General features: G+C 37.0%; 9 protein-coding genes and 1 long non-coding RNA gene across 15 annotated transcripts in view; 6 read left to right on the top strand and 4 right to left on the bottom strand.

Moving 5' to 3' along the window:
- The window catches only part of macrod2 (mono-ADP ribosylhydrolase 2), a 531,158-nt gene extending 501,684 nt beyond the window's left edge, over positions 1-29,474 (bottom strand). Inside the window, exons 1-3 of the mRNA XM_079635368.1 lie at positions 29,232-29,474; positions 27,129-27,233; positions 15,865-15,966 (exon numbers count right to left, since the gene is read on the bottom strand). Coding sequence (XP_079491494.1) covers positions 15,865-15,966; positions 27,129-27,233; positions 29,232-29,268 — 244 coding nt within the window. The 5' untranslated portion in view covers positions 29,269-29,474. The remainder of the gene's footprint in view (positions 1-15,864; positions 15,967-27,128; positions 27,234-29,231) is intronic.
- Positions 29,475-30,871: 1,397 nt separating this feature from the next.
- Positions 30,872-33,778, top strand: mad2l1bp (MAD2L1 binding protein). Its single transcript, XM_079636396.1, has 3 exons — positions 30,872-31,339; positions 31,904-32,175; positions 32,262-33,778. Exons 1-3 carry the CDS (start codon positions 30,970-30,972, stop codon positions 32,790-32,792), a joined length of 1,173 nt encoding a protein of 390 aa, XP_079492522.1. The 5' UTR covers positions 30,872-30,969; the 3' UTR covers positions 32,793-33,778.
- ephx5 (epoxide hydrolase 5) lies at positions 33,250-39,439 on the bottom strand. The gene is made up of 9 exons (XM_079636395.1): positions 39,179-39,439; positions 37,088-37,298; positions 36,693-36,873; positions 36,303-36,512; positions 35,303-35,432; positions 34,922-35,136; positions 34,699-34,807; positions 34,043-34,168; positions 33,250-33,864 (listed from the first exon to the last, which is right to left on the bottom strand). The coding sequence occupies exons 1-9, from the start codon at positions 39,220-39,222 to the stop codon at positions 33,654-33,656; spliced, it is 1,437 nt and encodes a 478-aa protein (XP_079492521.1). The 5' UTR covers positions 39,223-39,439; the 3' UTR covers positions 33,250-33,653.
- A 10,896-nt stretch (positions 39,440-50,335) lies between these two features.
- cst3 (cystatin C (amyloid angiopathy and cerebral hemorrhage)) lies at positions 50,336-52,356 on the top strand. The gene is made up of 3 exons (XM_079635211.1): positions 50,336-50,724; positions 51,777-51,887; positions 51,980-52,356. Exons 1-3 carry the CDS (start codon positions 50,524-50,526, stop codon positions 52,055-52,057), a joined length of 390 nt encoding a protein of 129 aa, XP_079491337.1. The 5' UTR covers positions 50,336-50,523; the 3' UTR covers positions 52,058-52,356.
- Positions 52,357-57,561: 5,205 nt separating this feature from the next.
- Positions 57,562-63,248, top strand: LOC307010579 (uncharacterized protein). The gene is made up of 10 exons (XM_079635367.1): positions 57,562-57,858; positions 57,951-58,058; positions 58,149-58,269; positions 58,353-58,482; positions 58,623-59,017; positions 59,909-60,093; positions 60,330-60,446; positions 60,542-60,650; positions 60,754-60,880; positions 62,657-63,248. The coding sequence occupies exons 1-10, from the start codon at positions 57,781-57,783 to the stop codon at positions 63,051-63,053; spliced, it is 1,767 nt and encodes a 588-aa protein (XP_079491493.1). The 5' UTR covers positions 57,562-57,780; the 3' UTR covers positions 63,054-63,248.
- Positions 63,230-66,130, bottom strand: mgme1 (mitochondrial genome maintenance exonuclease 1). Its single transcript, XM_079634835.1, has 4 exons — positions 65,031-66,130; positions 64,734-64,956; positions 64,395-64,527; positions 63,230-63,467 (listed from the first exon to the last, which is right to left on the bottom strand). The coding sequence occupies exons 1-4, from the start codon at positions 65,551-65,553 to the stop codon at positions 63,336-63,338; spliced, it is 1,011 nt and encodes a 336-aa protein (XP_079490961.1). The 5' UTR covers positions 65,554-66,130; the 3' UTR covers positions 63,230-63,335.
- Positions 65,716-73,630, top strand: snx5 (sorting nexin 5). 2 transcript variants are annotated; one of them, XM_079634834.1, is made up of 14 exons: positions 65,716-66,031; positions 66,175-66,346; positions 67,117-67,221; positions 67,431-67,541; positions 67,755-67,876; positions 67,997-68,120; positions 68,621-68,716; positions 68,799-68,904; positions 69,011-69,086; positions 69,405-69,444; positions 69,546-69,632; positions 70,027-70,186; positions 71,433-71,518; positions 72,216-73,630. In XM_079634834.1, exons 2-14 carry the CDS (start codon positions 66,311-66,313, stop codon positions 72,264-72,266), a joined length of 1,200 nt encoding a protein of 399 aa, XP_079490960.1. In that variant the 5' UTR covers positions 65,716-66,031; positions 66,175-66,310; the 3' UTR covers positions 72,267-73,630. The 2 variants fall into 2 exon arrangements, with proteins under 2 accessions (XP_079490960.1, XP_079490959.1); XM_079634833.1 differs by having other exon boundaries at positions 65,716-66,346.
- A 4,474-nt stretch (positions 73,631-78,104) lies between these two features.
- Positions 78,105-113,016, top strand: rrbp1a (ribosome binding protein 1a). 5 transcript variants are annotated; one of them, XM_079634597.1, is made up of 29 exons: positions 78,105-78,329; positions 80,002-81,657; positions 84,392-84,546; positions 84,665-84,787; positions 85,564-85,716; positions 87,020-87,138; positions 87,850-88,003; positions 91,304-91,436; positions 91,705-91,856; positions 93,540-93,574; positions 93,858-93,930; positions 94,025-94,062; positions 94,168-94,249; positions 94,340-94,377; positions 94,482-94,557; positions 96,691-96,731; positions 96,835-96,922; positions 97,386-97,478; positions 98,192-98,284; positions 98,398-98,487; positions 98,570-98,662; positions 98,931-99,002; positions 99,968-100,063; positions 100,311-100,394; positions 102,725-102,805; positions 104,334-104,417; positions 104,501-104,596; positions 104,782-104,925; positions 105,012-105,786. In XM_079634597.1, exons 2-29 carry the CDS (start codon positions 80,019-80,021, stop codon positions 105,048-105,050), a joined length of 4,164 nt encoding a protein of 1,387 aa, XP_079490723.1. In that variant the 5' UTR covers positions 78,105-78,329; positions 80,002-80,018; the 3' UTR covers positions 105,051-105,786. The 5 variants fall into 5 exon arrangements, 4 of the variants coding, with proteins under 4 accessions (XP_079490723.1, XP_079490722.1, XP_079490724.1 ...); XM_079634596.1 differs by having other exon boundaries at positions 93,858-93,945; XM_079634598.1 differs by lacking the exon at positions 102,725-102,805 and having other exon boundaries at positions 93,858-93,945.
- Positions 113,017-114,673: 1,657 nt separating this feature from the next.
- Positions 114,674-117,848, bottom strand: cfl1l (cofilin 1 (non-muscle), like). Its single transcript, XM_079634600.1, has 4 exons — positions 117,485-117,848; positions 115,899-116,197; positions 115,275-115,351; positions 114,674-115,126 (listed from the first exon to the last, which is right to left on the bottom strand). Exons 1-4 carry the CDS (start codon positions 117,485-117,487, stop codon positions 115,014-115,016), a joined length of 492 nt encoding a protein of 163 aa, XP_079490726.1. The 5' UTR covers positions 117,488-117,848; the 3' UTR covers positions 114,674-115,013.
- A 2,736-nt stretch (positions 117,849-120,584) lies between these two features.
- On the top strand, positions 120,585-135,513 carry LOC307010159. The gene is made up of 3 exons (XR_013800157.1): positions 120,585-120,643; positions 122,097-122,211; positions 135,458-135,513. It is a non-coding gene; the product is annotated as an uncharacterized lncRNA (long non-coding RNA).
- The last annotated feature ends 8,666 nt before the right edge of the window (positions 135,514-144,179 follow it).

Here is a 144,179-nt window from a genome sequence, read left to right as displayed (position 1 = left end):
GTCAGTAAGGCATTATATCACAAACTTGTGAAAATTCTCATACTCCATTGAAAAAAAAAATTTGTAAATAGTCTTAGAAAATGGTTACGTTGTTAATACCTTGTTTCATCAACTTAAAAATTGACAGAGGTGGTGTTGACGCATTTTTAACTTCTAATAAAAAGTAAGTAAAACAATATATGTTTTACGCATGTGTGTTTTCATGATACATATATGGGGATTTTTTAATCACTTTTGAGATCTTGAAAACAACACTTAAAACAATCAATACAACCCTTCTGTTGTTTGCATTAAAACATCCATCCTTAAATCTGATCATGGCTTTTACCAACCCTTCAAGTGTTGTGATGTGAAACCGTGAAAGCAAAGAGAAATGGACTGTTTATGAATAAAAATTCGCAAATACTGACCAATTTAGAAATTATACTCTCAGACCACCAAATAAACTCTCAGATCATGATGTAAAAAATATTTTAAATAAATTCTGGCAGACACATGTTGCCCTGTCACTTCTCATTTCCATCATAAAGTATTGCTTGGAAAAATGTTTAGGAATTGTTCTATAAAACGCTTGGCTTGATGGTAATGACCGTGGTATTATGGACAGTAATTCTTTGTTATAAATAAAATCCAAAATATTATAATTAAAAGTTAACTTAAAGCCAAACAAATTAAATTTTGACTTTTAGTATGAATATGTTAGCCTTAAGGTTATCTATAAGCTAATGTGCTCCAAAACAAAGACAAAATTAGCATTTAGAACATATAAGCATTTAAAACTTAGTCTCTCACTTTCGCCAATATGGATCAACAATTTTGATGACATCACCCTGCACTTCAGCTTCTCATCAGATTCCGATCTGTCCAATCAAATACTCTCTAGAATCTATAGCGTCCCGCCCTCAAATAGACGCTGATTGGTCACTTGTTTACACGATTACTATTTTATATATGGTGAATGGCACAGTGCACTATATAGGTGATAGGAAACGATTCAGACATTGTAAATATGCTTTATATTGGGTCGAATTAAGTCGCACCGTCTGCTCCGGTCCAAAGACACGATAGTACAGAGTACAGAGTATCATATGCGCGACCAGAAAACATATCGAACCAATTTGAATTCTACACAGAATACTTTATTTTAAAGCGATATGGAGGAGATTAGGAGGAGCAACGGTTAGACAGACTCGACATTAGCAACCGCACTGACGAGTGGAAGAGATAACACCGGTGCAATGCATGCACCAACATACATTTCAAAACGACACATCTACACAAACTACACTTTTCAAACTAAACACCCTCAGCATGTTCATCATCACTGTTTTGCTTTAGTAACAGTTTCATATTAAATCTAAATTGGGGGGGGGGGGGGCTGTCATAAACTGTCAAATGTGGCTTTGCCGAGCTGAAGGGGGTTTTGAAACAAAAGGGGGAGGAGCTGGTCAATATGTCCCGCCCTGTCTTTGTTTCAGTAAACCCTAACGCTCAAAATACATAATTGGTTTGAGTAGGACAAACTTAAGTTTAACTGAAACGGCTGGGATGTCTATTATGCTTTGCCGATGGCATTTGAAAGGGAAAGTAAATGCTAAAATTAAGTGTAATATAATGTTTTTTTTGTGCAAGATTAATGTTAAGTGGGAGATTTAGTAGTGATTAAGGTTTTGTTATGCTAATTTAGAAGAATTTCTGTTAATGTTGGTTTTAGGATAGTTACGATCATGGTGACAAGTGGTGCATGCAACTTGATTTGAGAGCAAATAACACCTTCATATTGTTGCACTCATACAGCAAGTGCTTCTGTATAACATACTATTGCTAGTATGTTAACAAATGAGTATGTTAGCAGATTAGCTTGTTAAAGCTAGCTAAGTTTATACTAATAAGTGTTCACATTGAGATTACATGAAAGTTTTAAGGTAATTATATGAAATTGTGTACTCAAACATGTCAAGTTATTAAACTTGTTATTAAAAATTAAATGGTACAAGTACAAAATAAAAATCTGCTAGTTCTGCTTAAACTTTGAATTTCATAACTTATAAATTAAAGCAATTGATTGCCTTAAATGATTTGAGTTTTGCCAACTTATTCGGGTTTACTGTTGAAATTACATCACATGTTTCAAGGCACTTCAATGGGCCTTTAAAAAGAAAAGACAGAGTATGTAATAACAAAATTCTGTAAAGTTCACTTTTTTTTTAAATAGAATAAAGCAAGAAATCAAATAATTATTTGATAATAATGTCTACTTCCAAACTAGAGCATTTTTCTATGGTTTAAAATCATCCAGGGGACAGAACATGTCCCTTAACCAAAGAACAACCCATATATATATATTCAAACTTGCGCAGATGGCGAAAAAAAAACCTTCAAGGTTTGCATTCTAAGCTACTAATACTTTAAAATCATTATTCCACCAACTACATCAAACACTCAAACACCACCTCTGTAGTTAGCTAAAGCAGAGATCCGCACATCAAGTGTAAAGAGCCTGTCATCATGTGCTTTCCGACCTGCTTTCATGCAATACTTCCTGGATTTGATTACAAAGAATTATTAGTCAGAAAACACATGAAGGCTTTTTAAATGTTATCTGCCCATAACAGCATTAAACTTCAGTTTGCTAAGCCGAAAAGTGTGGTTGGCTTATGTGGTTGTGCAATGAGAACAATAATATAACTCCTGTCAAGTCAATTGAAACTCATTTCCTAACAATCGCCATTTGTCTGGCATTAGCATACAGATGAAGGAGAACGAGAGAACAGCCGTGAAGCACAGATCCATTCAATTCCATCTGTTAAAGTGCAGGACAGCTACACCACCATCAAAATCAATTTCCTCATACCACCATTTGATCTGCAATAGCACACAGAAGCGCAGATAAAGTTACGCGCTAACGTAAGGAAAGTGCAGCCGCCTTTCAATTTAAACATCAAGTCTAAATTCCACCCATTAATGCTGTTTAATGCTGAGTGCTTTATAATTATGGGCTGTTAATTAAAGTTCAATTCAACTGCATTTATCCCAGAATTCAAAAAGGCCCTTGAAGGGGCTTCAGTGTAAAACAGCTCACTTCGCAAAGGTTTTGCATAACTATAGAAAAGATGAAGGAATGGGCAACATATAAAATATTCTCAGGCTGATTACAAAGCGGAGTGAGCAGAGGGAATGACTGACTGTTATGAAATGAGCGACAAACATTGGGAGAGGTCCTTTATGGAGAGGGGGGGGGGGGGGGGGATTTTCAAAGAAAATCCAATTGAATCCCAGGCTTAGGGGTAATACTGGAAGGTGTAACTCTGATAAGCCCATTGGTGGGCTACATTACCCAACATGTCTTTTTCAAAGAGAAGAAGAAAACCCTCCGCTCTGCAAACAACCTCCTTCAAAAATAGCACATGCTTTCTGAAATCTGTATTTGTGGAGCGCTGAACGGCCCATTATGAAAATGTTCAGAGGGGCCATTACTGCAAATATTCCCACCGTGGGCATGTAACCAAGCACCTAATAAGCATTTCTGCTTAGGCACACAGATTACCATAGTCTTGTAGCTCCGAAGACAGACTTCAATGAACATCTGAAACACTAGCGTTTAGTCATAAAAAAAATATATAAAATGGCAGGAAAAATTAGAATGACATGGAGGCATCTGGGGAAATTAGCAGCAAAGCAGCAGCAGCACAGACAACGGCAGCCAGCAGGTGACTGGGCTGAACTAACTTTTGGGAAAATTAGTTTCCACGAGAAGGAATGGGATGCTGTCAGCAAGAAATGAATGCATCATCGCTCTATGCTTGTTTATCTCTTTGCTTGTGCAGGTTTCCACTCACCAAACCACAATTGAGATTACATGTTTTGATTGATGCTCCATTTTCTCCCTCTTCCCTTTGTAAGACTGAACAGACCTGAAGAGATCACCTTTTTCCCTTTTCAAAATGGTTTAAAAAGATGTTGTAGCCAAAAACCAACTGTATGTCGACAACTGCCCACGTGTACAAATATACACGTAAGCTACATCCCCTCATCTCGGTAACCTGAGACTAAAGTAAGATGAGAGCCATCCGTCACAACCGCGACATCCCAGGAATACAAGCAGCTATCCAAACATGCGCTGTGGATTTGGTCAAAACAACAGAGATGAGCACTGGCAGTTTGCAGGTCTGAGCTGTTTTCTCAGGTTACAGTCAGCGTCAGGTTTCTCGTGGATGCATAGTGCCCTCTTTAGGCCAAAGTGTCAAACTGCCCAGCAGTTCCAGTGAAGACTGTCATGAAGCTGGAAATACAGTGGGATCCAAACGTCTAAAAATAAAAAGTGATACTTACACTTAGCACTTTACAAACTACATAATACTTCTAAGATAATAAAAAAAATGAATTTCAGAATGCCTGAGGATTTGATATGTTCCACTTTCACATCGCAACATTAGGTTGAGCTAACACGTTCCTCTTGCACATTATGACACTCAAATCTTCAACAATAAAGCAAAGTCTTCTAAAGGATCCTGAAAATACCTGAGACAATCCCTGCACTTTTACTTTCAAAGGTTAAAGGCCAAGCCACAGATGTGCAAGAGTGTGAGACAGTTGCACAATTGAGGTCAGTTTCATTTCCATTTGCAATCAGCAATGCAAATTTTGGGGGGGGGAAAGGCAAGCGAGAGAATATGTGCGTGTAGTATTACAGAAGGCCCTGAGCCTGAATCCCATCATGCTGACAATCTTAACAGGGCTTTTAAAAGGAAATTCAGTTCTGCGCTCTCTCACACACACACACAGTTATTTCACTGTTCATTAGAGCAGCAACTGCCATGGGCAGCGGCCATCGATTTTCATTCCTGATGCAACATTGCAACAATCACAAGTTTGCACATCAACTCACTTTCTACTGTCCAGACTGAACTGTGGACTTCGATTTGAACTCTGTCAGTGTGTGTGCATATGTGCGTGCGCGCGCATGTGCGTGTGTTTTAGAGGGTCTGTAATCAATATAAGTTTGAGAGCGAAGGTCAGTGAGGCATTATATCACAAAGATTTTATTAAGTGGTAAAGCCTTGAACAGAAATACCAAACCAAAATGTCCATCTCATTTCCCTTCTTCATCCAGTCAAACACATACAAACACAAACAGTCCTCCCCCCACCAACAGCAGCACTACACACTCTTTCGCTTGCTCACATCACTGCAGAATCAATACTGCTGAAAATTACTTAGACTTGAAGTCTTCAAATTGCCCATGCTCTCTTGCCCTAAAATCACAGACATCAAAGAAAAACATCCTTGAAACAAGGACTGCTGTTACTGAACTTCTGCAAGACATGTTTTATTGTGAGACTTCAAGCCTGACCAAAGTTTTCCATCTTTGCTTGGAGGACAACCATTGCCGCCATTACTAATGCGACTATTTTTCACATAGTGGCATTAGTAATGGCTGCCTTCACTGATTTATACATGGTAAAAGATTTAACATGGTAAAAACATGTTAAATTGAACAGATAACAACACCACTTCTGGTACTGGGTGACGTATTGAATATTATCAATATGATTGCAAGAATTTTGTTGGCAATTTAAAATAAGCAATATTGTGAATATCAGAATGGTTAATGCAAGTTTCCTAAACAGCATGTCCTCCTGTATAGAACACAGGTAATACAAATTTTGCTATCCCTCCTTGTGAAAGAAAAGAGAGGTTTTAATTTTCATTACAGTAACAAAACAGTCTAAAAGTTGATTCGCTTCGGTGAATCGTTTCAAAATTAAAAAGAAAATCAAATTTATACATCTCAATTATGATAACAAAACATAAAAATGTATGTTGTTGAGTGACAGTGAACAAGTTTCAAAAGATTTCAATTTTAAATAAATTATGTTCTTTTAGACTAAAAATATCAAGCAGCACAACGGTTTTCAACATTGATAATAAATGTAATATAATAATGAATGTTTCTTGAGCACCAAATCAGCATATTAGAATGATTTCTGAAGGATCATGTGACACTGAAGACTGGAGTAATAATGCTGAAAATTCAGCTTTGCCATGACAGGAATAAATTAGTAATTTTAAATTGTAAAAAAAAATCATAATATTATTGGTTTGCTGTATCTACAGAATTAAAAAACATTTATAAAAATCTTGTAAACCTCAAACTTTTGAATGGTAATATACTCCTATTGAGGGGAAAAAAACTTTATGAACTGAAATGAAATAAAAAGATTCATTCAGATCAAAAGACATCAGGAAACTAATATGATTGCATACTGATCAATATGAGAGAGAGAAAAAGCTGGATCCTTCCATTCTCCAAACTGCTCCTCTGCAGGGTCGCACCCACCCACTGAGTCATTGGCTGTCAAGCTGGATCTTGTTCTAAATAAATATAAATAAAAGCTTGATTGTTTAACGTCTGTAAATAAATAAATTAAACCGTAATTATTAGTACTGAAATGTTACCGTTTTAGGCCTACTACCAAATAATAAATTTTAAAAAAGCTGATTTTTTTTTTACTTTTGATTACCGTAATCTTAAGCTTACTACTGGCTACAGTACTTCATTTACTACAGAATTCATTATATATATATATACACACTACATAATTCATTTCTGTAAATTTGTTCTGCCATGTCTGTGTAAATCAGTTGAGGCAGCAGACTGAAACTACTCGGTTATTCTTCATATCATTTCAACATAGCCATTAGGCTGCTATTTTAATCATTAGCAAAATTTCTGATAATGTACCAATTAAGCTAGGTGAGTCCTGGAATGAAAAAGTTTGGGAACACCTGCTCTAAAAGATACATCATGGTGTATACATTAAACGAAGAGAAAGAAAATTAATGTGAATTTACTTAAGCAAATCAAAAGATTGTGCTTTTAGCAACATAAGCTCCGCTTTACATCTTAGAGCCCTTTTTTGATGATGACCGACTAAACATTGGCCCTTTTTCCCCCCCTTTGCAAGGAGTGCTCTTTTCCCACTTTCAAATGTCAATTACAAAAGAGCCGAGGCCCGTCTTCAGTTAAACATGCAAGTGCTCTCCATTAAGCTTTGTGACTCATAGAACATTTAATGTGTAGAGTGCATTAGACTCCATTACTGCATTCGTCTGTCGCTACGTCTCACCACGCTACAGGGCAAAAGACACAGTTTTCTGTCTCTTTCTGAACAGCTCTCATAATTACAATCCGACACTCTCCCCTCCTGAGCACAAAGCCTGCACGACATCTTCAAATGGTGAAGTGCTCAACCATATACTTCACACAACTCAAGTTTAGTTGTAGATTTTTTACATTTTTATTTTTTTGTTTAAGTTTTAATGTTGACTGTTTGTTCTCATTTTTTGCCAGACAGATATTTTTGGCATAAGTTTCAATGCTACATTTAGACGCTTCACCATCTGACCGCTCTGTCAGACAGCTTTTTTTTTATCCAGTGTTTGTTTTGCTTGCTTTGCGAACCGACACCTTGTGTGAAAACAAGAAAGAGAGCAATTAAAATTTCTGCACCTATCACGACCCTGATGTCAGTTGCTATTTCAATTAGCAGCTCTGACAAGAAATTTATTTCTATGAAAAAATAATTGGCCATCCAGAGAGTGATTTAAAAACCCATTTAACATGCTTACAGCCTCACCTCTCTCAGCATGCAGCATGAAGCCGCCCAGAATTAATTACTGTTGCCATTTAATTTCATGCTGCCTGACATTTCCAATGCAAACTCTACAGGGCCTGGTATAAGACCAGCACACTTTATTTACTTAGATTGCTGTACTAAAACTTTTGTTTTTGTTTTCAGTGACTCAAATGGATGTGAAGGAAACAAAACAGTCACAATGAGAAGATCTTCAGAATTAGCAATTAGTGTACTTAATAGAGAGGGCACACCCCAAAATAATTCAAATATCTTCATTTGTGTTAAGAAAGAAAGTCAAACAAGTTTAGAACAACACGAAGGTGAGCAAATTATGACAACAAAATGTTATTTTAGAGTGAACTATCCATTTAAATAAAAGAAAATCATTCATTTAATTCCCGATCCATTTCAAAGATGTCAAGCAATTCAGCTGGATAAATGATTTCTCCAAGACACCTCAGACAACGAATCCAAAAGAGTTACACCAAAAGAGAATGATGCAGATAACTATTTCGTAACTAATTGCAAGTGGAAATATTGTAATTAAAAAAAAAAACGTATTGACGAACTTGCATCGAAATAATATTTCAAATCAACCATAAAAATCCCATATGTAGTTTCATATATGCTTTTTTAACTCGGTTTAATTATATTTGAGGTTGGGCCAATGCGCATACCATGTAGTACCATGCATAAATTGCAGGACACTGACTGTTTCTATGGGAACCAGAGCTTCTAACGAAAGCTGCAGTGACTTTACCAATTGGACATTGGCCTTTTTCATTTAGAAGGTGGGAATTATTTCACCATATTGCTTTGTAGTTTCTCTCATTCATAGTAATGCGAGTAAACAGTCTTGGTATAAACACAGACTTTGCAATCCCCTCTTGGTCTCATTTTTGTGATATTTTAAGTTTTAGAGGAAACATTCCCCCAAAAAGTCTAGCATTCTGAAGCCAAAAATAACTTTTCAGTGAAGAACACAAAATATTAGCCTCTAAATAAAGCTATAATATCCCTTCAGAAGTTGTATGTACCAATTTAATGGTGCTTTTTTGGCCTTTTCATGCTTTCCTAGTCATTATTGGAAAAGACTAAAATAATTATATTAAAAAATATGCATGTCAGCAGCCACATCTTTCTAATACAAAAAGAATATAAAGTCCTCAAAGTCAAGCTATGGAATATAATATTTTTATGATCTGAAGCAGGCCTTTTAAGGAAGGGCCTCAAGAGGATTCTTTATTGCAGTAATATTCCTCAACGCTAAACGCAATAAAAGAGCTGGAGAGGAGTAAAAACTATTATAATCGGAAGAGAAAATAAAGTTTATGATGACCGCGCGGTCCTTGCGCCAACCTCTCTGCATAATTAGGAGAATAACCATGATAATCAGTCAATTTCATTATTTTCTTAGAGTTTTTATGAAGTTGTTTTTCTTTGAAAGGGTCAGAAGAGAAGACTGTCAAATGTGCGAAGATAGCGGAAATCAGGCTCATCAAGTCAATCACTTTCTAACTGCAGGAAAATAACTGATTACCTATAAACCAACACACCAAGAGGGAAAAAAAAAATGTCCCCGCTAATGAACGATTAAAAAAAACAATGACAGCCAAATAGAATCCACCCTGCTTAAACAAGCTTGAGCACATAAAGCAGCATTGCACGCTTTGCTTATAATAAATAGAATGATATTGTCCGATAGTGTGGACGACACCAATAACTATAAAGATAACTATAAAGAAACTACTATATTAGCGATAACATAGTAGTTATTTTTATAGTTATTGGTGTGAACGGGTCTCAAGTCAGCTGGGACTCTTATGGGGAGGATGGTTGTCTTTCTTCTAACATCTAAGATGTTCAAAAAGAAGCCAAATCCATTCAATGATGCAATTCACTTCCTCAAGTAAGAAATTGGCAATCAGTGCTACTGCCTGATAGACTTATCAAATCTCAGAGGGATTGAAAGAAACTTTCCTTCATTCACCCGCTTCTTCTAAAGAAAGGCTGCATCCGAAATAGCATACTAGTATAGCATATAGCATGAAGCATAGTAGTATGTTTAAATTGGCAGTATTCATAAAACTAAAAGTACCAAAAAGTACATAGGTGAAAAGCAAGCAGGCGAATAGTACCCGGATTACTTACTATTTCCAGCAAGAATCTTAAGAGTGCATCCAAAGAACACATGAGGAGGGGAGTTGTAAATGTCAGTGTGACATAACATGGTAGGTCACATGACAAAGACAACATGGTGAATATACAACGTCCGTCCAGATTACATTTATACTACACACATTCATTTACAAACTGTTAGTTCACAATTGGAGGGAAGAAAGAGAACTTGCAACTAGTATCAGTTTATCAATATTGCAGAAAAGCGTTGGAATCGAAATATTGCTATTTTTGAACACTAACCAATACAATATATAAATATAGCTGCAAGCAGCCATTACGGGGCCAAGCGCAAAAGCAGACGACGAGATATGCCTACATGGCTGATAGTGTGAGACAAACTGCAGCAAGGAGCAATTAAAGACATTTGAAGATGAATTTTGGCAAAATGGTTGAAAAATCACATACAATAACTAAAAATATGATTATCACTTTCGACCAGTAGGTGGCGCAGTTACGAAACTGATGTGATGTGGTCAGAGTGAAGTGACAATGACACATACAAAGTTTGGTGTCAATATGTCAAGGCATTGCAAATATAAAGCCTGAATAGTCATTTTGGCATCATGCCTCAAATTTGCCGCTGCGGTATATAAAAACGGTTTCGTCTATCGACACGAAATCCATAACTTTTACTCGGCACGGTCTGGAGATGACACGATCCGATTTTGGTGAAAATCGGACGTTCGGTCTAAGAGGAGTTCGAAAAAGTAGGTTTTAAAAGAAAATAAAGATGGCGGACAGGAAGTTTGGCTGACTATGGCAAAATTGGTATCGATGGTTTCAGCATAACCCAAGGAATCTATTGAGATCAGTGTCATTACTATAGGCTAATTTATTCAAAAGTTATTAGCATTTCGTGAAAATTTGTTACAACTTTTGACCAAAAGGTGGCGCTGTCTTTAAATCTGTTGAGTACTTTCAGGACATGGTGTTGATGGCACATACTGAGTTTCATAATGTTACAGCAATGCATTCGTTAAGTATAGCATTTTACATGACTAAACTGCATTGAAGTCAATGGGAATTTCATGTTTTGTTTAGTTTTAGCGCCACCAAGAGGCTCAATCCCACAGTTTTTTTTGTGTGTCCTCAGACTGAGCCCATGCATCTGTGTGTCAATTTTGGTGAAAATATCTCAATTAGATTCAACGTTATAGACATTTATGTGAAAAAACACGTCAAAAACGACTGACACGTGACTTTGATTGAATTTTACTACCCCTTACGATCAATATTTTGAGATTTGGGCATTGGCATATAGCTATCGACCTATGTTTCCAAACTTCTGACGGTGGTTTCGTCTCGATCGGACTAGCGGTTTCGAAGATATCGCCAAATGTTTTTTAAGCGCTAAATTACAACGCTGCACAAACCATATGCCGAAACCTGGCAAGTCTGGTATCGTTGGACTCGGCAACGATTCAGGAGTCTAAGGAGATGACTCCCGTGAGAATAAGTTGACCACACCCAAAGTTATGAGCATTTGAAAAAAAAAATTATCCACTAGGTGGCGCTGTTTCGAAACTTCTCAGGCTCCTTCAGGGCATTGTACTGATGACCCGTACCGAGTTTCGTAAAAATTCGTTCATGCGTTCAAAAAATACAGCATTTTAGCACATAATTCAAAATGGCCGACAGACAAAATGGCCGATCTGGAAAAATTGGATATCAGTCGACTCGGCATGAAGCCCTGAATCTAACGAGACCACGTTTAGGATTCTTGGACAAACCGTTCAGAAGTTATAAGCCAAAATAGCAATTTTTCATATCTCCGGACCAGTAGGTGGCGCTGCGCCGAAACGCAGCATGCAGCTTCAGGTCATGCTTGTGATGACATGTACCAAGTTTGGTCTGAATACGATAAAGCGTTGCGGAGATACAGCCTTACGTCTATTTTCGCAAGTGCTACGTAAAATTTGTTTGTGCGTTTATCAAAAACGGTTAAGCGAATCAACTTGAATTCCATAACTTTTTGTCGGCACTGCCTGAAGATGATCTGGTGCAATTTTGGTGAGAATCGGACAAACCGTCTAGGACGAGTTCGCAAAAGTAGTTTTTTTGGACAATTCAATATGGCGGACATATTTTTTTGCAATCGAATCGGCATGAGCTCAGGAATCAGAGGAAAAAAGAATTTTGTTGATACGCCTTACGATTCAAAAGTTATTAGCATACAATTTCTGAAACTTTGGACAGGTGGTGGCGCTAGAGGGAATGAGTTAGAAACACCAAAATTGGTGTATTTGATGTTGGGAATGTCCTCTATCAGAATGTCAAACCAAAACAACTTTCCCGCATACACTTCTATGGGCTGCCATAGACGCCCAGTCGGAAGAAGAAGAATAAGAACGGGAACAGATACAATAGGTGCCCGCACCTTCAGTGCTTGGCCCCTAATTAAAGTGACTTGTAAAGTGTTTACAAACTATTTTACTATGTAATCTGACATATTTCTGAGTTTAAAAAAATAAAAGCACATTTAAACATTGAAGAAGAAAAAAAGAAAAACACCCCAGCAACTGTTTTTCTCTCAAGAGCACAATGCTGTATTCAGGTGCTGGAAACAAAACAAAAAAGACAATTCCAAGCAATCACACAGATTCTTTCTGGTTGTTCTTATCATCGTATTATAGCTTTGAGATGGAAACATCATTCCAGGAATCTAAACTCAAAAACACTGGAGCAAATGGGGCTTTAAGAATCATTTCAAAGCATGGTTGCAATAATGCGATTACTTTCCTGGCCTGAGCCACTGGCCTTTGATGGATGAACAGCCACCCGTCTGCATGATAAGTCGTCTCCCTCATACTCTGAAGCCTTTAAAGGGGTCATGACATGAGAAACCAAATTTCCCTTGATCTTTTAGTATATAAGAGGTCTTTGTACCATTAAAACGTCCTGCAAGTTTCATAGCTTAAGACGTCCTCCCCATTATAAACGAATCATTTATTTAATCAAGCTCTAAATACAGCTCGTTCTGGATTCATGGTAAGAAGTGACGTCACGGTACGAAGTGACGTACCAGCGTTTGCATATGACCGCCTCCAGAACAAGACAACTACGCTTTAAGCGCAAGGCAACTACGCTCATTTCGTATCGTTGTCGCGCCCGCGCGCCGCGCGCCTCACAAGTGTTCAGTCGACGGACAGCGCGAGTGGGTCTGTGTATAGGGAAATGGATGCCGCAGATGTGCTGTTCCTGGCTGTGGACAAACAACATCTTTGAATACGCTGCGAAAGATCCAGTCGTCAGGGAAAAATGGATGCACTTTATTTTTTGCGGACGTCTCAGTCACGGCAGTGTTAGTTTAAGCGTTTGTAGATACATTTGAAGGATGACCGTTTTGAGAACAAATCCCAAAATGATGCTGGCTTTGCCAGAAAACTGTTGCTCAAAGATAAGTCCTTGCCGACTTTTCTGGGCTCAACAACGACGACGCAAACTGTAAGTAATGTGTTTAAAACTTTAAACTACTTTTTAAATACGCTGAATACGCAAATGTTCTGGCTGGGGGCGTTAATAATTGATGCATAGGCACGGACGTTAGCCAATCATAACAGTGGGCGTTAACACTGAACTCTTAAAGGGGAAACCCCCCCAAAACAGGCTGTTTGAATCAGAGGATGAGAAACAGGGTGGGAAAAGGTCATAAATCACTACATTTTAAAAGTTTTTTGTAAAAAAAACAATAGTAATACTATATTTGCACCTAAGGGAACATAATAATAAAATAAAAAAACCCATGTCATGACCCCTTTAAACCAATTACTTTCAATGCCACAAACACTACAAAACAATTTTGCATTTTATGCAACCACTGATGTGAAGAATGCGCAAAAAAACTTGAAATAAGGACAGAGAGAAGCTCAACCACAGTGCAACTGAACGCATGATTCATTTTGCTTACTGTTGCAGATTTCACATCGGTATAATTGCGTCAGACCACGAGATTAGACAAGCATCCCACTCAGCTTTTTCTCTCATTTTCTGTTTTCTTTTCTGACTGACCTTACTGCAACCTTGCGGAAAGTTTAAGAGGGGAAAGTTGTCTTATAGGCTATACAAAAGCCGTTGTTCAAGGGACAACCACGAAAACTATTTTAGGGTCTTTTTTAGGATTCAAACTCAAAGATCCTCTGAGGTAAAGCCTTCCCACTGGGTCCACGATTCTGTCCCAGACCTCTGAAAACAATAGCCCTTTGTTCCAAACACCTAAAATACTTAATTATTTGTCAGGAATTTCTATGAATGTTCACAACATAATGCAACACTAATTATTGCAAAGTCTCAGATAGTAAATAAAACATACATATACATATATATATATATATATATATATATATATATATATATATATATATATATATATTAGGGCTGTCAAAAGATTAATCATGATTAATCACATCCAAAATAAAAGTTTGTGTTTGCATAATATATGTGTGTGTACTGTGTATAATTATTTATATATATATAAAAACACACACAATCATGTATATATTTAAGAAAAATTGGTTATTTATACGTTAAATATTTATATATAATATAAATTATATAAATGTATATACAGTGTATATAAATGCAAATATTTATTAAATATATACATGAATGTGTGTGTATTTATACATAATAATAATTATACACAGTACACACACATATATTATGCAAACACAAACTTTTATTTTGGATGCAATTAATCTTTTGACAGCCTTAATATGTGTGTGTGTGTGTGTGTGTGTGTGTGTGTGTGTGTGTGTGTGTGTGTGTGTGTCACATTAAGCATACAATTAATATTATCGCTTATTAAAAAACAGGTTCATATTTAGCTATATCAGCCTATAGTCCTACATCACACTATGAAAACTGTAGAAATATAGGATAAGAGTATCAATACAAACATAAAGGAGAGGTAAAACTCAGACAAGCTCCAGTGATAACGAATCTACTAGTGTACAAGGTTCCTCTGGTCCCAGAACAGCAATAAACTCAACAGAAGGTTTAGATTGGTCTAAATATCCCAAAGCTCACAGGCATCATTACTTCAATTAGGCTGCATAATGCCTGAACTACACTGAAACAAAAAAACTCAATCATTCACAAACACATGTTTGTACATGTTATAGGCAGATCACAATACAGCTGAATGTAATTTGTTGTTAAAGATTCAATGGTCTAGCAAAACAAAACAAAACATTTCACAGATGCTCTTGTCAAACAGACAGCGGTTTCAGACATTAACCACAACACTATTTCCAATCACTCTCAGTGACGGGAATGTTAAACCATTCCTCTCAATGACTGATGCTGAGATAAGCATCTTGAGTGAACACATCTAATTAATGACAATCTCCCACACAATACTAAATACTCTGCAAGTCCTGGAAGCACTTAAATTTCCCATTTCCCAGGTTTCCATGAATTAAGGTAAACCATGACAGTGTCATCTATGTGCTCCCTCACCACAGCAGAACATCTACTAAAAAACTGCTCCTTTCCATTCAGAACAAACTGATAGATTTTTACTAAAGAGGCAATAATGGGCACAAAGTAAGTCGATTTTTGCAATATGACCAGACTTTAACAAGCCAGAGACAGATAACACCATCTAACCCAGCAAACAAAAGGAAAAGTCATTTTTACAAGTTTGTTTCTTGGTTTCCTGTATCATCCTGAAAAGGAAACGCAACGTTCCTGTGAAAGAACATTCACGGCAAATCATTACAGAACTGTTATAAACTGAAAATAAACAGGAAAATCCACTGTGGAGAGAAACACACACTGTACATAAATAAATATTCATAAGCAGGAATCTCTCATCCCATCCTGTAGAATGCATCAGCACAAAAAAGAAAGAAAAGGAAAAAAAAACAGTAGTCATGCCTGTACCACTTATAGACACTAGAGGTCAGGCAAGGACAACTAATGTAAAGTACATCAAAGACTATGAAAACCGTTCAGCTAAAGCAAACGCTAAAATACAATTGTGCACTAATTGCCTTGCTAATGTACTAAAACTGTGAGAATTGATCAGAATCAGCAAACTCACCAGCATTCACTATGGCATCAACCTCCAGGATGGTGATGTCACCTTTGTACAGAGTCACTTTGTCAGCCAAGGAGAAAGACTGATGTTCTTCTTCCTCAGTAGCTGTAAGGTAACGATAGAGTAAAGTTAACTTACACAAGAGCTACCATTTCAACTGCATGTTGACTCTCGATATTGATCAGAACAAAACAGTTTCATCAAACACTGACTGTACTGACCAATATTCACTCTGCAATCACTCAAAACTTCACTTATAGAATCAATTCACTTGTAGAATTGACAGTTAAGCATGATGGCAAAAAGCTTTGGCATATCCTAAATTAAATTATGAGCAGGAATAGAAATGCATCACCTTCTTTTGTAGAGTCTGATGGAGGTTTCATAACAGAATCTAAAGATATTGCAGATTATTTTAATAATTATTTTATAAATAAAGTTAGTAATTTAAGAAAAGGTTTTAGAACACAAGATTGTAATTACTGTGAAGTGTGAACTGATCAAAAATTAAATCATGGCTGATAAAATGTGTAACTTTAACTTGAAAGTTTTTTGTGTGCAAACTGCAGAAGTGAGGGCCCTGTTAAAGTCTCTTCCAACACATGGTAGTCCAGGCACAGATAACTTGGACAGCCTAGTATTGAATAAAACAGCTGAATATATTGCTGCTCCGTTGTGTCATATATTTAATCAGTGTATAGCGAGTGGGATCTATCCATCTCTGTGGAAGGAAGGGAATATTATTCCATTGATAAAAGACAATCAATTATCTTATAATGGGCTTAACAGTAGACCTATAAGTATTCTACCTGCACTCAGTAAAGTTATGGAAAAGATTATTCATACACAAATTTGTAATTATTTCCAGAATAATAATTTGATGACTACGTTTCAGCATGCATATAGAAAGGCACATTCTACCTGTACAGCTCTCACACAGATGACCGATGGATGGCTTAGAAGTATGGATAATTCTGAATTAGTTGGTGTGGTCATGTTGGACTTCAGTGCCGCTTTTGATGTAATAGACCATCATATTTTAATTGAGAAATTGAAGAGCTACGGATTCTCTCCTTCTGCTGTTGCACTAATGAAAAGTTATCTTTCACATAGAACTCAGCGGGTTTTTTTATAATGGTTCTTTATCTAATTATAAAAGTTTAGTTTGTGGTAACTTTAAAAATAGTAAGAGTCGTTAATATTATGTCACTTGTCATACTGCACTGAGGTGTGGTCCTCTGCATCTAAAAAGGACTTAAATTCAGGTTGCGCAAAATAAAGCAGCAAGACTTGTTCTGGGCTGCTCAAATAAAACAAGTAGATACTAGATGTATTCTACTCTTTCATGGCTCACTTTAAACCAAATAATAACAGTGACTTTAAGCACTATGATATATAACACATTGACAATGAAAATGCCTATTTCTCTGTTTAATCAAATAGTGTATTGTAACTCCGTGCATAATCATAACACCAGAAAGGCAAATAACGGTCATATAACGACCCCTTATCCCAAAACTAATTTTATGAAGAAAACCATCCTGTATAGAGCTATAGTCATCTGGAATAACATTCCCATTGAAGTTCGTCAGCTTTGTAATAAGCTGTCATTTAAAAAGTCTAAGGTGTTATGTGTTGATGTAGGTTCTTATATGTTTGGATTAAGGTAATTGTAAATTAATTTGTATTTATGTTTCGTCTTATGAATCGAAATTAGATTGTATGCATGTACGAGTGTGTGTTTGTGTATGTAAGTAAATATATGAAATGTGTATATGTTTTAATGGATTAGTTCACTTTTTAAAAAAACTTTTGCTGATAATGTACTCACCCCCATGTCATCCAAAATGTCCATGTCTTTCTTTCTTCAGTTGAAAAGAAATTAAGGTTTTTGATGAAAACATTTCTCCATATAATGGACTTCAAATGGGCCCCAAACGGTTCAAGGTCCAAATGACCGTTTCAGTGCAGCTTCAAAGGGCTTTAAATGATACCAGACGATGAATAAGGGTCTTATCTAGCGAAACGTTCGGTCATTTCAAAAATAAATAATAAAAAATAAAAATGTGTGCTTATAAAACGAACTTTTTTATTTATTTTTTAAATGACCGAACATTTCGCTAGATAAGACCCTTATTCATCGTCTGGTATCGTTTAAAGCCCTTTGAAGCTGCACTGAAACGGTCATTTGGACCTTGAACCATTTGGGGCCCATTGAAGTCCATTATATGGAGAAATGTTTTTTATCAAAAACCTTAATTTCTTTTCGGCTGAAAAAGAAAGACATGGACATCTTGGATGACATGGGGGTGAGTAAATTATCAGCAAACGTTTTTTTTTTAAAGTGAACTAATCCTTTAACTGTGATGCCATCGAAATGTTGTTGTTGTAGTAATGTAATTTTTTAGAATGGACCCCAGGAAGACTAGCTGATTGCACAGACTTACAGCTAATGGGATCCTTAAAAAATAAACAAAACAAAATAAAGTTTTGAAAGATGGAACAGGACTAAATACAAATGATGAAGTGGTAGAGACCCTGTGGCCACAGGTCAAAAACAAATCGACTTTGTCAGAGACATGGCCTGGTGGGTGAACGTACTCTTGACATGTGCTGTTGCACTTGTCAAGTGCAACAGCACATTCTTGTGCGGACAAGAAAATAAAAAAACCCCTGTCAGGAACAGGTATCTTCGGTGCAAAACTTTCTAACTACTACCAGCAGAATGTTTGAACAAATTTGACTGATTTGTTTAATATCAATTGTGCCCATCAACTGCATCACGGTTTACACAATAGTATTAAGCATCACAACTGTTTTCAACAGATAATTTTCTGAAGGATCGTTTGACACTGATGACTGGGATAATTAATGCTATTAAAAAAAAAAAAATCAGCTTTGCCATCACAGGAATACATTCTATTTTCAAATGTATTAAATAGAAAGTTATATTAACAGTTATAATATTACTTTTTTACTGTATTTTTAATTAATTGTAACCTTGGTGAGCATAAGAAACTAATTTGAAAAACAATCAAATCTCTTACCGATGTTAAACTTTTGAACGCTAGTGTAAGGGTACACTCAAAAAAAAAGATGGTTATTTACATGTAGTAAGTTCTATTTAGTACTGTATCGTCATTAAGAACCCTTTGTGCTGAAATGGTTCTTTGTGTTAGAGTTTAGGGTTCTTTATTGCTTTTTTGTTTTTCAAATCTGTAACGGTCAAAGCCTCTTTATTACTGATTTTCTGGAGCTCAGCTATACAACTACAGTTACTACACAGACTGTCAGCACTCTCAACAGGTGAATTATTTCTCTCTTAAAATGTCAATAAATTAACAATTATGTATTTTTCTCTTTTTAGTTTAACAGAACATATAGTGTGAGCAGCTCTGTTCAGTTAAGGATACTCATCTTCTCTACTAAGTAACAGAGATATGGAATTTATTTTATTTTTATTATGACTTTATGCCTTAACATACCCAGTCACAAAAAACATTAACGCTATACCATGACTTTATATCCCTTTTTCTTTTTAACATGGTAAAGGGCTCATCATTCTGTCCATTTTTGCTAATTTTGGCCTTCATTAACAATTCTTTTTACATAATCAAAAAAGAGACACAATGTAACTCTAAACACAATTGTGTATTTCAGATGCTGTCACATATCATAACCTGATGATGATCTGCAGAGAGAAACTGCTACTCAGAATACACACATAATAAAGGACGTAAAGACATCATAGGGAATTGTGAAGATATTTCACTGAAACTTGGTTTTATCGCTATATCGTGTTCAATGTCGATTGTTATTTATTAATGTATTCAGCTAACCTCTGTTGTAAAAGCACTGTCATTTTTGCTACAATCTGCCATGTCAATAAAAAAAGAAAAGTTCCTAATTGACACAACAAGCTGTTTTTTTATGTAAAACCCAAATAGAGGCAACAAGATATAAGACCAGGCAGATAGAGGGCTAAAAAAAACAATAATAATAATTAATTAATAAAAAAAATAATAGTAATATTAATGGAAATATAAATATATATATATATATGTAGCACTTGTAGCACTTTCAAAGCATGGTTCTTTATGGAACCTTATAAAAAAGGGTTCTGCTATTGTTACAAGTCAAAGAACCCTAATTTGGTACTGTTTAGAACCATTTTTCCTAAGAGTGTACACAATGAAAACGAAACACCTGGTTTAAGACCACAACATAATAACTTAGTATGGTGTAGGGCCTCATTTTGCAGCCAATACCGCATCAATTTATTTAGAGAATGACAGATCCAAGTCCTTCACAGTGGCCAGAGGGATTTTGAGCATTATCCTGCAGATATACACAGCACCTTCTTCAGGGTACAATATTTGAACCATTAGGTGCACCTTGGCAGTGACACGCCCATCAAGGACAGTAAGAAATGCCATGATATTGCATCCCGAAACATCACTGAGTGATGAATTATCACTCTCCCAGTTTAAATCTAGACAAGCATTCACATAATACATTTCATAAATTTTAGATCAGTTAGATCAAATCCGCATGATTATATTTGCTTAATATTATGAACAGCAGCTATAATAATTACTCTCCATTTGCTTTTCTGTTTTATCTCAGGATGCCCATCCCGAGGTAACTAAAGAGTACATCAGCTCCAGTTTAGATCCAGCATCTCACGAAGATTTCAGATGCCCAACACTTGTGAAGAGAGAGACAGCACCAACTCCTGCGAGGACTTCATAGATCAGACTCTAAATCAACATGCACCAATGCTAAATTTTCTATGTATTGTAATTATTGTGTTCACAATTATTACTTCAATGAGCTCATTGCTTCTGCCGTAAATTAATACATTGTTAGTTAACTGCATGGTTTTTATATGTACATTTCTCAAATACATTACTCTGTACGTTACTCTGATAACAGATCCCTTTAAATTGTAATGTGTAGACATGCATTTTCTGTAAAGCTGCTTTGAAATATGTATTGTGAATACAACAATAAATGTACATTTAATTGAAGGTGGACTCAGAGAACAATTATGCTTCTTACGCTTCAACAGATTTCCACTGTTGGCACCAATGAAACCGACATTTGGCATTGGCACGAATGACCAAAGGTTTGGCTATAGCAGCCCAACCATGAATATTGACTCTGTGGAGTTCCCAACATACAGTTTTGGTGGAAACATGAAAGGTTTTATGTTTTTTGGATACAATCCGGGTTAGTACTTGAAAATCCCTTCGAGACAACTTCCTCTTGCATCGACATTTACTCCTGTTGGATGTTGTTCGTCCTTCATGGTGGTATGCCGACATTACCCTGGATACCAACGCTTTTGATATACCTGGTCACAGATGAGCCAGAGAGACACGCAGCAACAATTTGTCCTCTTTTGAATTCTGATGTCTCCCATTATATTGTGTGAATTCTTGCAATATATACAGCTGTGCTATTGCTCTGCTAATTCAACCTTCACACTCTGTTCTTGATGGAATGTAAAATCAGTGAAGATTGGCAACCAGGCCACGCATATATAGGTGTGAAACCTCAGACAATATATTGGCCAGTGTTTAAGTCTCATTGTCCAACCCCTGTACATACACTACTTAAAAAGAATACATCTCATAGACTCACTAAGATTTATCTAATCTTTATTTAATGCTTTTTGATAACTCTATTATCTTAGTTCTTCCTTTTGGCATCAAATGCCAAACCTGACCGAACACTGCACATTTGAACCAGCTTTCAATATGGGTTCTCTATAGTAGAACAGGTGTGTAAGTATATGTAAATCTACAAAGAAGTCACCTTTTCAAGTAGCTTTTACCAGCTCCCAGAACGGAGTAGAAACCAATGAAATCTGATCTGGTTGGTTAAAGCGCTGGCATGTAACACTATGCATATGGGTTAACAGAACAGATAGTAATCCAATGAATAGAGCGTCCAAACCATCAGGTCTCAAACTGCTGGCATTGGCCAGTCGGTCAGCTCTATTTAATGCCATAGGCTGCAGACAAATGATATGCAAAAAAGACATTAACATTTGCAAGCTAAAAGAAGCAGTGTTTATTACGCTTATTTAAAAAATAACCTATAGCACATCCTACAGACTGTCCTTTTAGATTAGTAGAGCCGGAGAAAATTTCCGGCTCTAATGTGAAAGGACCAGTTCTGCTCCTGTCAGTTCATCTCCAGGTCTGCTGGCACAGGGCATAGCCATTTGGTGGAGCACTCACAGTGTGTGCGAGGAACAAACCTCATCCAAGTCAACGGAAGTGTTTAATTTAGCATTTTCCGACATCCTCTCACTACAGAACTAATGATGAAAATGGCCAGAGGATTTTAAAAGGTTTTTTTTTTTTTTTTTTTTTTTTAAACATCCTTTAATTGAAAGAGCACTTTTTGGAAATAATAGGCCCACCCAGAATCTGATGATTTTCACAGTTAATTTTAGACTAAAAGTAATAGAATTCTACAGAATGGATTTTAAACTGCATAAATATTTTTATCTAAGCTCAATATGTTAAACTAAGCTCAAACTAAGAGTATTTGTAGGATGATTCCCTGCATAAATATTTTTATCTAAGCTCAATATGTTAAACTAAGCTCAAACTAAGAGTATTTGTAGGATGATTCCCTCCAAAAGACAAGAGTGCCACAGATCAACAATATTTACCATTAAACATTCTCTACTTTGAGCATCCCGACCAGAAGAACAAGTAAAACCAACTGCATGAGTTTGGAGTAGAAATTGTGTAAACTGCCCAACGGTACAAAAAAAAAAAAAAATTATGCAATTCTGTTGGGTGCCACTAAAGCAGAAATAACACTTCACCTTTAAATGAGAACAAGTCCATCTCCTCACCAGCAGACACCAAACCAAGAAAAGTTACGAAAATAAATTGTGTATGGTTCAATACATGTTAAGCCTTATGCAAAGCATCAATCGATTACTACATAATAGTTAGAAAATAATTCTGACTCTTCCCTGTCAGTTCTCCTCTGCCCTGTCTTATAATAAAATGCAAAAGGCAAATTAAAAATAAATAAGCAAACAAACAATTGACAGTAGATGTTTCCATCAACATATTTTTATGCAAATTTTGGAATATTGCATAAAAAAGCCTCCGGATGGAAATGCCAAGATGCACACAAATTCCACAAATGCGCATAAAAAAAAAAAAAAGGATGCACTCAATTAAGTTACATCATTTTCAACTGATATGAAGACATGAAAACTACGATAGAAACACATTTACAGAATATATCCTTTATCCTTTGATGCGGAAAAAAAAAACTCACATGACTTTGCCTCAACATAGGATGTGATTGGATAGCTGGACAAACCAGCAGATCAGTCTCTATGCACAGCATGTCATATGTTGTTTTAGTTATTCTGAAATGCCTGAGCCAAAGTCCGTCATCAAAATGATTTGGTTTAATTCCCTCCCAGAAGTGTCTCACACGACTGCGTTCACAAACATCAGGCTTTTCAAGTCATTTGTGATGTAGGATAAAAGCGCAACAGTGGCTTCCCCATTTACAGCAAATTCCATTTTTATTACAGATACTTTGCGAAAATTTCCCAGGAAGTGACTATTTTGTTCTCTTGAACACATGGGATGGAAACAGTGCTTTATTTACAAATGTTTTATCCAATATTCTAATTTTGCAACTTTGGATGGATAGCTAGTGTCCATTTACACTGAGTGCTGCAAATAACTATTGTTTGCCAATGCATTTTTTATTCACTTCGCCCCCCACTGCACAGATATTTTACTTAAAAACACATACAATATTACTTCTATAATAATAGAGTATATAGTATAAATAGTGTGTTGACATTAATGCAGTAAGTGTTATTGCTATGAGAGTCCTGTTATCAAAGTTGTGAGACATGAAGAGTATGATAGCGTCCCTCTGCCTTGTTTCACTGAATCATCTGTAGGACATATGAAACCCAGAATCTCTGAGCGGTCCCTTATGCTGGATAAGCTGGAATCCTGATCTATTCAGGATCATATCCATACAGGTACTGTGCTTACATGTGTCCCCGTCTCATTCAATTAATTAGCAAGCACTTTCTATGTCAATTCTAGAATGTTACACTTCAAGAATGAGTAAATTCAAGTCTTTTAAAAATTTGTGTTAAAATAATAAAAATACTGTATTTGCGCTGCACTTTGTCTGACTTTTTGTATGTAACCAGTTTCCCACTGTGCCTCAGCAAAAATTCATGCTTTCCTTTTTTTTTTTTTGCATTCAAGCAAGAAAGATGAATAACACAGAAAATAAAATTGAGAACATGTCTTCATTTACAAACCTATGTGACCTCCTTTCTTCTGTGGAACACAAGTAAATCTGTTTTCCATGATCTTTTTTATCAATTTTTTAAAAATGGACAGACCTTCAGGCTTAAAAAAAAAAAAAAACATAGCACTATTTTTCAAGTCTTCTGAAGTCAATGGTAGTCTTGTGTGTGAAACAAAAATGTAAGTCACCATTCACTGAAACCCTTGCTGCATTTATGAGAGAAGTAGAATATCAGATTTGTGAACAAATCACTTTTGAGACTGGTGAATCTGTTGGTTCACAAAACTTATGAAGGTATGTAACAATAAATGAGGGTAAGTAAATGACAATGTTTTTTTCAATCCCTTTAAAACCATTCCTTATCTTCTGGGGCCAGTTGCATAAACAACCATTATGTTAAAGGGGTGGTAAAATGCCCTTTTCACAAGATGTAAATTAAATATATGATGTCCCCAGAGTGTGTGTGTGTGTGTGTGTGTGTGTATGTGTGTGTGTGTGTGTGTGTGTGTGTGTGTGAAGTTTTAGCTCAAAATACCCCACAGATATTTTTATATTACATGTTAAAGTTGTCACTTTTTGAGGGTTAGCAAAAACACACTGTTTTGTGTCTGGCCCTTTAAATGCAAATGAGCTGCTGCTGCCGACACAGAGGCAGCAGCAGCTCACATGACTTTGACACATGACACAGAGGTCGGGGTTTCAAGAGCTTGTGTGTTAGCAGCTGTGATTACCTCACCCAGACACAAAAATTACAGAAACGGTTCTGCCTTTTATGTTTAAACGGAGTCAGACAAAGATGGAGAGACTCAAGAAGAAGTGACCACGTAGAATGCAACAGGACATCTCTGAATTGTTAGTTTATGAATTTATGTTGCTGATGTGGCATTAACTATCTTCAATTAGCATATTCTGTCATGATTATCTATATATCGCTCGTATAGGAACTGTTGTGAGATGCACACAGACTGACTAAGACAGATGCTAAAGTTTGAGCTGACTCACAAATGTGCTCACTACAACAACTCTCCCTCTTCTCAACATGGACTGCGTGTTCCCGGGGGCGGGGTTTATGTACATTTTAGGGTTGGTGATGTCACTAACCCGGGAGGAATGTCGTGTAGTCCCTACCAGCCGTTTGTTGTAGTCCTTGAAAAACGATTTCTTTAAAAGCAAATATCTTCCTTTGCTTTGAATTTTGAGCGTTGTAACTTTGCAGATGTTGTTTATGCTCAAACAGCAACATTACACACTAACTAAAGATAGAAAAGTGAAATCATACTCAACCACCCCTTTAAAGGTATAGTAGACCCTAAAATGAAAATTAAGTCAGAGTGAACTCAAGAACAGAGTGAAGCCCAACAGCCAAGGTCAAGAATGTCATTAATACATTATATTGCGTTTGTTTTTCAACAAACCCTATCGTATACCACCAGAACACTTGGAATATACGTCATGGGATCATTTTGTGATACTTTTGCGTCTTTTTTTATAAGTTTGATCCTGGTCGCTATTAACTGCCATTATATGGACGTCTGGACGAGCGCAAACGGATGACATTTTTTACAAATTCTCCTTTTTGTGGTGCATGAAAGGGCACACTGCGGAGAACACCAGGGTGAGTAAATGATGACTTCATTTTCATTTTAGGGTGGACTATCCCTTTAAGACTGAGTCTTTTGTAGACCAATCTATGTTTTAATGCAACAGAACTCTGGTCTTCAAACAGGAAACAATAGATTCAGATGTTTGATATTCTAAGACTTCTGTATGTTGTTTTAGTGATCAAATAAATGGGGCGGGGGACATAACAGCATTCAAGCTACATTGAAAAACTTTAACACGATCATGTCTTTCTGTTTATATGCATACGTTTGGGAAACCTTCGAATACATCTATAAAAAAATAAGCCAAGGGTCAGGGTAGCTCAACTATCTTAGCACTAGGAATCCTTCACAAAGGGCTATGAAAGGGACAGCAGCTAATACCTTTTCAAAATTTTGTCAGGTTCATCCATAAATAAGCCATGATATCTGAGCTGTCAGGGTCACACATATCCATGTGTCCTTTTCCTTTTAAAAGGGTAGCAAATCACTTGCATGCAGAGTGACTATGATGCTGGCAAAGAAGAACATGAAACAACCAGTACCTTCTTCCAGAATGACTTTGCAACTTCAATGCTATAAAAGATCTCTAAAGCTATTCACCAAGACATGCACTATCATTCAAAAGATTTGTTTTAATGTTTTTGAAACAAGTCCCTTGTTCACCAATAAGGCTGCACATAGTTACCGGTAATCAAAAACGCCGCAAAAAAAATATATTGTGAAATAATATCATTTAAAACAACTTTTTTCTACTTTAATATATTTTAATATCAAATGTAAATTTTCAAATATCAATATTTGATATTTGATAAATATCAATATTGATATTTAATATCAATATTAATATCAAAGCTGAATTTTCAGCATCATTACTCCAGTCTTCAGTGTCACATGATCCTTCAGAAATCATTCTAATATGCTGCTCAAGAAACACTTCTTATCAATATTGAACACAGCTGCTTAATATTTTTGTGGAAACGGTGATACATTTTTCAGAATCCTTTGATTAATAAAAAGTTCAAAAGAACAGCACTTATTTGAAATATATATGAAATATAACATTATAACTTCTTTACTGTCACTTTCGATCAGTTTAAAGGATCTTTGCAGAGTATAAGCATTAGTCATTAAACAAAATAATAACAACAACTTAACTGATCCCAAACATTAACGGTATACAATTCACTATTGTAAAAGCTTGTGGGCCACTTGAAGGTAAAGTATGTAATCCACTAGCATCAAACAGAATTGCAAATCCTTTATAAACAGCATTTCAAAGCACTCCCCCTGTCTGCTATTGGTCGAAAAACAGGAAGTCAGAAAGGCTTTGGTATTTACCTGTATTATTGTCATTATTTGCCCAGGTGGGTATCTTGTCCAACGTCACATAGTTTCCCCGATAATCTTTGCGCCTATCCTCTAGTCCAAGATTGAGTAAGCGCTCTGTGGAACAGAAGAAACAATACAGTCATAGTATACAGACAAGAGCATGTCTTGTGAAGCAAAGCTAATCAGTTTGAATCAGAGGGGTTCATAAAGGAACATCTGCGACTAGCTCTGTGCATCGTGTCAGAGTGGTACTCTTTGGTGTGGTAATTGTGGCAACCATGTAAGTATGTGTGAGAAAGCAGAGACAGGCTAATGAGGGTACACTGCTCAGCATACAGCTGCAGGCCTGACATGCAACCAGACCACGTGTGATCAGTTCTATCTAGCATTCATGGACAACATGATTCAAAAATGTCCAAATATTTATATTTTTCATTAACTAGTTTAGCAATAGACTAAAGCTTACACAGTTGGTTCCAACGATTTCAGTTTCACTTTTGTTTCTCCAGTTAATGCAACCTTTCCTTGTCCAAAATAACATTTTTGTAAAGGGTTTTTCATAGAATGGACAGTTAAAAAAAAAAAAAAAAAAAAACTTTTGCAGCAGCAAATTTACTTCCCATAATTATGCATTTCATATAAATTAAAATTTAAAAAAAATTGTATTAATGGCTTTAGTATTTATTATGTGGTGAGAATAAGTTAACATGTAGCCTACATAAAATGTAACGAGCTCTAAAACCCTCCCAAAATAAAAATGTCTCTCTTTCAAGACAAAATTAAACTTTAGCTTGATATTCCTGTTATAAACCAGCTCCAAAGTGCCCCTGCCGACACTACTGATTTTTCATGCTCACTGCCCCCTACATCTGGCTTTTCAACCATCTTTATTAATTTATTTTTTCTGTTTTTATCCTTCTACACTCCCTATTGCAACACGAATGAAGATCACTTTTACAGGGGCTCCTTTATGAGCACAATGTGCATTCATGATGTACTATTTTAAAATAGTATAAAATAACAACAGCGCTGATTCATTAATCAAATCACCAAAAAATATATATTATAAAGGAAACACTAGGCCATAAGTCAACAGCTCTCATCATATATATTGTATCATATTATTATGCATTTGATTTAGGATAACAGATCATTAATGTGAGTAAAGTAACATCACTGTCAACCTAATGTGTTACACTCCTTCATAGGACACGTCAAAAACACTGTTGTTGTGAACATTAGGTCACACTGTGGGTGATTTGTATGTCGATATAGAGTGCATATGCAGTGCACTTAAAATAAATTCATCTAATGATGTCATTATCTAATGATAACGATAAAGTGTCTCCAATGTAACACAAAATCATTAAGGTTCTCACATCAAATCAAGCTAAAATATGATTGTATCAAAACGGCATAAAACAGTAGAGAACCTCCAAGTATAATTCAGCTCCAATACTGGTTAAGCATATCTGAACCAACTAATGTTTGGAAAGTATACTAAAAAAAAATGAAGGCAATAGAAATAAACTACTAATGAAGGTGAATATCCAGGACCAGGACTGAGCCACTGCTGAGTGCATGATATTCATCTCACTGAACTTTCAATCCATTAAAATCCCTTCTAATATGTAATTTAGCTTGTGCAGTGCATTTATACAAACTAATTAAAGTAAACAGGGATTTACCAGTTACAGGTTCACACCACAGAGTCAGTCATATGGTACAAAGGTTCATGGAAATATTGTATCATAGCTACTGTGTTTCACTGGCTGCACCAAGCAAACGCACGTGTCAGCTCGATTTAAAATGACTAAACACTAATTCAGAAATTGTATTTGCATTGAAACATAATTTAACGCTGGACATATCAGGGCCTTGATCACAGCATCATGTACTGATGCTCCACCTGCACCTGAAGGTGTTCGTCTGTCCCCATGCTGTTGATTCAAGAGGCAGAGCGTCTAACGTTATAAGAAGACACTTCTCCCGCCACGTACGTGACGTGACCGCATGTTCAACCCGGTGGATGTCAAACCCCAGACTGACACTACCGTTATGATTCCTGTCTTTAAACGGAAGAGACACGACCAGAGTCCAAAAGAGCCTTACCTTTCTCCGCTCTCCACTCCTTTTTCTTTTTGCTCATGGTGCCGTGGTGTGAGGGCTTCTGGTAAATGGTTTTTGAGTTAAACAACCCCAGGCTCACAGTGATGTGCGCGCTGCAACTCAAGAGAAAGTGAAAGAGCTCCGGTAGCGTGACTCCTCACCTGAGAAACTGTCAAATTGTAGTTGGTGGGGAGACTGTGTGCGGTAACGCAACCTATCTTAACGCTACCCGTGGAGGCTGCGTGCAAAACGGCGCTCGGTGATTGGTTGATTCGTACGCGGAAGTGGTGTTATGATTGGATTGTTTCATGCGGCAGTCAGATAAAATGCGCATACGCTTGACGTGTGCTAGGTTGAGCGTCAAAGCGTTGTAGGGCTGGTAGGGTAGCAACCGTGGGGAGCGAGTAAAAGAGCTTTAAAAGACATGAGCGCCATGCGTGGTAGTAATGCAGGGATGTAGCACATATTTAATACAGTTGTATAGGGATATGCAACTTTATTGACTGACTTTTTCCCCAGATTTGACATAAAATATTATATCTATCTATCTATCTATCATCCATCCATCCAAAGTGACACAAATTGCCATGGAAAACGTGCTAGCGGGATACTGTTGCTATGGTTACCTCTGGCGAACGCAATTTCTGTTTAGCGACTGGTACACTCTCTAACTAACTTGCAATCTAACTTTTATAATTATAACTTTTGAACTCCATGCTAACATACTTTTTAACATTTGTACAGAAGTTCAGTTGTTCTTGCTTTCACTGAAGAAAAGCAAGTTTCACTGCACAAGATGAAACATTATTTTGGATCTAATTTAGCTTCCCTTATTTAGTAATGGAAATGGTGGATCAAATGATATTGGTAGCAACCGGTTTGTGGTATTTGTACAAATGCCTTTAACCCACACACGCATATAATGAGACACATTGGTCTGTTCTCATAAGGAGGATAACTTTAGATATAATTATCCTTGTGGAAACATTCAGAATTGGTTGCTTTGAGGAATTAATTAACGATGTGCACACTTGGAAATTAGTTCCTAAAATGCGTGCTCTTGTTGGAAGAAAATGTGTTAAATATATATATTATTTTGTAATTTTTAGCATTATCACCCTATTTCAAAAAATACACAGAAAAAAATCTGTATATATTTAACTGATATAGGGGTTTATTCGACAAGACATTAGGCACTAATGAAACAGTAAAAGTCTATAAAGACCCGAATGTAGCAGTCAAGTCTCCTGACTAGTGTACAAAATGTTTCTAGATGCACAAATACATCCATTGCTGTCAAATAACCATCTATCCTGCAATAACATCATATAATTTTTAAAGAATGGCCAAGAACGTAATGGTGCTGACCTTTTTTAACAGTCTCTTTTTCTACAGTGCTGGTCCTGACCATAGACTGTAAAAAAAAATAGGTCCTGGCCATAGACAGTATATAAAGGTCCTGACAGTGGAAAAAGTCAACCTGCAGAGGGCGTCAATTAACCGCTTCTTTGAACCCGAAGAGAAAACAAACAAAAAGGTACAGGAACAAACAGAAAGTACATAAATATAATTTTGCTCTGCCATGGATATTTTAACCGAACATATTTAAAATATAAAAACGTGAAATAAAAATTGTAATAAAAAGGAATGAGACTCTTATTATATATCTCGTGATTTCCGGTTCCTGTGTTTCCCATGATGCCGTGCCCGGTGGGTAAATTCAAAGTTTCAAACTTTAAAAATGGAAGAGAGATCGAGGAGGAGAGAGGTTGAGTGTGCAAATATGACTGTCACTAAACACAGCAGCACCAACGAAACTTCTAACAATAGCTACAATGACAAACTTATTCACACCAATCAATGCACATCTCGTGAAGAACAAACAAAGGTTTCATCTGACGGAGAAACGGAAAGGAACATTTTGTGCCATGTCGATGATCCTGAATCCTCCCCTCATTCTCAGGTGGAAAATTTGTGCCTGCTGGACAACATTGGTGAGATTGAGAGGGACGGGGTTTGTGTGGAGCCCTTTAAACCATCAGAGGATAAAGAAAACATAAATATCTCCACGCATACAAAAACTGAACATAGAGGTGACGATCATGATGTAGGTAAGTAAGTGGGTGATAATAAACGGTTACATTTCCTGTCTATGCTTCACATAACTAACTGTGATAGAAAATCAAACACCAGTCAGTAAAATATCAGTAAATATTAGACCGTTATAAATAATAAGATGATTACAAATTATGTTAAAAAAATCTCACACACACACATATATATATATATATATATATATATATATATATATATATATATATATATATATGTATGTGTGTATGTCTTTATAGATGTTTATATATGTTTGCTTATGTATTATATTACTTTTCAAATATCATGAATTAGGGTTACATCATATGACCTAAACAAAATGTATATAATTGTGATCATTAAAGTGTTATATTATGTTTTTTTTAATATAATAATTATTAGATCTAGATAAAAATAAAATGACTGTCACATCATTGACCCTTATGTCTGTCTGTCTATTCTAGTCTTTGCCTCAGACTAAACAGTATAAAAAACAATAGATGACAATAAAAAACTAATTTTATTCTGCTCATTTTCTTTTCAGTTAATAAGTTAATGATGTCATGTAAATGTCTTATTTCAAGGTTGCCAGCAGACCAATGCTTTGGCCAGTTCTTCTGGCAGTCAGGGGGAATCTAGTGAAATATCTGCACACCATGTTGATGATGAGGAAATATTCAGGAGAGCGAGAGAGGAAGGACGAGTTAATGTCGTCTTCCCCGGGCACATCACCCAGGACGGTTGCTGTATATTAGTGTGCGAGCTTCTGAAGTGTGTCCTTTACCAGCGGCAGCAGATGCCAATGACATATGACCAAATGGTGTTCCTGCAGAAACAGCAGCATAATACCACTCAGGTATTACAGAAGGCCTCATATGTGTTTGATTCATAATTGAATTGTAGTTTGTATATGGTATAATAACTGTGCTTTCTTTTTCATAGACGGAGGACACAGTGAACCGACGGTCTGCAAAGACATCAGGGGGCTTGGACTGGCGTCGGTGCCAGCGGACATTGCAGGAATTGGATGAGGTGCTGGCTCACCTTGAGGCTTTATTCTCTCTTAGCCATGTTCCCTGTGTGCTTTTCCTTCTGGGTGGGTCTACCATCCTTCCCACCGAGCTGTATGAGGTCAACATGGAAGCATTGGCTGTTGAGGCCGGCGAAAACCGCTTAAGGACCTCAAGCTGTCTAAGACAGCTTTTCCGGACGCTATTTGTGGCCGACCTGTTGTCGGATGCCAAGTCTGTGCGTCTCATGACCACCACAGTCATGGCTCTGGGGCACCGTGATTGTGGCGTGACTGGGTTTAAACCCAAAGTGGAATTTAAATTTCCCACAAAAGTGAAAAGGCAAGTCATCTCTATAGCCAGTGATTTGTCACTTGCCGGGAAACTACAAAAAAGTAAGAGAGACCTGGAGGACTATATATGGTTTCAGGCCCCTGTCACTGTGAAAGGATTCTGTAAATGATGAGAGAATAAAGAGTAACAGATTTCAGGGAATGTTGGAATACAATGAATTCACTCCATTCTCAGGGATCACTGTATGACTGGCCAAAAAGTATATGGGCTTTTGTTTTTTAAATATGCTTTATTCAGGAATTCTATGTGAACTTTAATGTTTTATAACTGCAGATTATTTATGCCATGTTTACATTATCATCAGCAAATCCATCTATGTTTTACATTATTTTACAGTATACAGTGGTGGTTTTCTGTTGTTTTATAATCTGAGCTGCTACTCACTTTAAGGCCATTTGTATCATTTTTTTAAGGCTAAATAGTAGCTTTTGTAAACGGATGAATGTACATCATTTTAATGAAAATAATGATTAACCAAATTAACCACTTCATTTTCCATTTGGTGCTATATCTTTGTACTGTCTTGCTTTCATTTCCATTCACTTAAAAAAAGAACATCCAATCTTAAGGTCAGAGTTTATTAAACTGATTGAAATGACACCGTAATGATTGTAGTGTATATTGTAATGTTTCTCTTTAGCAAGCAGAGGTGAGTTTTTGAAACTCTGCAGACTTTAATAGCACAAAGTAAAAAAAGGAGTACATCTACAGAGTTTTATGCACAAGACATCATGCAAAAAATTATATTGTACAGAACATCATTAAATACCTTCATTTGGTTCACTGAAAAACCTTGGATTTCTAACACTAAACAGAAACGATCAGTGCTGCATTTCCCAAAAGCATAGTAAGCCTAAGTTGATCATAGAGACCATTGGTGGCAATTGTTCTACTATCAACTTCAACATACAATGTTTTTTGGAAACGCAGCGCTTTTTTTTTTTTTCATTAAGATACTGGAATAAAGCTGCTATTTGTGGACTTTTCTCTCCACTTTCTCCACAAACTGAATGATGTCATTAGCCAGAAGCTGGGGTTCTTCGAAGGCAGCGAAGTGTCCCCCTCGGCTCATGTATGTGAAAGATCGCACATCTGCAAACCGTGAGCTGGCCCAGGCTCTAGGACAGTGGAGTAACTCATCAGGAAAGGCAGCCAGGCCAGTGGGCACAAACACACTTGTCCTTCAGGGAAAGGGAGGAAAACTATTTAGCCATACAAATATTTTTTGGGATAGGCTGCAAAGAAATATATTTGTTATATGTAATATATGTTGAAAGATCAATGTTAAAGCAAACATTTTTACCCTTCCTTTTATGATGAGTATTCATTTCGGGTCACTACAAATTTTTCTGAACTTACACTCTGTCCACCCTCGTCTTTAAGTCTTTCTTCAGGTTCTCTTTGTAGAAACGCATTGAGGGAATGATGGAACATGTTGTCCAGTAGATCATGACATTTGTAAGGAGATCGTCTAGACTGAACTTCCTACAATAAAAAAACAAAAATAATTTAATTAAAATCAAACTAAACCCTTTTTTTTTTTTTTTTTTTTATTAATCAGAGATGAAATGGATGAATTGATTAAATGAATGGATATATTAAATTGATCAAAAATATATTATTGATATTAAATTATTAGACATGTTACAAAAACAGTTTACTTTTGAACTTTCTATTAATCAAAGAATCCTAAAAAAATAAATGATTGAGCACCAAATCAGCAAATTAGAATGATATCTTAAGGATCACGTGACACTGAAGACAGGAGTAGGCCTAATGATGCTGAAAATTCAGCTTTGCCATCACAGGAATAAATTACATTAAAAAATACATTTAAATAGAAAACTTTTAATTTATAATATTATTGTTTTTCTACTGTACTTTTGATCAAATAAATGCAGCCTTTGTAAGCATAAAAGACTTCTTTCAAAAACATAAAAAAAATTACCTTTGAATGGTAGTGTTTATTTATATCTGCAAAAATAATTGCACCTGTATGTGGAATATGTCTTTACCTCTCCAAACCTCCATCCTCCAAGTCTCTGTTTCCCAAATCTGTCCAGGAGGAGAATTTCTCCAAGATATATGCAGCCAATCCGACTGGAGAGTCATTCAGTCCACATCCTGCAGGAATGACAAAACGCCCAAAATATATTTTTAGATAAATGAAGTGCTCAATTAAGTGTTCATTTGACATGACCCAAAAGCATAGTATAATATGTGCCAAGCATTACCTACCTGCTGTGTCCGGTTTAGAGGCTTGAATGTGTAAATAGCCAGTTTCTCTCAGTATATCATATATATTCTTCTCCATGTAAGGATAGAGTCGTCTGACATCTTCCTTTGTAAATCCCACCAGGAACGGCAGGTAGCGACCAATGACTAAGGAGAGGAGCTGTCCAAGGCTGTCTGTCCTGGCAATGATCATGTTCAAGTGTAGACCACGAACACACCTTATTTTAAAGAGAGCGGCAACGTTTTAATTGATAAAACACTATTATAAAATGTATTGCTCTGTATTGATTAATAATGGAAAAAAGTAACAAATAATACATTGACAGAGAATTCATGTCATAAAAAGGGCAGTGATTTGTATCGTAAAGGGTGTGAAACTCCTACTCTGGCTTCATCTGGGCCATGTTGCTGGTAATGAAAGCTCCCCAGTCTCCTCCCTGCACATAAAACTCAGTGAACCCCAGTCTTTCCATCAGCTTATGGAAGATGCGGGCAGCTTCCATTGTGTTAAAACCTTCACATGAAATAATAGAAAGAATAACAGGTCTATAACTCCATTTTTCATCTATTTACAGATGTTAAGATTGTATATTATCTGTATGCCATCATGTCATTTGTTTGTCTGTAACAAGTTATTCAGGTCAGAGTGCAACAGTCGGGTTCTGGAAATAAAGACTCCATACATTTTCTCCATAGGGAAATTGATTTTGAACAATAATTTAGAAACTTTTAAAGACAGACCTACTGTGAGCTACGAGGTTGTTAATTCATGGTATTTGCTTCTGATGAAGCCGTACACAAGCATTATTTCAGCTTATTTTAAAAATTATTGTGTTTAACAGCAGAATTCCTGGTGAAAAACTACATTACTCATGATGCTGTACAGAAAATGAAAGCAATCATAAAAGTCTAAAAAAGCAACACATGCAAAAAAAGTTCTAAAAATACTTAAATGCTTGTAGATATATGCTTTTTTTTTTACACTTTATTGTTTTTGATTATACAAGACAGGTAACGGAGAAACACTTTTCGATTTCATATATGCATATTTGCAATAAACAATATATTGTTTTTTATAAACATTATAATAAACATTTGTAAATTAATAGTTTTATATTTCTCCATTGTTTTTAATCCGATTATGTTGTACGCAATACTTCATGGAATGCATTTATTTCCTACTAAAGCTTGTAAAGCTGTACTACACAGTCTTGTGCCTTAGTCTTTTTGTCCGTTTTTCAAAAATTAAAATCAAAGTTTGTAGTGTTGTGAAATACCTTGTAGCTGATTGGCTTGGTTCATGGCTTATAACTTTTTAACGAAGACGGGGGGGGTGGGTTCTTGCTACCCGTAGCTATATCTTGTTGCATGTTGGTAGACTTACCTTTTTTATGTGGCGCTTCAGAGTAGCCGTAGCCTGGAATGGAGGGACAGATGACCTCAAAGACCACATTTGAATCCGTCTCAATGAGCAAGGGCAGAATCCCGTAAAACTCATAAAAGGTACCAGGCCAGCCGTGAACCATCATGAGAGGGAGAACCGTCTGTCCAGACTTCTGAACAGGCTTCACGTGAACGAAATGCACATCTATACCTGAAAAGCAGTACAGAATTTAACTAAAATGTTCCAAAAAAACAGCTTGAAATACACCTAAACACATTTTGTGAATGCATGATGTGGGACTTAAAAGATAACATGAAAATTGCATACTCTGTACAACAGGTTATCATCTGGCCAGGTAAATTATATCCTTTATAAGTGTTATGTTCTTACCCTCAATTTTGGTTTTGAAGTGAGGATACTGGTTAATCACCTTCACCTGCTTCTCCCAGTCAAACTCCCGTCTCCAATAAGAGACCACCCGCTTAAGGTAAGACGAGTTAAATCCATAATGAAAGCAGGAATCCTCCAGTGGATCCGTGAAGCGTGTTTGATCAATGCGTCTGTGCAGATCCTGAAGAAAACAGTGCAGTTAATGATGATGACATAAATATATTGTGGTTGAGTACATGTATGAAAGCAGAGAAGAATGATCTTGTGGGGATTTATGTGAAAAAACGATTATTTGATTCTGGAACTGTTGATCCACATCCAATTCTTCACCCAAAATGTGCTGCCTTGCATTACATAACATTATTAGTGTTCAGGTGGTTGTGTTGTGTGCCCACCTCTATCTCTTCCACCGAGGTCTTCACTACAAATCTGTGAACGGTTTTGTCCTCAGATAAAGGCTTCTCCCCAGCACCCCACCAGCCATCTCCCATTGGTATCGTTTTGGGGCTTTGCTTCCATGCCACGTAGCACAAAAGAGCTCCAACTCCAGCAGAAGAGAGTGCTAAGAGCTGTAGTTTAGACCGATCAAGGTTGCCAATGGTCTCTCTAAAAGTGAAGGAAGTTAGTTAACAAATCATTTTGAAAAAATAAAAGATTTCGGCCTGAAATACACTACATGATTTACCAATCTGAACAGATTTCAAAACACTAGGGCCTTGTTTTTACATAAACGGCTTAGATTAATCCAGGATTGGGCCTTAGTTAAATTTCGACATTCAAGTAGCTTTTATAATGCCTTAGAAAAGACATTACTGGTGTGCATTTTGAGACAAAACAATAGCACTGACATATTTTAAGATATGAAACAAACATTCAGAAACATTCACCTCCTTGCTAGAAAACATGAAAAATCAATACAACATATGTTCTAAAATCGGCTCAACATATAAATAAGTCTGTGTTCATCATATACTTCACTATTTAAATCTGTCAACTCAGACTGCAAAAATCAAGTAGTGTATCCAGCCTTTATTTGATCACTGTAGTTTACTTTATGAGTAAGCAAATAAGCATAGCAGGAGGGTTAGGTTTGTGTTTGTTTAGTTTTTTACTTCAAATAGACTGACACTGGGGGAAAAAATAATTGTGATTTGGCCACATCCAGCTCTTCCCACCATGCACTGGGGCAGTAATGCTTAGTGGCATTGTTTGACCATTGCTGTCATTTATTAAAGGGTTAGTTCACCCAAAAATGAAAATAATGTAATTAATGACTCACCCTCATGTCGTTCTAAGCCCGTAAGACCTCCGTTCATCTTCGGAACACAGTTTAAGATATTTTAGATTTAGTCCGAGAGATTTAGTTTAACGCAGATTGACAACAGACCCGGGAGAGAATACAATGCTGAATAAAGTCTTATTTTGTGTTATTTTTGGACCAAAAAGTATTTGCGATGCTTCAAAAACTTCTAACTAACCCACTGATGTCACATGGACTCCTTTGATGATGTTTATATTACCTTTATGGACATGGACAGTATACTGTATATACAGCTTCAATGGAGGGACAGAAAGCTCTCGGACTAAATCTAAAATATCTTAAACTGTGTTCCGAAGATGAACGGAGGTCTTACGGGCTTAGAACGACATGAGGGTGAGTCATTAATGACATTATTTTCATTTTTGGGTGAACTAACCCTTTAATGACATTATTTTCATTTTTGGGTGAACTAACCCTTTAAGGTGTTGTCAGGATGAGGGCGGCAATGGCTCAGTGGTTTGAGTAGGTTGTCTACAAACCTACAAAAAAAAGGTTTGTTTGACCATTGTTTGACCATTGGTAGTGGATTGGTAGTTCAATCCCCGGTTTCACCTGACCAAGTGTCGAAGTGTCCATGAGCAAGACACCTAACCCAGCTGCTCCCGACGAGCTGGGTGGCGCTTTGCATGGCTGACACCGCCGTCGGTGTATGAATAGGTGTAGTGAGGCAACATGTGGTGCTTTGGTGACCATTGGGTCTGTGAAAGCGCTATATAAATGCAGTACATTTACCATGAGTTTGTTCCTCTATTAAACTCGCATTTTAAGGTATTTCACAAGTATTTATAGTCTTGAGTACTCGCTCTTCGTGACAGGAGGCATTTTTAATTATATGCAAATTAATTAATTAATTTGCATTGCATTGAAACAATTACTTTTTTAAGTCATGGAAATTTCAAATCACGAATATGACTTAAAACAAGTGAATGAAACGCAACTCAAAATAGCCATGCAAAGATTTGTTTTTACATACAACAATGAAAACTCAGCTGAATAACACAAAAGTTTGTGGTGGAGTTGCAGGAATCTGGTGAAGTGTATGAAATGACCTCGAAATTACTAGGCAAGTTGCACATCGACGGAAATGGTTTAACCGCATCGAAAATATGAGACTGCGTTAGCATTTCTGAACTCTAAATATTCCGTGCTCCACCGTTTTACTCACTTGATGCATTCAACAGTCTGCATAATGGAGTCCTCAAAACCCATCGTAGCTAGACAGCCGTGTCTTTTCCAAGCTGTATACTTGACAAATAATTAACGTTCAAAGTGCACAAACGTTCAAGGAGCGAAGGAGGCGGAGATTTACTTTTATACCCAAAATACCCCAAAGTTCAAGTACAGTATCTGCGAAAACAAAAAGGGGGCGTTTCCAAATGTTGGGGTGGTTTCAAACATGTTTCAGGTTTCAAACTGGGAGAGGTCCAAAGGTACGGAAGCCTAAAAGGCCATTCATTATTTTTTTCTTTCTTGTTTTGAGAAACGAACCTATGTCAATATTATAAGAATTAAAGATAAATAAAATGATGCATGCTTTTAGGACTTCCATAAAACAGGGAAACGTTTGTTTTTTTTACTCAGTATTTATTTTCATAGACTACAGTAGTTACAGGATCTTTCTTTTGACTGTTTTTTGTGTAATTTTGTCACAATATAGCTGGTAGCTTTTATTTTACATAGGCTACACATTTTATTCGTCATTTATAATAGTAAGCCTAATAATTATAATAAACATTTATTTGTATTGAACTTTTCATACATGGAATGCAACAAAAACAACTAGTTATAAACGGTCAGAATGTAAAATAAAGAAATTGGCAAAACAGTTTCAATAGGCTATAAAAAAAAATACTCAAAAACAACTACAAGAGAATCAGAAGGTAAAATAAAAACATAAAACAAACTTACACACTTCACACAACGTTATATTGATAAAGGGTGTCACGATTTCGATGTTAAATCGAATTTAAATCGAAATCGATTTTAAATCGAAATCGATCGAAATTAAGTCACAATCTCGATCATCGAATTAAAAAATGGAATCGTCGATGCTGCCACGCCCCCATGTCACGTTCGGTCGGCTTGTCAAGCAGAAAAAAACGCGTGTTGAAATCCTATGGTTGAAATGCTGCGAGTCACGCACACACCGGACGAGAAGCGCCGCGTCTTTGACAACTCGAGGTATCGCACACACTGGTCGAGAAGCGCCGCGGCGCGTCTATGACAACTCGAGGTATCGTACACCGGACGCGCACTTTCATGTGGCCTGCAATATTATGTTTAAGGATATTATGGAATTAAGATCATGTCTATGTTATGAGGCTACTGTACAACGTTGCTTAGTCTGCACTTTATCTCAGAGAGCGTCCGTTAACTGAATGTATCCTGAAAATCCGATAACATCAGCCATTTTCATTCAACCAGCTGATTTCTGTAAATGAATGTAAAACACAGTGGTGGGCCGTCAGGGCCAGCAAGGCCTTCTCTGCTGGCCTAAACACTATGAGGATCACTGACTTGCACTTTAATATATTTTTTTATGAATGAGTATTAAATTATTCCCAATAGTCCGTTCTCATAATTTCATAGCTTTTCTCTTGGTTGCGCTGCTTCCAGTAGTGTATATTTATTTTAGTGCTTTTATCCAATCATATTTCAGTCATCATGTGTTGCCAGGGTCAAATATATCTGCCTCGAGGCCTTCAGAATCGATAGTGCGGGCGCCTGTAGCTTAAATGAATGGCAATGAAACTGTTGCTTTAACCAATCAGATAATCGGTCAGATTTAATCAGCCAATCAGATATCAAGTTGATTGTACCGGGGCCATCTAGCCATAGATATTATATAGAGACTAGATGCCCTATTGGCCGCTGGGCACCGAGAAATACGGCCGCCATCTTAAACCGGTCGTACTCCTAGTTTCGTTGCTTAGCAGCAGTTAGATTCCAGAGCACTGTGGAGCATTGTCCTGTTCTAATCGGCGGACCAGCGCAAATAGGGCCCGGGATTACTTTTCACAAGTAAATTTTAACATTACCGTACGTTTGGTTGTATTTTGTGAATAGAATATTACCAGATAATTGAGGAGAAGCAAGGATCTTTGATATTACTGTACTGAAATCGTAGCCATCTAACGTTAGCTAGGCTATGTTTACTGCATCACTCGGCATGGAGAGGTGGGGTAAAGTAATAATTACAAGAGCTTCTCGGTTATCAGATACAAGCATTCAACGGCCCTGTAGTATACATATATAAATATAGGTTATTTGTGTTTGCGCATGTGATATCAGGAAGCAATGTAACGTTAATAACGTTAACGTTAAGTTAGCTGTGTAATACACACATGACGGCGTCGGCGATGCGCAAATCGAGTGTGTGTGTGTGTGTGTGTGTGTGTGTGAGAGAGAGAGAGAGAGAGAGAGAGAGAGAGAGAGAGAGAGAGAGAGAGAGAGAGAGAGAGAGAGAGAGAGAGAGTGTGTGTGTGTGTGTGTCACAAATCATTATTGTTTCTTCAACTTATTAAAATATCTTAACGTTACTTTACTGCAACTCTGTTTCTGCTTCTTTATCATATTTATAGTGTGTGATTCATAAAATACCATATATCCTACATCACATATTATGATTTTGGACGTCTGGTCACTTTATATCTTATATCAGAATATTATATTACTGTTAAGCCTACTATGAATATTAAAATATGTCGAACCATGTGTCCTGTATCATAGCTACATGAATGACATTTGCAGAAAAACCCCCCGCATGAAAATCAGTTCGGTATTCAGTGAGGTATGATTAATTAAATGCGCTGACAGCTCATTGCACCGGCCATACAGATTACACTGAGTGGAGCGGGTGACCGGTTTAAGATGGCGGCCCCACGGCTCGACCGCGCTAGTAGGCAGTAGCGGTCGATAGGGCGTCTATCTATATGATGTCTATGCATCTAGCAGGCATACAATAACGTAGGCATTTTCACGCCCTTTGATTGGATGGTCAGAGCGTGTACTATTATTACTGGTAGTCAGAGCTAGCTAACCGCATCTGTAGCGAACTGTGTAAACTAAAATACCTGTAGATTTAATAGTTTTTCAACCCACAAATTAATGTTTATTTCCTTCCTCGACCACCAGCAGGTTCAAACCTACCGGAAAAAATCCCTTATCCAGCTTACGCAGAGTCACGGACCTCTATCGATCTGTCCGGGTAAAAACAGAACTGACTGCAATGTAAAGTTATGCCAGGACTGATTTTGAAGGCAAAAGTCCCGCTGATCTCAATGATATCGTTCAAAAATCTGTGTGAGAGCTTGTGTCGGCTGTAACCTTACACATCGTCTTGTTTTGCGGTGTTTTCCCTGTTTAACGTTACTGCTTCTGTCGAGTGGACACTCTCAACACTAAAGCCAATTAAAACTTATGACAGAAATACGACGGGACAGACTCGACTTTCAGCACCTCGATGGCAATAGAAAAGGTTGCTGGGACTGAAAAGCACAGACAACCTGTACAACCAAGTAATTCAAGTCTTTTTGAGGAAATAAATTAGCATGGATTTTGTGTAAAAAAATCAGTTTTGGAGAGTATAATGCATTTTTTGCCCCTGTTTTTGTCCGTGCTGAATATGATTTTCTTCCTACTTTTTCTTGTAAATTTATGATCGAAACAACTTATTTTTTTCAAACATTAATACTATATCCATTGAAGGATAACACAGGGATGAGGATCCGTTTCTGAATTTATAATCGGAACGCAAGAACCACTGTACACAAAAGCCGAACTCACTCGCTCGTTTCTCTCTACCCGGCCTTTCGCGAACTCACCGCATTAACCCTATAACTGCCGGTGCCAAATAAAAACAGGAATTTCATGTGCGTGCGCTGCTACACTATTAAAAGTTATTAATTCAGGGTGGACATCACTGAAGGCCTAGGTGTGAAATGCACGGCCCGCCACTGGTAAAACATGTATATTGCAGCAAAGTCATAACGACGATTTGAGACAAATAAATTTATATAAAATGTATTCATTTATAATAAATTTAATATAAAACTATGTGAATGGCGCTCTCTGGCGCGGCAGGATTAATTTTGAACAAGGTCTTGAGCCGTTGCTGACGCCGCGGACAGACGGCGAATGGCGCCGCCTGTGTGTGTGTGTGTGTGTGTGTGTGTTGTTTGTGTGTGTACACTCAGAGAATAAAGTGTTAGAATTTTAAAGACGTGGCTCTGCGCGACGCATAGATTTATCTGTTAAACTGTTTGTTTGTTTGTTTTGTTGTGAACTTGAATGTCATCTTCTGTGAAGAAGACTGCAGTTACAAAAGAGAAACTAGATTGCAGGTTATTTACTTAAGTTTCCAATTGACTGAAGATATAAGTATTGTTACATTATGTTCTTAATAAATGTTTTAAATTTGACAATGTAGTGTGGTACATTGCGAACAAAGGTCAGATATTAATATGCATAAAAGTTTGGTCTAAAAATGGCATAGCAACCTGTGCTTTAAAAAAAAAAAAGTAAAAACCGAGAATCGAATCGAACTGTGACCTTAGAATCGAAAATGTAATCGAATCGAGGATTTGGAGAATCGTGACACCCCTAATATTGATAAAAACAACTTTAAAAAGAAATGTCTCAACCCGCCTTTTTTAAATATTTGTCCAAATATTTGTCATTTGTCTGGACTTATTAACTGAAATCATTAGTAGGCTACATAAGTTATTTGAGGTTGGACTGGACTACAATAGGCTATCATCCGCCAAAAAGTTAGTTCACTTTAAAATGAAAATTCTGTCGGCCTACTCACCCTCAAGTTGTTTTAAACCTGTATGAATTTCTTTCTTCTGCTGAACACAAAGGAAGATATTTTGAAGAATGTCAGTAACCAAACAGTTAACTGGTCCCATTGACTGCCATAGTATTTATATTAAAAAATCCTACTATGGAAGTCAAGGGGACCATTTAACTGTTTGATTACTGACATTCTTCGAAATATCTTCCTTTGTGTTCATGCAGAAGAAAAAAATTCATACAGGTTTGAAACAACTTGAGGGTGAGTATATGATGACAGAATTTTCATATTAAAGTGAACTATCCCGGCTATAGGCAATATGTACGGTGGCCGAGAGAGCTCAACTCGCTGCAACTGAAGAAAACACATGCAAATAGAAAAAAATACATGCAAATAGAAAAAACACCTGCAAATTGAGAAAACATCTTCATCAGTTTCACAACACACGTGTAGGCCTACTCCAAATACTCAACACAACCAAATACAGAAACGCGCTGCAAATAACACAGACCATAACGGAAATGTTTCCAGGGGAACCAAATAAGTGACGAACCTGTCCTGATGACAAAACTATATCAACTGACAAACAGATTCATCAAATCGAATAGTGAATGTTAATAATAGTTAACACTATTGTGAATTGAAGTAGATTGCTTGGAGCTTTTACAACGGGTATCAAATTCACAAAAATTAAACAAAATTAGTTTACAACAACTTCTTGTAAACTAAAGTTTTAAACAACAATCCACTTACAAAAATGCAGGCGATCTCAGTGTTTTTTCCAGCAATAGGCTATCCCACTCGATTTTAGCAAATCAGGTAAAGAGGTAGAAAAACGCCTATTCCAGTTTGAAAACGCCCCAAAATCGGGAAACGCAGGTCAGCAGTTTGGTGCAAACTCCGCCCCTCGGCCGATTTACGGTAATTTGCCAACTCAATCAATTAAGTTACCTGTCAAGAAAAGTTCAGGCTTCAGAAAAATCATGCCGGGTCCATTTGCGACAAAAAACAATGCTTATCTGTCAGGATATGCCAACGGTTCAGGTTATGGCCGGTTATTTTTAAGATTAGTATTGGTTTCAGTGTTGTGTAGCATGCAGCGCTGTGATTGACATGACCAATGAAATCTTTAGAATTGGCTGCGGGGCGTGGTTTAAAGTAAGTGCCGCCAGCGCGATGAATGATGGCGATTGGCCTAGTCCCGCTCCACCTCTGTGAACCTAAAGCTTATATAGGCATATTTATTTATTTATTCTAAAACAATTTTTGGGTCACTTATTGTTCGAGTTATGCTTTAAAATGTTCATAATGTTCTGTATAGTTTGCAATCTACACGTGGAAATCAGTAGGCTACATATGTGAATCAATAAATGTTGCTTTACTGTCATTTTTCAATCGTATTGGGTGTTAATGAGGTGATAATGTAGGTTGCAGCTAAACTCTCCTGGAAAGTGCCTCCAGGATCAGGGTTTGAAGACATTGTGCGCTCCAGGGCAAAGTTTTTGGAAACACTGGTCTAAAATCTACTTAGTCTTCTAAACTATGCTAAAATCCTGCAGCCAGTTGCAAAAAAACCCTTAATGATTACCTGAACAATTATAGCTACAGTAAGCGGTTTAAGGGGTTTGTTCCTTATTCCATAGTGTTTCAAAAAATGATGTCCAGACTACTTATTCGGTAATGATAGAAAATCTGCGGAAGGAAACCGCAGGCACATTCACGGCCTACTTCCTGCAAATAACATGTGATTATTATAGTTGTAGGAATCAACTCATTAGCCTATTCCACACAATGCTGATTAACTTCACTAACCTGACTAAAGAAGCATTGACAAAATATTTAACAAATGTGACTTAAAACCATATCAAATTAAAAAAATTACAGTATAAGTTAGACCAGCAGTAGTTTTCTTCTTCTTTTAGAACAAACACAAAAACTGTGGTTAAAAAAATCCCAGGCCACAGACTTACTGCAATAATCATAGACTCACTGTGTCTTTCCATAAGGTTTAACCCATGTTTACTCTATGAATAATTTTGAGATTCCTTGAGTTACAGTGAATGAAACAACTGTCAAACTCAGACTTCTCTGAGATGGCAATGTGGGCATCACTTTGATAAATTAAGGACACTTAAACTAGAAAAAGTGGTTATTTTTATACTGTACATAGTTGTTCAACAAGGAGTTCTGATTTGTTTTATAGAGGGAACAGAGACTGTTATTTTGTGTTACTTTGCACCTACTTTGGTTGAGATCACGATAGCAGGGACAGGTTTATAAAACCAGAACATAAGACCTGCAAATCATGCTAACTCGAGCTGCTTATAAGGAAAAACAAAATGAAAGTCTCAATAGAAACAAAGAAAGAGGGATTTACAAAAATGAAAACCCAGCCAACAGGCTGAAGCAGGCAGGCCACTAGAGAATTGAACTAGTTAATATTAATTATCTTAAAAAGTATATTCTTTATAAAAGTACAAGAATATAAAGTTTGATTGATTGATTAATTGATTGATTGAAATCTTTATTTCGAACATGAGAGAAGAAAAAATATATAAAATAAGATACAATAATGTCCAAAACATTAAGAAAAGAAAAAATATAAAAAGCAGCAAACAAAGTATCTTACTTCCCTGTGTGAACATACTTCTATCTCATGGGCAAAAAGGAGTAGGAAGAAGTAAAACTTATGTACGCCTATAGCCCTTTAATTCTTACATTCCTTTAATTAACTATTTTTATGTCATTATTATTATTTTGTTATCTGCATCTATACACATACACACATATACATACCTATACATACACATACACATATATACCTACACATACATACATACATACTTCAAAGTGACCACTAACAAGTATTTAAACTCATAACAAAGGAGCACTCCTACTTTCCTACAGTACTTCTTGATACTTCTTGAAAATATTTTCTGTATACATTTTTTTGAAGATGAATATGTTAGAGCATTGCTTTAAGTTTTCATCTAGTTTATTCCACAATTTAAGTCCGCAGATTGGTAGACATAATATTTTCCTTGTTGTTCTAACTCTATTTGTCTTCAAATTTCCCCTTCCCCTTAAGTTGTACCCTCCCTCCCTCTCAGAGAACATATTTTGTATATTCAGGCAATAACCTATTTCTTACTTTGAACATGAATACTGCAATTTGATATTCAATTTGATCGTAGTATTTTAATAATCTAGACTGCCAAAATAATAAATTTGTGTGTTCCCAAAATCCAACATTATGAATGATTCTCATAGCTCTTTTTTGCATTATGACTAGTGGCTGTGAATGTTGGTAAGTGCTTCCCCAAACCTCTACACAGTAATTAAAATAAGGTAACAATAGTGACCAGGATGCGAAGAGATTTAAGATCCAGTATATGCTTAGCCCTTGCTAGAACTGCAATGCTTCTGGACAGTTTGGTTTTTATGTATTTTATATGAGGCTTCCAGCAGATCTTTTCATCTATGATCACTTCTAGAAATTTATTTTCATGTACTCTTTCTAAGTTAACGTCCTTTATCTGTATTTGTGCTTGATGATTTGACTTACAGTTTCCAAATACCATGAATGTAGTTTTACTCAAATTTAATGACATGTTAATGTCCAACCATTGTTTTATTTTCTTAAATTCTGAAGTGATTAATTCCAAAAGTAGATGTAAGCTGTCCCCTTAACCAAATATGTTTGTGTCATCTGCAAATAATACAAAATTCAATACTTCAGATACTTTACAAATATCATTAATATATAATAAAAATAACTTTGGTCCCAACACTGACCCCTGTGGGACACCACAAGCCATGCCCAGACATTCAGATGAATACTCTCCTATCTTCACAAATTGTTGTCTGTCTCTCAGATATCTACGTACCCAGTTTAAAAATATCCCCCTGATCCCGATTAGATCCAATTTGCTCATTAATATTTCATGATTTATTGTGTCAAATGCTTTTTTTAGATCAATGAATACTCCAACTGCATATTTATTTTTATCTGTGGCATTTGTGATTTCTTCTATGAGTTCTGTTAGTGCTAATGATGTTGAGTATTTTTTTCTAAATCCATATTGACTGTCTGAGAGTAGTTTATTTTTATCGAGAAATTTCTTTAATCTGTTGTTAAATCGTTTTTCAAAATTTTTTGAACATTGTGGTAGTAGAGAGACAGGCCTGTAATTTGTGAAGTGGTGTCTGTTTCCAGTTTTGTATAGCGGAATGACTTTTGATATTTTCCTTTTTGTTGGAAATTTGCCGGTTAAAAAGGATAAATTGCAGATGTTCGTTAGTGGTTTAGCAATCCCCTTTACATTTTCATATCTATTCCATCATGATCAGTGGATGGTTTGTTTACATCCTTTAAAAATATATTTTATTTATTTTTCATCAACTGCTGTCAAAAATATTGAACTAGGATTTCTTTCTACTAGATTATCATATTTACTTTCTAATGTTTGGAACTGGAATTTGCTCTGCTAAGTTTGGTCCCACATTTACAAAAAATTATTGAACTCATTCACCACATCCTCCATATTATTAATATTTTTATCATTATCAATTAAGTAATGTGGGTAATTTGCCTGTATTATTTTTAATAATATTATTTAAGATGTTCCACATACCTTTAACATTATTTTTATTATTATCTAATAGTTTTGCGTAGTATTCTTTCTTACAAGTTCTCATAATATTGGTTAACTTATATTTCTTATATCTATTTTCAGTCTCTATAGTTCTATGTTTTATAAATTCTTCTGACCCTTTTGGAGAATGTTTTTTTATCCTATCTGTTTAAACTATAATTATTGTCATACACTGTAAAAAAGGTGGTCACTGATATCATTAATCAGTAAACCACTCACTGTATTATTTTGTATGATATTTGTAAATATATTGTCTATAGTGTCGCACAATGAGAAGTAATTCGACTGGGTCTGGTAATTTGGGGATATAGGCCTGACTAGCAGTGTTAATAAAATCCTCCGTCCTTTTATGATTATTTGGATTTAACAAATCAATATTGAAGTCCCCACATATGAACATGACTTTTTGACTAGCTTTTATAAATGTTTCTTCCATCCAGTCCTTAAATGTGTCAATATTTGAACCTGGTGACATATACACAACTTACAATAATATATATATTTTTTTCCATACATCTATTGTGACGCATTCTGTCGTGGAAATTATCGATATTAAAACCTGAATGAAGGAGACAAAGTCGATTCTCAAAAGATTAAACAAAGTATTTTACAGCGTCTGATATGAGAAGGCAAAGGCTAGTCCCTTTCGCCACACACATCCTGTAAAAAATCTTTTGTTACCTTAAACCCAGACGTCTTAGCTCATGGTCTCATGTCCAATATTATTTCTATCTAGACAGAACAATGCCCTGTCAGCAAAAAGTTTCCTGTTTTTAGCTGCAGATCTTAACTGCTGATCGAAACTGCATGCGCACACACATATTGCCAAACTTCACATGACCCAGAGAGCTTCCTGCAAGTTTGTCCTAACTTATACATTTCCAAAAGCTTGGTTATCTTTAATAATGTGCTTTTTGCTTATATGATTATATTCCTTTAAATTCTTATGAGTAAACAATACATCTTCAACGTTAATAAAAGTTGTACCCATCTAAAAGTAAAAGAACACATCTAAATGTAAAATTTCCATTACAATTCCAACAAATTATCCACCACCATTGACATTTTTTTCCACTACTTTATCATTTAAATCCTTGTTGTCCACACACAATGTCACACCACCCCCACTCTTATTTACTCTGTTAATAGAAGACATTTCATATCCTTCAATTTCAAAATCTGATCCTTTTTCACTATTTATCCACGTTTCAGTTATTGCGATTATGTTAAAGTGCTGTTTCAATTGTTTTAGATAGTGTTTGATACTGTGAAAGTTGGCATATAGACTTCTACTATTAAAGTGGTTAATAGATAAGATCAGTCTTGATTGAACTGTTAAATTGTTCATCAGTCTAATAGTGACAGTTATTGTTGATTCTAGCAAAAAAGTTGTTCACCGGATCAATGTCATTTTCCATGTCTTGGTGCTCCATGTACTGCAAGGTATTCAATTCCAGGTGCTCATATTCAACCAACCTTTGTAGTGAGTGACTATCTCCGTTATGTGAGTGATTTTTATTTCGTGACATAGTGAGATTAAAATTTCGACATATGTTTCATTCAAATGTTTCATTCAAATGTTTCAAAAACATTCAAATTTAGCCTATACAACCATAAAGCATCAAAACATTGTCAAACATCTGAATAAATAGCTACAACACAGGACAAAACAAACATAAATAAATAGCTTAAATACAATATTTATAAACCGAACTGAAGTAATGTTTTTTAAATAAAATTATCTGCAAAACAATGTCAAATAATTGCATTATTTGCATATTAGTGTAAAGCAGACAGAAAGGTATTCCACATACAGTCACCACCTTGCAAGCACTGTAATTAAATTAAAAAGAGAGAACAAAGTTTGTTTGTTTCTTTCAAACCCGTTGTCCCTCCCTACAACTGCGACTGGTGGATGCGCGAGGCCCCGCCCTAATTCGCAGCGCTGTAGAGAGTGACGTTTGTTTATAATCTCAGACAGCACATTTGGTTCCATACAGTTTTGATTTGACGATACAAGGGAGAATCAAGACAACCCGAGTCAATTAATACAGCTTAAACATGTATCTTAAGATGATTGTCGCGTCTCTGGCGGTGATGTCGGCCGTGGCCAGCGCTGGGCTGGTTGGAGGTCCTGTGGATGCAGACATGAACGAAGAAGGAGCTCAGAATGCGTTACAGTTCGCAATGGCCCAGTACAACAGGCAAAGCAATGATATGTATGTGAGTCAGGTTTCCGAAGTCGTCAAGGTTCAAAAACAAGTAAGTAGGCCTACTTTAAACGTTTGTTTTGTCATTTATACACGGAACGTCGCTAATTTCACACCCAGTCAGAAACATCGGCCGCTGTCATGGTGGCGCGTCCTGATTTTTTTGCCGAGACGCGCGTTACAGTCAGCATTTAGTTGATCCTGGAACAACATTCCTGTCCGTTTTTTAGCCCTAACCATATCTCTACACCTAAACCTTACCTAACACATAAGTTAGGCTATCCCTAAAATCAGAGGGAAATGATAGGTGAATAAGTATGGTGTAGAAGTACCCTGGTTGTTGTAAGTAACCTGACAACTGTAAACCTATCAGTCAAATCTGATTGGTTGATGGGAATGTTGATCCAGGAACGTTACACTTGGTGAAATCGGGTTCTGCGTCATGGTGTGTATGACTGTCACATGCCGAGTATGACTGTGTTAACAAACCTGATTTAATTGAGATAAGCCTGTTTAAAACAAGGCAGTAACAGTCACAAAGGTGTGACAAGATGTGACTGTTTACAAATAAATGTCTGGAATTATTATCAATATATTGTTAAAGTGATTTGTAGCTATTTTAAAGAAGTTAACACTGGTATGAGGAAGTACTAAGTATCTAACGAATAGGCTAGTTACTAGAGATGTTGGAAAATATACTAGGAATGAATAAAGAAGATATGTTAAAACAAATAAATATTTTCAGAACCCTTACAATTTTTGCCAGTTGTATCCAAAGCAATATACAAAGAGAATTGTTGGCCCCAACATGGAAATTATTTATATTATAGGCCACTTAAGTTTTTTTTTAAAGGTAAGACAGTAAAGGATTTTTCAGATGTGATGTTTTAAACAGTATTTTAAGTATGACCATGTTTTTTGAAAATTGACAAAACTACAAAAAATTGCTAAAAATGTATTTTTACTGCCTATAATGTCCTCTTTGCTCACATCATGATATGACCATGGTAAGAAAGATCTTTTAAGCAGTTGCTTTTGTGAAATTGTGACGCATTACATCAGGGTTGACCCAACAATGTCTGAACATGTTTCTGGTTGCTCTAGGTTGTCTCGGGCCTGAAATACATCTTCACTGTGAATGTGGCAAGAACATCTTGCAGGAAGGGAGGAGATGAGACACTGTGTGCTGTTCATGAGGACCCTGCTGTTGCAGACGTAAGACACACTGTCTCATTTACAGTATTACAGTTACCTTTTTGCATTTCTCAACTTCCATATTAAAAGAGATTTCCTTTTTTTCCTTTTAGGTCAAAAATTGCACAATTGCGGTCTGGAGCCAGCCATGGTTAAAATCAATTAAAGTAGTTGAAAACACCTGCATGTAGAACTGCTAGTGCAGTTTGAGGCTTTATAACAATCATGCAGCAATACAATTAACTTGTTATTGCTATTTAGGGTAAAATAGTCTTTACTATTCATAAAATAGGAATTTGATTTGTCGTAATAATCTTTTATGTCAACAACAAATCATGATTAAGAATGCTTTACTAACACAATAATCATGTAATCTCATTAGACTCAATTGCTTTGAAAAAAATCTACGATTTGTAAGAATTTCGAAATAATAAACTCAATTTTCCAATATTTGTTCATCCTTTACTTATTAAAACATGGTTGAATGAGATATGTCTGTGCACTTTTTTTTGGTTAAATACATTTTGGGAGTCATACTGATTTGGAGGATTGAGAACACTGTATAATACTTTGTGAATGTATACATAAACAAAGAAAACAACCCAACCATAGTATTTATGTGATGATAATAACAGTTATCGGAGTGTAAATACCAAAACTGATATATTTGTATGTGATTTAAATGTAATGTTTACACAGCTTTATAAATACCTCAACCTTTTCTCTGAATATGAAATAAACCTCTGCAGAATTACTGCATTTTGATACAAGGGTTGGAACAATTTCTTTTGCCATAACTGCAAAAGAGTTTTATCAGCTTTATAGTGTTTTGTTTTTCTTTCCCTCATAAAAATTATAAAGGATAATAAGGATATTTTATTTTTATCACGCCTGATGTTCCTATAATCCCTATGGCGTTTGCGTGACAAACCAGTGGTGTACAGAAATGTATACTAATAAATTAATTTATAATTACACTGTAGCAATGTAAGGTGTATAGCAGCATTATGTTATTTTAATATCAGCACAGCTTAGTTAGTACTCCGCTATGAAGCTAATCTATTAATATATCTTCAAAAACGTTTCACCAGGAATAAATCTTTTAAAAAATGTAATATTGCAATGAACAATTTTGTTTAATGTTTGTTAAAATGATGCAAGTTGTCAGTTGTCGTTTTTCATTACTACTGTATGTTACTATTTATGTCTTTTAAAATTCATGAATCTTGCCATGTGTCACAATCGGGTATACAGACACAATGATGATGTATCTCCAAAGTCTTTAATATGCAAACACAGATAAAGGCAGGTGAATCAAAAAAACACGTAATACGTATGCATTAGCGAGGCCGGACAACTCGCTAATGAAAAAAGGGAACTTGTTAGGCAACAGCTGAACAGAATGACTAATCAAATGAGTGATCGTATATTAGCTAATAATGAGCCCAGGAAGGAAAACAGAAATGACAGAAAACTGAACATAACTGTTACATTACACCCCATCCTGGAAAGGCGCAACCTTGCGCTGACAGCCCAAATGAGGGAGGAGTCTCTGGAGAAGGACTCAGAGTAGTTTGAGTACAGGAGAGCAGGGAAGATGAAAGAAGGAGAGACCAGTGTCGATAATGGTGGAAGGAGTCAGGTGGGGATCAAGAGTCCAGCCAGAATGAAGACGCAGCCGATGGTTGTGGAGCTGGAGCTCTAGGCACAGACAGAGAGCAGATGGGAGCTAGCGAAGACCGATGGCTTCGGAGGCATAGCGACCAGCAGCCATAGCGACGACCCCCAGAGGTGGAACCAAAGCGACTGAGGGCCGAGGTGGAGCCAGAGTGAGGTGTAGAGACGGAGCGCAGCGGATTGCTTGCAAGTGTGGGTCCAGAGGATCGAGGGAGCCCAATGGATCGGAAAGGCCGAAGGTCTCTGGTGGAGGGGGCAACAAGCCCGAGATAGAGTGACGGGATCAGCGGCTGGAGGCGGAGCCAGGGGATACACTCGCCCAGGAGGAGCTGGATAACGGAAGGCCCGAGGTGGATCCATGTCAGAGGAGGAGCCAAAGGGGCTGATGGAGGCCAGTGAAGAGATGGCGGGAGAGGGAAGCTGGGCAAAGACACTGAATACTTTGTGCTGAACGGGAGGGGGTGGAGGCTCATCCTCTCCAAACACCAGCAAACTGTCTTCAGAGTCAAGCAGCAACTCATTCTCAGTGGAGGGACCACAATAGGCTTGTTCGACTTCATACAGCGCTGTGCAGACCAATCAGCGGCTGACTTGAAGCAGTGCATGCCGGATAGAAATTGTGTCCGACTTGAGACAGCACCGACGTCACATGACTGTGACGTATGGCATCAAAGTACAGCGAGAGCAATTCGAGAGCTGCACAATCTCTAATGACAACACAGCTGTTTCAGGATAGGACGAATCCATCAAATGTCAATAATCACGTGTGTTTCGTGTTAATTCAAACATCTTTAAAGGCTGATTTATACTTCTGCGTCGAACTCAGGCCGTAGCTTCGCCATAGGCTGTGCGTAGCGCGCGTACCCTTCGGCGTACCCTGACGTGCACCTCTCCAAAAATGTAACAACGCGTCAATTCTTCGCGGACGCAAGCGCTGTGATTGGTCTGCTAGAACCCCTCCCTTGGGTTTTACACGCTCCCTCTGCATGTGTAATTGCGCGTCAACGCGAACAACAAAGTATAAAAGAAGTATAAACGAAAACCAACGCGTTGCCTACAGCGTAGAGGCTCCGGCGTAGGTCCGACGCAGAAGTATAAATCAGCCTTAAAAGGCTGATTTATACTTCTGCGTTGGGTGTACGCCGTAGTGTACGTTGTAGGCTACGCACGTAGGCGACGCCGTCGTGAGCATTTATACTTCTGCGTTTATGTCTGCAGTTACATCGCCGAAACGCTAGTTGGCGGGGGCGGGTTTTAATGTTCCACTGTGTATAGATTCCTCGTGGCTGTTTTGATTTGGCTACAAGCAATGGCGACTGAAAGAGAGCGGATCATGTTGGAGCTGGAGCTTATCAAGTTGGAAAAACAGTCAATTTTAGTGAAATTTCTGAATTTACAGAACTTCATAATTTAAAAGTGGCGGGCAGTGCAGAAGAACACGCCGGAAACGCGTAGGAGGAAACGCAATGCTACCAAGCCGACCAATCTTGCGGTCCGCGTCGTTGCGACGTGTAGTTACATTTTTGAGGAGGTGCGCGTCAGGGTACGGCGAAGGGTACGGCGTATGGTACACGTCTATGCGTATGCTACGCCGTAGGCTACCTACTGCGCGCACCCGACGCAGAAGTAGAATTGGCCTTTAGTTCCACTAATGTTCATGTAACGCAGTTCGTTGATGTGGAAAGAAGGAGGTGGGAACCGGTGAACATTCAAAGACTTTTGCAAAATAAATCAACAACAAAACGAAAGTAAATCCCAAACGGACGACTGTTGCCACATATAGAAAACAAAACATCCAATAAAATAGTCCAGGGGTCTCATTTATAAAGCGTGCGTACGCACAAAACGGGGCTGGAAACGTACGTACGCCAGTTCCCACGCAAAGGTTGTGATCTATAAAAAACTAACTTGACGGGAGAATGTGCGCACCTTTAAGCAAACTTTGAGCGGTGCGTACGCAGATTCTGGAGACAAAGGGAATTGGCGACACTGATGGTGAGCTGTAGTTAACCCTTTAAGTGTCACGCCCCTTTTTTTGAATATACATGAAAATGCACTTTCCGAACTTAAATGCTTGTAACTCAAGAATGCTTTGGAATATGGATGTAAGATTGGTCTTGTTTTAAAAAAGAAAATTAGCAGATTTTTGTAGAAGTAAAATAAATTAAGAAAGTGTAACAGAAAAAAAGTTATAGAAGTTTGAGTTTAGGAAAATATAAAAATAAAAAATTTAATTATTCATATTTTATATAAAATATATTTTTTCAAAACCCTGGTGACTCTAAAACTGCACAAAAATCAAAGCCTAAAACAAGTTGTGTTTTAAATTTTAGGTTGATATCTCAAAAAATGAGCTTTCAGTGAGATTTAGTTTGGGCGCAGTACCACACTTTTTCACTAGTTGACATTACTGCCCATATAAGGGCGCCTCCATTTCCATATATGGTTTTTCTTTATTTCTAAAACATTTTCAGACCTTTTTTTCTAAAATAATTGAACAAATGCTATCTTTTGAACTCTTGGCATGAAAACAAACTGAGGTTTCTACCATTTTTTTCATAATTTTTCATATTCATCACTATTTCAAAATAAAGGACTGAACACCTTAGGAGTATGAAAATATTATTGTTGCAAATTGATAAATTACAGCTCCTCTGTAATTTATTTTGAAAATCAGTCACCAAATATGAAAACTAGATTGTAAGCTTTCAAATGATATATAGTTTGTCAATATTAGTTTAGGTTTAGTATAGGATATTACTATTTTAAATATGTAATGAATTTGGGCCCACCGGTGGGCCGGTGACACTTAAGGAGTTTTAAATGTCTTTTTGGTCACTTTTAGACCGAAAATCGAAATAAAATTATACATAGGCCTATACAGAAATATAATTCAAATATAATTTCACTCACCAAGCCTATCACTTGAAGCAAATATCCACACCTTAAATGTCCGCGCCAGTGAGCGCGTTGGGCCGTTTACGCATATCTAACGGCAGATGAAGTAGTAAAACTGTAAATCTTCATTATGAGTCCTAATCATAAATAGGCTACAGTGCATGTTCACAATAACAGTTTAAATAAAATAATGATTTAAACTATGTTTTACTTCTGATTACTAAACTATGTCATATTACATTTAGATTAAATATGACATTCTCATTAATGGTGTTAAACACTTAAACTAGCTACATGAAATTTACTGAAAAGTTAAAATAGCCTATAGCCTATATATAAATAGCCTATAAATATTTGTCATGGATGCAATGCTTTTGAACACTATATTTCCATTAAAAATATAAATCAATTAAAAATACTATTTGGTCAGTGGAAAAGATTGAGAAAAACTTTCTCTGAAATGTATTTTACACTATTTGATTTATTTATTCAAAAACAAGGCAAGGATAGGCTACTAAATGATTTTTATTAATGTAATGTGACGGCACATCCGTATTTCATATTTGTCTTGTACCGTTAAACATGTTATCACGTGGATGAATAATCATATGCAAATGATATGCAGATGAGGATATGCATAGTAAAACTAGCCGTTGTAAGCTCCATATATGGTTATTTCGGGGAGGAAACGCATGTGCGCACAATCTTCCGCTGACTGGGATTTCTAAAGTGAATCCTGCGCAGTTTTTGGCATACGCACGTATTTATAAGTCTGAATATTTTTTTGCGTACGCCATTTTGGGCTTTCGGGCGCACGTACACTTTTAGTAAGGATCCTACGTACAGTTTTATAAATGAGACCCCAGGGGCCTATTAGCCTGTATTATAGCTATTATTATATTATTATTATTTTTACTTTAACAACGCGAATAGTTAGTGATTTGCTTGAAACCATAGACTGTATAAACCTTGAAACTTAATGGTGTGTATCTTGATAACTTATGATAAGCTGCTCTCGTCCAGCTTCATGGACAAAGTAACGGCGCGCGACCACGTCATCAGTGTAGCTTGCAGCCCCCTCTGTTGGAGAAAATAAATAGCCTTGCTGGGTGTTTTGTACATGCTTTTGAACGTGGACATTTCCGGGAACAGCTCTAGTCGGGGACAAAACGGCATTGTCCCGAGAAAACGGTGACAGATTTCACCAAGCGTCTTTTGTTTTACTTTTTTCTGGATAAGACAATTTTTGCCACCTCTGGCAAAATCTTTTTCCACATAGGCTACTGGCAAAATCAGTTTCACTTTTAAGAATTGACTGACTTTACGTCAATTACGTTTTATGATGAAATTTTTAAATTCAGATGAGTTAAAAATAGCAGAGACTACTTTATATGCGCATCTGCCTAAATCCATAAAGGTAAGTATAGGCCTACTATGTTTATTTAATGTCACAGTAATCCGCGAATGCTTTACTGTCGTATTTAATCAAATACTTTTTTTTTTTTTTAGGTTTATGGGTTTGTTTTTGCTATTAGCAGACGGAAACCGCACACTTTGGAAGTATTGGTGGATAAGTGGCCAGATTTTACCACTATCATTGTTCGACCAGATCCAAATGTGAGATTGCGTTGTTATTAACTATCCAAAACTTTGTCCAACTAAACCACTTTACTGTCAACATCACTAATGTTCGTCTGAAATCATTAGAATAATCGAGCAAAGGACTTTATGAAGAAGGTGACTCTTTACAGTACAGATGAAGAAGTCCTGAGAAGAATGCTGACTGTGGAAAATGCAATTGACTGGAGCACATACTTCTTAATAGGAGGTAGGCTATGTATTTTCCCCCAATTTTATATTATATTATTAATGCGACTTCCGGCTATTTTAATTAACCTACATTAATGCTAGGATGTGATCTACGTCATTCACCAATGCTGAAAGAAATTGCTGCTTCTCGTGGTGTCGATATGAAAGGTTTCTCCTTAGTGCACCTTCTGATATTATCTGATCCCAGTCATTTACCTGAGCTCATTACCAGGTAAAATGGTTCTCTATTTACTCTGTTTTAAGAGGTTATGTCATGAACTCATAAATATCGATTCGTGTTGCAATATATGCATTTAAATAAAAGATTGATCATGTTTAAAGTTTCCCTTGTATCTTCGCTTCCTTCCTCAGTGACCTTGAGACCAGAGTGTCTGTCCTGAATGAGTCACATGCTGATGTAGTTAACAAGACTTGGAAATTTGGTGGGGATGACAAAGGTTACAGGAACATCCTGAATCTCATCAGCCATTTCCCCACATGCTGCATTACAGACGAGAACAACCAGCCTGTGTCCTGGGTACTGTTGTATGATTACTGTGCCATTGGAATGTTATACACTCTACCAGAGCACCGTGGGAAGGGATATGCCAAAACCCTGGTCACTACAATGGCAAAGAAGCTCCATTCTCAGGGCTATCCTGTTTACTGTTTCATTGAAGAATGCAATCAGCTTTCCTACAAACTTTTTACAAGCCTTGGTTTTACAGAGGACTGCTCTTATAGGGCTGCCTGGTACGAATTCATTTGTTAGAATGAATAATCACTACTCCTATATGTGACTGAAAAAAAAAACCTTCCTTGAATGTCAGCATGGAATCAAAACTGACAATTCACATTTTTTAATGGAAGTGTTTATTATAAATGATTTATTCGTGCACGTCATGATTTGTAAAAAATTAATATGCACTTGTAATCTTTAATCAAAAACATTAACTTTCCCTCCCCTTGCAACTCTGATTACATAAAGGTGCAGTCATAAAAATATATATTTTATACACAGTTGTAACATTTTCTATACATTTTGATGATGACATTGTGTTCTAGAACTTTCACTAAAAATATTTTATGAATGAAGGTCCAACCACCAAACTTATGTTTGAACATCAGAATTGATGATTACACACATAGGGTAATGATGACACTACTTGGGCGAATTCCAATGAATTCTAATGAATTCCACACTGGGCGCTGTAGATTTAATGCGTTGCATGAGCACTTGTGAACTCTCAACTTTAACTTTTACAAAGCCATAAAAAGCAACCCCTTCCTGTCTACCTCTAGGTCTAGGGGCATGGTTGCCAGCTCTACGTTAAAATGACCACGTAGCAAAAATCAAAATAGGTCTGTGTGCCATTCATTTCCATACCTAAAATGCATATTTTATGGTCAGTGGTAGGCCTATATATAAAATGAAAGGACTACCGTGATAATAAACACAGCTCAAAGGCTCTAGTCTATAGCCTACCAACTTTACAAGACTTAAAATCTAGCAGTTTTATCTATGGAAGAATATAAAATATTTCAATACAAGCATTTCAGTCAAACAATATTTATGCAATATGTCAAAACTTTAATCCGCGGGGAAGAAAAAACAACCCGCGGCAAACTTTCAATATTGCATTTCCGTGGGAAAACAGCGGACTTGGCAACCCTGGAACTTTGGTCTGTCCTATGGTCCAGACTCCAGAGGCTTTTAAATACACTGCGAGCACGCGCTGACGCCGAAAGAAGAGACAGACCACTCACAATGCGTCAGCTGACTACAGAGGATCTGAAGACCCTGGAAGTAGACCTTAAAAACTACTTTCCACAGTCGCTGCAGGTTTGAAAGCATGCATTGAGCTAGTTAACGAGCTCACGTTCAAATTATCATGTCTTCAGCATAAGTTTGCTACCAAACTTTACTAAAAAATTACTAAAATTCTTTAAAATTCTAAAATGCTTTATAGGTCTATGAAACTCAGCTGTCAGCGTTAGCAGTAAACATATATATATATATATATATATATATATATATATATATGATATGATATTTTATTTTGTCCTGAATACATATAGGTATATGGATGTATTGTTCAACTCAACAGAACTGGACAGAGAGCTGATCCTGTTAGTGTGTTTGTTGACCTGTGGCCAGACTTCAGAGTTTTACTCATTAAACCAGAAATCCGTGAGGTATAAGGAATATTGCTAAATTTAAGTGATTGAGTGGATATTTCACAATACTTAGGATAGATTCAACAACCCGTTTGCATTTTTTTTTTCTACAGACAGGAGACTTTTTCAAAGACTTGACTGTGTTTTCAAAAAACGATGTCTACCTCAGAGACCTGCTGGCACAGACAGATGTCATTGACTGGAAAATGTATATTTGCCTAGGTAGCCTACTTGTATCTCTCTTCGCAAGTTTTTCTTTTTTTACATTAGTATAAATCACTGAAAAGGTCTCAAACTCTTTTTCCATTTAAATCTTTGTCTCAAGCCGCTGAACTTCATCATGAAAAGATGCTGGAATTCGTGGCTATAAACAGAGGTGTATCCATGAAGAAAGAAGCAGTGTGCCTCAAGTTGGTTCTTCGAGAGCCATCAAAATGTTCACAAATTGATAGGTGAAGTATATCCACTGTAATAATTAACGCCACACTTCAGACAATTTTATGGCAGTTCATAGTTCAAGCTATGTTTCAGTAATGTGTCACTGAGTACAAGCACTGTAAGTGAAACATGTAACCCCTTTTAATGGCTCTACGGTTGTTGTCATCATTGTATCTCACTCTTAACCCTTTGTTGGTCTTAAGTAATTTTAGAATGAAAAGTTAATGTTTTGAATTTTGATTTTTTTTTTTTACTTCATTGAAATGGTACGAAACTTGTGTCACTTGCTATATGAACACAACAAAATTTGTAGACATGATTAGTAAAGGCTAAATGGTCTCAAAAAATTGTCACACATATGATCGTATAGTCAAAAATTAATGCCATGGGAAATTGAAAATACAAAGCAAATTTTGAAGTACAGTCTACAAATAAGCCACAATGAAGTAGTCTTCTTTGATAAGTAACATTTTTATAAGTAACTAGGGATTACCGGTACACAGCCCTATTATGTAAGGCTATATAGTGCACTATGCCTATGGCATTGCATTTGATTTTCTTTATGTTTCCCACCAGATGACACCAACCTGCCTTCCATGCATTTATAAATACCTTTTTAACAAACTAAAACTACTTAAAACTTAAAGCTTTTTAAACAACTACAAACTTTCTGGATGGCCAACATAAAGTTTGTCTCAAACATTTTAATCTAGTTTTTCTCATTTGTATTATTTTAGTGTATAATTTAGAGGTTATGTTGTCTAGTACCATGAAATCCCCTCAAAATGCAACATATTAAATGAAATATACTGCAATCATTTATTAAAAACAAATGTTACCTTATTTTCTTTGATCTGTATTGACCACCAAGGATCGCAAGTGTGACCCCTAAAGGAAGGCTCACACTCACACTACAGGACTTTTGGCTGGATTTTCTTGTCAAATATTTGCATGTCAGCGACGTGATCTGAGTCTGTCTCCAGCAGTCACACACGCTGTGAAATTTTCAAACCTGTTTGATATTATCGCCACGTGATCTTGTAGTGTGAGTGATGAAACAACATGGTAAACTGCTCTAATGATATCATGCACCTAAACGTACATGAATACAAGGCGACAATTTGATCATAATTGTTTTATACTAAGAATCTAACAAAAAATATGTTTTTAAAATGTAAATATGTTGTCTTTGCTCTATACTTACCATTATGATATATCTTATTTACCATCAGTGTTTGCTGAATAGACATGGACCGCTAACCTGCGTGTATTTCCACCCAAGTTAATTTTTTTCCCTGTACATATGACTTGGGCAGCGAGCATGAGTGGCTCTCTAATATGAAGGTAAAAGAGTAGCAAAACTCGAGAGCAGAGCACGTAGATGTGAATTTTAGAACTTGTACAATAAATATTCGTACTTGTACGTGAACATTTACACTCACAGCTCCAATGTGAAAACTTGTAAAATAAAAATCTGAAGTTGAATGTTGAAATTTCAAATTTATTTATTGTATAAGTTCTCAAATTCACATCTACGTGCTCTCGAGTTTTGCTACTCTTTTACTCCCACTCTAATGTCTCGCATGAATTCATGTGAGAAAAGATTTTTCGTAGTTGGTTGGGGTTGCCGTTTGACCAAAGATCTTGTCGTTAGTGCACCATATCGGCGTTGTGTTTTGTATGAGCGCTGCTAAGACAAGAAGACGACAAGAACAACGGTTGTGTAGTGTGAGCCTGCCTTTAGTGAGGAATATCAGGTTAAACTAAAATGAGTTTTCTTTTTCCTGCAGTTTATCACTGAAGCTGTCTTCTCTCAACGAGTCTCATCTTGCACTGGTCAACAGTAGCTGGAAGTTTGGCTGTGAACACAGCAAAGTAATGATTAAGAATATGATTGTGAACTTTCCCTCTTGTTGTGTCCTGGACGCAGATGATCGACCAGTAGCATGGATATTAACTTATCCCTCCTGTGCTCTGGGAATGTTGTTCACGGTTCCAGAACACAGAGGAAAAGGCTATGCAAAGGCACTGGTCACCATTATGTCAAAGAGACTCCACTCTCAAGGCTATCCAGTGTACTGTTTTATAGAGGAGAAGAACCAGTTATCCTACAGGCTCTTTACGAGCCTGGGTTTCACAGAGGAACCGGATTACAAGGCAGCCTGGTTTGTATTTAATGATTTTTAACTGGGCCATATCAGAAGAACAAACAATTATAATAGTTTAGCTTCAGTCTGAAATGCTATGTATTATGTAAAAGCTGTTTACTGATATAATGTAGTACAACTTAAAAAAAAAACTTTAACAAGGCCACATCAACAACCAAAACAATTGATTTGTTTAAATAAGGAATCCATTCCATCAATAAAATGTGTACAACACAACTGTTTATTCTTTGTATCACATGTAAAACAAACATTTACAGATAAACTACACGTTTCGTAGCATCAGCTTGATTTGTAAGCCGTTTTATTTTTCTGCAAACTCTTCTAGTCGAAGCAGCCATTTCTCCCAGAATGTTCCAATCTGCTCTGAGTTCAAGAAGTGAGCATGTGCGGGCGATCCATCTTTGTAGGCCACCACAATTAAACCGTTTTTTACCTATGTGTAAACAACAGAACATGATGGAAGACTCCAATGGAAAACTTCAACAAGCCATTTAAAGAGAGTAAATGCCTTTAGGCCCTGTGTATACCTGACAATAAGATGTTCATTAGTGGTCAGAAAAGACCGTTTACACAGGGTATTAACATGTGACCACTTTCAAATAGATTTGGAGGGGAGCGGTTTCATGATTGTATGTACATACATGGTACATCTACTGTTATAGTCCGTAAGGTTTAATGTAGGTACGATTTTTTTAAATGCTTCAGGAAGTCTCTTATGCTCATCAAAGCAGTATTTATTTGATAATTTTTTTTTATATTTTGTGAAATATTACAATTCAAAATAACTGTTTTCTACTTTAGCGAATTTTAGACCCCTTTTTTTTAATGACTAGCGACAAATCTAGTGACTTTTTGGACTGCGGGTTAGCATGTAGTCAGTCACTATATCATACTCTTTTCATATTCTGACAGAAAATATGTAAATGAGAACAGTTTTTTGAATATCCGACTATGTATTGTATTAAAATACAGTATGTAAGCACGGATTAGGGGGAAAAAACTGATGTAAAGTGCCGACAGTTGCCGTTTTTGTTGGCAGTTGCCGACAGCTAACCAGTATTTATATGGGATGATTAGGATGCCATGATTGACAGAGAACAATGAGAGAATTTGGCTAGAATTCTAGGGTTAAACCCCTACTCTTTTTCGAAGGACATCCTGGGATTTTTTACGACCACAGCGAGTTAGGACCTTGGTTTAACGTCTCATCCGAAGGACGATGCTTTTTTTTCTCAGTATAGTGTCCGCATCATTATACTGAGGCGTTAGGACCCCCTGCTGGCCTAACTAACATATATATATATATATATTTGTTTCATATCTCGATACCAGGTGTAAATAGGGTCATAGTAATGTTTACCTGGTAGTTGTAGTTGGTGTCACTGTTCAAGGCTCCAATGTATGCAGCTACTTGTAATGGATTATCATAAGTATGGCGAAGTGAGGGCTTAGGCTTTTCAGAGGTCTTCCAATCAATGAGACACAATGAACCTCTGTATGAAAGCAGATGAACTTTAGTTTTATGGGACAATTCAACATGACCAACATATATATAATAACAATGTCAATATGTGCAAGAAAGCATCAAGAATACATGATTGTATTTCAAAAATCCAGGATTCAAATATATTAAAAAGTGTATGATTAATCTGATTATGTATCCTTGTATGACTTTTTGATTCAAAGGAATTCATCTCACCTGTACTGGGCAACACAATCTACAATCCCGAGGTACTGTAAAGTAGAATGATGCACAGCACTCTCAATAGCTCTCACTCCTGTTATATCATTCAGCACATGAGATGCACTCTCTACAAATCCAGACACCTCCAATGGGCGCTCAGGGTCCTCTTTAACAGGGGTTTCCTGGGTGAAATGGTCCTCAATGGCAGAATGGAACAGATGTCCTTGTCTGAAAATGTCTAAAACAAAACACATATTAGGAGGAGTAGCCTAGTTCTTTTAATATTCAATTAAAGAAAATAAATATTCTTACTCAAGGTGTATTCCTTAAATCCTTCCTCTCCGAGTTCAGCAATCATCCTTCTCTTCCACCTCTCCAGGTAAAAGGCTTGGTCAGGTGGCATGGTCTTCTGTAGGATTCGGGTCACACTAGGTGATGTCCTATTAGAGTCCCTCTGTAATGTTATACGAGCCAAAGGTCCCGGCACATATTCCGACTGACCTTTGGCCTCATTTAACAGTGGATGCAGGTTTTTAGGTACTTTGGGCTGTTGTGAAGGCGGTCTGGATCTTATTACAGGTCCGTACAGCTGACAGTCCTCATCATCGATGCTCGCAGGAGTCTGGGAGCTGGTTTTTGAGGACAACACCGCGCGCACCAGAGACGAGTAGCGCTCTGTGTCCACTGTGCTGTATTGACTGACCTTTTTGCGTGCTCGCCATTGACAGCTGGTTGAAAAGTTGTCCACACGCGAGAACTGGCCAGAGGGGAAGCCCATTGATCTCGCACACTTGCATTGTATCAATAGCTTCAATACTTGCATTGTAATCGCCATACGTAATGTGCTTATCCGGTTTCTATGGAGATGTTTACATCTACTTTCCCATGCTTTGGAAAATGAAAAGATAGATAAATAAATAAATAAATAAATAAAAAAGTAGCGATCACGATGGCACTACATTTCAGATTCAAATGGAGCGCAGTTTGAACTGGATCTACTGGGGAATTGTGGTAATTGTAGTTTGAACTTACGTTGAACACGTTCCCATAAAACAGCATTTCCCACAATGCAACTTTTAGAAATCGGATTTGAAAGTAGTTTTTGTATTTAATTGACAGCAAACGCACAAGTTTTGTATACAGGCTCAACGTTCTGAAGTAGAAATTCAATAAACAATTGTATTGAATTTACTCGAAGCTTTTTAACACGTTACTACGGTTACTAACTTTACACGCCCACTCTACAGCAGCTTCTCACAAGTCACATCACATGTTTTAATGAAGTTATTCAATATTATTGTTCTATAATTTGGGTATGTAATATTTTTCTCTCTCTCTCTTTTCACATACGATATGTGACTTGTTAGAAGCAGCTGTAGAAACACAAATTCTTTCAAAGTAGTAAAAACATGGACAACAGAAAGTTTTAAAGACTTTTATTTTGACGTGTTGCCAGAAAAAATTCGAGCCGGATGTCCACACAGTGACAGGCGAGAGTGGAAAGTGAGGAGCACGAGCAGCAGTTGGAAAGTTAAAAGTACAGTTTAATGTACAACCCAGGGACGATAAAATAAGTGAAATATCTTCTGAACATGACATCTATATCAGATGACAGTGATAAGGAGAAGGTAAGTGTTGCCATATATCTCTATTATAGAGTCAAAGTTTGTTAATGAAGACTGTTTTAAGCTCTCGTCTTGCTCGGTTGCTTAATAACCGCCCAGCTCTGTTTTGTACTTTATAGTGAGTAATCGCACGTTTGTCTCTCTCACTGATAGCTTTGACTCTTTACTAACGTTAGCTGTGTTCCCTAATAATAACAACGTCAAAACCGTTTTAAAGCCGTCTTCATGTAATAGTCTAACGTTATCTATCTATCTATCGTCCGTCCGTCTGTCTGTTTGTTGATAATGATAACGTTACTATTTTAGCTGGCAGTGTAACGTTAATTATATTGGTGTGATATTGGCGAATGCGTCATTCGTTGTTTGTTTTGTCAATAACGTTAGGTAAAAACGAATCGTCGAATGATGTAACGTTATATTATTGTTCTAACGTTACATTGTCTCTGTTCCGTAGAAATAATTTGAGGAAGTTTCTCTAACTGCTTTTTCCGAACTCTATGACCATTCACTACACTGTTGTACACTATGTATGCTAGTAAACGACGACAGTATGTTTGTTTGAATATGTGACTGAATAAAAAAAAATTATTTACCAACATGGTTTCATAAGCATATAACGTTATAGATATAAAATAATTTATAGCATAGAGAGAGGAGTAAAATATAGAAGGGGAGAAAAGTCTTTATTTATTAGTCTACATTTCTCAGTCTTTATTTAAATCGCTCTTCTTGATTTGTCAGATTGAGTTTTTCACAAATCTTGTTTTTCATAGGTGCGTTCTGTATCAGTCGACTTGAACCACGATGCATCTCTCCTCATTGATATTCCTGATGCCCTCTGTGAGCGTGACAAAGTCAAATTTACCGTCCACACCAAGGTGAGCCAACAGATCAGATTTGCAGCCATTCAAATAAGTCACTGCTTGAGTACCTTGCACATGTTATGTTTTATGTATTTAACTTACCAATACCATGATCTATAATAGTTTGACTGTCTGTCAGTGATTGTTTTGTCAAATACAATTGATGTAGTTTCTACAATTTTAGATCGACTCATACTGTCAATTTGCTCTTCACTTCCTCTCAGACCACACTTAGTTCCTTTCAGAAGCCAGATTTTTCTGTGCCACGACAGCATGAAGATTTCATCTGGCTCCATGACACAATTGTGGAGACTGAGGATTATGCTGGCCTCATTGTAAGTTTAAAACCCATATCCATATTGTCTAGATTTATGAATGCTCATCACCAGCAACAGAAGGCAACTGATGGCCAACATGCAAACCACAGAGTTTCTCTATTGACCATCTGTTTGCATTGTACATGGTTGGAATAGCCAAGTAGTCTCATATTGAATTGGCTTGCTTTTACAGTGTACTATCCTCCTTCCTCCCTTGTCGATATTCCTTAGATTCCTCCCGCCCCACCCAAACCTGACTTTGAGGGTCCCCGGGAGAAGATGCATAAATTGGGAGAGGGGGAATCGAGCATGACAAAGGAAGAATATGCCAAAATGAAGCAGGAACTTGAGGCGTGAGTCAAATTCTACATTATAAACGTATATTTTAAAAGTCTTTTCTTTTTTTTGTTGCACATACTTTGTGGCATTACTGACATTTAAATGTGTATAATTAAATCAGTGTATCGTTTCAGAGAATATCTCGCTGTTTTTAAGAAGACCGTGCAGGTTCATGAAGTTTTTCTTCAGCGACTCTCCTCCCACCCCGTCTTCAGCAAGGACAGAAACTTCCATATATTCCTGGAATACGACCAGGATGTGAGTCTTCCGCTTTGTCTAAGCCAGTCCTGTTCTTCCCAGACCAGGAAACAGAGAGACAGTGAGAGGGACTGTTGGCATTGTTAATTTCCTGAGAAGCTGCAATGCTGGCAATTTACACAGAGAGGAGAGAGGTTGGAGTATGAGTGCAGAAGATAAAGTGGGAGGGGAGGGCCACTTCCTGCTTAGTTCAGCACAAAAACTGTCTTTGACTGGACAGCTGTTTTTTGCTTATTCATATATATATATTTTTTGCTTATATATATATATATAGAGAGAGAGAGAGAGAGAGACAGAGAGAGAGACAGAGAGAGAGTCACTTTAAAACTTTGTAAAAGTCTTGTATTGCACTGATAAGTGTCAGTTATACTGATAACAAAGACACGGATGACCTTCTTGGATCTCAGCCAGTGGCGATAAAGAGTGCACACTATGGTTCTGCCTCCTAATTGGTTCATATCGTGCTTGACTTTGGAATTATCTTTTCATTTGTTGTTTAGCTCACCGTAAGGAGGAAAAATGCCAAGGAAATGTTTGGTGGGTTCTTTAAGAACATGGTAAAGACCGCTGATGAGGTCCTCATCTCAGGGGTCAAGGTCAGTGTGTCAATCAAAACAGGCAGCAGTGCTCTGTCTCATGTCATGATAGGCCAATTTTTTTATTCTTTTCTTTTTGCAGGAGGTTGATGAGTTTTTTGAACAGGAGAAGACTTTTCTGTTGGATTATTCTGTTAAGATCAAAGATTCCGCTGCTAAGGCTGAGAAAATGACCCGTTCACACAAAAGTGAGACCATTTCATCCAAACGAATCATCTGGCTGAAAACGTTTTAGCATTTGTTTATGCTAAGAGATATTCATTATTCACAAAAAGTTTGTCTTTCTTTTTTTAGATGTTGCTGATGATTATAACCACATTTCTGGGGCTCTAAACAGCACTGCTGCAGACAACAACTCTGCCTTTAAAAAGTGAGAAGTGTATTTCATCTTGCTTGCCATAAAAACAGAATTATCAAAGAACAGCAATAAATGTTTCCTACATTAAGCAGCATAGCATAATTCATTTATATTATTAAGTGAAAACTAGTCAAGTTAGTAGCTGCATTTATTAGAATTTGCCAAACTTTTCACTAGCACCATCGCAAAAAAATTTAAACATGTTATTTTTATATTATTTACATTTAAAGCACCAGAATTTACAACAACAAATACATTTCACAAAAACAAGTGTTGAAGGTTGATGATGTAAGATTTTTAGTTTTTACTTCATCTTTGTTCTCCGTCCAGGCACTTAGAAAAAAGTGCTGACGTGTTTGAAAAGCTTCGAGTGAGTATCTCTGTAGGATTTATCTTACCAACTTACAAACCGACTGTTGCCATGTTCAGAGGATCATAAGTAACATGCTATGTCATATATGTGTTTTGCAGAAAGTGGAGGACAGGGTGGCATCAGATCAAGAGCTCAAGCTGACAGAATTGTTAAGATACTACACAAGGGACATCCAGGCTGCTAAGGTGAAACCTTCCCTCTGTTTGTGTTACATCAGTTGTATATTATATGGATTGTATAATTTAACCAAGTATATTAGATTGTATGTTTTATAGTTATTTCCAGAATGTGTTCATTGTAGGGTGGAAACTCACATTTTTGCCCACCAGACCTGCCTTGTTTTTTTTGCCAGTCAGACATGCACACCGTTGTGTTCCTCGAGTGCACACCATTGTTTCTAACAGCAACAGAATTTCTTTTTAATCTGATAAATCTCATACTGTAGCTCGCCTGGGTGCCACTGTGTAACGAGAACCCACACTTGGCTGACCACCCTGGGTCATTGTTAACTAACACTCAAATAAGTTGATTTATCCGAATTATAAGTTTATCAATAATGTATGCCATTGCTTCCTTAAGGACCTTTTGTATAGACGTGCACGGGCACTTGCCGATTACGAGAATTCCAATAAAGCTCTTGACAAGGCTCGTCTGAAGGGTAAGGACATCGCGCAGGCTGAGGAGAACCAGAAGCAGTGTCTGCAAAAGTTTGACAAGCTCTCCGAGTCTGGCAGGAAAGGTGTGTTTTACAATCAAATCCTCTTTTTATTTATTACTCTTATTACTCTGATGGCCTAACTTAATAATATATGAAAAGGTAATATGGTGTTTATAGATCCAGGCAGGTAGCCAATTGAATGTAGGTTTGAATTCTGCTAGGAGTGATCTCTATGATCTATTGAAATTGTGCCTGGTAAGCTGGTTAATTGCAGAGAAAGTTGGAAGAGTATTGTTGAGAAACTAGAAAGTATCTAAAAAAGGTATCATACAAGAGTTTTTGTTTTAGGTGAACTTCCTTTAAAGCCCCTTTCACACAGTGCGTTGATCCCGGGAAATTGCCGGGAAAAGTGCCTTCTGTGTGAACGCAAACACGTCCTGGGATTGATGCCGGCATCGATCCCGGTTGGGGACCTAGTAACATTGCCGGGATCAGTCCCGGAACGTGTCCTGTGTGAACAAAAGTTCTGCAAACTGGAACGAAGCAGAGACCAGGAGCTCCTTACTATCCGTGCTGAAGCTGAGATCGTTCGCCAGCTTTGTGGAACGGCACGCGATGCGTTGGTGTTAGGGGTGTAACGATACCTTCATTTCACGATTCGATATATATCACGATACTGAACTCACGATACGATATTATTGCGATACTCCCAAGACATATGATAAAAGGTTAACAAAAAATGTACTGTTGATTAAAATGCTAACTTTGATATTACATTGTGGGTTTAAATGAACAGGTTTGGACTTGGTGCTTGTAATTCAAAGACAATGGTGACACCAGAATAAAAATATTCATGATTCTGAAGCTGACCATTGCATTATTATACATTATAATCAACATTATATAGTAGTTTAATGTAGTACTGACACTAAAACTCTGAAAACATGATTTTTTTCTTATACAGTAATTTCTATTTTGGGTGAACTATCCACGATACATATTGTCACTATCCACGATACGTATTGTTGCATTTTTGTATTGCGATATATTGTGGCACGATATATTGTTACACCCCTAGTTGGTGTACATGTTTTCGACGCGTACGTTACACGTCTCATCCTGATGTCACGTGTCTTTACTCCATTTTACCGGGATTTGCGTGAACGCACTCACAGATCACGGAAAATCACTGGCAGCACACTGAACCAAAATCAAACGATCCCGGGACAAATCCCGGGTCACATTATCCGTGTATTTTCCGGAATCTCTGTGTGAAAGGGGCTTAAGTGAGGTATTACCTACTAACATTGATTTCATGTGTTTGTAGAGCTCACCAGCTTCAAAGCAAGGCGTGTTATAGCCTTTCGTAAGAACTTGATCGAGATGACTGAGCTGGAAATAAAACATGCCAAGGTGAGGGTGATGAAGTGTCATGTGTCCAGGTGGCACATATGTTCCTACAGTTGTAAATAATTTTTATCAATTTTGTAAATCAATTTTAAAGTTGTAATTATTCACTACCGTTTAAAATATATAAATACTTTTATTCAGCAAGGAATATTCTTACTGACCCCAAACATTTGAACATCTCTATAAAACAAAAGTTTTCTATTTCAAATAAATGCTATTCTTTTGAACTTTCTTTTCATCAAAGAGACCTGAAAAAAAGTGTTACAGTTTCCTAAAAAAAATATTAAGCAGCACAGCTGTTTTCAACAATAATTAATATTATTAAAAATAAGAAATCTTCATGTGACATTGAAGATGATGATGCTGCAAAATTCCGCTTTGCCAACACAGTAAAAGATTATATATTAATATAGAAAACCGTTGTTGTTGTTTTTTTACTGTAAGTAAACAGTAAACCTTTGAATGGTAGTGTACATCTTTCTAGATATACTCAACTATAACATATTTCAACAACTATGAATGTTTATCATTTAAAAAAAAACATTAAAATAGAGTAATGTATATAGTAATATGATCTGTTAATCAATAGGTGTGTGAGAACCTTGATTTTTAACATGGTTTGGCCCAGCATGTTGACTTTCTTCCATCTGTTTTCTCTCCTTATTTTACTCTGTGTTCTCTGTTCTCTACACTCATACAGAATAGTGTGTCCCTTCTGCAAGGCAGCATTGAGATGCTCAAAGGCAACTGACCCACACGATGAGGTCACTGGACCATCTTGAGCTCCTAGCATTGTTACCAACCCAATAGAGGGGAACCTGGATGCACCTACTTCAAAAGTCCTTAATGTGGTTCAATAATCACTCTAAAACTTAAAAAAGAGCCACCACCAGCAATGTCTCTTCCATGTTTACACTATATCTAATTTCTTTTCTCATGCCCGTTTTTACTGCCTGAATCTTGCCACCAAACTGAGGGCAGTGATTATGACATCACCCTAAGCTCTCCCATGTATTTAAGGTCAATAACACAATTGCTGTGTTAAGTAGTCCAGGTCTTGCAAGCATTAGCTGAGATGTTTTAGCTCAGATTATGCAGACAGTTATAAACCACCACAATGACAGAAGAAACAAAAGCACACAACGTGATTTTCTTTTGTTTTTGACTGCAATTTTGTACCTTTAAATGTGATTATTTTGCCTTTTGCTGTCACACTGGAACGCTGATGCATACTAATCATAAACTACTTCATAATACTTGCCATGTGATGACAGAGCAGTATAAATCTCAGAAGTGTGGATTTCTTCAGATATCTTTATAACATTTTTCTCTTCGATTGAGACTCATCTAATGACACAACACAATTTGTCATAGATTACTAGACATGAATATAAGCGCCATGGGAATGTTGACATTAATTCAAATTCTGTCAAATTACATTTTGTCAGGGTCAAAAACAGCACTTTTTGTATTGCATTTGGTAAAGGACGGACTGTGAAATTGCAGACTGACTGATGTCTCCTTTTGGTTTGTGTGGGTGAATCTCACAACTCAACTTTTTTGTTTCTATTAGTAGTTTGTGGAATCAAGAGTTTATTTTGGTGAAGGTCATGCAGCCATGAATAAGATGGTGCTTCCATATATGCTTTCCTCAAGCTGCATGTTTTCACTGAACTCATCCTTTTTTGATGACTGAAGTCAGATCCTATAGAGTCATATGTGAAAAATGCTTTGATTTAAGTTTAAATGAGTTCATTTAGTTTAATAGTTTGCATCCCCACCCTTTCTCTATCAAAAATAAATCAGCATTCTTTATTCAAAAGTATTTTTTTACTTGACTAAATGTTTTCTCTTGATGTTGTTACTAACAGTTTAAGACTTGCTACATTTAAATTCAGTGGACCAATATATGTGTAAAGTTTTATGTAAACCCACAAAAATATGTAACTGTGCTGTTCTTATTATGGAGATTGTTTTGTAAAATCACTATTATAATGATGTGCAAACTCAAATTTTATAAATGATTGTATAGATGAAAAAGGTGTTTTCATATGGAGTATCATCATTTTTATGAAAACTTGCAATAATGAAAATTAATATGCCCTGCTTTCCCAATTTGTGGCTTTTTGTCTTTTCATTCCTCCTTTTTTATGATGATGTAAATGTGAGTTTTTATATATGAGATGTTGATGTTGAGTGGTCTAAATTTCAACGTGAAGATTTACATAAGGTTATGTGATTATAAACCTGCATATTCTCACATTAGTCTCATTGTTCATTGAATGATATTTGGTCTTTTAAACATCAATTATTAATGTTTTAAATTATCCGTTTTTTCCACCAGAGGGTGTCAGTGCTTATGTGTTTCAATGACGTGTCACTTTACTGTTGCTTGCTGTGAGAAATGCTAAATATCAGACATCAGAGCTGAGATAAAAAAAAAAAAAAAATTAGGACACTCTAGCAGCTAAAAAACAAACAAACAAATAGCTCCTTACCAATGGCTTTGGAGGAGGCTTTATTATATGTTATAGATACCACCACAGCTCAATTAATGGGATTACCAGACACAATTACTGCATTGTCTTCCTCATTCCCTTTTGCCAAAAGCACGCTGACTAAAGTTTTTCCTCACATTGTCTTCCTCGTTCCTTGTAGGGCTCATTACATTATCCACTGATTCATATTTTTCTGTCGATGAGAAGAGGAACTGGTTATACTTCTCCATTATGTGATTGTTTCCCTGTCATTGGCCTCTGAACTGTAGGCCTGAATGCCTTAATTTAGACTTTATGGCCCACTATTTTTGGATATTCTTCAGCTAATGTTCCCAGAGACACAATGACAAATATTTGTTAATAAAAAATAATAAAAAAAAAGTACTTGTCTCATGATGAAAGTATTTAGCTCATTCATATTATTTAAGGGAAGGGCAGACCACTGTGCCATGCTCTGCTAAAAAAAAACAAAAAACATAATTTGTTAAATCAATGAAGAGGGAAGCTGCACTTCAAAACAAGTGGGAAAATGTTTTAATTTCAGTCAGGATGTGGGTCAGCTCTTCCAAAACACACAATAGATATGATTGATGTCAGCAGTTGAGGTGGACATTTTGTGGTTTTGCATTGTTGTAAGTGTAGAGTTCCTCATCGTCTGTATATCTGGAAGCTATCCAGTGCATGACTATTAGATCAGATGTGAAATTCAATGATAAACAACCTAGTGGCACTATAGTTTTTATGATCTTTTTTTTTTTACTATCCACTATGTTGTGCTTTGACCCTAAAGCGTAATTGAAACGTTGAACAACAAATAAATGAAAGACAAACCCTTTACTTTTCCCACCAGACCATATCTACTCCTATAGGCTAATTAAATCTGACATTATATATATATATACATATATATATATATATATATATATATATATATATATATATATATATATATATATATATATATATATAATATATATATATATATTAAGTTTGGATCTTAAAATAATATGCATTGCTAAAAGCCTGTGTGGAGTACAGAATCTTGATTCTGATAAAAAAAAAAGATTTTCGGTGCTCAAATCTTTTTGTATCATATCCTTAAACTAACTTATGTGGTATTTAATGTCATTTCGCAGTCAACACATAATAAAGGAATGTCAGAAATAAAATAACAGATATTGAATATCCATTTATTTGTTTGATAGCCTATACATTTTTTTTAAAATAATGTCAGTCTGTTGATCATAATAAGAAAGCAATCCCCCACAGGGAGTTCGGGACCCTGAAGGGAACTGAGAGTACATTCTTCCTTACATGTACAATACAGCTGAAAGAAATATAAGATGTTAATTGGGTCATCCAATACAATTCCACCCACTTTCCAGTCACACTAGACTTTCATTGTGCACTTACGATCCCATTAAATCTTTATATAGGTTATTTGTCCCAGTTTCCTTTTAACCACAATCTAAAAATCATTTTAAGGACCTACTTTTCTACAGAATTTCAATATTGTCCTTATTACCCAATCCCAGTCAGAATTCTGGATCAGAGTGTCTTGACCTGTGTCAAAATTACGACACCTGCACAAAATAGGAGATAGCAAAGGCCAAAATGGGTTCCCCGGCCCTACCTCAATGACTTTTGATATATATATATATATATATATATATAGAGAGAGAGAGAGAGAGAGAAAGAGAGAGAGAGAGAGAGAGAGAGAGAGAGAGAGAGAGAGAGAGAGAGAGATGGGGGTGACAATACAAACCAACTCATAAGAGCGTTCACACTGACAGACAAAATATGCTGTAAACCAGACAGCACGGATAGAATCTCAGTTGCTTAAAGTGCATTGAAGTATTCCATGATGTTCTCTAAAGTCAATGGAGGGCATCTGTTCTGGACTCTCAGTCCATTAAGACAGAAGTGGTGGTTAGGTATGAGTGCTCTCTTGGTAGAAGTTAGCGTGCCTTAGGCACAGCAGCAAAAATAAATATATGGTATGACTTTTTTACGGGCCTATCCAATAAGCAGACCAGTTTGTCAACGCACTTCTCTTGATAAAGATATAGAGAAGCAGTTTTGTTTACTCTGAACAGACATCAAACACTAACAGCTGAACACTGCCATGCAGTCAGTTATAGTTCTTGGCTCCATCTGTGGTCTAGACTAGAGAAAAATGTACAAAACGTTTAAATTGCGGACTGTTTGTGTACTGTACCGTATGTTTAAACGAAAAAACGTCTTATTTTCCCCCTGAATATTCATTACATTTTAGCTTCCAACTTGATTTCTGAATTGAAAAAATTTCTGTATATAAAATAATGGTAACATTTAACGTTAATATTCTTTCGTATTTATATGCATGCCGTTAAGGTTAGGGTTAGGCATTATTAAACAAGCAATGGATAAAAATACTGCCATGACATATACGTTTCTAGACCATGTGCTACTGGAGCTCTGACTCTCTCACTCACTAAGCAAACAGACCACGTTGACATGACCTCGAATGGCTGACCGATAAATCTGTGAGTCAACTATAATTCCATGCCAGATATTTCTAACATTCACATGCATATGGGACCTGTTGTAAACGATTATGAACCAATTATGAAGCATTTTTTGGGCACAGTTTTTTTTATTTTTATCTTAAGGGTGAATAAACATTTGGCATCAAGCATGTGTGATCTGTAATAATTAGGGGCAACAGTCTCAGAGGATTATGTAACTATAAAGAAGGGAACCAAGTTTGAATAAAGCAGTGCATATTTTTGTCCCTATATTGAGAATTTATATATATACGCTGCAAAGAGGAAAAAAAGACATTTGATCTATGAAATAATTAAATATAAAGCATGTTGGAAATGACTTGAGAGGTGTTTCTATAGGCATGAAAAGGTTTGGACTTACATTCAGGTAAATCTACTATGTATTGTTCTTTTGACGCCCTTTTGTTCAATTTGATGTTGTGAGTTTGTTACTAAAGAAATGAATGTGGAATGTGCATCCACTCCTTAAAATTTTGTTCAGTATGAATCTGTCCTAATTTTTTTTCCCTGCTGTGAATTCTACAGAATTTCTTAATCATAATTAAATAATGTTGTGTTTAGAATATAAAATAATACGTACGTATTATTAATAGGTTTAATAGGTAACCTGTTTAATAGGTTTTAAAACAGTTCTACTACTTTATGCCATAGGCCTATTCTTGTAGATTGAAAGTGACCACACCCACTGCTAAACAAATAAATGTGACACACACACAACCACACCAAAGACTAACCTTTCAAAAGTAAATTAAGATTTTTTTATAGTCTCCGTTCAGTAAACAGCTTCATAACAGAGTGTCTTAAGCTTAAGGCAAAGATAAATAAAGACTGATCTTATATTGATCTGTAAGGACATTCACTTTTAGCAATAAATAATTCACACATTGCTTTAAAAATTAATTTTACCACAGTCGTTGTATATCTTATAGGCCTACAGCCTACCTTTAACTTTAGGTATTTTGGCTATACCTTTCCTTTAGGTCTCATAATAATGTTAAGTGAGTCTAACCAGTCCCGATGAAGTTGGAATTTAACATTATATAAATATTAAGCAATGTATTATTTCTTAATTTTCCACACCATGTTTACTTTCAATCCTTTAAATGTTATTTTCATGGGAATTACAAATAAGGAAAAACAAAACTGTATTTTTAAGAAAATTAAATTGATTCATATTCTATCTGAAAATAATAAATTCTTAAGGCCTACGTTTCTGAACAGGCCTGTTTAAAATAGGCTATCACAAACAAACAAACAAACAAACAAACAAACAAACAAACAAAAGGAATGGTTCAAATGCATACAGGCAAGCAACCAGACTGGTGACGTAAAGGGTTACTAAAATTAAATTAAATTAAATTTTTAAAATTAATAGTTTGGTAGTCAAATGAAGTGTGTGACGGTCATTTTTGAAACCCTTTTTGAAAAACGAGTTTTAAAAAAACTACAACTCCCAGTCGAGTCAAAAAGACCAGCCTTCTTTTACGATAACAAAATTCTATTGGTTCGCAACTGTTTGACTGACTCTACTCTAGCCAATCAGCTGTCCCCTGGATGGACGGAATGTGGGCCACTGCCGGCGTAATGCCAGCGCGAGAAAGTGCCACGACTCCACACAGACATCGACTGACTCCTCAAGCTGGGAATAAGATTTTTTTTGTTTTTTTGTTTTGTTTGTTTTTTTGCTGGCGTGGTAAGGCACGAGATAATAATTTCTGTTTAAACTCTTCCTGAAGTTATTCATCCAACGGAAATCTACCGCGAGAGGAGGTGAGATTTAAAGCTTTTGTTATGGCGTTATTCATTAAAAGCTTAAAAGATTTTCAGTAGCAATTAGACGTAAACTTTGATCTCTCCCATTTATTTACTCTCCTCTTTAACTATCTCGTAACTCAAGTGTGTTAAAGACATCTTATAGTAGTCACGAAGCGAATGGCATGACTATAATAAGTGGTTTCACATTTAGATTTTGGGTGATGCTCCTTTGTAGGCAGACAGTTAATATCAGCCTTTCCTTTGTGACCTAGCAAATGAAAACTGTCTATTAAATACACATTTCAGCTCCTATAACTGCTTTAATGTCTGTATGAATTATTCGAAAACAGTTTAAACATAATTCTGGTTGTTCATTCACGTTTCAGGAAGAAAAGTAGCTAACGTTACAGCTGTTGAGTTGTCTCACTCTTCATTTCTTTCATTCAACAGCTAACGTTACCTTTTTAATATGTGTCAAAAGCGAGTGTGTCTTAATACAGTTTAAATACGTAAGAAGCAACAGAAATCAACTTAAAGGTGGTCCTCATCTCCTATTGGCCCATTTTACTTTTAGTAACTTAATCAGGTTTATTATAAATGGATGTCATTGTAATGGTATTAGCATAATACATGTTTGTTTGATCTAATATTGATTTGGCTTTTTCTATTTAATTTAAGTCAATTTAAGTATGTGCATGTATTTGTATATATATATATATATATATATATAATATATATATATATATATATATATAACACAGTCAATGGCTATGCGAAATGGAGCAGTCTAAGTGCATCTGTTTCCCCAGAAATGTAGCATTCCTATGTACTAGTTGCAGATTGCCACTAAACCTCATTATTGTATGTATTGTGCACTGAAGGCTGTCTATATTATTCTTGCTTCTAGAATATGAAGATATTTTTTGGGGGGCACCATGCATTCATGCTTTGGTGCACATTTGAAGTGTGAGATTGGCATGGCAAGAATCCCATGGAAGCAGCAGAGGACTGAAATTTGCTCGGACAGAAAGCAGCGCATGGTGGAATGGAAAACTCGTTGCATAACTGTCTTCTACCAAGCGCGGCGTTTGCATAATGTATAGATGTAGCTTTTTCTTCAAAGTTTATAGTAGAAGTTGAGGGCAGCATAATTGGATGTCTTTTCCTACTCACAAGTTTCTGTAGAAAACTTTTTTTTGGTTGCATGATTCTCTTCTACTAAATGCATTGCTTGCATATTGTATGAAATTTTGTAATTGAAGTTGAGGTTAGCATACTTGGTCATATTTTTTTCTACTTGCAAGTTTCTGTAGAAACTTGTTTTTTGGTTGAATGGACCACCTTTCCAAATGAATAAACTAGATGCTTCTGGAACAGGGAATGTCTATTATGCAGTGTCAAATTTGAGACTTTCTTTCTTGCCTCCAGGCCAACATTCAAAAGCCAGCTTTTATGTCCTTAGAATAAATTGTTAAATAGTAAAGCGATAAATATGTGTTTGATAAAGGAAATCTAGGAAATCCTGTAAGGTAAGATGGCCTCACCTTACTGGGACATTGTTAACGCTTAAGGTGCCACTCTTGTGTTGTGGAACATTAATTGAATATATAAAACATGATTATATTGACATAAAAATGCCACAAACCTCACCATTTTTTCCTTCTTCCATTTATTTTATATGTTTTAGAAAGGACACTAGCAGTCATGGACATATATGATCCTCAGACCCTTGGAATAGTGGTGTTTGGTGGCTTCATGGTGTTCTCAGCTATTGGGATTGCGCTGGTCTCAACATTTTCCATGAAGGAGACCTCCTACGAAGAAGCTATAGCCAAGCAGCGTAAGGAGCAGGGGAAGACCCAATCCAATCAACGATCAGACAAAAAGAAAAAGGACAAGGCAGCAGAGAAGAAAATTCGTGGTAAGAAAAAGGATGATAAGCCCAACGGGAAGCTCCTCGTGTCAGAGGCCACCCCTGAGGTCACAGAAGAACCAGCCGAGCCCAGTCCTCTAATTCTTCCACCCCCTGAACAAGTTGCTGCACCGGCACCTAAGCAAGATGCCCCAGCTCAGTCCCCCCAACCCAACTTTTCTCAAAATCCCTCTCCTCCGGCCCAGAAGTCCTCTCCTCCTGCTCAGAAGTCCTCTCCAGCTCCTCCTGCTCAGAAACCCTCTCCAGCTCCTCCTGCCCAGAAATCCTCTCCAGCTCCTCCTGCTCAGAAGTCCTCTCCAGCTCCTCCTGCTCAGAAATCCTCTCCAGCTCCTCCTGCTCAGAAACCCTCTTCAGCTCCTCCTGCTCAGAAGTCCTCTCCAGCTCCTCCTGCTCAGAAATCCTCTCCAGCTCCTCCTGCCCAGAAATCCTCTCCAGCTCCTCCTGCCCAGAAATCCTCTCCAGCTCCTCCTGCTCAGAAACCCTCTTCAGCTCCTCCTGCCCAGAAATCCGCTCCAGCTCCTCCTGCTCAGAAACCCTCTTCAGCTCCTCCTGCCCAGAAATCCTCTCCAGCTCCTCCTGCTCAGAAACCCTCTTCAGCTCCTCCTGCCCAGAAATCTTCTCCAGCTCCTCCTGCTCAGAAACCCTCTTCAGCTCCTCCTGTTCAGAAATCCTCTCAAGCTCCTCCTGCCCAGAAATCCTCTCCAGCTCCTCCTGCCCAGAAATCATCTCCAGCTCCTCCTGCCCAGAAATCCTCTCCAGCTCCTCCTGCCCAGAAATCCTCTCCAGCTCCTCCTGCCCAGAAATCCTCTCCAGCTCCTCCTGCCCAGAAATCCTTTCCAGCTCCTCCTGCCCAGAAATCCGCTTCACCTACCCCAGCCCAAAAGTCCGTTCCGGCTGCCCCTTCACAGAAGTCTGCTTCAAATGCTCCAGCCCAGAAAGCTGCCCCACCTGTCCCCGCACAAAAATCTGGACAAGCCCAAAAGGCTGTTGCAAATGCTCCAGCTCAAAAATCATCTCTACCTGCACCATCCCAGAATGCTGCTCCACTCACCCAAGCCCAGAAATCCACTCCACCTGAACAAAAACCCAGTACACCTGCCCCGGCCCCTTCCCAAAAGGCTGCTACAGGTACTACTGCATCCCATCCTACTCCTGAAGATGCCCAACCTGCCCCATCTCCTAAGGAGAAGAGGAAAAGGAAAGTCAAAGCAGAGTCTGCTTCTGCTGAGGTTCAGCCCAAATCAGTGGCTCCATTGGAGATGGTTACCAAAAAGGTTCCTGTTATGGCAGTGCCTCCAGTGGGCACTCCAAAAGCTGCCGCAGTGACTGCTTTGCCGGCCAAAGCAGAAGAGCCCAAACAGGATGCTCCACCCAAGAAGAAAGCAGGATCCAAGAAAAAGGCAGAGCCAGGTATGCTGTTATCTCCACACACACAAAAAAAAACATACTTAGTGGTCAGATAATTACTAGGCAGGCAGGATACACAGACCCGATGATGTAAAGGAGGCTGCCCCCTCCTGGTTCTTGTTGAAACTTAAATTTGTTAACATAACATTTCACTTAATTAGCATTAGGGATGCTAATGATTAATCGATGATCAATTAATTGTCGTTGTAGTTGGTAAAAACGTGTCGATTACGCAAGGTCACCCTTTCAGTGCGTAGATTTGAGATTTAGTATGACGACGCAGAAGCAAAACAAGTGCATCAGACACACAAGGAAAAATTAAGGGACCGTACTGTAGTTAATGAAGCCAAACAAGACTATAGCGTTATGGAATATTACTGACATTATTCAAGCAAAACGAAACGTTATGGAGATTGAATAAAAGTACTGTTTTTCGTATATAACTAAATATGTTCTGTAATATGCACAATATCCTATGCACATTTGGGAGAAAATAACACTTATGATAGCAGAACAACCCATTTGCCCATGTATCTCCCATACAAATGCACACACACAGTACAGACATGCACATGGAAAAATACATGTTCCTCATTATTTTGTACTGAAGAGACGCGATGGTAGTGTCCGATTCATAAACAAGCAAATTATTTTCATATAATAAAATCAGCGAGCAAATTGCACTGAAAAATTAATTCATCAATTGGACCGGTCTGCATCACTTAACAATTCTCTGAATTCACAAGTCTGACTTAAAATGAGCCAAGCATGGGAGATCCTATTAGATTAACATTCATGTTAAATAATCTTCATTGTCTTTAATATCTTTATTTAATATATATATATTTATTTTAATTGACTTGAAATAACATACTTTTTATTTTTATATATATATATATATATATATATATATATATATATATATATATATATATATATATATATATATAAATCATTATCAGTATCATTATTGTGTCAGGACTCAGGTTGATGTAGTAGACACTAATATTAGACCCGGAAAATGAAAAAAGCCAGTCCAAATGTTTGTGTAGGACCCAGGTATGTCTTAAAGGAAGTTTGGCTTCAGTATGCAATAACAGGATAGATTGGTTTGCCAGACCCTTAAATACAAAGAGATAAAACTGTTTTGGCTAGACCGCACAGATGACATCTACATGTAATAAACCTCCAAGCTGAGCCTGGAAAACCTGAATATATCGTGTATGTGAAGTGGCTGACTCAGGAGTTTATATGAGTGTTACTTTCTGATGTCATTAATTTAATTCAGAGTACCGTCTGGATTGTCTCTTCTGACAAATAGCGCTGATGTGCTCTATTTCCTTTGTGGGCGGTGTGTTGGAATAGCACTAGTCCTTATTTGCTGATGTTGGCTCTGATTGGTTGCAGAGAGCTCAGAGTGGGTTTATGTCTGAAGTGGTACTCAGGGGAATTGAGGCAGTGAGCTGCATTCTTCTGCTCATGTGCTGAATTTCATGCACGTATGTGCTATTACACAGGCTATTAGGCACATTAGATTCAGTTGAGTTTCATTTAATAATGATTTCATAATCTGAACCTTGATTCTAATGTCCTTGATTCTCATGCTGTTATGCATAAGTTTGGCTTTACTTTGTCTCTATTTTGCACAAGTGTGCAAAACTACATATGGTTAAAGTTGGCATAAAGCAATACCATAAAACAATCTAGATAAATTACCCAACCTCACATATTATTTAATCTATTGTTTGAAGAGTCAACCATCCAGTGTTATCATTAACTACAAATAATAATACAAATATATATATATATACATTAAATGCATTTATTTCAGTTATTTGCAAGGGAACATTTCTAATTTTTGTTTCACTTTAAGTTGAAGTACTAAAAATACTAAAACTAAAATAAAGAAAATGTATCTAAAAAAAACCTAATGAACACAACAAAATAACTAAAACTATGTATAATTCTATGAATTATGAATTAATTAAAAAAAATATAAATACTGTAATATTATATCAATGAAACTGAAATAATAGTCTTATATAATACCACTCACTTGTGATGAGGTAGGCTATTGCACTGCTTTGATCATGGTAAAATGCAGAGAGTTTTGCGCCAGCGTGCAGGTGGGTTTCCAAATGCACTCAGAATTCCACTCCTCTCTACGAAGTTCAGCTTGGCCCTGTTCAAACAATACTTTTGCCTCAACTACTCCATTAGGGGAGCACACAAAGGGCTTTAGAGACTGGACAATAGGAGTTTATTGCCAGTCCTGGGTGCCATCTCACCCTGGTGCCACACACTGGTGCCATGCTGGCACTGTCTAAATAACAGTGAGTCAATAAAGGACATGATACCAGCACATGCACACACTGTACGAGTCCAGTTATCTGTATCGTACACGTCATTCCCTTGAAGCTGCACTTCAACAGGTCTGTCTGTTTTGTTTTTATTACTGTGCTGATCTGAATTGGATGGTGATTATGCTGTGGGTTTTAGGAGTGTAATAATTGGGTTGGAAAAATCACTCTTAAACACAAAGAGTTTAGTATACACTGTGCTGGGCCAGAGACTGATCTGCTTCAAAGCACTTCTTAGCTTTTTGATTCGTCATCAAAACAACAATGGCACTACAGAAGGGGGCAACTATCTTCTCTGTGGATGGCAGTTATCTTTGTGATTTGTGTCCCTTTTTGGCGTGCATAACCTTAATAATTGATCATTTCTCCCTCTCTAGCGGTGGCTGCAGACCCCGCAGACAGCCCACTGTACCTGCCCTATAAGGCTCTGCTTTCCACGATGAGGAGTATGGAGTTCACTGACGTAGAGGCCCAGAAGCTCATTGAGATTCTGTCTGATAAGACTGGCATTATTCAAGACACATGGCACAAGGTATGGCCAACTTCCTATAGTTATGTTTTTATGTCTTGTTTTATATTTTAAGTGAGTATTATTGAACCCATCACTTTATTAAAACTCTGTCTAAACAGTGTTTCGTGCATGTTTATAGGCCACACAGAAGGGTGATCCTGTGGTTGTGCTAAAGAAACAGCTGGAGGAACGAGACAAGCAGCTGGCAGCTGAGCAGGAGGACTCTGGAGCTGCTAAAAGCAGACTAAGGGATTTGGCTAAAGTAAGGCCTGAAACACTCAAGCTAGTATAAAAAAATAAGAAAAGTTTGATATGTGCATATGCATCAAGCATTACAAGTACTCTATCATTGACTGTCCTTTTATTAAATCTTTTGCTTTAGTCTGATATTGACAGTTGCAAGGTTTGAACCTATGATGCCATTCAAAAGTTTGGGGTCGGTAAGATTTTGTAATGTTTTTAAAAGAAAATTCTCACTCATTTATGTGATCAAGAATACAGTAAAAAACAGTAATATTGTAAAATATTTACAGCTATTTTCTATTTCAATCTATTTTAAAGTGTAATTTATTCCAGTGATGCTAATTCTGAATTTGAGCGGCCGTTACTGCAGGCTTTAGTGTCATTTGATCGTTCAGAAAACATTCTAATATGCTGATTTGGTGCTCAAGAAACGTTCTTATAAATAATGTTGAAAACAAATGTGCTACTTAATATCTTTATGGAAACCATGATACATTTTTTTTTAGGATTCTTTTCAGGAAATTTGTTACATTTATTTTTGTATCATTATAAAATTTAAATTTATCAAAATAAATATGTCCTAGCTAAAAAAAAGTATTAATTTTTTTTATAGCGACCCCAATAGCGACCCCATTTAGCGACCTCATAGCGACCCCAAACTTTTGAACAGTAGTGTACAAATGTTTGTTTTGCAGCTCAGATGTTTTAAGCACTACACAGCACATGAACAAGAAGCCTATATTGTGATGGCCTATTTTCACGTCAGATAATGACCTGTGTTTGGTTTGTGTGTAGGAGCTGTCTGTGGAGAAGTCAAAGGTGGCATCTGTAGAGACCAGGTTGAGCTCTCAGCTGAGCAAGCGAGAGCAGGACATTATCGCCTTGCAAGCACGCATGCAGGCCAGTTATCAAGACCACCTCGCTGAGTCTCAGCAGCTCAATGCCAAAGTAAGAATTCAGCACAGATTCTCTACTGTACACCTGCATGGGAGCAAGACTCTATGACAAGTTATGAAATTGCAAGGACATCAGGCAAAAATATTTTTTAGTAGGACAGTCAATTAAAATAATTACTGTATGGTAATTGATTAACCTCAAATTATGAATTGGCTTAAAGGGTTAGTTCACCCAAAAATGAAAATAATGTCATTAATGACTCACCCTCATGTCGTTCTAAGCCCGTAAGACCTCCGTTCATCTTCGGAACACAGTTTAAGATATTTTAGATTTAGTCCGAGAGCTTTCTGTCCCTCCATTGAAACTGTATATACAGTATACTGTCCATGTCCATAAAGGTAATATAAACATCATCAAAGTAGTCCATGTGACATCAGTGGGTTAGTTAGAAGTTTTTGAAGCATCGAAAATACTTTTTGGTCCAAAAATAACACAAAATAAGACTTTATTCAGCATTTTATTCTCTCCCGGGTCTGTTGTCAATCCTTCACAGTTACGCTGATGGCGTAAGACGCTGATGACGTGTATTTCTGGTGCGCCCGAGCTTCATTTATAGACTGAGGGAAACACACGCTGTAAAAGTGTCTCATCCGCGACATGCACATTTACGCACCATTAAAAAAATGATATCCACGCAAACAATGTAGAATAGCTTGAATGTAGCGTGCGTCTCCCTCAGACTGTAAACGAAGCTCGGGCGCACCAGATAACACGTCATCAGCGTCTTCCGTCAGCAGCGTCACTGCGGAGTCGTGAACGCAGATTCACAACAGACCCGGGAGAGAATAAAATGCTGAATAAAGTCTTATTTTGTGTTATTTTTGGACCAAAAAGTATTTTCGATGCTTCAAAAACTTCTAACTAACCCACTGATGTCACATGGACTACTTTGATGATCTTTTTATTAACTTTATGGACATGGACAGTATACTGTATATACAGTTTCAATGGAGGGACAGAAAGCTCTCAGACTAAATCTAAAATATCTTAAACTGTGTTCCGAAGATGAACGGAGGTCTTACGGGCTTAGAACGACATGAGGGTGAGTCATTAATGACATTATTTTCATTTTTGGGTGAACTAACCCTTTAAGTATGACTAAATAAATGTTTTTTGTAAATATTTGTAGTAGATTGTACCAGTAATGGTTTTGTCATTAATATTAGTTGTAATGTCAAATTAGGTAAATGTATTCAATTTAACAGGATTAGATACTTTTAATTAATCACATTAGTGAGGTTTGGCAGCCTTAATATTTACGTGACATGCCTAAGCCCTTTCTGTTCGTTCTCAGATCTCGGCTCTCCAGGACCAGTTGGAGAAAGGCCCTAATGCTCAGCTGGCCCGTCTACAGCAAGAGAACTCCATCCTCAGAGATGCGCTTAACCAAGCCACCAGTCAGACGGAGAGCAAGTATGAACCTACAGCTCCTGCCAAACCCAAAAATGTCTTGCTTGCTTAATTGATCTTTTTCAGAGACCACACCTTGATGTTCAAAACCTTTGACCAATGACATTGCAACAGACTACCTAGCATGACATATTTAGGAATATCCTCAAATATAGGAACCAAGCAACTGTGGTTGCCTACGACAAAAATTAGTTCTTTTTTTTTTTTTACTTCCTGATCTTTGTGTGCACGATTCTTCATGGCTCATTCCAAATTTTTTTCATTGCCTTCATAATTTATCTAATGACATTCTGTCTCTATTTAAATGTATTTAATAGTTTCTTTATTGGTCTAGTCAAAATGCTGAATTGGCATTGTTGTTGAATTGAAACTGTTGTTGTTGTTTTTTTGCTTGTGTGTTCAAGATTTTTTTTAAATGGTATTCTTCAGTGATAAATATTTAAATATATATATATATATATATATATATATTTTTTTTTTTTTAACTTATTTTTTTTTTTTACATCCCTTCAATTCCCTGGCACCATTCTGATACGTAACATTCATTTAGAAGTAACCAGATAGAATTTCACTTGGATGTCTATCAATTACAATAGCAAAATGTATTGTGAATGGTGTTTCATGTTGACTTTAATATTACACTGGTGTGTTCAGAATGGTGTTTGTTTTTCTTCTCTCCATTAATTTTTTTTTTTTTTTTTTTTGGTGCATTAGACAAAATGCTGAATTGGCCAAACTGCATCAGGACGGCATTCGGCTGAATAAGGAACTGGTAGAGAAGAATAGTGCCTTGCAGGCTGAAGAACAACTCAGGAAAAATCTGGAATCTAAAGCTGCCACAGCTGAGAAACAACTGACCCAGCTGCAGGTCAGAGGCCCATCATTAAACCATTCTGTGCACCACAGACACCAATCATTATTGGTATAGTGACCAGGTGTTTGCAATTTGATTAATTAACTGTTGTTAAAAACGAACCTGAGATGTTGTTGGTTACACACCCTGACGAAGGCATGTAGCCGCAACGCGTAGGTGGATCTGTCACCATTTTTAATGTTTTGAGCCATCCATAAAATAAAGGCTTTTTAATAGGGCTGTAACTATTAATCGCGATTAATCGAAATCCAAAATAAAAGTTTGTGTTTACATAATATATGTGTGTGTATTGTGTATATATAAATACACACACATGCATGTATATATTTGAGAAATATTTGCATTTATATACTGCATATATATTTTTATATGATTTATATTGTATATAAATAGAACTATTTTATATATAAATAACACATTTTTATTAAATATATACATGCATGTGTGTGTATTTATATATACAAAATAATTATACACAATGCACACACATATATTATGTAAACACAAACTTTTATTTTGGATTTCGATTAATCGCGATTAATCGTTACAGCCCTACTTTTGAACTTTTTTCTACAAATTTCGAGTGCCTTGGAGTTCCTAATTTAAATTATTTAGCCGCGTTTCCACCGCGGGAACTTTCCCCAGGAACTAGGAACTTTGGGGTGGTACTCGGTGTGTTTACACCGCAGGAACCAGGGTCTAAATGAAGTTCCGGGTAAATATTTCCCCCTCAGAAAGTCCCTGCTGGCGAGGTAGTACTTTTTCAAAGTTCAGGAACTTTCGGGGGTGGGACTTGTGCGCTGAACATGCTGATTGGTTGTGTTCACGCCGCATTTTGACTGGATGACTCCACGCAGCATTCTATTTTAACCGGCATTTTTAAAAATCTATTGCGGTTCGTGGCATCATGCGCGAGAGTTGTCCGTCTGCAAATATGGAATTTAATTTTTTTTTTTTAAACACAGCTGGACCGACGACGAGGTTACGTATTTGTGTAACAGGAAATTTTCTGCGCGTTCGTCCCAGCCATCTCACATTCATGTCCGCAATACATCACAAACACAACTGCAGCACAATTTTAATCTCCTCCATACTTATTATAAATGTGGCGCTCAAAACTGATTACTGTGCATCGCAGACTGGGAGGAGCAGACGCGCGCAGTTTATAATCTTCCCGGTACTTTAGACCGCGGTGTAAACGCAGAAAGCAACCGGTCTGGGGCAAAAAAAGTTCCTGGGAAAAGTTCCTGGGACAAATTGTTCCGGGTAATTTCGGTGGAAACGCGGCTTTAGATTCTGTATCCCATACAACCAAAGAGCACCGAGATTTTACACCCTGAAGCAGCACTTCTTTTTGCATTATTTGCTCTGACCAATCATTATTGTTTAGGTTGCTGAATTGTAGTTAGTTTTGTACCAAATAGCTGAACAACAATAGCTCAAGCAGTGCCTCTTATGAAAGAGTTCAAAATGCCACTCTAATTCTTATAAAACCTCTCCCAGCATGAGTACCAGCCTCATTAGAGCATTCTGCTACCACTTGCTGGGGTGTTTAGCCTTGCACATCGGCAGGTATGAAGCATAGTTTCTTGCAATCTGTGTGTGTATTGAAGAAGCTTGATTAGGCTTGCTGGTAAAGCTCAGCTCAGACTTTGACCCCCCAGTGCTGGTGCCTCTACTAATGGGATTGTTCACATGCTGGCAGAACATTTGATTGCCAGTTTGATCGCTCAGCAGTGCTCCGTGAGTTGGAACATGGCCAGAGCTACAAGAAAGTGCTTCTTCGAGCGATTTGGAATGTGAGCCTGCCTAAGTAGTACAGTTTCAGACAGAAGTATTTGATTATTCATACGGGAAGGACAGATAAAATGGCTTTAGCTTTGAGAACAAACTGCGTTTTTTCGCTAATCCTCTGCTACAAATCAAAGGCCACCGGATAAAAAGCTGCCTTTTGTTGAAGTGTTTACTGAGCTCATTTTGAGCATCTAGAGACGATGTACTGCAAGGGAGAGACATGGATAATGTCTGTAGAGTCAATGTTCCCATGTTACGTTTGCATAGTTCCTGTTTAGAATTTAGTCTAAATGAACATCAGGACCTAAAATTAATTAATTAAATGTACTGTGGCTCCAAAAAGTAATTGGATGCCTAAGCCACTATAAAACACTTTTTTCATAATAATCAAAATATCAAATTGCATTAAATATATTATATTACCAAATATCACACCAAATTACATTTTACATTTCAAAAGTACTTTTTTTTTTATTAATAGAAAAATGTTAGCATCATTTGTTTGCAGATGGGTCAAACCAACCAAATTTTGGAAATGTATCCAGCTCAAATTTTTTATTTTGTTAATATTTTTTTTCTGAAGAAAGACAAATATAAATGAAGAAAGCCAAAATATGAAATGTTATGTATGTATATTGACTGAGTAATCCACTATTTTGTGGATTACTTGCAGCCAATTTACAGGGTGGTAAAAATGACTTATGACTTAAATCTCATGACTTAAGCTGTCCATCAACAGAGATTGGTAGGTCTATTAGTACAATCTGTTGACTTTAGCAATATTTGTTGCATTATATGCCAACGATGACACTTCATAAAAGCACTTCTTGTGTTTTTTGCCCCAAGTTTGCATGCCTGTAAGAAGTATTAAAGGTCTCTTAATATCTTTTTATATTCTGATTCTTAACAAACTTTTCTTTTGGTATCTTAATTTTTAAGACCCGATATGGTTCAATCCCAGAGATATGGAGATCTCAATGTGGCTCCATGAGTAAATTGGTAATTTGTACACCTTTTTAGTGGTCAAACACCAAATGTGGGTCACTTTGCATACATCTGACACCTTCTTTTTTTAAACAGGAATATCCGAAGAACAAATAATATTAAATCCAGAAATGTATCTCGTTTTTTTTTTCTTTTTTCTATCAACACAATTGTCATTTTCACCCCCCTCTACACATTAGTGAATTACTCCGTAAATATACATCCATAACATTTAATATTTGGCTTTCTCCTTAATTTATGTATTTCTTTCACCAGAAATAAATAAATTTTTAGCTGGGGACCTTTGGTTGAATTGACAAGGAATGACCCAGATTTCATGTCTTGGTTTGATGTTTTGTTATAAAATGTAATGTAAATGTAATAACATTTTTGTGGATCCACTTAGTGGGATTTTAACATGTTCAAACCTGCTTTGTTCATTAAGACTTTGAATTCAGCAGAGTTGCGCGATCAAACTTGACATGTGTTTTCTGTGTTATGGTTTATCCTCTGTAGGCGACCTGGATAAGCAGCGAACAGGCCCTGCAGAAGCATTTGGAGGAAGTGAGTGAGGAGCTCAGACAGACCCAGAGCAGCAGAAACAGCTTTCAGACACAACTTGAGCAGAAAGACACCACTGCTCATGCAGGTCAGCACCCACTTGGTTCTTAAGCAAGGAAGCACATTGTTGAATCACAAGATGGATCCAGATTGCTTCAAATCATTTCTGTATAATTGGAAAAGCAAGATAATGGTTCTATGTGGGCTTTAAATCCTGCAAAGTGTGATACTTGCAGTATCACCAAAGTGCCCTTGAGCAAAACACTTAACCTCAGATTGCTTTGGACAAAAACATCAATTATATGATGAATTAATAATAAGAAATAAGTGTTCTCTTCCTAATTGCACTGTTTCAGAGGCTCAAGCTCGTGTGGCCAGTGTGGAGGCGGAATTGAAAGAGCGGAGCGAACAGTTGGAGAGTCTGCAAAGCCAGCTCAAACGTATACAGGCAGAGCGAGAGCAGCAACTGGGGGCAAGCCAGAACAAAGAACAAAACCACAACTCAGAGGTGACACTCAGCTTTCCATGCCCCAATACATTTATCTGTGTCACATAATAATAGTCATGTATTATCAATCATTCAATTTCACCTTATATAAAAGTCTCATAAAATAATTTGTAAATGTCAAATTGAATAAATGGGTTGAAGTTTGTTAAATGTTTATTTAAACTTTTGACATTCCTAATTAGGGGTGTAACAATACATCGATATGGATCGATGCATTGATGCCACACATAAGATATCGATATACGGTACCTTTATTTTAAAACACTCCACATACTCACGTAATTTTCTCAGCTGAAAATAACGCCTGACAAGATTGACTGAACCCAAACACGTTTTGTCACAAAAGCCGTCCACTGTCAAGGCATCACGAGTTCATGTTTTACAGCAGAAACTGACAAACACCCTTGTTGTTTGTGAACACAACCCAAAAAGTCAGTTTTAGCGAATCAGCGCGCAGTATTCAGGTCAGGTGACAAGGCTGTTAGTCACTTCGAAAAGACGCGCTAACTAAGAGGAGTTTCGTCAAAGCTGACTAAAAGTGATCGAGGATGGATAATTTAAACGAATTTGATGAACCCCTGATATCTAAAATTTGAAACTTTTTTTATGGCAACGTTGCTAAAGTTAATGGTGAGGGAAAAGCTCCATGTACTGTAATGCGTGTAATCACAACAATAAAGTTTGTAAGGCGTCTATGTCAGATGAGGAGATAAACGTTACAGAGATTAAGTGAGTGTTTTATTATGTATCATAGCAATAACTTGGTTTTGTTTAACTCTGAAACATGAAATATCTGCTTTTGCCAACAAAAAAAACTATTATTGGAGTTATCTGCTTTTGCTTAAAAAAAATTACTTTTAATATATAAAAATTTTTAAATACTTTCAATGAACTTTAATTTGGTAAGTTACCTGTATTTTTTGAGTTATTACTTAATCAAAACAATCCAGCTGCTGTTTGGTTGATATTACTGGGAATGCACAATAAAAAACATAATTTATGAAAATTAATCAGAGTTATCTGTTTTTGCAAATGAACTCATCTGTTCTAAATGTCCCAATTGGGAGAGGGTGTGCAATTTTCAAAGAGTTTAATTAAATGTTCATGTTATTTATTTTGGTTGCATTTGTGAGTTAATAAACATTAATAAACGTAAACACAACTCTGGTTGTGTAAACTTGACACATATCTAAATATCGATAATTTATTCGATATAGCCCTGAATCAAATCGTAATTGTATCGCAGAATTTGAGGTATCTGCAAATATCGTATCGCTGGCTGAGATAATCGGTATTGTTTGGTAATAAACTGTCTGATTTACACCCCTATTCCTAATAATAACTGTTCATCTGTATCAGTCTATACATTTTAATTTACATTTATTATTTTAGCAGAGGCTTTTATCTAAAGCAGGGGTGTCCCTGCCTCGTGAGGGCCACTGTCCTGCAAAGTTTACCTCCAACCCCAATTAAACACATCTAAATAGCTAATCAAGGTATTACTAGGCATACTAGAAACCTTTAAGCCAAGTTGGAGCTAAACTCTCCAGGACTAAGTTTGGACACCCCTGATCTAAAGCAACTTACAGATGGGGTATAGAACAAGTGAGATAGATATGAATGAATATGAAATTACTGCTCAACCATATATTATATAAGCATTTGCATTTATCGTTATTACAGGCTTTCATGGCTGAACTGGAGCAAGCAAAGAGCAGGTACGATTTACCGTTTGTGTATGCTGCGGTTTTTTTAAATCCTTGTTTTCCAATTAAAATATCTATGTATTCTTAAAACATGGCTTTAAGTTGAAACAGGATATTTACTTGAGATGCAGAATTGCATAAGATAAAACTTTTCAGATTACATTGTATTGAGTTTTTTTTAGTTAATTACATTTTTCTTGTATTTAGCATAAACTTCACACAAAATATTAGTACATTAATACATTTAAAACAGCACTCAACCTTTTTGACCATGAATAACCTGTTCAATCTCTAGCCTGAAAGAGAAAGAAAGTAGAGTTTCAACTCTTGAAGAGCTGACCCAACTCAAAAACACCATCGCCAATCAGGTGCCAGTTTCATTAGTAAGTTTAACTTGTAGTGTGTAAAAAACTTTTTTTTTATTGTACTACCTTATTTGAACCAATCACACGTCCTCTTTAGGTGGATAACACAACAGAGATGCAGCAACTGCAGCACAGGTACAATGAGGATGTTTTCTGCTGCTTTACTAGTATAGTTCAGTAATGCTTGGATGATTTGAATGATTTTAATTTGTTTATTTTATCTCTTCATTTGAATTAAAGCATAAAAGAAAAGGACGAGCAAATAGCAACTCTTCAGGGAGAACTCCAACAGGTTAAAGAAAAAAGTTTAGACCTCAACACAGTAAGTTTATCATATGCAAACTTGCAAACCTCAAACAATTAAATTCAGTCTTAACCATTCGTGCTGTTTTTATTTATTTATTATTTATAGCTTGAAAACACAGAAATGCTGGAAAAGCTACAAAACAGGTATGCGTCATTCATTTGTGATCCAAGTAACAGCTTCAAATTCATGTTTTTTCACATTCTGTTAAGATTTAATGCCATGTGTTCTCTCTTTCCTGTTCTTGTAGTTTGAAAGAAAAAGAGTCTCAGATGGTTTCGTTTGAAGAAGAGATAAGGCAGTGTAAAGAACAGTACAACACTAAAGTAAGTGAGACTGCTGTTATTATTCTGTTTTTTTAAAAGCTAAAGTGTATAATTTGTTAGTTTAAAGGGGTCCTATTATTCTTTTTTTTATTTTCAACTTTCTTTAGTGTGTAATGTTTCTGTTTGAACAAGAAAAATCTCTGCAAAGTTACAAAGCACAAAGTCCATTTCAAAGAGAGTTATCCCTTTATATCAGTAAGCACTGTTTCTGAACTCCCTGAAACATTTCTGAAACACGCTCGAAGCGCTGGTCCAATTACTGCACACTGGTCCAGTCGACTAATCAGAGCACATTTTGCTTTCGGAAGGAGGGGCTTCATAGAGACTGAAACTAAGCAAAGGCTACATCCTAAATAACATACTTCCCTACTATATAGAAGGCGAAAAGCAATATGTGACGAAAGAAGTACATACAAATTCACAGTACTCCTAAAAGAGAAGTCAAAGTACCCAGATGACCTACTTCTGGTGAGATTCTGAAGTGTGCATATGATGGACACTACTATCTCATGAGGCCACGGGAGAGGATTTGTGAGTGGCAGTGAAGCAACGTAACTGACCCTGGTAGGTCCGTTACATAGTCAACATGGCGAATGTAGTGCGTCCAGATTACATTCAGAATACACGCATTCATACTATATATAACATACTTTTTTTTAGCGGTCGCAAAGTAAGCACTTGCTCAAGAGAATGCGATTTCAGATGCAGCCAGAGCGTTACAGACAGACTGGGAAGCGAGGTGCTGTAACAATTAGGGATGCACCGATAGATACCAGTATCGGGTATCGGGCCGATACTGAGCTCATGTACTCGTAAAAATGCCCCCGATACCAACAAACGATACCAGGCAGCGTGTGAACAGTGTTTGTGTCCAGACAAAGAAACACTGACAACAGAAATTATAATGGGGATAAAAAAGAAGGCTGTTTATGAAGTAAATATATCTTATTATTGAAATATTAAACAGAATATAGTAACGCCTATATAGCGGAGGTGCGCGAGCTGATAAGAGAAAAACGCGCAGTGGATTGAGCGCGCCCCGGCATATACGCGTGTGCTGGTCGAGCACATCAGACGTCAGTGGAAAGTTTGTAGTTCAGTCGGATGTCAATGGCAAAGAAAGTAAAACGACGCATGTAGCTTATTATTAACGTTAACTGACCAGAGAGAGAGAGAGAGAGAGAGAGAGAGAGAGAGAGAGAGAGAGCGAGAGCGCGCACTTCTGTTGAATGCTCTTGATTGCTGATCATGCACGTGTTATTTGGATTAAAACTAAATCGTATATGTAAGTAAAACATGAACTGTTACCTTATTTATGTTTAATGAGTGGTTGCCTGCATTATTACAGGACATTTGCAGGTCAAGAAGTTCCATGAACTTAAAACATCCAAAACGCGCCCTGAAAACCAGCGTCTCAGTGCGCGAATACTGAATTGAAGTCTTTCACATCTTGCGCTTGTACGGATGAATTCACACAAAACTATGTAAAAACGCTCGTCTTGGCGAGTATGCTAATAAACAAAGTCTGTTATATCTCAAGTGAACGTAGACGGTATATTCAAATGGGGTCTGTGCGTTCGGTCTTAAATTTGCAGCAGTTTAATTAATCTGCTGCTGTGTTTCAATGTTAATCAAACAAAGGACAAATAAATTGCTCTTGAATAAATAAATAGGCTACCTTTTTTTAACTTTACAAAAAGATCCATCTATATTTAATTTATACAGTAATGAATATGCAGTGCATTAAATATATATTTGATGAACAAATTAAGTTTAAATTGAATAAACAACTAATATGATTGATATTCTTTTGGTTTCTCTACCAATACATTTAAAAATTACAAATGCATGAATTAAAAATTAATTGAAAATTAAAAATACAGGTATCGGTTACCGTATCGGTATCGGCGAGTACCAAAAATGAAAGTATCGGACTCGGGCTGGAAAAAGTGGTATCGGGACATCCCTAGTAACAATGTAAATCATTTTTTGAACATTCAAGCATAAAAAACAATTGTAGTAGACCCCAAAAACTAAATCAAGACTTAAAGGCATAATAGGTCCCCTTAAAAAAAGAAAGAAAAAAAAAGAAGTGTTTTGGACCATTTCTATAAATGTTCTCTTCATTTACAGCTGGAAGACAGCACAGCCAAACTGGAGTCACTACATAAAAGGTACATATTCAATACTACTGAAAGCCACTGCATCTTTATGTTCCTGTCAGCCACCCACATTAAGATCATTCTTTGTTGAGTGGTTTTTCGTGATGTTTTTCAGTGTATCTGAAAACGAGAGCCTTGTGACATCACTACAACAGGAAGTGCAGCAGCTCAAGGAACTAAATCAGTCACAGGGCAAGAGTTGCGTAAGTAGCCGAGACAATTGTGGACGTGTCATTATCTTGCATGTACACAGTGATTCATAAAAATATGCGTAGGCAGCACACATTATCATGTCAGCTGGGTATATGGCGTTGTTGTATAAAGCAGATTGTTGCAGAGCTCTTGCATTTCCATGTCAGGAGTGTTGACATAAAGATACCATATAGGTCTTTCTGTGTGTGTAAAATGTGACCGGTATTACTGGTATTGAAAATGGTGACACCATATCAAGGATCAAGGAAGTGTTATTTTACGCTGCAGTTCTCAAATCTTTTTTTCACATTGTTTCACTATTTGGAAGATTATTTTGGATTAGTCAGTGTTTAGTTGTGCTAAGAGTCTTAGCTATTACCCAAGACAGAAAATAAAATGTGAAGTTTAAGAGGTTTTGTGCTGTTAATGTAAATAGTGTGTTCAGTTGTCTCTGAGCATATAATGTCATTACAGGAGAGTTTGGAGGGCATGCTGAAATCTTTCCAGGCTGAGACCAAAGAAGTTCTTCACTCTCTTTTTCCACACATCAACATAGAGACAGCACAGGTGTCTAGGATTTCAGTTTTCTTGTTTCATTTCTCAGTTTTGTTTTTGGATTCACTTGTAATGTTGGCTTGTTTTTGAAATGCAAATACATGTAACATCAATCCCTCTACACCTACACTACAAAGAGTTTGGGGTTGGAAAGATTTTTAAAATGTTTTTGAAAGATGTTTCTTATGCTCACCAAGGCTGCATTTATTTGATCAAAATACAGGCATATGTGAGATATTATTACCGTTATTTAAAATAACTGTTTTCTATTTTAATATATTTTAAAATGTAATCTATTCCTGTGATGACAAATTAATTTTAAGCATAATTACTCCAGTATTCAGTGTCACATAATCTTTAATAAATTATTCAAATATTCTGATTTGGTGCTCAAGAAGCATTTATTATCAATGTTGAAAACAGTTGTGCCGGTAAATATCTTTTGTGGAAACCATGATACATTTTTTGTTTCAGCCTTCATTCACATTATAAATATTTTGTAATGTCTTTACTGTCACTTTCGAGCAATTAAATGCATTATTGCTTAAAGTATTTATTTCTAATAAAAAATCTTAGTTACCCCAAATGGTAGTGTACTTGATCTTGTCATGAACATAAAATGGAGTCACTTTATTAATAAATAGATGTACATTATCTTCCATCACTTCCTCTATTCACATCCTTAAATGCTGTCTAATCCAGAGTCTCTCTTTCTTTTCCTTCAGGCCAAATGGCTTCAGGACTTTGCTGTGAATGCACAAGAGGTGCTAAATCAGAAGCAACCGAGCCAAGAATCCCAGCAAAGCACAGAGATGGAGGTGAGCATGCTGCAGTTTCTGGCTTTGTGCTATTATCTTAGGGGCTCTTCATCGCTCCCTAGTGGGCATGTAAGGCATATTTGTAGTTATTACAATGTTGTTTTATTACATAGGAGTTAATGGGGAAACTACAGGCAGCCCAGGACAGTCAGTGCACACTACAGTCTGAGTGTGAACAGTACAGGAGTGTACTGGCTGAGACGGTGAGATTATACACTAATAATTACATAGTTACATTTGAATGGGAATGACATTGAGCCATATTTGTTTAATCTTATTCTATAGGAGGGGATGCTGAAAACACTTCAGAAGAGTGTAGAGGAGGAGGAGACGGTGTGGAGGACCCAGATAATGGAGTCAGAGGACAAACTGAAGATGGTGGGTACACACACACACACACACACACACACACACACACACACACACACACACACACACACACACACACACACACACACACACACACACACACAGAAAAAGTGTTTTCTTTGATTATAGAAAATATATTTTAGATTTGGTTTTGTTATTCAAGTTTTCTTGGACAAGCTGTGTTTATGGATAACTTTTCGGGGGAAATTTGGAAGATCACTACCACCAAGGGACAGTGAGCGTGAAAGTTTCAATCTGTCATATTGTGTTTTCATAGGCACTCAAAAAGGTGCTGGAATTGGAAGCGACAACAGAGAGCTTGAGAGCGGCAAACCAGAGCACCCAACAGGTATAGATTTCATCAGTGGAAATTAGTTTTTGTACTGTAGGACACTGTAAGAATACAAAAGATGAGTATCTTAATCCTATTAAGAAATCTAGACACGATACAGCCTATTAAATGTAAAATTGTATTATTAATCTTTTATCACAATCAGTGAATACCACAAATTAATGCAAAGCGATTTCTTATGACTTACTGTTGATGACTTTTGACATTGTTTACATGGTGTTTACATTATATGTTATTAGAATATAATATGTTGAAAATGGTTGTAAGAGTGCATCATTTATCTCCCTCATTTGTTTAAATGAGTAGTGAAGCTTAGACATTTCAGGCTTGTTTATAATTAAAAGTCCAGCATCATGCATAAAATCTTCTTTATCCTGGTTATTATTGGTATTTTGGTTACACACACAAACTAAATCTGTAATTTAATTTAACATAAACTCTTGTAGCTTCCGGGCCACCCTAATTGACAAAGACTAAGAACTTTAAACAAATTTAGCATATAGATTTAACTAGTATTATCACAATAATGTTTTTTTTTTTTTTTTTTTTACTTATTATTATTGTTTCAGCAAAATCTAATATCACTAATTTGTATGTATTATTATATTGGTTCATAAACCAATATCAATACAAAAACAATTGTGAGTATTTTAAAACTGCAGTTACCCTTGTTTGATAAACAGCATTAAGTCCTAATACATGATACGCATGATTTTTTTTTAAATGTATCGTTTTGTTCTGGATGGACATACGGTATTATTTTATTTGTGCAGGTAAATTTGATTTGAAAAACAGTGCAGATACCCTGCATTTATACACAAAACAAGCTAATGTTTTGTTTTATGCTACTTCAGTAGTTTAAACTAAGTGTAGGCTATATAAATAATTACATTTATGACAGCTCTCAATATTTCTCATTGAATTTGTTCCCTTATCTTTCCATGTTTTTTCCCTGAGTGCAGCTGGAGGAGAAAGTGTTGCTGCTTGAGGCCCAGGTGGAGAAACAGCTGCAGTCAGCTTCCACTGACAGCCAGAGCCAATCTGAAGAGATGACGCATGTGAGCGCACACTCCTGCCTAAAAGCCTTTTCACTAAAACACAATATGAGATTCAAAAGCAAAACAAAGTCATCTTAGTCATTCAATCCATTATTAAATGTCTAAATAAGAGTTTGATGGGTTGATATACATCCAGTTTCATTTCATCTGATGTTGTGAATAAGTCTTGAGCTTCTGATCCGTAACGCATGACTTACTTGTGGCTCGTTCTGCTCTGCCATTTAACAGTTGGTTTGTTTGTTTTCAGTTGAAGCAGGTTTTATTAGAATCTGAAAGACAGCTGAGTGTGGCCATGGTGGAGGCACAGAAGCAGAGGGAGGAGCTTTCACAGGTTGGTTTCCTTTGAAATCCAAACATTTGCTAAGGGTTTACACTAGGGATGCTCCAATCAGGATGTTTGCAGCCGATGCAGAGTACCGATTTCTTGTCATGGTGATCGGCCGCTTAATATACTAAATATAAGACAAAGATAAATACAAACAAAATGGAGCAGTCTGATGCAGCCCACAACGTTTATTGTCCAACATTAAACTGTAGGACAAAATAAACATTTAATTTCGTAAAATGGAGAAGTCTGATGTAACTTAAACATTGTCCAATACAAGTCTGAGCAGGACAAAATTAATAAATAAAAAATCAACAACATGTAAACTCCTAAAAGAACAAATTGGAGTAGTTTGATGCAACTCATTAGTAGGATGGGCATTTTAAGCAAAAATAATATTTGAAGAGTAATGAGAATAGGTATTAATCGAAAATCGCACCACTCCCCCACATGCATGCACACATGCATCTATAGGCCACAAACGTGAGAAAAACGGAGCAGTGTGACGCTTAAATATCACTTAAACTGAAACGGACGTTTCATATTTATGTTTAAATAATATAATGTTATTTAATTTGATCTATGTTGATTATATGAAAAGGGAACCGCATGAGATGCGCAATATATCGGGAGACATTTGGAGTGGGTCAGTCATGATTTTGACCACTTAATTAAGTTTTGTTTAGTAGAAAGCCACCAATCTTTGAAGTGAATTTTGTTTTGTATAAATTGTATCTTAATTTAAATCAATGTTTCATCAACCAATTGCCTGGATTTAATAAATAAGGAGCAAATATAGCCGACAATATAATCAGGACACGGAGGCATCGTCGCATGAACTGGAGCGTGTCTCATACATGAACCGAAACTCAGCGTATAAGCTACTTGCCTCACAGACCTGAGATAATATATGTATAGAAAGCTACTTTTAGAAATGTCTACTTAAAAAAAAAACACACAATTCAAATCGAAAAGAAATTTCTCTCTATAGGCGCGTTCACTACTGCGAAGATGGCGAGTCAGCATCGTCAGCTTTATCTTTGCACCCAGAAAACACTAGTTTATTAATAAACAATTAAAATGTATCATGCTGCATAATCATTACTTTTGCCTGTTCTTTGTGGCAAGCTTTATGCATGCGCTTGAGATGCGGAATAGGCAATATCTGATGACGCTCATTATGGTTTAGTATTCTCTCCCTTCTATATTTAAGTAATTAAATTAATATAAATATGCGATTAGACTAATGGCTTAAATGAATTACTACTAGTCAACTAGGGAAAAACTTTAGTCGTGCACGGGCAGCGCTACTTATTTCATATATTTTCTAACCAGCATATCAATGGGCATTCTGAGCAAGCGGCGCTGTGTGGACTGAATGAGCGAAGCGTAATCTTCTGAAAGGCGCTCTCGCTCTCAAGGAAATATTACCACTCCGCTCACATGCTCTGGTGTGAGACAATGTGCATCATCTTCTGTTGTCAGAACCGAAAACAAAAGGGTTTCTTTAGACAATAATCACATGACCTATTTGTTATTATATAATAAAATCAACTATTCGAAATTCGTGACTCATCCCTAATCATTAGGTTTAATTAAACATTGTCCAATGTTAGAGAGAGGATAAAATAAATAGAAACATTTCAACTCCAACATGAAGAAGTCTGATGTAACTCATAAGGTTTAATTAAACATTGTCCAATATAAGACGTAAGAAGATGTATTTTTTTATAAATATTCGTTTTTCTGCATTTTGGGAAGACAGTCTATTCCTCTTTTCATCCAAAACGTGTGCGGCTGTAATGAATAGCCACTCACTATCAACACTCGTCAACGGGGCACTAAGGTAGACTCAGTTGGACAAAGACCAGTGTTTCGTATTCGCCATACGTCTTGCGGTGGCTCGTCCTTTAGTGCCGAATCAGGTTCGTCATATTAAATGTTTTGGACAATGCTCCTCCACGTGATATTTCTTTGTAACATACACGGCAAATAGCAAATTTTTCGGGAATTTTTCAGTGTTTCTCGAAACCTCATAATTCCACATCGGCGATGACATGATTGCGGCGGCAAATCATTTAAGTCTCAACGCATCATGTACGTCCTCACGTGTTGATGTCATCAAATTGTGATCGGTTTGTAACATCGGCCAAGTTTAGTGAGTACCGATCGAGTAAAATTTGATTATCGGCCGATACCGATCTCCGGCCGATCGATCGGAGCATCCATAGTTTACACCCATTATCCTTTGTTTACTCACAATCCTGTGCCAGACATGAGGCTTTGCCATAGAAAAAAAGCTGTTGGTTTTGTTGAGTGACAGCTTCCTTTTCCAGGTCAGGCAGCAACTGAGTGACGTGACAAAGCGAGCTCAGGGAGTGGCGGAGAATGGGAGGCCTGAAGCAGAGGAGTGTCAGGTTAGGGTGCGACGCAGAAAGGCACCCTGCATCTCACTTGGCCGCATTAGATAGATTATGTAGCACTATGGCTGTGTCTCAAAGCGAAGCAATGCATACAGAAGTAGTCTTTCAAAAAATGGCTCCTGACAAAAAATTATTTGCTGACTACGTTTTGAGACAGTCTGTATTAATTGACAAACATGCATACATACAGTACCAATCTAATTTTGGAAAATTACTATTTTTAATGTTTTTGAAAAGCCTGCATTTATTAGAACAAAAATACAATGATAACAGTAATATTGTGAAATATTTTTTACATTTTCAATAATGTTTTTTTATTTGAATATACTAAAATAATATATTAAAATATTATTTATTTCTGTGATGCAAAACTGTATTTTCAGTTCATCAGCCATTACTCTAGTCTTCAGTGTCACATGATCCTTCAGAAATAATTTTAATATGCTTACCGTATTTGATACTCAGTTATAATCAGTGTTGAAAACAGTTGTGCTGCTTAATATTTTTTTCAGGATTTATTGATACAAAAGTTAAAAAGATTTATTCAAAATATAAATATTTTCTAACAGTATACATATTTACTATAAATCTTTATCAATATAACGCATCCTTGCTGAATAAAAGTATTAGTTTCTTTAAAAAAGAATACTGACCCCAAGCTTTTGAACGGTAGTGTATATTGTTACAAAATATTTATATTTTAAATAAATGGTGTTCTTTTTTAACTTTTTATTCTTCAAAGAATGCTAAAAAATATATTAAGAAAAATATATTTATATTTAAAAAATATATATTAAGCAGCACAACTGTTTTGAACATAATAAGTCTGCATATCAGAATGATTTCTAAAGGATCATGTGACACTGAAGACTGGAGTAATGATGCTGAAAATTCAGCTTTGCATCACAGAAATAAATTATATTTTAAAGTATATTAATATAGAAACCCATTATTTTAAATTGTAATATTTCACAATAATACTGTATTTTTGATTAAATAAATGCAGGCTTCATGAGCATAAGAGACTTCTTTCAAAAACATATAAAAATTAGTAATGTTTACAAACTTTTGACTGGATACACTATTGTTATTATTTATAAAATAAGTCGGTGTTTCAATATGTCTCAAATTTGGTCATATTTTGTTTAAATTACTTGACCATATATTATTGATCATATATTAGAAGCTATAATTATGTACCATACACATCTTTTTTTTCCCTATCCAGTGCTGCCAATGAGGAGATGTTTTTCTCATAATTCTAACCGTTCATATTTCAGCGGCTTCTGTTAACCTAGGTGTCTTTTTCACCTCTGAATATCTCATCCACTCTTGGGTTTTCTCTCACACTCAACTTTTTAACCACTAACAAGTGTCTTTTGTATTTGAAACTCACACTTCTTTTTTTATGCTTGTATTTTGAATGCAGTGTGCACTAATGCAGCTCTTGTGTTGGATGGGATGGAAAGGTTTCGCAGTAGCTCTCATAGCTGATGTGGTAATGTTTTGTTTGCTTGGTCAGGTCCAGGCTCAGCTGGAACAGACATTGGAAAAACTGCAGGGTGAACAGAGTCTAAACCAGCAGCTCTCTGCAGAAGTGGAGCAGGTACAGCAGTGTCCATGACCTTGTTTCTTCTTGATTTTTAAAAGCCCATTATTCATGAAACTCTTTAATTCCATCCTTTTTAGGCTCAGGAGGCCCTCAAAAGACAGCTTCAGAGCCATCTAGAACAGATGAAGGCAGCTGAAGACACTGCAGCCATGGGTGATGTTGTTCAGCTGAAGGTACGTTTTGACTAGATGATAAACAGTATGATCAGTTTTTGTGCCTTTTTTATGTTCACAAGTTCTAGAGTTAAATGTTACATGTGAAATCACTCTCAAAGGGTGGAACGATTTAGTACTTTTTTAGGTTTGAATGTAGCCTTTAATGCTGACATGACAATAATGCTTGTGACTTGGTGTTTTAGGAGTGTCTAGAGAAGGAGCGAAAGATGACCAAAGATTTGGGCCAGGCAGCCACCAAACTCCAGCAGCTCCTGAGAAGCAGTCAGGACCAACTTGCCAAAGAGAAAGAGAAAGTCAGAACCATGCAGGATCAATTGCAAGACGAGGTTTAAATTCATTATACATAAGTTTATATAGTAGCATGAATAGCTGAATGTTTATGTTAATGTTTTTTATGTGCTTCGATTTCCAGGAGGGTGATGGAGAGCAGAAGCAAGGCACTTCTGTTTGAGGTGGAAAACAAAAAGTTTTGCCAAAAATTGCCTTAAGATGACCAAAATGAAGCATTCCTTTTTTCTTTTTTTTCTTGCCTTGGTGTATAGTCTTGGTATAAATTGTATGAAGACTTTTGAGAAATCTAACTAGTGCAAATACTTTTATTTAGGAGGTGTGCTGGATCTATTTTCACTTTACATTCCAGCTTAAACCTTCTGACTATGTCAGAAATGATTCCTCAAATGCCTTCTATATTCTTAGTGTTCTCGGATCTCCTCCTGATGTCAGTGTTAAAAGGGAAAATGTATGTACGTTTTTCGTACATCAACTAGTGCAATTAATTACTTGTAAGTGAATGAGTATGCATAATTGTATGGTACATGGGAACAGCATTTGGAATGCCCTCTGTGTAGCTGGCTTCAACACCACTGTATAAGTTTGATAATTAATAAATAAACAGCAATATGGCTTTCAATGTTTCAAAAAGGCTGTTCATTTCGGCATGGATGCATCTGGATTTAGAATTAAAAAAATACTTTGGATAAACATTTTATAATGTCCAACATGACAAACTCTATTAAAGTTTTTGGTATCTTTTGTAAAAAATTATGAGTTGAGATGCATTCAAACACCATATGTTATTTTTAACTTTTTATGTTATTTTTATGTTATTTTTGTTATATATATATGTTAACCATATGTTATTTTTATTTTTCCTTTTTCTGTAAAACTGCTTTGGAACCATGTTTACGGTAAGAAATGCTTTAAAAATAAATTGAAATATTCATTATAATATTAAAAAGACAATAACCAACCTGGCATTTTAGCCTTAAGAGCATCCATTGAACTTTCATAGACCATTTTATTCCTCATGGGGGCGTCCTCAGGGGCACTGTTCAATAAAGAGACACAAAAGCAAGATGCTGAAAAAAAAAAGGAAAATATGCTGTCCTTATGGCTGCTTCACACCAAATGCATAGTTCTACTGTGTTGCTTTTTTATTGTTATTAAATAAAAACACTAGATGGACGTCTTTGAACGTTGCACCATGTCCCGCACCAGCCCTACATTTTATATATTTAAAAACCCAGCCTTATTTTGTCACTCTCTGTGGTCATTAAAAATCCCAGGATGTCTTTCGAAAGAGTAGGGGTGTAACCCCGGCATCCTGGCCAAATTTGCCCAGTGGCCTCTGTCCATCATGGCCTCCTAATCATCCTCCTATATATACTAATTGGCTTCATCACTCTGTCTCCTCTCCACCAGTAAGCTGGTGTGTTGGGCGTTCTGGCGCAATATGGCTGCCGTCACATCATCCTGGTGGATGCCGCACATTGGTGGTGGTGAGGAGATTCCCCCTTTCTATGTAAAGCGCTTTGAGTGTCCAGAAAAGCGCTATATATAAATGTAATTAATTATTTTCATATAATTAGCAGTTTAATACTATTGTGCAGGGGCTAATCTTTTTAAAAGCAAAAAACACATTTTGTCATACTGTGTAAACGGACCCTATGAGCTGATGTTAAATTTCTGTGTTTTTCAGCTGGGTGCTCAAGTTCCACCAAAACTCACTTTCAAATGTCAACAAGACAAAGTTTCATCCGAAATATGTGCACTTATTTTAAGAGTAGCTTATCGAATTGGCATGATTCACTATTCTTACTAATATACTTAGCACAAGCAAACAACCACACAGAACCTCATACAATTATCTATAGATTATCATAATTAGAATGGAAATGCCACTTTTAAGATTGACCGTATTTTCGTTTTAAGGTCAAAATGTATTTTGAATGGGAGTGCATGGGGCACTTCTATGAGAGCATCAAAATCGCTGTTTTTAAAACACTAAGAAGGCTCGACACAACATAAAACTGTGCTCGAAGTATCACCAGGGGCTCTACACATGAACTTGAGCATTGTTTGTGTACACAAAGTTTACTAAAAAGAAAGGTTTTGTACTTTATCAGTTAGTGTTTCCGATGGCTGGAATCTTGTCAGTCAAAAGTAGTCGATCTCCGAATGCAACGTAACATGAGAGTAAATATGGAAAGCTCCTAAAGCTTAGTTCCATATAAATTCACGGATCATTTTTTGTTTTGTCTTTAGTGAAATATTGACCTTGTATTTGAAAAAGTATTTTAGGAATTTAAGTTAAATCGACTGAAACAATCGACCCGTCTAAGCACAGTTGCACGGCGGGTTACGCAATACTCGTTACCTTCTCTCAGGGAACCGAGGTTACGTTTTGTAACAGAGACGTTCCCTTTCGAGAGTACTCTCGTATTGCGTAAGGCTAGCTTACGCTATGGGAACCCCATTTAAAATGCTGTGCGTGCTTATAACCCACACATACTATGTACCCACACATACCACACATACACATACTAAGAGTAAGTCATGACCCCAAAAAGAGAACAACGTCAGTGGGCCTTATAAGGGGATATGTATAACTAGACCAGACAGCGTCGGGACTTATAAGTGTTATATAGTGCTTAAACGTTTTTCCTATATGGAAAGAACCTTAGCTTGCAAAGCGGGAACTTCCAAGTTATAGAACTTGATAAACGTGGACGAAGAGACCCTGCCTGCCGCCGCAGCCGGCCGCACAGATATCTTCAAGTGGCATTCCACTAGACCAAGCCCATGATGAGGCCATGCCTCTAGTGAAATGAGCTCTGACGCCCATGGGGCAGCAGAGACCTAATGCCAGCGAGATACCATCTACTATCCATCGCGACAATCTCTGCTTCATGATTGCGCAACCCCTGGTGCGATCACCGAAGCAAACAAAGAGCTGTTCCGATTGCCTGAATGCAGCGGAACACTCCAAGTAAACTCTAAGAGCCCTGACAGGACAGAGTAGATTTGCGTATCTTTCGTCCTCAGACGAAGGAAGAGCAGATAGCGAAATGACCTGTGCTCTGAACGGAGTGGAGAGCACTTTAGGTACATAACCGTGCCATGGTTTAAGGACGACTCTGGAGTCATTAGGCCCAAACTCAAGGCAGAAAGTTCCTATGGCGGAAATTGGGCTTCTTATAGGCTTTAGCCACGTCCATATTGGCTGGCTCTGACGTGATAAGGCGCGAAGCGACCTGATAGGTTCGTGGCTCAGCCGCCTCGCCATAGGTTGGTGCAGTTGCCGCAGCATAGCCATACACAGCGCAGCTCGCTAGAATGCTCTGCTGTGGTCTGCTGTGCAGCTGCACTGCGTTTTACATATATAAAATTATAAGGATAATTTTGGCTTCAATATTCTCGAGAAAAGTAGTTTTCCCATAGCGTAAGCTAGCCTTACACAATACGAGAGTACTCTCGAAAGGGAACACACGTATCTGTAATCAGATGCATATTTAAAACTGGAACATAATAGAATGTTTACCTTTCAAAAGCCGTTGTTTTTGCATGGGCCCGGTTGCATTCTCTCTTTTTTTCTGTAGCCGAAGTCCAAAGTGTTTTGCATTTTATAACGGGGTGAATCTCCAGTTGGTGCTTGTCGTTTGAACCTTTCTGGATCTGCCATCAAATTGATAAGTTTAATTACCGGTATATCAAGTGCTGTGAGAAAAGGCAATATAGCCTACTAGCCGTGATACCTTCTTTATGTGTACAGATGTGACGCAAAGACTGCTCGAATTTCCTGCGGAAATCAACCAGTACAACTGGAATTAAAAACATTACAAGCATACCGTTTTGAATCGAGCTAAGCAGATAGTTTGAACACTGGCTGGTTATGTACTTGCTCAATTTATTTTGGATAATTTTTAACCCCAAAAAGTTGTTGAAAACACTAGTAGCCTAATAATAGCAATAATATCTGTTCAATCACAAAATAATAACACATTAAGTAGGTCTTACAGGTAGTTCATAAGCATTGATCAGACCTTATGACACATGAAAACTTTGATGTTAGGAGTTCCCCAATAATTTCTGTCCTCTCCAAATAATGCTCTATAAAATCATTACAATCAATAAATAAATATAGGAAAATCAGCCTAGAAATGACTTTTCCACCCAGTTTCACCAACATGCCAATAATTTTGTATTATTATAATAATAGTTGTTTAGTTTTCAGTAAATAAATAAATATTCCATGTAGTTCGGTAATCAATGAGAGACCATGAAAAGCACAAGCAGGAATTAGCAGAATGCAGTTTCAAATAGTTACGGATTGAGTTTAGCAGGCTATCACACTGTAGCACATGAAGCCTACGGTTTTGAACAGTTGCAATTCAAATAATTGCATTGTATTAGTGAGAGCCAGTTTTTAGCAAATGGTTTAACGGTATGCAAAACGCACACTGAAGAAAACTGTCCCGGCCTGAGGACTGTCACGGTCTGTCCCTGCCGCTTGTTAGGGGAAGAGGGAAGTGCGTAGTTGCCCTAAAAAGGAAGCGACTATGATCGCGTGGATATTGTTTGATTGATTGGTTGATTCAAGTTTATTTCGAGCAACAAAAAATATACATATGCATTTATTATACACATTTAATTACAAAATTATTGTGTTGGGATATATCCTGTTGTTGTCCTCTCTATATTTATAAGAAAGTCAGATAAAAGTGATATGTTATATGACACAAGAAAGATTTCAGGTGAGTCAGACGCAGTTTGGAGGTGGAGACTGAACAAAACGCCCTCATAAGGAAGACATTGTGTTTCAGCCTTGTTTAGGCTATAATCAAAAATCCAGCAACCAGCATCATGCATTAAATCTTCTTTATCCTGGTTATTATTGGTATTTTAGTTACACAAATACTAAATATTTTGAATTGAATTCAACAAACTCTTGTAGTTTCCAGGCCAACTTGTTCAATATAAAGACTACTTTTTTTTCTAGACACATTTAGCATATAGATTTACTAGTATTAGCACAAAAATGTTTGGTTTTTAAAATTTTAAAACTGCAGTTACCCATTTTTTGATAAACAGCATTAAGTCCTAATACATGATACTGAGATGCATGATTTATTTTGAAAAGTATCGGTTTGTTCTGGATGGACATAGCCTAATGGTATTATTTTATTTGTGCAGGTGAATTTGATTTGAAAAACACTGCAGATACCCTGCATTTATACACAAAACAAGCTAATGTTTCGTTTTATGCTACTTCAGTAGTTTAAACTAAGTGTAGGCTATATAAATAATTACATTTATGACAGCTCTCAATATTTCTCATTGAATTTGTTCCCTTATCTTTCCATGTTTTTTCCCTGAGTGCAGCTGGAGGGGAAAGTGTTGCTGCTTGAGGCCCAGGTGGAGAAACAGCTGCAGTCAGCTTCCACTGACAGCCAGAGCCAATCTGAAGAGATGACGCATGTGAGCGCACACTCCTGCCTAAAAGCCTTTTCACTAAAACACAATATGAGATACAAAAGCAAAACAAAGTCATCTTAGTCATTCAATCCATTATTAAATGTCTAAATAAGAGTTTGATGGGTTGATATACATCCAGTTTCATTTCATCTGATGTTGTGAATAAGTCTTGAGCTTCTGATCCGTAACGCATGACTTACTTGTGGCTCGTTCTGCTCTGCCATTTAACAGTTGGTTTGTTTGTTTTCAGTTGAAGCAGGTTTTATCAGAATCTGAAAGACAGCTGAGTGTGGCCATGATGGAGGCACAGGGGAGGAGCTTTCACAGGTTGGTTAAATTGAAATCCAAACATTTGCTAAGGGTTTACACTCAAAATTTGTTTATTCACAATCCTGTGCCAGACACGAAGCTTTGCCAAAGAAAAAAGCTGTTGGATTTGTTGAGTGACAGCTTCCTTTTCCAGGTCAGGCAACAACTGAGTGACGTGACAAAGCGAGCTCAGAGAGTGGCGGAGAATGGGAGGCCTGAAGCAGAGGAGTGTCAGGTTAGGGTGCGACGCAGAAAGGCACCCTGCTTCTCACTTGGCCGCATTAGATAGATTTAGCATGGCTGTGTCTCAAAGCGAAGTCTTTCAAAAAAATGCTTGCTGACAAAAAATGATTTGCCGACTACGTTTTGAGACAGTCTGTATTAATTGCCAAATATACACTGAACAAAATTATAAACGCAACACTTTTGTTTTTGCCCCCATTTTTCATGAGCTGAACTCAAAGATCTAAGACTTTTTCTATGTACACAAAAGGCCTATTTCTCTCAAATATTGTTCACAAATCTGTCTAAATCTGTGTTGGTGAGCACTTCTCTTTTGCCGAGATAATACATCCACCTCACAGGTGTGGCATATCAAGATGCTGATTAGACAGCATGATTATTGCACAGGTGTGCCTTAGGCTGGCCACAATAAAATGGCACGCTAAAATGTGCAGGTTTATCACACAGCACAATGCCACATATGTCGCAAGTTTTGAGGGAGCGTGCAATTGGCATGCTGACTGCAGGAATGTCCACCGGAGCTGTTGCCTGTGAATTGAATGTTCATTTCTCTACCATAAGCCGTCTCCAATGGCGTTTCAGAGAATTTGGCAGTACATCCAACCGACCTCACAACCACAGAAAACGTATAACCACACCAGCCCAGGACCTCCACATCCAGCATCTTCACCTCCAAGATCGTCTGAGACCAGCCACCCGGACAGCTGCTGCAACAATCGGTTTGCATAACCAAAGAATTTCTGCACAACCTGTCAGAAACCATCTCAGGGAAGCTCATTTGCATGCTCGTCGTCCTCATCGGGTCTCGACCTGACTGCAGTTCATCGTCGTATTCAACTTGAGTGGGCAAATTCTCACATTCGATGGCATCTGGAACTTTGGAGAGGTGTTCTCTTCACGAATGAATCCCGGTTTTCACTGTACAGGGCAGATGGCAGACAGCTTGTGTGGCGTTGTGTGGGTGAGCGGTTTGCTGATGTCAACGTTGTGGATCGAGTGGCCCATGGTGGCGGTGGGGTTATGGTATGGGCAGACGTAGCCTATGTTATGGACAACAAACATAGGTGCATTTTATTGATGGCATTTTGAATGCACAGAGATACCGTGATGAGGCCCATTGTTTTGCCATTCACCCACATCCATCACCTCATTTTGCAGCATGATAATGCATGGCCCCATGTTGCAAGGCCAGCATACTCACAGGGCATGTCACCCATTGAGCATGTTTGGGATGCTCTGGATCGGCGTATACGACAGCATGTTCAAGGTCCTGCCAATATCCAGCAATTTCGCACAGCCATTGAAGAGGAGTGGACCAACGCTCCACAAGCCACAATCAACAACCTGATCAACTCTATGCGAAGATGTGTTGCACTGCGTGAGGCAAATGGTGATCACACCAGATACTGACTGGTTTTAAGACCCCTTGGACCTCACCAATACAGTAAAACTACACATTTTAGAGTGGCCTTTTATTGTGGCCAGCCTAAGGCACACCTGTGCAATAATCATGCTGTCTAATCAGCATCATGATATGCTACACCTGTGAGGTGGATGGAGGTGAGGTGGAAGGCAAAGGAGAAGTGCTCACTAACACAGATTTAGACAGATTTGTAAACAATATTTGAGAGAAATAGGCCTTTTGTGTACATAGAAAAAGTTTTAGATTTTTGAGTTCAGCTCATGAAAAATGGGGCAAAAACAAGTGTTGTGTTCATAATTTTGTTGAGTGTATATATACACATACATACAGTACCGGTCAAATTTTGGAAAATTACTATTTTGAATGTTTTTGAAAGAAGTCGCTTATACTCATCAAGCCTGTAATGTAATGTAATGAAACCAGTAATATTGTGAAATATTCTTAAAATTTTAAATAATGTTTTTTTCTCAGTCGGAAAAGGGTGGCTTCAGGTTGGTGGAGAGTTCCTGCCTTAGGTGGAGGAGTTCAAGTATCTTGGGGCCTTGTTCACGAGTGAGGAAAGGATGGAACGGGAGAATGCGGATTGGTGCAGCTTCTGCAGTAATGCGGTCGATGTACCGGTCTGTCGTGGTGAAGAAAGAGCTGAGCTGCAAGGCTTAGCTCTCGATTTACCGGTCAATCTACGTTCCTACTCACACCTATGGACATGAGCTGTGGGTCATGACCGAAAGGACAAGATCCCGGATACAGGCGGCCAAAATGAGCTTTCTCCGCAGGGTGGCTGGGCGATCCCTTAGAGATAGGGTAAGGAGCTCGGTCACTCGGGAGGAGCTCAGAGTAGAGCCGCTGCTCCTCCACACCGAGAAGGGCCAGCTGAGGTGGCTCGGGCATCTTTTCCGGATGCCTCCTGGACGCCTTCCCAGGAAGACCTAGGACACGCTGGAGGGATTATGTCTCCCGGCTGGCCTGGGAACGCCTCGGGGTCCCCCCTGAAGAGCTGGAGGAAGTGTCTGGGGAGAGGGAAGTCTTGGCATCTCTGCTTAGACTGCAGCCGCCGGATAAGTGGAAGATGTATGTATAATGTTTTTTTATTTTAATATACTTTAAAATATTATTTACTTCTGTGATGTAAAGCTGAATTTTCATCAGCCATTACTCTTGTCTTCAGTATCACATGATCTTTCAGAAATCATTTTAAAAAGCCCATTATTCGTGAAACTCTTTAATTCCATCCTTTTTAGGCTCAGGAGGCCCTCAAAAGACAGCTTCAGAGCCATCTAGAACAGATTAAGGCAGCCATGGGTGATGTTGTTCAGCTGAAGGTACATTTTGACCTGATTATAACCCGTATGATCAGTTTTTGTGCCTTTTTTATGTTCACAAGTTCTAGAGTTTGATGTTGCATGTGAAAATCACTCTCAAAGGATGGAACGATTTAGTTATTTTTTAGGTTTGAATGTAGCCTTTAATGCTGACATGACAATAATGCTTGTGACTTGGTGTTTTAGGAGTGTCTAGAGAAGGAGCGAAAGATGACCAAAGATTTGGGCCAGGCAGCCACCAAACTCCAGCAGCTCCTGAGAAGCAGTCAGGACCAACTTGCCAAAGAGAAAGAGAAAGTCAGAACCATGCAGGATCAATTGCAAGACAAGGTAAAAACTTTATACATAAGTTAATATAGTAGCATGAATAGCTGCATGTCTATGTTAATGTTTTTTATGTGCTTCGATTTCCAGGAGGGTGATGGAGAGCAGAAGCAAGGCACTTCTGTTTGAGGTGGAAAACAAAGTTTTGCCAAAAATTTACCAAAATGAAGCATTCCTTTTTTTTTAGCCTCTGTGTATAGTATTGGTAGAAATTGTATGAAAACTTTCGAGCTAGTGCAAATACTTTTATTTAGGAGGTGTGCTGGATCTATTTTCACTTTACATTCCAGCTTAAACCTTCTGACTATGTCAGAAATGATTCCTCAAATGCCTTCTATATTCTTAGTGTTCTCGGATCTCCTCCTGATGTCAGTGTTAAAAGGGAAAATGTACGTTTTTCGTACATCAACTAGTGCAATTAATTACTTGTAAGTGAATGAGTATGCATAATTGTATGGTACATGGGAACAGCATTTGGAATGCCCTCTCTGTAGCTGGCTTCAACACCACTGTACAAGTTTGATAATAAATAAACAGCAATATGGCTTTCAATGTTTCAAAAAGGCTGTTTATTTCGGCATAGATGCATCTGGATTTAGAATTCAAAAAAGACTTTGGATAAACATTTTATAATGTCCAATATGACAAACAGTGTTAAAGTTAAATGGTTAAAACATTGAGTTGAGACACACATTCAAAGTTGTTGCAAATCACTTGATTTTATTTTTCAAGTACACAATGCTGCTTTAGATAACAGTCCTATTGTAATTTCTGGCCTGGGATTTTGGATGTCACTGTACTATATTTGATGGTTTGTTATTGTAAACGGTGTTATTTTTTTTAATAATGATCATTAATGTAAATGGATAAATATAGGTTTTTCCTCACTTGATCAAATGACATACAAATACTGGTTCCAATGAAATACAAAGTTTATTATTAATTATTACCCCAAAACATTTCTCGGAGGTAAAAATCTTTCGTTTTGACCAAAAGGCTGATAGTGGGGTGTTGGGTCAGTGGTCTTATTGGTGTAATTTTACACACTTTTCCCCTCCAAAGACTTCACTACATCCCGCCCACCAAGTTTCTCCACAAGACATGATGCTTCTTTGTCTGCGTGGTCATTAATTTGCCACTCAAATTTCAAACCTGTGAGAAAAAAAAAGCACCATATGTTATTTTTAACTTTTCAAAGTTCCTTTTTCTGTAAAACTGCTTTGGAACCATGTTTACGGTAAGAAACACTTTAAAAATAAATTGAAATATTCATTATAACATTAAAAAGACAATAACCAACCTGGCATTTTGGCCTTGACAGCAGACTTTGAACTTGCATAGACCATTTTATTCCTCATGGGGGCGTCCTCAGGGGCACTGTTCAATAAAGAGATACAAAAGCAAGATGGTGAAAATTTGTAAAAAGTTAGGAAAATATGCTGTCCTTATGGCTGCTTCACACCAAATGCATTGTGTTCTACTGTGTTGCTTTTTTTATTGTTTTTAAATAAAAACATGTGCTAGATGGACGTCTTTGAACTATGCACCATGTCCCGCACCAGCCCCACATGTTATATATTTAGCCTTATTTTCATATAATTAGCAGTTTAACACTATTGTGCAGGGGCTAAAAGCGAAAAATTTGTAATATGGTGTACTGTAAACGGACCCTATGAGCTGATGTTAAATTTCTTTGTTTTTCTGCTGGGTGCTCAAGTTCCACCAAAACTCACTTTCAAATGTCAATAAGAGACATTGTTGACAACTGACAAAGTTTCAGCCGAAATATGTGCAATTATAAGAGTAGCTTATCAGCATGATTCACTATTCTTACTAAAATCACTAATACACTTAGCACAAGCAAACAGCCACACAGAACACAAGTCTGCAAAAGATTAATCTGAGAGTTATAAGGGCCTCTTACGAAAAGATGAAGACCAGGTCCTCCTTCACACTCTCCTTGTTCATATAGGTGCAGTCGTACAGGGCGTAGCGGCACTCTTTGGAAGGAAGCTTACTGATGACGGTCTTAAAGACATCCCCTGTATTCTCCACATCTTTGACTCTCAGGCAGTTTTCGTGGTCCACTATGATGCTCTTTTGGTCTTCACTCAAACGCATAATTACTAGTTTAAACCTTTCTTTCTCATTGGCACCTTGGAAGCGCACCTTGATTGCTTCATAGTGGGTTACCACTTCATCACTGATGGCTACACCTGAGGCCTGGGTGAAATAAGGGAAAGAATAATGAAAAAACATGTAGAGATGATAACTATACAACTGAACTATTAAGTAAGATGGCATTTCCTTCCAGATTACTTTGAGGAAGAGCCAATTGAACACACAGCAGATCATTGTATGAACCTCATAAAAGTATCTTTATTAGATTAAGCAGACACAGGACTACAACTAAACCATTTGTATTCTTTTTACTCTTCATTCCATAGGTATTAACCATCTTTATGCTTTAGTCTAAGGGTTGAGATCTGAAGTTGAGATGTGAACCAGTTTGCGGCCTTCACATTCCATTCCTTTACAAACAAGTTGAAACTAGAAGCCGAGTTACACCTCAAGACGCTGTGGGTTAAGTAAACTCGGGAATGTATCGGAATAATATTTTGGTAACACTTTCCATTACAGTGTCCATGTCTATAATTTTATATACAACAATAGTATGAGTTTTCCACCTTACTAGACCCAGTCAGACTTTCAGCTCACCCAGGAACCACTAGTATAAATATAATCAACTTTCTTTAACTACATTATATAAACAGTCAACTGATTATTAGTTAGTCAGGATATAGTTCTAAATGTCATGAAATCTTAATTTCTGTATGCCATTTCCTCCACAGGCCCAGTGGAGTAACTTGGTGGACACGCAAGGGACCATAGAGCTCTTGTTGAAAACACTATTAATAGCAATAATATGCCATTCTAATCTGCTCAATCACAAAACAACAACACATTAATAGGTCTTACAAGTAATTAATTAGCATTACTCAGACCTTATGACATACGAACACCTTGATGTTAGGTGTGGCCCAATCATTTCTGTCCTCTCCAAATAATTCTCTATAGAATCATTACAATCAATATAAGAAAATCAGCCTAAATGACTTTTCCACCCAGTTTCACCAACATGCCAATAAGTTATTATTGTTATTAACTATTTAAAAAAAAAAAAAAAAAAAATAATAATTGTATGCAGCATCACTTTTCCTTCACTAGTTAATTCAGATTAGGGTTTTCAGTAAATAAATATTCCATGTAGTTCGTTAATCAATGTGAACATGAAAATCACAAGCAGGAATTAGCAGAATGCAGTTTCAAATAGTTACGGATTGAGTTTAGCAGGCTAACGTTATCACACTGTAGCACATGTAGCCTACGGTTTTGAACAGTTGCAATTCAAATAACTGCATTGCATTAACAAAAGACCGGTTTTAACAAATGGTTTAACGGCATGCAAAACGCACAATGAAAGAAAACTGTCGCGGTCAGAGGACTTACCATTCCTGCCGCTTGTTCAGAGACGGAAGAGAGAAGTGCGTAGTTGCCTAAACAATAAGGAAGCGACTCGGATATGAACACGCCCTCTTCAGAACAGCAACAGATCAGTCCTGAATGACCTGACTTTCCACCTGTTGTCCGCAACTGCAAACACCTTACAAAATGATTGTGTTGTGATATATCCTGTTGACGTCCTGTTATTTATATTTTGTACTTGTGATAAGAAAGTCAGATAAAAGTGATATGTTTATGACACATGAAAGATTTCAGGTGAGTCAGAAGCAGTTTGGAGGTGGAGACTGAACAAAACGCCCTTATAAGGAAGACAGAATCTTGTCAGAAAGCCTGACAAAACCCCTTATTTGGCGAAAGGGGCACACATATTACATTTGTATTGATGGGAGGATCCAGGTGTAAAAATGCACACTTGGCGTAGGATAATCACGCTGATTATTATAGACCAGCAAATTGTTTTTAATGTTTCATGTTAAAGTTTATTTCTGCTTAATAGTTAGCCTACTCATGGTGTGATTCTTCAGGGGCAGTGATGTTTTTTAACCATATATGGCGCATTCCAGAATTGGCAAGTTTTTATATAAACCAAAACTCAGAACACTTTAAATGTACAATATTTGCTGATCTTAAACCTGTAGCCTACAATATAAAATGTTTATTCTGAAAATTAATTTTAAAAAAAAGTCAACTTTGTTTCAGACAAATTAGGTCAAATATATAGTCAACAAATGTAATTTCCTCTGAATATAGCTTTAAAAAAATAAATGAAATGCTTTGAAATGTCATGTAGTAAGACTGTTAGTTATGCCACAACTAGGCTATGTCTGTGACGCAACAATGACACAAGAGTTGACATTGAGTTAGTCAAAAGACCAAAAACAAAATTTTCTGCCTGACACTGAAAAATTTTGAATGTATAAAATTGGTTAGCTTTTCCCTTTTTCAGCAAAAATATTTCATGAGAGTCCTCATTTTATTTTTCTTTGCTCTGATCTCCTTTTCTTAAACAATAAAAACAAATGAAATTCTAATTTAAAGGTAGGGTAGGCAAAAAAAAATACTTTTTGTTATTCTTGTTGAAACATCCTGATAAACAATCACAGAAGTGGTCTATATATTTAAAAATACATTCGGTCATGTCCTGCCTGATGACGTATGTATCACACCAGCACGTTCCATAAGGCTATGCAGAGTTTTTGACAGACAGTCACAGAGCGCTACAAACAAACAGCAGCCGTCTATTTTTCTTGCTTAGAACATTGTTAACTACTTAATCCTTAACAATTAAAAGTTATATTTTTTCAAATGAACCAAATAAAAATAACATAGCAGTTTGCAAAAGTGCTAGCATGAGTTTTGCATGTTCTTTAAAGACATATGTTTACATTTGCATTTGTAAACATTCACACATACATGCATATTAAAATACATAAACAAACCAGGCAAAATTTATGTTGAACCTTTAAAGGGTAACTGTTGCAAAAATTATACCTAGGCTATTTTTGTTTATCTACCGGAGTTTAACTTTCGTGTAAAAGCATAATTAGAATGGAAACGCCACTTTTAAGATTGACAGTATTTTCATTTTAGGTAAAAATGCTTTTTGAATGGGAGTGCATGGGGCACTTCTATGATAGCATCAAAATCGTGATGCTTTTTAAAACACTAAGGCTCGACACAACATAAAACTGTGCTCGAAGTATCACCAGGGGTTCTACACATGAACTTGAGCATTAAATTCATTGTTTGTGTATACAAAGTTTACTAAAAGAAAGGTTTTGTACTTTATCAGTTAAGCCCCTTTCACACAGAGATTCCGGAAAATACACGGATAAAGTGACCCGGGATTTGACCCGGGTTCGTTTGAAAATGGTTCATTCACACTGCCAGTGATTTGCCGGAATCAGAGAGCGCGTTCACACACAACCCGGGTATGTCCCGGATAGACGCGTGACGTTATGATGTGACGTATAAGGTGGCGAACGATCTCAGCTTCGGCGCGGATTGCAAGGAGCTCTCGGGTCTCTGCTTCAGTCCAGTTTGCAGACATCTTTTCGTTCTTTCTTGTATCGATGACGAACACAAACTTTCTTCTAACAGAGTAACAGAGTCGCACGATAACTACGTCATTGCGAAGGCTCGTGCATCATGACTACGACACACCCCTTACGGCATTTGTCCTGGCTTTTGTTCACACAGCGCGCGTTCCGGGTCTGAACACGGCAATGTTACTAGGTCCCCAACCCGGCATCGATCCCGGCATTAAACCCGGGTCGTGTTTGCGTTCACACAGAAGGCGTTCCGGCAATTTGCCGGGTTCAAAGTGCTGTGTGAATGGGGCTTTAGTGTTTCCGGTGGCTGGAATTTTGTCAGTCAAAAAGAGTCGATCTCCGAATGCAACGTAACAGGGAAGAGAGTAAAGATGAAAAGCTCCATATAAATTCACGGATAATTTGTTTTGTCGTTAGTGAAACTCAATATTGACCTTGTATTTGAAAAAGGATCCTAATAATAATGAAATGATTCAGTGATACAGATCGACTAGCTCAGTGTGGAATCTGAATGAGATGAACATGCAGTGCCAGCTGAAGCCTGGGCTCTGATCCTCTGAGATGTTAAAGTCAGCGTGAACCGGAAGTTGCAAACGACTTTTCTCAAGTGTTGTGACGCATTTCCGAGTGAAACGGAATATTGAACAGAGGGCAGGGTTTTACTTTAGCGCTCCTCCTCTCCATCTCTCGCCCATAGCAGAGTATTGGTTTGAGGGGAGTGGTTAAGCGTTTAAACAACCCACGCCGTCAAGCCTATGTCATCAGAAAAAGAACCATTCCAGACCGGAAGTAACTTTTCAGACTTTGATTAAAGATAACCACAGCAAACAATTTTTTTCTGTGTATTAACTTGCACGGATTAATTGTTCACCACAAGACTAGTAATATCCGCTAACAAAGTAAATAGGGTCAATTTTGATTTCATGCCGACTTTAAAGTTAAAAAAACAAAACAAAACAAAAAAAGTATACAGGTGGCGGTAATACTCCTAAGGAGTGAACGGCCATGAAACGGAAAGAAGAAGAAGAAGAAGATACAGATCGACTATTTTTGACTGACAAAATGCTGGCGGCTGGAAAAAACAACAGCTACAGTGAGTTGTTCAGAACCTTTCTTTTTAGTAAACTTTGTGTACACAAACAATGTAGTAATGCTCAAGTTCATGTGTAGAGCCCCTGGTGATACTTCGAGCACAGTTTTATGTTGTCGGGCCTTCTTAGTGTTTAAAAATAGAGATTTTGATGCTATCATACAAGTGGCCCATGCACTCCCATTCAAAAGTAATTTTGACCTAAAACGAAAATACAGTCAATCTTAAAAGTGGCTTTTCCATTCTAATTATGCTTTTACACAAAAGTTTAACTCGGGTAGATAAACAAAAAGAGCCTAGGTTCAATTTTGGCAACAGTTACCCTTTAACACTCCTTAACAGTTAAAAAATAGATAGATAAACAACAAACAAATTGTAGATCTATCTATCTATCTATCTATCTATCTATCTATCTATCTATCTATCTATCTATCTATCTATCTATCTATCTATCTATCTATCTATCTATCTATCTAATAGGGTAGCACCGTTGCCTGAACGCAAGAAGGTCCTTGGTTTGATGAGTTTGCATGTTCTCTCTGTGTTGTTGTGGGTTTCCTTATCTGTTTCCCCCACAATCCAAAAGACATGCAAGATGGTGAATCGCAGACACTGAACACTAAACTGCATGTTGGTGTGAATGTGTGCGTCTTGTATGAGCCCTGCAATGAACTGGCCATCTCTGTTTCTTGTGCCAGTGGCCCGAGATGCTGCTCCTGCATTCCTTTAAAGCAGTGTTTCCCAAACCTGTCCCGAAGGACCCCCAACACTGCATGTTTTCTTTGTCTCCCTAATCAAACACACCTGATTCAACTCATCAGCTCATTAACCCATGTGATAATGAGCTGATGAGTTGAATCAGGCGTCTTTGATTAGGGAGACAAAGAAAATGTGCAGTGTTGGGGGTCCTTCGGGACAGGTTTGGGAAACACTGCTTTAAAGAATGAATCGGTTTAGATGATTAATTAATTAATTAATTAATTTATTTATGTTGTTGTTGTTGTTGATGAAGAGGCCAAAATAGTGATTTCAACACTCAACATTTTTAAACATGTAATTAGAGACAGAATTAAAATATAAGTCCTTCTTATATTTCACTTCCCCCCCCCCACACACACACACAGAATCATTCTAGGGGACAGAAACCCAAGTTACCCAATTGAAGAATAATATACCTATTGTAGGAAAATTGCACTCAGTGCTGTTTTGCTTTTCTTTGGTTTTATGTTTTATTATAATCCATGCTGATGATTAAAAGGCTTAGCCTAGTCATTCACTTTACACCTTTTAAGAAAACGTGTCTGTTTTGTTGCATTATTTATCTGTTGTTGCATTTTGGCAAAGTGTGGACATTCATTAATTTTTCACTCATTGGTTATAGCCTGTATTTCATTTATAGACACTTTTGCTTGGTAAGTTTAGAGGGACTTACGGCACATCTGTAATTGTTTTAAAGTCTGAAGCTCCGTCGGTCCAGCTGAGCATGACGGGACAGGTTCTCTCCTCATGGAGGAATGTGTATGCATGTGCAGTCCTGATAGAGACATATCCTCTACACTCTTGCTGTAAAGGTACACATTAACTAATATTACATTTATTATAACATGTTAGCTCCATTTATCTAATTTGATTGGAGAAACAGCACGTCTGATACACTGAGACTTTCACTTCTTGTATCGCTCCTCTCTGCAGCCTCTTGTTTACTGGTGATTCACATCCATGCTGCTTTTTATTAGGCCTATACGGCACTCTTTCTCTTGAGATAATAGTCTGATTAAATTACACTCAGTAAGTACTGATACTTCATGGTGTATGGAAATGCATATGTCAGTAGCTGGTTAATATCTATGTGACTATAGCTGTTTCTGATATTGTTAATGCATGTTACTACTGAGATTTGATATCAACATTTTCTTTGGGAAACTTTTCAGGTGATACAGACAGCGATGGCGTTAGCCATATTTAGCAGTAGGTACATGGAAAGTCACTCACAAATTAATAATAATCAATAATAACGTTTTATTCACTAGATGGCGCTATTACACCGCCATAAAAACTGCATTGAGCTGGTTTCTCTTCAATTACCTAAACAATTATCTATCACACAGACAATCTACTGTGTCCAAATCACCTATGCTATGCTGCATGTCTTTTGAATGTGGGGGAAAATTAAAGGAAAATTATTACACATCATTAGAATAGAGCAGTGTAGCCTAACCAATAAGCCTTTAATTGCAGTGCAATTAAAGCTTTTTTAGCTTTTTTTTTTAGCTTTTTTAGCTTTTTTAGCTGTTTGATTATGTTAGCATTAATGTTATCTATAATAGTGTGTTCCAAAACAATGACAAAATTCTCATTTGAAATATGTACTCATTTAAATTGAACAGTCTCTCTCTGCCACTAATATGGATATATGATTTTGATTTCATCATCACTTCCACACATCAGCTTCTCATCAGATTTTCTGTTCAATCAAATACTCTTGAATCTAAAGCATCCAACCCCCTACATTATTTAGCCTACTGTTTTCTATTTTGTGAATGGCAGTGCACTATAGCCTATAGGCAACAGTGAATGATTGAAGAAGTGTAGGCTAATGCTTTCAGTTTGGGTGAACGAAGCCAGGGTTTGAGGCAGTGCCACACGAATCTCAGCAGAGACTTTCAAACTCTTCTTGAAAGTGGATCATATATGCATGAGTTGGCACAAAGCACAACGTATAGCAGACTCATTCAAACATACACAGAATAAAGTATTTTAAAGCGCTATGGAGGAGATCAAACACAAGAGATGCACCGACATAAATTACAAGCTTTTCAAATGACACATAATCACCTTTACTAAAATGAGAATTGTTTTATATATAACAGTTTCAAATTAAATCTAAAGGTGGAATGGTATCTATTAGACTGTATTTTTAATACAACTAGGTTTCACAAACTGTCAAATGCAGCTTTGGGCTGTGACGTGAACGAAACGCTGTGCTTTTCAAGGCACTTCACTGGGAATTTAATTCAGAATTACTGACCTATAATTGTACCAGATTGTACCAAGGGATTTTCTTGAGGTTACCCAAGAGACCAATAAAACTGATAATAGGTCAGCCACTGAAGGAAAAGATAAATGCAAATAAAAAAGAGGGGGAGAGATAGATACAGGAGACAAGAAGTGTGAAACCATAACATCAGTGTTGTACAGAGGGATTCCAGTTCTCTCTCTCTCTCTCTCTCTCTCACACACACACACACACACACGCACACACACACACACACACACATATATCGCTATCTTTGTAGGGACTATAGGCATAATACTTTTTATACTGTACAAACTGTACATTCAATCTCCTAACCCAGGGGTTTTCAAAGTCTAAGACAGTGGGCCTCCCTTTTGACACAACTTACCCAATGGCGCGAACCCAGGCGCATAAAGGTTGGCTTGCTCATCCTAAAATTTCGGACCCACTGCTCCTCGTTTACACACAACGACCACACACAATAACTGAAGGCTGCAATGATGGCACTTTTTGTGTCTCCTCAACCACCACCAATGTGCAGCATCCACTTGGATGATGCGACGGCAGCCATATTGCACCAGAACGCCCACCACTCACCAGCTTACTGATGGAGAGGAGACGGTGATGAAGCCAATCGGTATATGGGGATGATTAGGAGGCCATGATGGACAGAGGCCACTGGGCATATTTTGGCCAGGATGCCGGGGTTACCCCTACACGTTTTAATGGGATTTTAATGACCACAGAGAGTCAGGATCTCGGTTTATCGTCTCATCCGAAGGACGGCGCTCTTTGGCAGTAGGCTATAGGCTATAGTCACTACACTGGGGTGTTAGAACCCACACAGACCACAGGGTGAGCGCCCCCTGCTGGCCTCACTAACACATCTACCAGCAGCAACCTGGATTTACCAGGAGTCTCCCATCCAGGTACTAACCAGGCTCAGCCCTGCTTAGCTTCAGTGGGCAACCGGTCTTGGGCTACAAGGTGATATGGCTGCTGGTTTTAAAGCAATGAAGGAGTGCATTAGAAGAAGTGACATTAGAAGACCCTATCCCCTATCCCTACCCCTAAACCTAACCCTACACATAACTTATCGCTAAAATCAGAGGAAAATGATAGGTGAATAAGAATGGTGTAGAAGCGCCTAACCCTTTGAAAGGCTAACTTGACATTAACTGTAAACTTGTCCCTCAAATCTGGTTGGTTGATTGGAACAAGGATGTTAATCCAGGAAAATGTTCTACTTGGTGAAATCACGATCACCGTAATGACCACATGTCCTTTTGCAAATAATTAGTTTTTTTGGGCTGTCAGTCAGAAATTATTTGCTAAATTATTAAAAATGAATAAATAAATGGTGAGAGCATTCACTACTTATGCAACAGGATAGCAAGAAAATACATGTCTGTTTCTTTGGATTATGCTTAGTAGGCCTACATATTTACTGTGGAGCATGAACTATTTTTCATGATAGAGGTTTAACCAGAATATGAACCTTAATCAGAAAATAATATGTATGTAAACATGGACAGAGAAATTTATTTAGGAGAAACCCGTTGTAAACTGTTCTTGAGTTTACAATCGAGCAATACTTCTTTGCTGTGCATCATGCCAAAGTTTCAGCACTGTAATTGTTCTCTAGTTGTGCAGTTATGTAAGTGTGTGGTTATGCAGTTTTGCAATACTAATTTAAAATGTCTTTATGTTACGGAACCGTTGCTCTGTAGATCTGTGCCGAAGTGACTGTTAAAATAGAATTACACACAGCGTGCTGATGAAGCAAGCGTGGCAATTGCTCAAAAGACTGTAGAAGCGTTTGGATCGTTGGTATAAAAGAGATAGTCGATGTCTGATTGGCTGCTGAGAAGGGGGCGGTTACTCATCTGGAGCAGAAAGAGATGTTCTCTTTGAACCCTGTTAGTTCAGGGGTCTCTTGTGAGCTTACACAACAGGCTTAATGTCCACTGGGTCCTACTGGACGTGACCACCGCATTTTCCAAATCAAAAGTTCCTATGTGTACTAGTGTGTGTGTGAGTCAACCTCAGTTCTGTGCATTCACTTCGCTTTCTCTATCATGTGTGTGTATGTGTATGTGTGTTTGCATATTTATGGACAAATCTGCTAGGCTACCATGAACTCCATAACCTGAGCTAGGGGAGAAGAGGTTAAAGGTTATTTCAACACAACTGTTTTTGCCCCTCCTAAATCATTTCCAACACATGCAACAACTAAAGATGATGACAAATATCCAGGCCCATTTGAGAATTTTTCTTATACAGAACATTTCTGGCTTCTGATGGCTTTGGAAACATCTCCCCCGTACACACTGTAACTGTATTATGTTATGGTATTATTCTGAAAATGGCAGTGCTTACACATTCTTTGGTGGTTGTGGTTATATAAAGTCAGTCTTGTGGTTGAAAATCCCTAAATTAATGGCAGTGCTTTTTAACAATGTCAGATTTGAAGATGAAGATTACACAGAATGAGTGTGCTTGAGTAACTTTCAGCCACTAAATCCAAGCATATATTATCAATGCTGCTCGCACTTGATTTTAGGTTTGTTAAAAGGAAAAACAGCTTCACTTTAAAAGCTGTGAATGAGTGAATCTCAAGTTACCATGAAGAATTCTCACACACACACACACACACACACACACACACACACACACACACACACACACACACACACACACACACACACACAAAGTGTAAGTTGCAGTTTATTGACCAGCTGCTATGGTTACAAAGCAGAAAGGCGGTGAAATTATTTCACTGCAGTCAGATAATGATTTATGACTTCATAAAAGGAGAACAGAGAGCTGATTAAAGAGTGTCATGGAAAACAACATGAAGAGACGCTGGTGCCACCAATGAACCCCAACTCTCTCTCTCTCTCTCTCTCTCTCGTTCTTTTCTTCTTTCTGTTCAAAATCTTATAAATATATAAAAAGCTTTTGAAAAGAAACTTTGTGAGTATAAAATCAACGGTCCTTTTAGATGTTGTTATAAAGGTCTGTAATAATGTTGGAGTTCACTAGTCAGCTCTTTTCATCTGAGAGGTGAAAACATCCTAGTTGTCAATGAAAGCAGTTCACAAAGCTTTAAATCCATTTTGATGCAGAGTGACACAAAAATGTACAAAAAGTCATCTTGAGATTGGGGATTGGGAAAATAGCGTGGTTTAAAGCAACACACGAGTGTTTCTTTCCTGAATTAATCAATTTGGTTGAAGAGATCTAATGATTCACTCATGAGTACAGTCTTGTTTAGTTCCAGAATGGGTCAGTGTTTTTGAATGAATCAGTTAAATTAATGATATTAAGAAGATAATTTGTTGCCATCTACTGGTCTAATTATGTTACCTAACAAAATGCGAGGAGGACTGCATGGAACTATTAAAAGTTACCCTAATCGTATATCTAAATCAAATTAAAAATTTTAATTTATTAAAAAATAACCTTTTTTATTTTATTTATATTTATTTTTCAGATTGAAATTGTCCCTGAATATTCCCAAAGGACAGTTGCATCAGATTTAACTCACAAAATTGCCCTCAGACTACTGAGTAATCCAAACACATTCTCCTTTATTTCATGCAAATGTGCTCACACACACTCCTCTCCCCCACAAAACAGCAACTGATAAGAAACTGTTGAGAGCAGTTGAGGGCACAAAAATATCAGTTTACATCCCACCTGTCTGACTTCAAAATCAAACCTCATCTGTCCATCGGCTCTGTCTTACCCCTCGCTTAGTCTTCCACAAGTAGATTATTGAACAAATAGAATAATAAAACACATTGAGCCTAATAAGGCCATTTTAGAGTACAGAACTTTTGGTCATACATGATTGATAAAGGACTATTAGGCACCATTATGCACTGAGAAATAAAGAGATACAAAAGGGAAAGATGGATAGAAAGACCGAAAGAGGAAGAGAGAAAAAGAGGGTATGAGGTTTTTCTCACCACACCTGTCCATATGGAGGATATCCGCTCTGGGTCCATTGTTCCTGAACCTTGATGTGGTAACAAGCCCCCAGGATATAAACACACACATATATACACACAGAAAGGATGAGGGCAAAGCATGGGGATCTTTACATGCATCCTGTACAGCTTCAGAGATCTGAGTGCTGTGCTGAGTATCATAGATCTTCATAAAATAACCTGACGCTTTTTATGGCTACATTTCTGTCACATCTCTTTCCTCTTTTTCCGGTTCTGTCAATTTTCCAGTGATGGAATAATAATCTCATTTACCATCTGAAGCTCTTTTAAAGATCTTTTTTCAGTTGAATGCATAGGCCTACATAGCGATTCAACACAGCAAGGCATTAATATATCATGCAGTTGTGCCACAACACAAGTTTGGTTTTGAGGGCTATGTATAAAGTGTTCAATATGATATTAGTAAAATGATTTAAATCACAAAAAGCATAAAACATTTATGATATAAAAAATAGGAAATGCATTGCAAAAACATAGACAAAAATAAAATAAATAATTGTTTTTTTTGCATTAGAACGTACAATTTTACAAATATTTGGCGAGAATGATAGCTTATAATTCCAGGCATCCAATAATGCATAAATCCATTTGAAAAATACTGTAAACTGTTTATCAAACACCATCACCCACTGGCAGTGCAAACAAAACACTGAAATAGTGCATCTTAAAATGATACTCTTATCTTAATAGCAGGTGATCGTTTCAGAGTGTGGCGGCCTGCGTTGACTGATGCATTGTGGGGATTCTTGTAAGCGACACAGTTCCCCTTCTGAGGTTTTGTTCCTCCGGTACATGTCGGACTGAATTTTGCATCCCCACCCTGTACTCTGCGACAAAACAGAGTTCTGTTTTCTTCTGTCTCTTATGGGTTTGCTATAGAGACCACACCAAACCATTCAGCTTTTATTGAAGACAAAAGACTCCTTGTGAGTTCTGAGTGAACAATGATGTTGGGGAACATGAAACCTTCAGAAGAGTAGTTTAACACCAAACAAAACCCCTTCACATATGATATAAAGTTGTCTAAATATGTTATCACACCTTTTTTCTGGCAATTTTTCCATGGAGTAACCTTAATATTTTATCTCAGCACATAAAAAGAACAGAAGGGGGAAAAAAAACTTTCATACATATAACATACATGATGTTATAAACAACCTAAAGAACATTTACTCAAGAACTGAATTTACTGGACAGCAGCCAATGCAAAAGTGACTAAATACAGCAGATAAACATTATCCCCTGCAGGACCCCCAATGTGCATTAGAAGTTGCTAATACATTCTTGAGATTTTAGAGCCGTCTTTAGACAGCTGTGTGGAACGGAAATCAGTTAGAAACAGAGAGCACTTCTGTAAGGACACAGGCACACATGTGCGACACTCGTTCTTCTGGCCATGAGGAAAATAAATAAACCAAGCCAACTTCTCCCTCGGACCACACAACAGGTGTATAAGATGTCTGTGTCTTTTAACGTGCCAGTGTTGTGAGGCCTGGGGTCTAATGGGAAAAGTAATCTCATTAAGCAAAGGCCGTCCAAACCCCTCCTGTCCAGCAGGAGGCAGTGTTGCCAGAGAAATTGTGCAGGTGCAAATGCAGGGAATAACAAGAAGACGCCACACTGTGATTTAAAAAGACATAAAAAAAAAAAAAAGCATAGCCTGAAGGCACCCAAAGTCAGAGTTTATGACTGGGCGTGACACACATACACACACACACACTCTCATGCAGATACACATTTGTACACACTGCCCATTCAATAAGTATAGCCTCTGGCTAAGTAATACGTGTTTATGACAGAGTGTCTGAGACTCAGATTAATGGCCAAGCTTCCATTACACACAATACACCTTAACAGAGTGGAGACGGGCAGACAGGTACGAACACACACAGACTTGAGTTCTAAGAGAGAGATCATGCATGGATTCACACTGGCTAAGAAACACTGATCCAATCCCGTATATCAAATATAAAGATAAAGACACAAACAGAGGAAACAATACAACCCTAATACAATGACCAATGCAACAGAAAACACATTTCTAAAACTTCAGGCAGGCTCTGTGTTCCCCACGCAGATGTGCTTGATGGGATTTTCCTGATGTTTTATATTCACATAAATTTCACTGAATGAGCCCATATAGACTCTGATTGGTCACCTGCAGGGTTCATGTGCAGGAAACAGGCAAAGGACACAGGTACTTCTTTTTTATGGGTGCTTTTAGTGTAAGTGCATACATGTGTGTGTGCGCTTGTGTGATCTGAGAAGAAGTGCATGTCCAGACTTGCTGGCTGACCCAGGTCAGAAATCTCAAGGAATGCATGAAACACAAAGCGTATATATGTCTTTTGATTCACTGGAAAGTTGTTTCAACCTTGCGGCATTATTAGAGCAGAAACGTGATTCAACAGAGCAATTCAGGACAAGCAAAGCTGATTTGGTGAAAGCAAATGGAGTGATATTGCAAAAAGTCTCCATTTTGTATCTGGACTATTTCTCCCCCAATGGTATTAAAACATATAAACAAACATAATTCAATAATAATAATAGTAATACTAATTAGATTAAAAATAAAATATAAAGCAATCCATCATTAGTGACAAGACTCGTTTGAACCATAAGGCCCTACAATTTTCAGTGTGGAGAGGGTCAGCTGCATCAATGCCGTGTGAAAAAAGCCACACTGGTAACCAAAAAGGGTAAAATGATCACTGAATCAGTCAAATATATTCATTTTAACCATGCAACAAAACTAATTTTATGGGCTAAATCTGGTAGAAATAGCTCGTTATGGTAACAATTGTAGGTTAATACCACTCTTTGCACTATGGTGAGTGATATTTATATTTAAAAAAAGGATAGGCTATAATTTAAAACCAGCATAAACATGAGTATTGAGTCTTTACTCTTTAGGTCACAACGTGTTTCATTAGATTATGTTTTTACAGAGGAATTGCTAAACAGGCACTTCAGCTTATATATGCTGTACACACACAAGCAGTTAGTGTTTTTATAGTTGTGAGAAGTGACTGGTTGTGTGTCATATTCATGGTCACGGTCCTCAGAGAAAATCACTATGAAAAACAAAACAAAGACAAAGTGACAAGCAACTGCTGAAAACAGCTGTTGACACACACACACACACACACACACACACACACACACACACACACACACACACACACACACACACACACACACGCACACGCGCACACACACACACACACACACACACACACACACACTCATACTCGGTTTTGCTATCTTTGTGGGGAATCTCCATACTAATTTTTATATTATTTAGTTTGTTCAAACTGTATATTCTATGTGTGTGTGTGTGTGTGTGTGTGTGTGTGTGTGTGGGTGCGTGCGTGCGTGTGTGCGTGTGGCCTGGTAAACCCTACATTATGGGGACAAAGATATCCCCACAAAGATGGCAATATTCTAAATCCTTGTCCTTGTGGGGACATTTTTGGTCCCCATGAGGAAAACAGCTTATAAATTATACTAAGTGATGTTTTTTTTTAATGTAATGCAAAAAAAATTCTGAAGGGTATAGGGTTAGGGTTAGTGTGAAGATGGGGATAGAATATACAGTTTGTACAGAATAAAAAATCATTATGTCTTTGGAAACTTCCCATAAAACATGAAACTCCTCATAAGACGTGTGTGTGTGTGTGTGTGTGTGTGTGTGTGTGTGTGTGTGTGTGTGTGTGTGTGTGTGTGTGTGTGTGTGTGTGTGTGTGTGTGTGTGTGTGTGTGTGTGTGTGTGTGTGTGTGTGTGTGAATGTACTGCATTAGATCCAACAATCTTCAGGACATTATATTAAAATACGGCAAAACATTTTCATACATATTAAAAAACATAAAACATTTACAAATAATTGCACACTTACTAATTCATGCAGATATTCACTTAGAATTTTCTGTATTAGCTGCCATGAGAAATGGTTTGATTTGAGTGAATAAAGCATCAATTTCTTTCACATCTGAAATTATTGGAAAACAAATATTTGAGTAAGTAGAATCAAAACGTTATAGTTACTTATAAATGAAGGTGTAGACTGTAGACCTTGCGACAACTTCATTGTGTGACATTAGCCCCAATTATGCTATACGCATAATGCCAAGTTCTGGGGCCTCATTTATAAAACTGTGCGTAGGAATCTTACTAAAAGTGTACGTACGCACAAAAGGCCAAAATGGCGTACGCAAAAAAAAAAAATCAGATTTATAAAACCCTGCGTACGCACACCTGAACGCAATTTTCACTTTATAAATCACAGCCTACCTGATAATTTGCGCATGCAAAAAAAAATCATTTACCGCCCTTTCTCCGCCCACATTCAACCATATATAGACAATGCAAATTACCTCATTAGCCATGTATATATTAAAGGAGCAAGGAAATTTGTGTTTTCAGCGATCAGATTTAATCATTTACACCTTATCACATTAATCACATAATGAGTGATAGGCCTACATCCATTTAAGAATGGAAGTGAAAGAAATTAAATTTACGTACTTTCAGCATAGTTCCTTTTATGTCCTTAAACTAAACATGCATGTATATCTTTAGGACCCATAATGGTGATTTAATGTTATTAAGTTGGCTTGAGAAAGCCAACTTACTGAAATCCTATGTAAACTTATTATTAATCTTCTTTTTCTTATTCTTCTGAGCCAAAAATTTTCAACTGTAACTCCTCCTAGAGCTTTAACTCTACAAACTCCAAACTCGGGTCAGACCTTCAGACTCTTCTGACTTGGTGTGCTATAAGCTGTAAATGTGCTATAAGCTATAAACTGATTTGACTTTCAGTTTTCTTAAAAATTAATATTAAAAATCATAAAAATCCTATAGACTTACATTGCAGAGTGTTCAAATTGAGCCAAGACTACGGTGGGCCATTAGTGTACAAGCCAAAAACTCACATCTAAACTCCCTGAAGCCCTAGACTCAATTAAACTACCATTCTAAATCTATCTATCTATCTATCTATCTATCTATCTATCTATCTATCTATCTATCTATCTATCTATCTATCTATCTATCTATCTATCTATCTATCTATCTATCTATCTATCTATCTATCTATCTATCTATCTACCTATCTATCTATCTATCTATCTATCTATCTATCTATCTATCTATCTATCTATCTATCTATCTATCTATCTATCTATCTATCTAACTTATCTTTCTTTCTTTCTTTCTCACTAATCTATCTATCTATCAATCAAACTTTAACCTACTTTAAACATCAAACTACTTTAAACTTCTTCAAACTCTCTGGTCCGGCTTTCTCAAGCCAACTTAAAGTTTGTCTCAACAAACTTTTTTTTCTAGTTTGTATTTTTTGTTGTAACCGGGACCTATGAGCAACTTGTAAATATTGTAAATATTGAAATATGTCAAACTTAATTTTGCCATTTTGCAAAGGGTTAATTCCCTTTATCCGCAGTCAGTTCCTCAACTCACCATCAGTGTCGCCAAACTGCTTTGTCTTCAAATTGTGCGTACGCATGGGTCAGAGTTTGCGTGGAGGTGCGCATATTTTCACGTCAAGTTTTTCTTTAAAAAATGTCCTTTTGCGAAGGGACTGGCGTACGCATGTTTTCAGCCCCGTTTTGTGCGTACGCAAGCTTTATAAATGAGGCCCCTGGTCTGTTTGATCTTTAGTCCATACAGAGGGACTTTTCACTGTTTGTAGCCTATCTCTCCACCAGTGTTATTATAGTATTAATTATATACTATCATAATCATAGTATTTACTAATATTTTGAATTTACTTTTTTTCATTTTAGGAATTTTGCTATGTGATTTTGTCATTTTTACAAGTTCTTTTTTTTTTTTTTTTTTTTTTTTTTTTTTTTTTACATCCGATTTAGCTTTAGTAGGCTATCTTTTTGTTTTAGTCAATTTAGTGCTTTAGTAAACTTACAATTATTTTTGAGTTAAAAAAATAATTTTTATTTTTTTACTTCAGTAAACTTTCCATGCATTAGTGGTGGGGATTTGTCTGACTTCAACAGTTTACTATGCCTGAAGCGTCCGTTTTTGAAAGTGAGTCATTGAATCTTTACTCAACCGATTCATTCAACAACAGTGATTTATTCTGAAAGGAAACACAACTAACACGTGTTCAGCGGTTAATGTTGGCGCAGCTTTCTTTTGGAGCTATTTTCATTGACAGAGGGAACATAAACTGGAAATAGTGTTTCTGTAATGTAAGTTAGTCAATATTAAAATGTCATGAACATTTGATGGACTATCAACCTGACAGCTGTCAGCCCATAAATTCACTTCCGTTGTAAAAACAAAACTTGTCGGCAAATTGTTACAGCTAGGCCTATGCATTTTGGTCGGATGGAGGCAATATGAGGTTAAGCCCGAGGTTAGTGCTGAAGTTTGCCTAGAAACCCATCAAATGTGGGCAATTGTACGTACAAAGAAAACTGTAAGATGTCAAAAGAAAGAAAAAAAATAATAATATTGTGCCCTTAAAATATTTTCCCGCGGCTAATAACGATCTACCGAACCTTGAGCACTGACTGAGAAACAATGCTTTAAAAATATTACTGGCCATGCTGTGGATGGGGAGGACTATGAAAATATGGAATGTGTAAAATCCAAACGGCAAAAGGTCAGTGTTCGTGTCACAGTCTTTCAGTGATGTCCCACCAACTGTCACCTGCTTTTCTGGATTTATCCAATAGACTAGTGTTGAATGAAGCATCATCACAGCTGCATTGCAGATGTGCCCTGGATACAAATAGATATTTTGAGGGCTCTAAAGAAGCTCTTGGTCATATTGAATGGATTTGAGATGAGAATGCATAGCTCTTTAAAAGACTCCAGGTGTTTTGTGCTTGGGTCAGTCTCAAAGAAAACGATCCAGTTGCTAATGTAAAAAAGCTTTATGCTGCCGTTTATGCAGTGGTAAGACTCACGTTGAGTGGGAATTGACATGAATGTTTATGCATATGGATTATGGTATGACACAATTATTGATTAGATTAGATTCTTAATTAGATTCATCAAGTATTGCGATACAGCCATGAGTCATGTCATACTCATACTTTATAATGCAAATCATGCACAACACGCATAATATGAATGCTGGTGAGGCATGATAGATCCCTCTGCTTTTAAATATAAAAAGACCCCTCAAGTAGACAAAAGCCACATTGACTTTTGCAGCAGTTTCACCAAAAACTCACCTGCACTGTAAAGGATGCACAATGTGAGCCTGCCAACCAACTAAACATTTCTACTTAAATTGCAAATAAATCTCCAAGCATGTTCTCAAGTTGCATAGTTCTCTGAAAAAACTGAAAGGGGGTAAGAAGAATGAAAGAATCAATGCATTCTTTGATAATATAACAAGTGCTGATTTGAAAACCTAAGCAGTGAAATTGTGAGACACGTCAATGTTATAGAGTCTTGATCGGCTCATTGCCAAAGACTGCATTAGTCTGACGGGATGATCCTTGCCCTGCCTCTTGGCAAAAGGAACAAATCAGAAAACGAAGTATTGCTAGGTCCAGATTTATGTTGCTCACTTCACTGCTGCTTGTAGTAGCTTGAGTTTAATGTTTATATATTGGGCTAATTGTAAATGCTCTCTGAATTAAGTATTTAAGTAAGAATTTTCCCACAGCTAGAGAACATACATTTGTGTCATTTAATTTTGAATCAAATAAAATTTTCTTTATTATTCTGTTTTATTTTTGTTTGGTGAACATATTTAATAAACTTCCTTATCTTGTTTTTTTTAATAGATGCATTCATAACCCCTGTTTATTTGCCGTCTCTCGCTCATTGTCATGCATACTGTTCTGATGGAGCATCACGCCCTTGAGTACCAGTCATCTTAAGGTAAAGTTCCTCTCATGATGCATTATAAATAAAAAACACGCTTGTTCTCTGTCTCATACACTCCCACCTTGCAAGCAAAGTGTTTACAAAAGCACAAATGAACAGTCTTTTGTTCTTTTTTTATTAGTCTCAGAATATGGACAATGAGTCACAAATTAACAGCTTTACTTTAAATTAAGATAACACATTTTTTTATATGCATTTTCAGTCATTAGCCTCATTTACATAATCCTTTTGAAAAACGGTGATGGTGTGTGCTATCACGTCTGTCAGTTGTTGACCGCCAGCTCAACTCCCTGCTGAGTTAATGGCCTTACCAACTTTCTTCGCACCCTCTGGGAACAATGAATAGTCTTGGTGACTGTTGTTGAGTGGGGTTAGTTTATGTCCTTGGCAGTGACCAAATATCTCCTCACCTCCGATATGTGCTGAAAATGTATTGTCCATGACCCCAAAACTTTGGCATGGGCATATATTGCATGCAATGTTTACATGATGCTCGTTTTCTTATTTTAGTTTGCTAAATGTTGATTGGATGGCAAAATGTGGCATTGTAAAACGTAACAGACACAAGTGAGGAGTGGCAACGTTTCATGTGGAACAGTCAGTGTGACACTATATTAATGTCACAGTGGCCAACCATTAGTGGTCACTTTAATGGGTCAGTTTCCTTTGAACTGATCTGTGTCCTCTAAGGATCTAGTCTCAGGTGACGCATTCTGCAGTCACTAGTAATAATGCACACTGCAGTGTGTGTTTATCTGTGTGTGTTGGATGGTTTATTTTAGGACTGGCTCCATTACCAAGGCTGGGAAAAGTCTGCGTCTCATTGAGGGAGACAGTAGTCTGCCACACCCATTAACACACACACACACACACACACACACACACACACACACACACACACACACACACACACACACACACACACACACACACACACACACACACACACAATCCCAGGCTACACCCCACAGCCTAGGGCCAGTTCCCAGACTCTGCCAGTGAGTTTCCATCTTGCAGAAGCTGGTTAATGACAGACCCTAATAAAGACTTGACTAACTGAAGACTCACAATAAATCAATAAACCACTACAATACTCTCATCTGAGATGCGCAATCACACGCCTCACACACACTTCCACGACTGCAGGGAAAAATATATTGTGTAAACTATGACATCACTGAAGTGGATTCCGTGTGTGTGTGTGTGTGTGTGTGTGCATATACCTGCATCCACACATTAGATTATACAGCATTTGATATGATTCTACTACCTTCGATGTGGTTTTATTGAACTTTACAACATTTAATGCACAGTTTTAAGTTATTTTTAAGTTTTGGAAAATCTGTTATGTACTTTTGTAGTTTTTATCATTATTATTATTTATAAATATTTCCATTTGCTTCAATTTAGTTTTCATTACAATTAATTTCATAAGTAATTTTTTAAATAATATTTACATTGGCTTTCATTTTTATTTCAGTTTTAGTCATTTTAGTACTTCAACTTATTTGGTTTCAGTTAGGCAACATTTCTATTTAAAAAAAAAGTGTAATTCGTTCTAATCACAATGCATGACACATACAGACACATAAATCAAACATACCCATATTTCCTCAGAAAAATATTCCATATAGTGGGCAATCAGCTTGACTGATGAATTTTTTTTTTATTGTTATTGCACATCTCTTTGAAGTCTTTCCCATGTAACATTTCTACAGTTTTTCCCAAAGGTGTTTAGGTAAAGGGAGTGGGAGGAACGCTTTGCATCTCAAGAACCAAGCCGTCAGAGTAAAACTAGTCACTGAAACGTGAAATTTATGGAAACTTATTCAATGCCACTGTCTTTGCTGCCATTATTAATTGGTGTGTGTGTGTGTGTGTGTGTGTGTGTGTGTGTGTGTGTGTGTGTGTGTGTAATAAACATATGTTTGTGTAATATCAGTTAATGTAACTTTACCTATAGATTTCAGTGGTTTAGTGAGGTTAGTGAGTTTCCTTTGAAGAAACAGACACATGCACATGTTCAGTGATCTGAAGTGGGACAGCTGAGGAATGACTGGACTCATCTGAGAGTAACAGCTGCAACTTAACTATTGCCAGAGATATGAGAGAACACTAACACTAACTTACAGATACTAACTTAACATACGACACTGTAAGGTTATAGATCTACAACATGCAGACTTATTTTGAAAATATATTTTCTTAATTTAAAATACCTTAGAACAGCATAGTTACAGCTTCAAGGCCACAGCAAAATCTTCAGCGTTGGTGGGGATACTGTACGTACGCACACTATCTGATTTCAGTTTCAGAGAGACCTACCACAGATGCTTGTGTGTGCACAGTAGGTGCATATGTCTGCACAGAGAAAAATCTGCTAGTGTAATGAGATGCACCATTGATGAAATCACTGGTGTGTCTCTTTTCTGGTGAATTCAGCTTACACAAAGGCATGTGCAAAGTGTTCTCGAGCACCTTGTCTGCGAGAAACCATCCACCCTGCTTCACACTTGACACTAATAGGAAGTAGCCTGGAGCATTCAGTAGTTCAGTACTTCTCACAAAGGCAATTGAGATGCAGGATTGAGATGCCCACACAAAGTTACATTACAATGCATCCATCATTATCCATAAATATGTTCAACTAACTCACATACAGACACAAAGACCAAAGGAAGGAGAACAGGCAATCTTAACATTTGCTGTAACACAATACTTGTATTTGAAAAAGCACACACTCTCATGGTTTGTTTATGTAAAGGAGCAATGATTCATTGATAGGTTGACGGTGGCAGCTGCCTGTATGACAACGGACAGCTGCGTTGGGAAAGACAGCTGAACGATCGCTCAGATACATGTATGTGCTCATGGACACACGCTGCTTTTTACTGCGTTGGGTTTACAAAAACAAACATGCACCTTATCATACAATAAGGCATTTGGATAGTAAATGTCAAAGTTAAGTGTTATTTTATGTGCTTATGAGTAAAGGGGAAATACATGCTAGTAGAGTTAGTAGAGTTTACTGTATGTTGGATTTATTTATTTGTTTAGTTACCATTGTGCTGAAGTGTGCAGCTTGTGTGTAGGTTCTAAGTGGCTACATGAATGACAGCTGTGGTGATGTTGCTTGACGAACAATAGCTGTGCTAATGCAAATATTGAGACTATTCTCTTCTTACTTGCTGATCTCGTGCATTATATATATGAATAAATATAAAAATAACTTAAAACTTAACAAGTTAGTTCAGCAAAACTGTTTAAATGAACTATTTCTAGCCAAGAAGTTGTACAAAGCTAATTGCGTGGAAACATTTTCCTCAATATTATTACATTGAACAATAGTGTATACTGAAGATAGGCTTTATCTGAAAGTTTGAATTGTGTTCTTGGGACAAGGGCATGTTCCATAAATATCACCAACCTTGGCGTTACCCACTACACAACATCATCTGTCAGTAACTTCTACACCTGGCCTTGCATCACACAGATTCAGACACAGCCCACTGACAGAGTGAAGATACAGTGGTATGTGTTGAACAATCTGTTATGAGTAGAGCTTCAATTAAGGGCTGATCTTGGATCAGTTTTTCCCATTATGTAGCTAATCTTCTCCATTACACAAATGGCAACTGTACAGGCCTCATTTAGTAAGTGACCTTTGATGGAAATGACCTGTGTTGGAGACTCTGTTGTAGTTGTGCTATCAGCACTCAGAGTAATTATGTGGAGAGAAGCAGGGCCAGAGATGGTACACAAATTATGGTTATTCAATTTACTTTTATGATAATTTGTCACGTTTCATTTCATTGTGTTCTATCTACTTAATTAAGGGACTACATTAATGACGTTTGTGGCTGAATATAGGTTGGGGATTTCTAGTTCCCAGCATGCTTTGCATGGGACTTCTTGATAGGTAGTGCAAATGTTTATCATGTGTTATTTTATGTTTTTGAGCAAGACGAGTGTTTAATGTCCAATTAGTTAGGGTTTCGTTTCTATTCTGTTATTAATACTATTGAAAATACCTGCATGATGGTCTCAACTGGTTGAAGATGGTTTAGGTAAGTGGCCAGCCGATCAGGTTATGCATATATTTAAATACATGCTTTTGCTACATTTAAAAGTTTTTTAATTTATATACATACATATTTATACATAGAGAAACAACGTTTGTCCAATGGAGGCTCAAAGTCAGGCAGGTTACATATAAAGAATATATAGCTGCATGTTTGGCAGTCTTGCAAGAAAGTGGATCAGACAGTACTTTAAATTTTATTTATAATTTAATATTTATTAAAAACAGAAGCCCTAGAATGTGACATCATATCCTGTTTCCAAAATTAGTTGCAGGTTCAGAGAAAAAATATCCTGGAAAAAGAGAGGGAAAAGTGTGCGCGTGTGTGTGTGTGTGCGTGTGTGTGTGTATGTGTGTGTGTGTGTGTGTGTGTGTGTATGTGTGTGTGTGTGTGTGTGTGCGCGCATGAGTGTCGAATAGCATACTGTTTACCTTGCTTTTCTTTTCTTCATTACCGTAAACATGGTTCCACCCTAAAATGGAGAAAAGGAAAGGAAGAATTGCTTAGCTCATATTTATTATCTGGGATAACACTGGACATGAGATCTTAATCGCGTCAGTAGAGCGGTGAACGTAACACCCTCTGTGTCAGGGCCTGGAATAACACAGGTCTTTTCTTGTCCTAACATCAAATGAAAATCACTCCAGCAGCCTTTTTCCCAAATAGAGATTTAATTCTGGGTGGGGCGTGTATGTGTGTGCGTGTGTAAAATGTGATCCATGCTGCTACATGACTTTTGTAAGCAGAAATCATCTGAACACACACATTTTCAGATGCGTTTGCTAAATTTAAGCTCATATCTCAACCTGATAAAACCTCTGAGGTTTGAAAGATTTCATTCACAGATGATGTTATTTGGTTTTAAGACTGTGGATTGTGTTCTGTAAATCTAAAACTGTCATACTGTATGTCTTACTTTGTGCCACGGCCTGGGCCGCTTGTAAATCTCTGAACTCTATGACGTGAGAAAGTGATGAGATATGGTAGAAATATTGGTGGTGTCTTCTCTAATAGTCCTAAAGAATGTTTAATGTAGACCTGCACAGCTCTTCATATATGGCACAAGTTAAGAGGGCAGATCAAAACATGCCCAAGAATGCAGAGCAGGAATTTAATGATTAATCAGCATAATAATACAATCATTGTCCATTCAGTTTCTCAGAAACTCACGCCTTAAAATGCCCAACTATTTGTGCTTGAAGCAAATAGTGTTTTGTTTTTTGGGGGGATGATATTCAACCGTTTTGCAGTATTTCATCATGTCGTTTTAAACCACAGATATCATAGGAATGAAAGTTTTAAGACAAGAAGAGTTTCGATTGGCAGCTGCTGTATTTTTTTTGCCAGCACTAAATGAATGAAGTTCAGTTGAGAGCAAGAGGAATTCTGGGATGTGTTCAATGCCAGCATGGAGTCTTAAACCCGCAGAGGGTCTTCAGCAGCTGTTCCCACAGACAATTAAGGTATTGAGACAAGTGAAACACAGGCTTTGACACATCTTTAGTCTCCCATTGGAAATCCAAGCATGGATCCCTCTGTGTTTCATGAACTCGTCTGCATGTAAAATGTCCAACAGCATCAACTGATAAAAGTTCACTGTAAAAAGTTTGTATTGACTTGACGTGAAATGTTTATGTACTATGTATTTGTGTTTTATATCATTATTTTTTATGTATTATATTAAATGCAGACTAGGTTAGGATTAGCCATAAAATAAAGGATGAATGCCTGTAAACTAAACAATTTCAACATACTATATATAATATACAAATATGGGAAGACCATTTTTAGAGTTGGTTTCAAGACCATGTTTGTACTTTTTTTGTACACTAAACAACACATTTTCCAGTATATGGGAACTTTTGAGTCACAAACAAGAAACATTAATTATTTGAAACTATAAAAAACCCTGTTAGATCTACAGATTGTTCCCAAATGTTAGTCTTAAAGAATTTCATTTAGAATAAATTAATATATTTCTGGAATGTAAAAATTTTTCCCACATGCATTGCAGCATAAATAAATGATTTAGATGACAGCATAAATAATCTTTCAGAAAAAAACAATTGGACTTATATTAAAAATATCCTGGCTCTTCCAAAATTTATAATGGAAGATTTTGAAGCCCAAAAAACCGCATCAATCCATCATAAAAATAATCCATATGGCTCCAGGGGGTCAATAAAGGGCCTTTTAAGCGAAGCGATGTATTTTTTAAAGAAAAATATTCATATTTATAACTTTATAAACTATAATCACTGGTTTAGTAACAACCATGCGAGTCTAGTTCCGGCTGAAGAGTATAACTCCTGACCCGATGCATGATGTATTGACGAACGTAGAAGCGCAGAGGATGGCCCTGTCCCAAATGGCACACTTCATATGCACTTTCGGTCTTGTGGACTTACAATGGCTGCCACGTGCGCGTGTCTGTTAAGTCCGTGAGGGGTGTCCCATTTCTCATTTTAGCTCTCAGAAGGGTGCTCGCGGTCGATTCGCGCCCTCGATGCGCACTTTTGCCGAGCCTGCACTGATGCGGACTCCACAGCAGACTTCTTCCCGCCAGTCAAAGCGGCATTACGTCACGAAAGTGCGGACTCAGAGGAAGAAATTTGAGAATTTTTTAAAGAGATGTCGGAGGAGCTTCAGTTTGTTGCCCTGCCCTTTGAATTGATTACTTTTATGTTGAATGGATACACTTTTTTGGGCTTCAAACTGGGTAGGCCTACCATTCACTCCAATTATGGAAGAGCCAGGATATTTTTTAATATTCCTCCGATTGTGTTTGGGTGAAAGAAGAAACATCTAGGACATTTACACCTAGGATGGATTTAGAGCGAGTAAATTATAGGATAATTTTAGTTTTTGGGTGAACTAATCCTTTAAGACAACAGTTAAGAGAACTTAAACATTTGAATGCATAATGTTGCCTTGATTTTTTACAGTGTACTGTATATAAATAAGTTTAATTTGCAGTGTTTCTTCTCCTTTGTATCCTTTTAGATCCATTCATGTTCTCTCAACAACTTCAGTTATACTGAATTTTTTCTTTAGTTTTTCGTTTTTCTCTCTTTGCCATTCTCTCTGCTTCTAAAACCGGAATGTGAGGTTTACCTCAGGTTTCAGGTACTGAAGTCCGAGCTGCCAGATGCCTGTTGGCAGCTTCCTCTGTTGGCAGAACAAATGTGTTCGCTAAATTCTTTTCTTTATGTCTGTGCATGCAGCTCGGATTGTGAATCTGATACCACTGCTGTGCTGACTCAGCAATAATACGACAGCTTAGCGTGGAGCAAACATCCAACAAATCAAAGCTCGCTCAACTAATGTACAAGTAACGCCGAAGTACGTATAGTACACGTAAACCCACTGTTGACATTAGAAGTCAAGTACACTTACTGTCCCACCATACAGTAAGCTTCACCGGCACCTGCTCTCCCAATAAAGTATATATTACAGTACACAGAGAAAAACACTCCCAGAGTTCAGACCAAGAGCACCTGGCCACCTAACTGGACCTGAGAGTGAAAAAAGACAGTGTTTATCACGGGACAATCTTTTTGTTAAGCAAATCCTGTTTTTTTTTCTACAAAGGAAACATGATTGAAACCCAGTCTTTTGATTAGCTACTAAATGGTTGATAGCCATTTGTGGTGTTCAAGAGATTTTCAAGGGTTTGAGGGTCTAATTATTAAGTGGGTATAATCTAAACACTCTGACTGCCAATTAAGAGTTAAAGAAAAATAAAATATAAATACAATTTAAGAAATAAAAACAAACAAATATCTGAGCTGATACATGCTCTTTCCCAATACAGGCTCCAAAATTAAAATAGCTCTCAAATATATTATTCTCAACCACCCCAGTCACTTTCATTATATAAACTAGCATAAATAGCTTATTTTTTTCCCATGGAAGAGAACAACATGAAGGTGAGAAAATGGCAAAATATATTTTTGGGGGCAAACTAAAGTTGGTCATTAAAATGTGTAATTTTTTGGAATGAAAGTTTCACTAAAGCTGCCAATTTATTTGAGAAATATACAGTAAAAACTATATGAAATTTTTATGTTAATATGTAATTTATTCCTGCAATGGCAAAGCTGATTTTCAGCAGATCCAGTCTTCAATGTTGAAAACAGTTATGCTGCTTAATTTTCTTGGAAACTGATACATTTATTTTTTCACGATTCTTTGATGAATAGAAAGTTGAAATGAAAATTATTTATTTAAAATCGAATTGTTTTAAAATCAAATATTTTAAAACAATTTTAAAGTCTTTACTGTCACTTTTGATTGATTTAATACATCCTTTCTGACCCTTTAAATGGCGTATCTTCACGGATTATCTGAATCATAAATCCTAATGCTACACATTCCCAAATCTTTGAAGTCACCCTTTACATCCTCATCCGCCAGAAGGATTTGATAATCCGAGGTGAAGGTTTCTGAAAAGAAATGTGGGTGTGTCCCACTTCTCTTTTTTTTCTTGAAAATGAAAGCCATGACTCCTAGGATGAGTTAGAGCAGGTTAATCTTT

The sequence above is a fragment of the Phoxinus phoxinus genome (assembly GCF_949152265.1).
Source record: "Phoxinus phoxinus genome assembly, chromosome: 14".
Classification (NCBI taxonomy): Eukaryota; Metazoa; Chordata; class Actinopteri; order Cypriniformes; family Leuciscidae; genus Phoxinus; species Phoxinus phoxinus.
Note: the sequence above shows the minus strand (reverse complement) of the source record. Positions and strands in the feature narration are given on the sequence as shown.

Excerpts from the sequence above, each read along its gene's own strand:
- mad2l1bp (XM_079636396.1), top strand. The coding sequence starts at position 30,970 with ATGGAAGAGAGATCGAGGAGGAGAGAGGTTGAGTGTGCAAATATGACT. Across the intron at positions 31,340-31,903 it reads AGGTGACGATCATGATGTAG|GTTGCCAGCAGACCAATGCT; the intron begins GTAAGTAAGTGG and ends TCTTATTTCAAG. Across the intron at positions 32,176-32,261 it reads AGCAGCATAATACCACTCAG|ACGGAGGACACAGTGAACCG; the intron begins GTATTACAGAAG and ends TCTTTTTCATAG.
- ephx5 (XM_079636395.1), bottom strand. The coding sequence starts at position 39,222 with ATGGGTTTTGAGGACTCCATTATGCAGACTGTTGAATGCATCAA. Across the intron at positions 36,874-37,087 it reads CCTCGGTGGAAGAGATAGAG|GATCTGCACAGACGCATTGA; the intron begins GTGGGCACACAA and ends TGTTTTCTTCAG. Across the intron at positions 33,865-34,042 it reads AAGACGAGGGTGGACAGAGT|GACAAGTGTGTTTGTGCCCA; the intron begins GTAAGTTCAGAA and ends CTTTCCCTGAAG.
- cst3 (XM_079635211.1), top strand. The coding sequence starts at position 50,524 with ATGTATCTTAAGATGATTGTCGCGTCTCTGGCGGTGATGTCGGCCGTG. Across the intron at positions 50,725-51,776 it reads TCGTCAAGGTTCAAAAACAA|GTTGTCTCGGGCCTGAAATA; the intron begins GTAAGTAGGCCT and ends TGGTTGCTCTAG. Across the intron at positions 51,888-51,979 it reads AGGACCCTGCTGTTGCAGAC|GTCAAAAATTGCACAATTGC; the intron begins GTAAGACACACT and ends TTTTCCTTTTAG.
- LOC307010579 (XM_079635367.1), top strand. The coding sequence starts at position 57,781 with ATGATGAAATTTTTAAATTCAGATGAGTTAAAAATAGCAGAGACTACT. Across the intron at positions 58,483-58,622 it reads TTACCTGAGCTCATTACCAG|TGACCTTGAGACCAGAGTGT; the intron begins GTAAAATGGTTC and ends TTCCTTCCTCAG. Across the intron at positions 60,881-62,656 it reads AAATGTTCACAAATTGATAG|TTTATCACTGAAGCTGTCTT; the intron begins GTGAAGTATATC and ends TTTTTCCTGCAG.
- mgme1 (XM_079634835.1), bottom strand. The coding sequence starts at position 65,553 with ATGGCGATTACAATGCAAGTATTGAAGCTATTGATACAATGCAAGTGT. Across the intron at positions 64,528-64,733 it reads GATTGTGTTGCCCAGTACAG|AGGTTCATTGTGTCTCATTG; the intron begins GTGAGATGAATT and ends GCTTTCATACAG. Across the intron at positions 63,468-64,394 it reads ACACCAACTACAACTACCAG|GTAAAAAACGGTTTAATTGT; the intron begins GTAAACATTACT and ends GTTTACACATAG.
- snx5 (XM_079634834.1), top strand. The coding sequence starts at position 66,311 with ATGACATCTATATCAGATGACAGTGATAAGGAGAAG. Across the intron at positions 66,347-67,116 it reads ATGACAGTGATAAGGAGAAG|GTGCGTTCTGTATCAGTCGA; the intron begins GTAAGTGTTGCC and ends TGTTTTTCATAG. Across the intron at positions 67,542-67,754 it reads AGGATTATGCTGGCCTCATT|ATTCCTCCCGCCCCACCCAA; the intron begins GTAAGTTTAAAA and ends GATATTCCTTAG.
- rrbp1a (XM_079634596.1), top strand. The coding sequence starts at position 80,019 with ATGGACATATATGATCCTCAGACCCTTGGAATAGTGGTGTTTGGTGGC. Across the intron at positions 91,857-93,539 it reads AACAAAACCACAACTCAGAG|GCTTTCATGGCTGAACTGGA; the intron begins GTGACACTCAGC and ends TCGTTATTACAG. Across the intron at positions 96,923-97,385 it reads AGTCACAGGGCAAGAGTTGC|GAGAGTTTGGAGGGCATGCT; the intron begins GTAAGTAGCCGA and ends ATGTCATTACAG.
- cfl1l (XM_079634600.1), bottom strand. Across the intron at positions 115,352-115,898 it reads GACCTGGTCTTCATCTTTTC|TGCCCCTGAGGACGCCCCCA; the intron begins GTAAGAGGCCCT and ends TTTATTGAACAG. Across the intron at positions 115,127-115,274 it reads TGTCAAGGCCAAAATGCCAG|GTTTGAAATTTGAGTGGCAA; the intron begins GTTGGTTATTGT and ends TTTTTCTCACAG.